This window comes from Sander lucioperca, chromosome 11, assembly GCF_008315115.2.
Source record: "Sander lucioperca isolate FBNREF2018 chromosome 11, SLUC_FBN_1.2, whole genome shotgun sequence".
Taxonomy (NCBI): Eukaryota; Metazoa; Chordata; class Actinopteri; order Perciformes; family Percidae; genus Sander; species Sander lucioperca.
Genome location: NC_050183.1, coordinates 10,424,668 through 10,533,150, shown reverse-complemented (window position 1 = coordinate 10,533,150; position 108,483 = coordinate 10,424,668). Strand labels below are relative to the sequence as shown.

At 40.7% G+C, this 108,483-nt stretch overlaps 4 protein-coding genes across 14 annotated transcripts in view; 1 reads left to right on the top strand and 3 right to left on the bottom strand.

The window, feature by feature from the left end:
- Window positions 1-17,452, bottom strand: part of tmem131 (transmembrane protein 131) — a 36,000-nt gene extending 18,548 nt beyond the window's left edge. The window contains exons 1-17 of one of the 2 annotated variants that reach the window (XM_036007322.1): window positions 17,185-17,452; window positions 14,320-14,381; window positions 14,074-14,114; window positions 11,347-11,415; window positions 9,282-9,402; window positions 5,455-5,571; window positions 5,231-5,353; window positions 5,041-5,121; window positions 4,244-4,394; window positions 4,078-4,134; window positions 3,920-3,981; window positions 3,726-3,834; window positions 2,613-2,721; window positions 2,346-2,499; window positions 2,075-2,245; window positions 1,099-1,209; window positions 560-694 (exon numbers count right to left, since the gene is read on the bottom strand). In XM_036007322.1, the coding sequence (XP_035863215.1) occupies window positions 560-694; window positions 1,099-1,209; window positions 2,075-2,245; window positions 2,346-2,499; window positions 2,613-2,721; window positions 3,726-3,834; window positions 3,920-3,981; window positions 4,078-4,134; window positions 4,244-4,394; window positions 5,041-5,121; window positions 5,231-5,353; window positions 5,455-5,571; window positions 9,282-9,402; window positions 11,347-11,415; window positions 14,074-14,114; window positions 14,320-14,381; window positions 17,185-17,356 (1,845 nt within the window). In that variant the 5' untranslated portion in view covers window positions 17,357-17,452. The remainder of the gene's footprint in view (window positions 1-559; window positions 695-1,098; window positions 1,210-2,074; window positions 2,246-2,345; window positions 2,500-2,612; window positions 2,722-3,725; window positions 3,835-3,919; window positions 3,982-4,077; window positions 4,135-4,243; window positions 4,395-5,040; window positions 5,122-5,230; window positions 5,354-5,454; window positions 5,572-9,281; window positions 9,403-11,346; window positions 11,416-14,073; window positions 14,115-14,319; window positions 14,382-17,184) is intronic. The other variant, XM_036007321.1, reaches the window with a different exon arrangement.
- A 10,710-nt stretch (window positions 17,453-28,162) lies between these two features.
- cnga3a (cyclic nucleotide gated channel subunit alpha 3a) lies at window positions 28,163-36,242 on the top strand. Of its 5 annotated transcripts, none has more exons than XM_031309437.2 (9): window positions 28,163-28,421; window positions 31,006-31,130; window positions 31,391-31,480; window positions 32,269-32,397; window positions 33,296-33,355; window positions 33,923-34,111; window positions 34,255-34,356; window positions 34,444-34,550; window positions 34,627-36,242. In XM_031309437.2, the coding sequence occupies exons 2-9, from the start codon at window positions 31,030-31,032 to the stop codon at window positions 36,021-36,023; spliced, it is 2,175 nt and encodes a 724-aa protein (XP_031165297.1). In that variant the 5' UTR covers window positions 28,163-28,421; window positions 31,006-31,029; the 3' UTR covers window positions 36,024-36,242. The 5 variants fall into 5 exon arrangements, with proteins under 5 accessions (XP_031165297.1, XP_031165296.1, XP_031165300.1 ...); XM_031309436.2 differs by having other exon boundaries at window positions 32,224-32,397; XM_036007729.1 differs by lacking the exon at window positions 31,006-31,130 and having other exon boundaries at window positions 28,251-28,421.
- Window positions 36,243-39,356: 3,114 nt separating this feature from the next.
- On the bottom strand, window positions 39,357-52,344 carry ube3a (ubiquitin protein ligase E3A). Of its 5 annotated transcripts, XR_004106712.1 has the most exons (12): window positions 52,061-52,344; window positions 50,689-50,735; window positions 50,130-50,389; window positions 47,459-48,669; window positions 47,091-47,235; window positions 45,784-45,989; window positions 44,325-44,489; window positions 42,545-42,700; window positions 42,382-42,455; window positions 41,138-41,281; window positions 40,770-40,940; window positions 40,292-40,423 (listed from the first exon to the last, which is right to left on the bottom strand). XR_004106712.1 is itself a non-coding variant. In XM_036007727.1 (11 exons), exons 4-11 carry the CDS (start codon window positions 48,635-48,637, stop codon window positions 40,303-40,305), a joined length of 2,190 nt encoding a protein of 729 aa, XP_035863620.1. In that variant the 5' UTR covers window positions 48,638-48,669; window positions 50,130-50,437; window positions 50,689-50,735; window positions 52,061-52,343; the 3' UTR covers window positions 39,357-40,302. The 5 variants fall into 5 exon arrangements, 4 of the variants coding, with proteins under 4 accessions (XP_035863620.1, XP_031165293.1, XP_035863621.1 ...); XM_036007727.1 differs by lacking the exon at window positions 40,770-40,940 and having other exon boundaries at window positions 39,357-40,423; window positions 50,130-50,437; window positions 52,061-52,343; XM_031309433.2 differs by lacking the exon at window positions 40,770-40,940 and having other exon boundaries at window positions 39,357-40,423; window positions 52,061-52,343.
- Window positions 52,345-63,928: 11,584 nt separating this feature from the next.
- Window positions 63,929-108,213, bottom strand: atp10a (ATPase phospholipid transporting 10A). 2 transcript variants are annotated; one of them, XM_031309447.2, is made up of 21 exons: window positions 107,442-108,211; window positions 102,215-102,419; window positions 101,411-101,496; window positions 97,704-97,810; window positions 97,465-97,596; window positions 96,798-96,928; window positions 95,295-95,547; window positions 94,972-95,189; window positions 94,696-94,890; window positions 90,136-90,694; window positions 82,468-82,571; window positions 81,244-81,370; window positions 80,394-80,578; window positions 79,430-79,784; window positions 74,996-75,072; window positions 73,690-73,815; window positions 72,950-73,150; window positions 70,849-70,929; window positions 70,637-70,741; window positions 67,148-67,335; window positions 63,929-64,611 (listed from the first exon to the last, which is right to left on the bottom strand). In XM_031309447.2, the coding sequence occupies exons 1-21, from the start codon at window positions 107,864-107,866 to the stop codon at window positions 63,984-63,986; spliced, it is 4,488 nt and encodes a 1,495-aa protein (XP_031165307.1). In that variant the 5' UTR covers window positions 107,867-108,211; the 3' UTR covers window positions 63,929-63,983. The 2 variants fall into 2 exon arrangements, with proteins under 2 accessions (XP_031165307.1, XP_031165308.1); XM_031309448.2 differs by lacking the exons at window positions 63,929-64,611; window positions 67,148-67,335; window positions 70,637-70,741 and having other exon boundaries at window positions 72,940-73,150; window positions 107,442-108,213.
- Between the last annotated feature and the right edge of the window lie 270 nt (window positions 108,214-108,483).

The following is a 108,483-nucleotide window of genomic DNA, read 5'->3' as shown; positions in this document are numbered from 1 at the left end:
TGTGAGTTTGTGCATGTGCAGCAGCAACACTACACAAGTAAGAAACTAAAAATAATACCATTAATTCATGCAAGCATAACCTTAGCAAGGTAGTTGCAAGCTACCAAAGAAGCTACTAAAAAAATAACTTTCAACTTGGTATTGTGACACAATGTGACTAATAAGATAAATAACCTCAGACACAGAGCAGTGAGGCAACACTGCAGAGCAGTATAAATTGCAATGTGACCAATGTTTTTCTTCAGTCTCATGTGCCCCCCCCCCGGGCATACATGGTGGCTCTTGTTTGCAAGCCATAAATAATCCTTGGGCATAAGAGACAACTGATATTGTGTTTGAGTATTTAATTGCTCTTCGTCACACCCAAACTAGACCCAGCAGTTTTTTGGTTTGCCACAACACAGGCCTTTTATTCCGGATTGCATTAGATTGGTGACACTACTCTCTACCAACTTCCCCCCTTTGTGATGGAGTTTGGGATATCTACCAAAGTTAGTGTCATGATGATCAGAACATAAAACCAAAAAGCAGCTTGGGAATGACACTGCGGGGGTCTTACTGTTTTGTGATGGGAGGCTGAGGTGTTGTGCAGCTCTCGCGGGCGACTCAGGGCCACTGTTGCGTTTCCTTTCTCCGTCTTCAGCAGCTCCATGGAAAGGCTGTCTCCCGTGACCAGCCAGGATTTGATCTCCAGCTGGAGGACACAAAGCAGTTTGAAAAGGACAGAAAGGACCAAACTGTACACTGCGATCCTTTTGCTGAACAATGTATGACTGTACTTTTTAATTGCTCAAACACATATCAACTGCCACTGTGGAAATGAGTATGTTAGCCTAAAGGCTCATGTTGCGACAAGTTTAATTGTTGTGCTGGATATATTTGAAAGCACAAGGCAGCATATTTAAAAAGGCCCTGTACAATATACAATGGACCTACTGTAACTGTGTACTGGACAATGAACAGGAAAGATAATCACACAGCAAGTAAGTTCAGGTTTAAGTAAGTTCTTTTTTATTTTCTCTTACAGGACAAACTATCTAATCTGCTACTGTTTTATGTGTAGTGTAGCAATACATGCAGTATGCTGCATGATCTCACCTCTATGGGATTACTGTTGACCACCACAAATGTGATGCTGCTGGTGTCTGTTGCACTGCGAACACCAAAGTCCAGGATGTTCTCCTTCAGACTGGGAGGCAGGACCAGTGGCTGTTCACACAAAAACAAACGCCACATTACACAGACGCATATCACCAAGAATGATTCTGCGTTACAAAAGCAAAACGGAGTAACTACATACTTTACATACAAATCTGACTTCTGTTTTACTATATAGAAAAGCATTGTGTAATGTTTCAAAATATCTAACTTCTAATGCTTTTTAAATGTGCAGTAACTACAGACACAGAGCTAAAAACCAAGTCAAACTGCAGTGAATGCACACTGGTTGTGTAGTTACTGCATTCTGACTTTGTGTTGTTGCTCAGGCTGCAGTAACTATACTCTAGCTTGGTAAACAGAGAGCTATATCAAGTTAAAGCTACGTTATGAAATAGCCACGGCCAGCCTTATCAAAGCTAAAACTAAATTTACCCATTGATTTTTTTTCCTACTGGTCAATAACAAATATCAATATTGACAAACTGATGGTAATTCCGGTCACAATGGAGAGCTAAATCCCTGCAGCTAAACTGTTGCTAAAGGTAACTAGCTTAGCAGATCTCAGTAGCTTCCACCGCAGCTTTTGACTCTAGTGGAATCCACGCAATTTGGTGGGGTTAAGCTACTTTTAAATACAAATATAATCAAAATAAGAATAAGAACTAGTTAAAATGGACACTTTCTTTGCCTGAAAACGTTAACCCTTTTTTTCAATTTCACTGCTTCAGTAGTTAATGCGCTCTACCATTGTAGGGCAGTATTAGATTAAGAATACAGACTTTCAATGTAATTACATGGCAGCACTCTCTGATAAATGAATGAGCTCTGTTCAGTACCACTTTGATGGTAAGTGAATTAGCTGCATATGAAGAGGATTCTTTTTCTCTAAATAAATTGTTTGTTTTTTGTGTACCTCCAAGAAGCCCGTGTAGGCCCGGACTGGCAGGTGGAACTTGGATGCGTTTGTGATCAGCAGGATATTGCTGTCTATGTGAATGGAGGGTCGGACCGGCCGGAAGAGGAGGGAGAAGACGTAGCGTGACTCGTGTGGGGGGATAAGGATGGGTGCACTGAAGTTCTGCACCTAAAACAGAGAGAGAAAACGAGATGTCATATCGCCCATTATACATATATTACACTTCACAACTAGATTGTCCCCGTTAACCCTTTCTGGTGACTCTCACATTAAACATGGTTTTGGCCTCTTCTGGCAGGGACACATTGTGTAACCGGATGGCAAAGCTGAAGGCATTTGTGAGGAAGATGGGTCTGTCCACTGGGTCGACGGGGCTGTCCCTGATGTGGAACAATGTCGCTGTGTGGTCAAAGCCCAGGTAGCTGCCAGAAGAGAGAAACCTTTTAGAACTAAAACTCTTATAGGAACATTTGTATCCCTTATAACACATAAAGCCACACCCACTCTCTCAATGTAGAGCCACAAAACAACTCACCCATCTAAAACTTCTGCCTGGTAAGGGATTTCAAGCTTGGAGTAACTCTTTTCTTTCGCTTTAACAGTTATCTTTCCAGAGAACTGATATGGTCTTCTCGCTTTTGAGGCTGCAACCAAAAAACAAGATCGAAACAGCGGATAACTGCACTGCAGAAGCATACAAGGCCTCACAAGAGGAAGTTGTGCAATACTCTAAACCAAAACGTGTAAGAAATTGCTGGAGTAAGGACATGATGTAAAACTCTTAAAGCTAAAGAATGTCCAGATCATTACTAATAAACAGTCAATATGTATTACAGGACACACACAAAGGAAAAAATATTGACTTCTGATCATTTTATTTTTTATTTTCACCCAAGAATATGAACAAACCGAATGGTTTCCTTCTTAAAAAGGAAGTAGAAGCAAACCACTGTTCACATCTGTGTCTCTGTCAGCCAGTGAAGACTTAGAAGAGGAACTGACATCATGCAGGCTTCACACTTTAGAACTGCCTGTTCAGAGTTTCCTCCTGTTAAGAGCCTGTGTTAAGTGGAAATGGTGCATCTAACTGCACTATTTGAAAATGAAGAAAAGCACTTAATGTTTAAGATCTGTGTGGCTAACTGCCTGCATCGTATCCACAGTTGGAGGGCGTGGTGGTGGAGCAGGCATATAGGATAGCTCAGGTTGGATATGGCTTTCAATTTTTAACTGTCCCAACTGGATATCCATTGATTGTATGTCACAAGCTTAGCTGTTTGCAATGAAATTTCCTCAACAAAAAAAAAACCCAACATTATATATGAATATGTATGGTTCAAGATATTAAGCAGAAAAACTGTTGTAGAAGAGTAAGAAATGAAATGAGATGTATGCTCAGTTTCCTGCTAGCTATAATAAATGCAGTCTAATACAAAAGTCCTGAAATAAATCCTAAGTGCTTGTTATTTAGCCTACCCTCAATTAAATAAATGATAAGTGGACAAAATAATAGAAACACCTGTCAGTACTACAGCCTCTAAAATGATCATACAGTTTAATCAACACCTCTGTCAACAAAAATGTAACATTATAACCTTCATGTTTCAACAGAAATGTCAAAACTCACCACATAAAAACCACTGCTTACCGTCAAAACTTATACTTGCAACTTTGGTATATCTGTTCTCTCCAGCTTTCAGTGTGACTGCTTTGAAATCTACTGTGACTGCTTCATTTGACGGCGTTGTGCGCACACTCTGTAAAGCGTAAATAAAGGTTGGTGTTATATGAGGGTTAGGATAACAGTTTAAAGATTTCAAAAAGGCTACCAAGTATACTTACTGTAATCGGAACATCTTTTGTTCCTGAATTTAAAAGGTGTACATTCAGCAGTTTTGGACGATCTGTAAGACAAAGTGGTTGAAAAAGAGAACGGAGGAGTGAGCAAAGAAGCCCAGAGAAGAAGTGCAAGAGGTACCTTCTGTTGTAATTCTCCATACCTTGTGACCGCAGCGTACCAAAGTCAAGCATCTCTGTGGAGGCGTATATACCAGGGGCTGCAAAAAAAGTAGTACAAACAGAAAATGTTTACCTGACGGACAAGACGGAGTATTACAATAAATGTATTGTAGGTAATGAAATGTGACAAAGTTTTGGTAGGCACACCTGATGTGACTTCCACCTCTACAGGGAGAATGATGAACTGGTCTTCATTGGGGGCATTGGTTTTGATTCTGATGAAAGCCGTGTGGTTGTCGGCATCTCTCGACGAGAAGCTGGCTCTCATCACCCCCTTTGTCTCGAATGGAGGAATCTCCTGGAGGGAGAAGGTCAGCATTAGGGCTGGGTATCGCCTCCGATTTCCTGAATCAATTCGATTCCGATTCACAAGGTCCCTTTCTATTAGAGTTCCAATTTGATTTGATTTGATTCAAAAATAATCCAATTAGGGATATTTCAGTCACAATACCAATTTTGCTTGAATATGAAAGAGATTCTTAGAGAACTAGTGCTGTAAATTGTACAAGGTTGCCTCTAACCTGCCGCATTAAAAATATTAATGTTGACTTTAAGAATTAACCCCAAAGCAGTTACATAGAGACAAAAAAAAATGGTCTTGCTTTCTTGCAGAGGGCGCGATGCAGAGACTGTATTTACCTGATGGCCATGGCAGGTTTACCTTCGCCAACATTTCGCCTAACTTTGGAGCATTATTTAGCATAACGTGAATTCCTTAGATCGTCTAGTTTCACATGAAACCAAAATCTTTAGTCTAGCTTTAGAACGGAGTCTCCTAAGAGATCGAGCTCAGGATTTAATCACCATTTTTTTTTCTTTAAACCCAGCCCTAGTCAGCATGGGTGAAAGTGACAAAACTTTGACCTCCATTATCGTTCATCTTCAAAACAAGACTCGACACAAACACTGGAACAAAAAAAAAAAAAGAGAGACGTGGAACTAACCCATAATTTAAGAGTCCCTGTTTGTTGACCCGTGGGAAGCTCTAGATGAAGATCCCCGCCACTAGAGTACATCTCAACAACCTGGAGTAAGACATGGAAAAGGAACTCAATCCACCAATTAAACAGCTGTTCCATCCCAAAAAACCATGTGCCAGTTTAACCATTAGAGACTCTAATTACTCAACGTTACCTGTAATGGTTCACTGTATGGGTTGTGGATGTTAATTAGAGGTGAGAAGCTGCTGTTTACAGGGACTCGAGCCCCGATGAAGGGCCGCAGTCTGTAGGGGTTTGGGATGCCAACCCCAAAAACCTTCAGGACAGAGATAGAAAAGCTAAATTAGTCCCATTTCACCTAGCACTAACTATTCAACTTGTGAATGAAAATGAAGTGTTGTTCATTTTGGTCTATACCTGGTATGTAAACACTCCATGATGTGATGTATTAATAAATAAAGTGTTTTCTACATTCCCAACTACTCGGGCGAGAAACACGACATCGAATGACGTGTTCCCTCCTGGAGGAATTATCTGTTGAAAGATACAACATACATGATGTGCAGTACAACAAACACAGAATGTTCTTCATCAGCTGGGCTAATAACCTGAAAGAACACTCGCTTCCACAACACCTGACCTTACAGATCCGCTGCTACCAAAACATTACAGCTACACTAACTTTAGCATTTTGGTAGCGAATGTGGTTGCAAATAGTGACTGTTCAGTGGTTTTACCTAGATCCCCCTGAATACTTTCCTGTCTATTTATATCTACAGAAACAGCTAAAAACAATATATAGTTGATTCATATAGACTAAATGTCATGTAGTAAGAGGTTGTACAGAAATGTAATGAAACAGAACTTCTTGTGCCATCTCCGCTGCTGCAGATAGTGGAAGGAGTAGAATTCACTGCTCACCAGATAAAGGCTTGGTGGAAGTGCAGAAGCAAAAAGATAGAAGCATAATAGGAAACATACACTCTAACCTGTGCATTCTTATTATTTATTAAGGCAGGTTTTTTTTCAGTCAGGAAACTTCTTCAAGCAGGAAACAATATATAAGCTGTGCCATTTTTATAACGCACCCCAAAGGCATTAAGGGTGTGAATCTTCACTGGTCTCACAATTCAATTCGATTATGATTATCCTGTCAACGATTTGAATCGATATCACAATGCATCACCTCTTCGATATTAATATATATTGTTACACATGGTTTTCATCAACAAATTCAAGCAGTCAGATATATACATGAACTCCCCTTTTTATCGTATCTGCTCTTAAAAAAACAAAACAAACAAAAAAAGCAGCCGGAAAATCAACAAGCAACATCAGTAGGCAATAATCGATTATGGTCTGTCACTGCATTGATGCAGAATCGTCTAGGTCCGAATTGCGATGCCTAAAAGGCGTGGGTTTGGTTTCAGATGTGTACATATACTGTATATCCTGCACATCCTGCATTAATATACACCTAAAACAAACTACTTCCTCTCCCTCTGCACGTTTTTCGGGTAAAATACTATATAAACCTCTGCTGTATTGTTAATGTGCTAACCCTTCTTCAAACCATGTTTAGTTTCCATGATAGATATGATCGATAATCTTGTATTTACATCTTTACTTCAAAGTGCGCTGTGCTTTACTGCCTGTGCGTAACTTTTGATTGAGGTTTTATTTAAATGTCTTTTTAGGAGAATATTAACTTTAAAACTAAAATGACAGACTAAATAAACAGTTTCTTATCTGAAATATGCAGGAGAGGCGGAATACTTTTCTTTTTCTTAGATTAGTTTCCGCACAATGCACACACAATGTAATGCACACAGGAAATGGAGATGCTACACAGCATAGCTTGAAAACAATAAACCAAAAAAGAGAAACAGCTCTGGGAAAATCTAGGGGAGAGAAGGGGGGGGGGGGGACTTTGACTTTGAATTTCCAAATTCTACAGTGGCAGTTGTGCTCAAAAGTCACAGCTTAACTGAAAGTAAATTACATTAATTTGTTGTAAAATAAAAATAAACGGTAACACTTAACTTGAAGGTATCTACATAAGAGTGACATGACACCGTCATGAACACATGAACCCTAACTCTAAACCTAACCCTAACTTGTCATAACAAAAACTGAATGACACTTAATGACAGAAGCGGTATGTCATAAACGTTTATGGACTTGTTTATAATGTTTATGACACGCTCGTGACAGTGTCATGTCACTCTTATGTAGATACCTTCAAGTAAAGTGTAACCCAATAAACTATGCAGTGTATACTTTAAAGTATCAGTACATAGCATGAAGTTGGGACACATTTATAAATATACACCAACAGTCACTTGGCAAGCTCTGATGCATAACACATGTGCCACTGTGACCAGCGCAGGCAGAGATCTCTGGGGATTGTTGTCTCTAACTATATATAGGCTTGAGTGCATAGAAGAATCCAAGTGTATAAACAGACAATCCAAGACATAAAACCATAGCAAAATAACACTTAATAAGCAGAAATAAAGACTAGGTATGCATTGATTCCATGCAGTTAATAGCATTACATGTATTTGGCATTTATTAAAGAAAAACAACCGTGCCAAACCAAAAGACGGACGGGTCCAAAAGAAAGCTGTGACATATATTCTCCTATCAGGTGTTTTTAATGATGAAATTTGAAGAGTTTAAGTCCTTGCAGAACCAAACTGGATATCAAAGCATAACAACTCTCTGAACTGCAAACAACTTGTAAGCCTGCTCTTAAATTTGCCAAAAATTCAGAGAAACCTGGTGGAATCTAGAGCTCACCTATGTCAAATTATGTTAATGACTACATAAAAGTATAGATCCAAAATCTTCCATTTTACCTAATGTCATTACTACAAACTCTGAAATCTCTGGATCTCGCAGAAGTTGTGATTTTATCTACCCTTTATAGAAAGCCTTTATACAAACATATCCCATGACAGAGGACTAGCGGCGTCAGGTTGTTATCCTCAAAACCGCACAGAATTCTCTCCTACTGAATGTCTTTGTAAACTTGACTCTTATGTCCCGAAGTTGAATTTATTTTTCAGTACTGATATGCGCATTTATGCCCTAGAGACAACTATTCCTGCTTAAACAACCTTGGGCACACATAACAACAACAACAACAACAACAACAACCATCCTCTTCTTGACGACCTAACTTTTGTAATCAATGTTTTAGGGTAAAAATAGACAGTGTCCCTGCCTCACTTAAACAAGTACATGATGTGTGCAGAAACTACTGTGCTTAAAGCGACAGAACAGGTCTTTCCTAAAAAGGGTTAGGGTTACATGCAGTTAAGAAAACTGATCTGAACTGATCAGGACGTTTTTGTATTTACTATAGCTGGCAATAGCAACTTGAGGTTAAGAGAAAAAAACGAACAGGGAAAAAAGGGGTGAGCCACATAAAGTCAACAGGCCCTTCCCTTCATCAGTTATTTTGGATCCATCCTCTTTGGACACTGCTTCCTGTGGGTTTAAATGACTATTTCAGTGTTTTCCACCAAATGCCAATAAAGAGTGTGTGCCATGTCATAAATAAAGATTGTGTATACTATAACTTGATTATATTGCCGTTTACTTGTCCTAGTCTTGTCTACTTCTCTTTATAGAGTGCCATTCATCCCTTTGGTGTGGTCACATTTCTAATGACACGCAATTTGCATCGGGACTTCCCACTCGATTGTTGTTGCTTACTTTTCAGATTAGATTAGATTAGATTAGATTCAGCTTTATTGTCATTGCACAGTACAGGTACTAAGACAACATAATGCAGTTTAGCATCTAACCAGAAGTGCAAAAAAGCAGTAAAGTGCAGAGTAATGTACAGAATTTACAGAATAGAGAATAGTTGTTGCTGTTGATGCTTGAAGAAGATCCCCAAGTCTACTTGAGTTTAAAGCAAATAAAAAAGAAAGCAAATGCCACCTGAGAGACAGAAGGATACATTGCGTTTCCTGATTAGTCTCTTGTTTACAATAATCAAAGTTATCACACTGATTTATTGATGTTTAAAAATGCTGCATGATCAAGTAACATGGTGAGATCAACACACCCATGTGACTTAAGGTCAAGGGATTTTTTTTTTTTGTAAACTAACAGGATAATCTGCATTTTCTATTATTAAGTTATTAAGCATTAGATGTGTTGTGACAACTAGACTAATGACAAAAATTAATCAATGTTAACAAAGTGACTCCCAAGTGATTAGTACTTACCCTATTCTGGAAAAAGGATGCGTGAAAATGTGCTGTTGTTGCCGATATTGATATCAAACTAATTTCTTCTGAGCTAGGGTTATGTAAATATACTTTCTCCATTTTTGGCATTCCAACGGGCCTGCAAATGAAGAAAAGAAGCCTTTGTAAGCGCTGGCAAACAACAACATATAGAAAGAAATTAAAAACTAAATGTAGAAGCACATATGACACTAATAAAGTCACAATGACATGACATGAGAATTGACACAAAGGTGGAAACAGATTTAGATTTAAACAGAGGATGTATGACACCACAACTTAAAGGGTCAGCAAGTTTGTTGAAGAATTTAACAATAAAAAGACATGTTCTTAAAAATAAAGTCAAAGATTTTTTTAAAGACAAGAAGAGAGACAGGAAACAGGTTTGGAATGTCATACAAATTAAGATGACAGACATCACCTGGTGACCATACAAGTAGCTCTGCATGTTATAACCTATTCATTGTATATGCTACACTTTACATTACTGCCAATCCACACCCAAAGCACATCATAAACTCTTTGATTCCTACCTTCCAGGCAGCATGTGGTTTCTTTCATTTCAATATGGTAGGAAAATCAACTCGGAGGGACTTTTTTTAATGATTCTCCCTGCTCACAAATGCAAAACCATGCAAAGACAAAGTAATTTTGGCTTAAGAATAAAAGCCACTGAATGTTAACTGTGATGGATTAATTCTAGGTCAGTTGATTAAAACCTGAAAAAACACTTGTATGGTCCTTTAACCCTCGTGTTGTCTTCCCGTCCACCATGAAATGTGTTGTCCTTCCGGGTCTAAATTGAAAATGAACTTTTTTGGCAATTTTACTAATGTTTTTGACACTTCACACACATGTTTTTGTCATTTCTCTCAACGCTTTTTTAAATTCATGGTCATTAAACCTAATTTAAATGACATTTTGAGTTAAAAAAAAGCAGTCAAGATCAGAGGATGTTGAGTGGATCACAGACTGTTTGATGCCAAACTTTAGTCTTGACACCATTGAAACCATTCCAATTCAAATGCTATAAAATGCTATAAAATTGAATAAAACACCCCAAATTCAATGAAAGTAATCATTAATTGTACCTGCGAAGATTGTTATATGGGTTCCATACAACATACATCATGCATCCATGTTATTTTTGGCCAATTTGGTTGTAAGAAACCCATATTTCTGATATAAAAAACTTTGAAAATGGGTCAAATTTGACCCGAGGACAACACAAGGGTTAAACAAAGTGGATAAAGAGGCATGTATGGTTTCTCCAACACAAGTAAGGCAGATGTAAACATGTCCATCTTCTTAACAGCTTAAATGAATGGCATCTAACAAGTTGAGCCTCTATCTATGGGCTGATTTATTAAGACCTCTAATCCAATCCTGCCTGCCTTTCCAGTGTATTAGAGACAGGGTGAGAATTTCTCAAGGTTTCATTTTCATGCCCTCAAAACATTCACAGCTGATAAGTGGATTGTTTATTGAGGAAGTAGAACAGGAGAGGATAGGCCGAGGCAGCTGGGTCACTCACTGTGAGTTGGTGTAGGGGTACCCCACTCCTGTGACAGTTAATTAACCATTTGCACCCTGGTAAGGTAGGCTACACTTGAAGCTGGGTCATGCCACATGGGTGTGTACACCCACTGTCAGGGTGGCATGTGATCCAACAAGTCCTGCGTAGGTGAAGCTAGGTGCTGACGCTTAGGTTGAATGCTTCCTCAGCGACACATTTATCGTTGACAGGCTGAGGTTACTCGCCTCAAGAGGTTTACTTTACATAATATAGAGAGCAAAAGGTCATACTGACTGAGCACCAGTCTGTAACTATTCACTGGGTTTTAAAAATGTTGTTTATTATATCAGAAGATGCTTTTAATCAAACTAAACACTAAATAAGTAAATAAATAAATAAGATTTAGGAATGAAGAAGAAACATTTAAAATGACTAATGCAAGTGTCTCAAACTATGTGAAATGTAATTAAGAAAAAATCACATGAAAACAAAATATTAAATTAGTGTAAGAATACATCAAACACTCACTGTTCGTGAAAGTCCAACATTGGAGGTTCGAATCGTATAGGGCGGCAGTTCCCACGGTGCGGGGATGTGCTGTGAGAGACATGCAGATGTGACAGCAGCAACAGCAAGCTAGGAAAAATACTCTCCATGTTTACGGGCATTTCAAACAAACGAGAGGCTAAACACACAAGCACAGACACCACAGTCTGGGCCCAGGCGACCACTCCCATATAGATCGCCCTATTTCCATGTGTAAAATTTCCATGTAAATCCATAGAGTAAAACATTAATAAATCAACCGGACAAAGGAAAAAAAAACTATTTCTTCTTGTAATAATCAGAACGTGGGGTTTCTCTCACGCGAAGGCAACTACTTTTGAGCATCGGTTCCACCCGCCTGGTCGTTGGGACACAGTCATAACTCGCCAAACCTGTTTAACAACAGGTGTATCTTAACAATAGATAGGGCCGTACCCTAAAGGACAAAGGCAACATGCAACAGAACTGTGTAATGAGAGCCTTTATGTAAATCTCATGAAAAGAGAAGTTCAAAAGCAATGCGTGTGTGGCACATAAACCAACTTGATGTCATTTAATGGTTGAAAAGCAAACACCTGAATGTCACATGCTCTTTTTTTCACCAAAAAAACTGTTGTGGGAAAGTTAACATTGCCACAAAAATATTACACGCGAGGAGACACTGTAGCTGGAATCTTTTTTATACTCGTCTTTCGCACCAGAATTGATGTGGTGGTACCCAACACCATCCTTTAATAAATCACTTGTGTGTAATTACTCTAACCCTAGAGTCAGACAATTAAATCAATTTCACCTATTTACTACCAAGCCTATGCGTCCGGGAGCACACAATGGCTGTAGAGGCATGCTCCAGTAGCAGAGCTCAGTAGAGACGGGATGGATTTGCATCCCGAGGCGCACGGTAATCCACATAGAGACCCGACCATGCACTGCTCCTCCTGGATTATCTATCATCTACAGCATCCTCAAGTCTTCACTTCTCCCATTAATATTACATCTACTGACAAAGTTCTTGCCGAGTTAGGGTTTCAGATTGGAAACTGGCTGTGAATTCTGCGAGGCCTTTCGCTCAGCACTTCAGAGCTAATGCGTTGAATGTCAGGGTGTAATTGGAGTGGCGGGTGGGGGGGGTGCCTCAGATCTGCATATGCCCAGTGTCATGCTATAACCTTAAGACGTGTGCATTAAAAACAAACATAGTGACTGTGAAACCCTATTGAATTCCTGTGGAAGTGACTACCATATGTTGATAACATTCTTCACAAAAAGAGGTGCACACTGAGTAATAGAGAAGAGATAATAATTAACATACAAAGGCTTCCAAACACTACACTACACTACACAGACACACACAATGAGGAAAAAAGGGGAAGTTCAACATTTGAAAAACTTCACACAACACAAAACAGCAAAATACCCTCCCCTCCCACCCAAACTCGAGGGAGTGGTCATGCTATGCCCGTGGGAGATAACATTTTTATAATTTAGAACATTGTGTACAAACAGTAAAGGCTTGCTGTATGCCGCACTCAGACAAAACACAAGTGTAAAAGTAAGGACAGAGTATTGTTTTCTATGCAGAGGCCACGATACAAAAACATGATGTTAAAAATCCACTGACTGACTTGCACGTTCCCTGCCTTAAAAACAGTATGTACTTTATTCGAGCAGTTCTACCTGTTGGACACATAGCCACGTAGCCCTTCCCAAGCCCGCCACACACTCATTGTGGACTCATTTTACAGTTCTTAGACAGTCAAAAGATCTCACAGTGCTAAGAGCACTCATCTGTCACACTTAGCTATGTCTGTCTCAAGGCGATCCTGACTGGGAGGCAACGTGACCTAACCATTGACACTTGTCAGGACCAGAGGTAAGGCTCCGTTGGTTGAAGTATCGAAAAAAAAAAACACAACCCTCTGCCTGTCTGCTCCTCTCAGCCTCGACAGTGGGGTCAAACTGATATTAGCTGGGTCTGCGGTGTGCGCTGCCAGATCTCTACTTTTCCAAGTAACTGTGGCAGCAGAGAGGCACACTGTGGTTTGGTTTAAGCAACAGATGACACAGACTGAGCCGTTTCCCTGACGACTCGTGTCACTATCAGCATGTCTCAGAGAGCTGAGGGGGATCTCAGGAATCTGGCTTTCTCTAACTGACTTCATGCCATCATCAACCATACTTGTTAGTGTGTTTTTAAAGTTCTTGTTGTCATGTAGCGAGATATATATATATATATATTTTTTTTTTTTTTTTTTTTTAATGGTTGGTAACTGATACTGTAGCCTGGCAGACAGTAATTAAATTCCTACCTAGGTTTGTTAGCCTTGACAAAAAACAACAACTTTGTGTTCAAATGAAACTTGTTCACATTGGCTACAGTGGCTGAAAATTGTTACAGCACCATTTCAGTAGCATCTTTGTTGTTTTCTACTTGTGAGTGTTGGTCATGTTAAAGCTGGAAGCATAATTCAGTGTGCTGTTGCTGTTGTTTTTCCACGTCAAATCAGTACAAGAACTTTTAAGGCTCTTAATACTATATAAGCTCCACTCATTTAGCTTGTAGCAACACTTCACAAAAGAATGCACAGGTACAGTACGTAGAACAACAGCACCTGCCTACACCCACTCTCATATAATGGCATTTAGCCAGAAACACATTTGTTTGGAGTTCGGGAGGACATTTATGAAGTGAAAAATATAAAAACATACCTTTGTTGATGATATAAACTAAAATCAATGTCGGACTCTGCCTGCAAACGAACAGAGACATAAACAATTATCTAAATGGGATTTAACTGGATGTTACATTAGGCGGGTCATTTGTAAATCAAGTAAATGGCCTTATTTCAACCTTTTTCTGCTCTGTAATGGTGTAAATGTTTCTGTAACTGTGGTGAGTAATAGTTCAATTTGAATGGCAACAATAACAAGGCAAAACAGTAATATAGCACTTACCTGTAAAAGGCTTCCCTCGCCAAAATGTAAAACTTCTAGAATTGTGTCTGACTGAATGAATGCTGTAAAAAAAAAAAGAATGACAAGAAGACTGTATAAGTTTTATCGCTATCACCCATCAGTAAAAAGGAGAACAATCTGTTTCTAATTACAGCAGAGTTTTGAGAATTTAACACTTATGAATACTGGAAGACACAGGAAGGGGAACTATAGCAGAATTGGACATGTATGAAAAATAGCTTTCTGCTAGTAACCCAAATTACCACAGCAAAACTCATCAGTTTGGCCGTCGTTATATTACTGTTAAAGACAACTCCATACTTGAACTTCAATCTCTTGTACTTTCAGAGCAGACAAGAGACAAGAAAAAGATCTGGCTTGAGATCTTTGCCTACATGCTGCTACACTTGGTGTGAAAGTTTGGTGGCTAGGCCGTACCAAAAAGAAACAGTTCATCTACTACTAAGAACTCATCTGTTTTAAGGATGTTATAAAGTGTCAGTCCATTGGCTATTTCTGTGTATGAGGCTCACATTGATTAGTCTCCAACAAAAGGATGAACCTAAAGTCAGCACACCCTCATACTGTGTGTTATATAGAGTTGTGTGTTAAAAAGGTACTCCTTAGTAATCACACTATTATCAACAGGCTTTTCAGGCCCGGATGTTTCTTGCACTGGCTGTCATATGACTACCTCCGAGTAGAAATCTACAAGCTTGGAGAAGCTAAAATTTGACACCCATACTCAGCATTTAAAACGCTTCCCCTCTATTGTAAAGCTTTTCATCTGACACCACCAAAATACCACAACTTGACAACAAGACCAACGTTGGCGGATCATGTTCACAGCACACTTTTAGTATGTTACGGAAGCGTAATGCATTCACGTGAGAGAAAAAAAGTATTTGCCCCATCTTTCTGAATTAATGAGATAATTATCTCAGAAATACTAAGATACATTTTTATGAAAAACAATCTGCTCTCTCACGGTCGCAGCAGGAACCGTACTCCATGCAGCACACACAGCTTCTTTTAGGATTTTGAGGTGCCTCGTTAATTCAGAGAAACAGAGATTTTTTTCAGGAAAATTTATCTCAGAATTTCGGAGATCATTTCCCCAGTTATTCAGAAAAATAGGGCAAATATTTGTTTCTCAAGAGAAAGCAACCTGTTCTAATGTTGGGCAATTAAACTGTTGCACTCCAATAAATCCTGCTAGTTATAATGAGTGTTTTAGATTTAAACGCCTCAGCAGATCCAAGTGATCTAATCACTTGATGCAACAACTCACAGTTTAATTTCCTTTTTAGATTCACATCACAAACCGCTAACATAGCCATTCTGCCATGGCTGAGCATCTAGTCAGAGTTGGAGTGAAGTTTTCCAAGTTCAAGTCACCTCTTCGTGGTAAGTATAGAGTGGGAAGAAATAACTTTTCCTACTGCACCTCAGTGGAACATACAAGACTAAATAAGGGAAAGCCATGGTGAAAGTTACACTTGATTAGAGCCCTGAGTGCAAGACTGCAGAAAGTGAAACTTAGTGTTTTCGATCACTGTGAATCATTACGGCTCGTTATTCAGAATATGATCACTATCAAAACAACAAATAGGACTACATTCAAAATGCCCTAAACAAAAATACTCTTTGGTGCTTGATCCATCTGGCTTACTGAAGGTTTCTACCACACCCTTACATGTATTTTTGTATTTCTTCAATGTAATTTGTATTTTATGTTCTGTGAAACAAATAAACTAAACTAAACTGATCATGGAGTGCAACAATGGATTCTTGGCGATTGCCAAACTGAAAGGAAGCATGATGTTTTATCACTTCTCTCATTTAAATCACATGTCATCTCTCCTGGCATGAGTTTGTGTAAATCTGCTACAGATAGTTCAAATAGTGAAGCACAACTAGCAGTGATTTTGGTAACACTGACTCCATTTCCTAAGCTTACAGTGTTGAGGTTGGCAGAAGCATGCCATAATAAGTGACACAATATTTGCCAAATAATCTCCTTTATCACTCAAGTACATTTCTTGTTAGATAAATTCTCAAATTATTTTGCAAGTGCATGGAACCAATGTTACAATTTATAGGCACCAGACACGTTTCAAAGTTGGCACAGCTTATCTTGGATGTGGATTGCAGCTGTCCAGTCACGATTAGTCGACTTATCGCCGTGTGACCTGCCATGGTCAGTCTATCTGACAGCTGGACACTTCAGTCCGCTCGATAAATAACATGCGGCTGTCATTTGGCCCGTGGACCGCTCAGTGCCAAGCTGGAACCAACCCAGGGTCCAAATCAAAACGCTCAGCCACGTATACAAATAACCGTCACCTGACTGATTCAAGCATTTCCTTTATTGAGTGTAGTATGAGGAAGTAACGTTACTGTTAGGTAGGCTGGCGGCGATGTTACTACATTAATGTTGTCTCTTAATTTCAATGCATTAACATACATGATGTGCTAACATTAGTACTAGCGACGGTGCTAACAAGCTGCTCTTTCCGTCTGTGCTTTGTATTATTTTGCATGTGTGTTAGGTAACGTTAGAGTGTTAGCCTAACTTAGCCATATATGGAAGGGATGACAACATGACAACAAGCTACAAACGAAGCTAACGTTTACTGTAACGGTAACGTAAAAGGTCACACATAGCAAACGAAAGGTAGCACTTTCATTCTGAACTAACGCTATGCTTCTTTGTATACATTTTTATTAGGAATATTATTTGCAAGGTAAGTGGGCTAGCTGTGTTAAAGTTGGCCCGTAGAGGTAACCTCAACCCGCACTTCGTAGAAATGTCTACGGAAGTTAGCGCTAGCTTATGCGGACGTAGCCAGCTAAGTTACAAACCTTGTTTATTGGCCCGCGTCGTGTGAATAAAAGCAATAAATAACATCCTCAATAATCCGACACATGATGTCCTTGTTCTTGTGTGTGAGTGGCGAACACTCTGGGCTCTTCCTTGACTCGCCATGCTGCAGTTCTTTCTAGGATAACAAGCGAGCGAGTGTGCGGCGGACATGCCCGTCTCTCTCTCTGCTGACTCTGTCAATCATAGCCGTGAGGACTCGGAGCAGCTAACTGCTGAACAGGACGTTGGCCCTCTCTTCTTCTTCTCTTCCTCTTCCGCTCCATGTGTCACGCGTCACATGTTGACACACAGCGGTGTATACCGCTGCCTGCTGCCGCGGAGTGACTCCATCACCGGAGAGGACCATAGACAGTATGAGGACGGTTGGTGTATAGTGACTCCATCACAGGAGAGGACCATAGACAGTATGAGGACGGTTGGTGTATAGTGACTCCATCACAGGAGAGGACCATAGACAGTATGAGGACGGTTGGTGTATAGTGACTCCATCACAGGAGAGGACGTGTTGTCTTGTTATCGGGCTTGCCTGCTTCATATTATTGAATTAGCTACTCCAACTGTGCAATATGTCATCTCTATTCATCCGTACCTTACTCATCTGTATATCTGTGTTTATATACTGTCTGCTTATATAAGGGTGTTTATTGTGTAATATGTTTGTTTTATTACTATTCTTATTATAACTAATTCTATTTGTATATGTATTATCTATTATATCTATTTCTTATACTTTATGTATATTTTTTCTCCTATGTCTACTTAATATGTATTTGTGTTATTCTGATGTGTGTACATCCTTTGAGCTGCTGTAGCACAGGAATTTCCCCAGTGTGGGATTAATAAAGTCTATCTTATCTTATCTTATCTGAGTCTAGCACTTAAGTAGAAGTATAGCACTATTGGGCTTTTCCTTACTGGGTGCTATAATCTGCCACTTCTACAGTCATTTTACTGTAAACTGGCAATACAACAATTCCATTATTAAAGTGACTATATGTAACTTTTAAATGTTTCTGAAACAGTGTAATTTTCCATCTGATGATCATAAATGACCTGTAACAGCAAACGAGACTAACAGTGAAAAGAACGCTGTTTTTATATAGTTTTTACTAAGCTAATTTGCAATGCCCATCCCTATATGGGCCTTTAAAAAACATAAAACTCAACAACAAATAGGCTACATAAACGATAAAACAAAACAAAAACTCAACAATAGATACATACATTAAAACTCAGAACTCAACAAGAAAATACAAAACAAGACACAGACCAATAGGCCTACAATAAAGCACCATTAAACAGGAAGCACCAGATCATTCATGACTGTTTCTTCTGCAGAAACAGTTTGCGTTTTAGTTTAAAATGATCCCAGTCAGGATCCAGTTTGAGTTCAGACTTCCACATGTTTACCCCCTGAACAGAAAAAGCAGTTTGTCCAAATGAGGATTTACGAAAGGGCATCTTACAATTCCCATTGGATGCTCAATGCTCCACGTGTTACTGACACACGTGAAAATGCAATAAAATTATAAAAACTTAATCTTAGAATCGATCTTCCATTGATTCTATCATTAGCACTCATTTGTTTGTTCAGTAGTTATTGATCATTTTATTGGATCCCAATTAGGTTTTTTTTTTGCTTTGCTAATCTTCTTTGGGTCCAAAATAGTAAGAATGAAAGGAATTCATAAACACAGTAGACAACTGTAGGCCAAGAGACAGAATCAAGGAATTTTCAATAAAACTAAAAAGACAGAAAAGAAATGCAATTTAAAAAAGATAAATAACACCAAACGTGGTAGCTGTTGGAAAATGAAACCAGGGTAATGGTTAATGGTTGACATCCATAAAGCCAGATGATTGCTGATAAAAGATAGCATGAGCCCAGCGAGCCTATAGAACATGATAAGCTTGTTCTTTAGGGTGTCTTAAAGCTGACAGTCTGCTATAGTTACTGTTTGGGCATATACTGTAGATAAACAGTGGCCTTTGGCCTAAAAGAAAGTCACCAAGTGAGGTGAACCAATGAATGGACACTGGAAGTTAATTTTCTTTTGACAGGGAGTTTTTTTTTTTTTTTTAACCTTTATCCAGGTAAGTCAATTGAGAACAATTTCTCATTTGCAATGACGACCTGTCACATTCACACAGTTCCACATTCATACCTGGAAGCTGCCCAGTACTACCACAGTCTGATCTGCTGGCTACTGAGCAGCTCCACTGGAGTGGTTGGGGTTAAGGGTCTTGCTCAAGGGCACCTCAGTGGTGGTGATGAAGGAGGGACAAGCACTGCCCACCCAGATTTTATCCTGCCGGTCTGGGGATTGAACCAGCAACCTCCCTGTCCCTCCCACACACACACACACACACACACACACACACACACAGTCAGACAGTCTGGAGCCAAATCTGTCTCTGTGAGTCCGTCTCTGTACTCGGTCGGTTCTGGTGCTTGATTAACGCAGATATGTGTTGATTGCTCTCATTACGGGCCGGATTGGGTGGCACATGGCACTGTACTAGTAAGATACAATTAAGGAAAAATTTGCCTGCTTTTTTAGGGCTAGAGGGACTATTTCTTGCCAATCACCATCAGCAGACTACACCACTAAAGAACATTTATAGTGAGATAACACTCCATCTTGTGGCCCTGTCTTGTAAAGTTTTAAGTCCTTAATGGTTTTTGTTCATATTCTGCTTATTTGTTGTTAGGTGTGTTTCATTTTTTCCCATGTGTCAAGTAATTATACTCCAAAAACCTAGGGAAAGGTATTATTCTATCATACAAGTAATGTACGGCCATGGTGACACTTGGCTTCTTATTTTTTGGGCATTTTTAGGCCTTTATTAACAGAACAGCTTGAGACAAGAAAGGGACATGCAACAAAGGGCCACAGGTGGGAATCGAACCCACAGCTGCTGCGATAAGGACTAAGCCTTTGTACGTGGGGCGCATGCTCAACCAGGTGAGATACCCAGGCACCCCACTTGGCTACTTTTTGCGTTTTAAAAAGCGTTCAGGACTTTTTTTTAAAAGAAAAAAGACGTGTGAACATGGCCTACTGCTGCAACCTATTATTTTTATTATCAATAATCAATAAATCCAGACAGCTAGCTAGACTATCTGTCCAATCTGAGTTTTCTGTTGCACGACTAAAACTACTTTTGAACGTACACATGTTCCACCAAAACAAGTTCCTTCCTGAGACTATTTAGCAGAGGCACCGTGGCTCCGTCCAGTGCTTAGCACCGCCCAAGACGATTGTGATTGGTTTAAAGAAATGCCAATAAACCAGAGCACGTTATTCTCCCATCCAGGAATGCTGTGTGGACTAGTCAGACCTTCCTCCGCAGCACTGTGGAGGAAGGTCTGGCAATGCGAGGCTAGTCTGGCCATGGTTGTAGGGTCAGGCTTGAGGATTGTTTACATTGTTGCTGTTTAGCCTGTGGTTGCTGGCCTGAAGGATGAAAGACCGGCTAGAGAACAGCATTCCTGACTGACAGTTGTTAATTTCTAGAGTGCTGTAACCCAGAGATTTTCAGTGAAGCAATCCAGCAGAATGCCACAAGCAGCAAGACAGGTGTTCATTTTTTAAGCTGATTTATTATTTTTGCTTTACCCATAAACAGAATTAGCAGTTGGGATGTATGAAATATTTAGAATACTCAGCAAACATTAGCAGGAATGTAAGAGTGACAGATACTCCAAACACGCCTTTGTTTCATGTTCTCTGTTATTTATGAAAAAGTTTTGGATTATTTTTTTTTTTCAGACAGCTGCATTACATAGTATAACAAAACACTGTGTATACTAGCTCACTGCCACACCTCAATGACACTTAGCCATTATTTTTAGTTACACATGTGTTAATCCTGACAAGTCAAAATGTCACTGTGAGAATGTTAGGTACATTAACCATCACCAAACACTGCCGAGCTGGTGAGTGCAACTTCTTAAGCTTCCTGCAGAGGGCAGAAATGTGATAAAATGCATCGAACAGGGCAAAGACTTTTCTTACATGTTTCCAAAATACATTTAGCCAGAAAACAGTTGTGCAGTCGTATCTGAGACAAGTAAATTGACATGACTTACTGCTTGCTCTTGGTTTGACACTGGAATATATTAATAACAGCCATCAAGTCTGATTAAATATAAGTTGTGACATTACATAATCAGTCCCCTCAAGAATTTCTCAATAGCTGATTTTTATTCATTTTTGTGTCAAGATTTTGTATTGCAATTTATGTTCACATGTGGACACTCTATCTTCTATTCATGTGCTATATGTTACACACCTGTAGCCTACATACCTGTACATTACTGCGTGTATAGTTATTCCAATACTCAACTATGTAATGAGGCACCTTACCGTATGACAAAATACAGTATTTACCAGAATTGAACTCACTATGTACATAATATTAACAAGCACTATTTAGATTATGGTCCTAGTTTTTACTTTTAAGATTAAGATTTTATTGCAGTTACTATTAAGTTGCTATTTCTGCATCCCACATTATCAAGCCCCAGACCTTCAATAAACCGCATCCCACCAAGGAAATAGAATTCAATAAGACATTTTGGGAAGTCCACATAATTGGGTTCACTCTAAATAAAAACCAATGAACACTGATGCATGTTGCATACAAAAATGTACTGTATATTAACCAATATATATATATATATATATATATATATATATATATATATAAAATAGGAGGGCAGGAAAGATTGTGGCCAATCCCCCAATTGTAAAGGAGAAGTGTGAATGTAAAGGTAAGCACACACACACACACACACACACACACACACACACACACACACACACACACACACACACACACACACACACACACACACAAGTGCGTCTCACTATCTTTGTGGGGACCCGCCATTGACTTAATGCATTCCCTAGCCCCTCACCCTAACCATAACCTAATTCTAACCCTAATCCTAAAACAGAGTCTTAACCCTCAAACAGGCCTTTAAAGTTTTGGGGTCCAGCATTTTGGCCCCACAAAGCTGTCGGGACCCCACAAGTATACTGTATTCCCAGTTTACCCCACAAATATAGTTAAACAAGAACACACACACACACACACACACACACACACACACACACACACACACACACACACACACAGACAGACACTTGTTCTGTTGATTGATTGTGAGTGAGAACAAAAACAAACAGCAAAAGTGTGGGTGATTACAGCACAATGAAAATTACTGCACTAAAAGAGGATTATGAATTAAAAAAATCAGTGGGAAGCCTCACACATGTAGTGACTGTAGATTTTCCTGGTATATTGTGTTTGATGTCTCTGGCAAAGGCCCACAAATTTGCCCTTGAGGTTGTTATAGCAACCCGGTGTGAGGGTTTGGCGGAGGATAAGTCATCCTCTATGTTTGGAATAAAACAATGACATAGTACAAGTAATCATGCTGATGAACAGGGTACAACTCATCATTACAAGAGGACTCAGAGCAGTGCCACAGCCACTTGGACTGATATTGGCTGCCAAGACACATCTGAGGGCCTACTGATTATGTAGCTTGTGCTCTAATTTTACATAACAGGCATGTATGTATGTATGTATGTATTTTACATTATTTCATTAAAAATATCATTTCATCTTCTGGATATTTTGCTTTATTAGATCTACTATGTACCACATATTTACATCCTTTTTGTGTTTTTGGTGCTCTGACTCAAAAATAACTGAATTACCAAAAAAAATAATCTGTACCAAGAGATTAACAGCTCCCAACCACTCTGCATCTCTCAGCACAATTCAAGGATGCCCAGCAACGGTGTACAGTGATGTGTTTACGCTCCACATCCTGCCTTGGACACACATTAGCCAGAGACAATATTTCCACTGAGTGACTAACTAACTAACATAGTTAAATGATAACTCTGATGTTATTCTTTATTTTTCATATTGTCAATAAATTCCACAAAAAGACTAAAATTCTAAAATCCCACTAACTAATATTATATGTGTAACAAAAGCCTGACATATCTTACTCCACTGTGCCAGAGACATGCATTGTTGTCCAAAAACTATTAAAAACTATTAAAAATCCTAACCCCTAACCCTGACTGACATGTTCCTGAAATACTCCTGTCTAAGAAATGTTTGCTAAAAACTACAGTGCCCAGCTCTTTTGGCTATAAGACCAAAATAAAGACTTAACCTACCGTTCGCTATCTCTCCAGTCCCAAATGGCCAACGACCAAGTTAGCAACTAGCTGGTGAACACAATGGAGCATTTAGCAGCTAAAGAGAGAGATATTTCCCTCAGGAGTTGGTGGAGAACAAAACAGAGCTAAAAGGACAGTGAATATTGGACTAACCTTTGCAAGGTGACACATGTCCTACACAATCTGGACTGTGGTCATAACATCTACTTCTTATAACTTATTCCCTGTTATATATTGTTCTTAAGGTATATTATTTCTTTTCTTGTTTGTCAAGCAATTATATTATGTTTACAATACTGTCTTTTCATAGTCATAGTTAATATTTAATAATAAGATATTGCACTGTTCACTTTTGCACTACCACCATTGCACACACTCTACCATAGCACCTTATCATGGTCATTGCATCACATGGTCAGTCCATACCAGACCTTTGTAATCACTGCACACATTGTTAACTCTTTAAATTTCTGTGAGTGATTTTTTATGTATGTGAGATATATGTGTGTATGTGTGTATGTTGTGTTATGGTTGTCTAAGCTACTGGATGCCTAAAATTTCCCTCGGGATAAATAAAGTATCTATCTATCAATCTATCTATCTATCTATCTATCTATCTATCTATCTATGAATCCAAATGAATGTTGCTTCATGTCTGCTCAGAATTTGCAAATGGGCAACTATTTGCAAACACATTAGCCATATCAACTTAAAAGGTGCTAATATGTCGATGCTGTGTTTACAGCTTGTTTCCACTGCTCCAAGTGGCATGCTAACACGCTAACTAAGACTGAGAACATGGTAAACATTATACCTGCTAAACATAAGCATGTTAGAGGTCTCGCTGTTAGCATTTAGCTAAATGCCTTAGTAGAGTCTCCCAAAGCTGCTAGCATGGTTGTATTGTATGTTATTTAGTTGTAGTCTGGTTTCAGACCTCTGAATCGCTGCCCACATCTGGATTTTTTTCCACATTTAAAATAATTGAACAGTGATATAAATCAGTGGTTCCCAAACATCAAGGACCCCTAAACTGACACAAATTAGACCAAGGGCCCCCATTTGATATGAATTTGTCCCAGGGTCCTCAATCTTATAGGATTTTTGCTTTTAGATGTTTTATTACAGATAAAACCCATGATCAAAAAGTCCACCATTCTGTCATTGTGTTACTTCTGGATTAAATCTGAAGACTTCAGTCTGATTATTAGGCTAAATCCCCACACAAACCCAGCTCAGCCCTTCACTGTTCACCTGCTCTCCTGTTAAGCTTTGCCTGTAGTCTCATAGTGCCCTGCATATTCTACAGACCAAACAAACATGTCCATACATATATCTAAAACATCTAGAACACTTCAAATGGACTGACTGCGGGTAAATGTCACAGTGCTGTTAAAACTAAAGATGTTCCGATACAATTTTTTCTGAACGATACCGCTAACCGATACCCGATACCGATAACGCCATAGAACTTTCTTTTGTTATCCAGTTTGACAGTCAGTCATAACAGAAAAAGAACATAAATAAACTACTTTAAAGTAGATTTTCTTTTCGGCTAAATTGCGTGGTATCATATCGGTGCATAAACTTGAGTGCTTGCCGATACCAATACCAGCATGTTAGGCGGTATCGGAGGCTTTTCCGATCCTGGTATCGGTATCTGAACATCTCTAGTAGAATGTTGGGCATCTGCTGGGACTTTTACACAGATCAATCAATCAATCAATCAATCAATCAATCAATCAATCAGTCATTTGAGTGAAATCATTTGTCACATGAAATCATATGAGGAACAATTCCAATGAAATGTAATCCCATGAGCTCTTTTCTTTTTCTCTTTTCTCCTTTTCCTGTCCGTTCGGAGCTAAAGAGGAGTCTGTGCTTCCAGCTGGCGATCAGACCTGATTAGAGTCTCATCACATCAGTTTGGATTCAGCTTCTTGTTGAATGGCTGAGGGCTTTAATACAACTGAAGGGGCTGTACAGTCTGATTGACTTGGAAATGCACAAGGAAGCCAGCAGACAGGAGACAATTGTTGCACTGTGTCATGTTGCACTCTGGGAAAGCCAGGGTTTAGGATGCAGTAATTACCATGTGCCTTCTGGCAGAGATGTAAAGAGGCTTTCAACTGATCTCTATGCACCTGGAGACTAAACCTAATAAGGATTGGAGAAGGCGAGAGTGATTGGTTCTACCACTTCTTGATTTCGATTTTACCATAGCAGCATCCAGTTGAAACACTGCATATATATATATATATATATATATATATATATAAAAGTGGTTATAGCTTTACTCGACTTTATGGCTTAACGGACCACATGTTACAGTAAGTGTATTGTCTGTGACAGTTGGTATGAGTAATGATCCAGCACCCAGTACTTAAAAGGGTCAGATCCTACAAAGAGCTTTGACATGTTGTACTTAAAGCGAATGTTCGTTTATATCTAAATCACTATATGATTAGAAGCTATTTCTGGCTGTGAGTGTCCATAGAGTCTCTGTATATAAGCACCTTTACCTTTACCTTTGTGTATCCAGTACACGGTTTCTATTAATGGATTGCCCTAAACCCACACTCAGTGCAGACAATCCAAAGTCTATTACGGTGCTAATTCCCTTCAGTTTGAGACGACCACAGTCGCACAAAAAATAAACACATTATCAGACTCTGCAGCAGTATTGTTCGTATCTGAACTACAGGGATGGTTTCTATAGATAATTGTGAGTTATATAGGTAATCAGAGATCAACTGCTAAAATGGTGACCACAGATAACGTAGAGCAGCTGGAGGCTGGCTTTTCTTGAATTGAGTGTCAGATTGACAAAAAAAGGGAAAATGTTCAACAAAAGTGACAAAACTTTAAGTGACCACATCCATGAGGGGGCATTAGGTGGCTGAAATAGGTACTCAAGTTTAAGCTGGGATTAGCGGTGCAGCTCTGTATATTGCCAAAGGATTTCTCTTTTAACCTTATGCCTTTGGGTGAGGTGGAGGGGGGCGGTGTGTGGTGACAGCAAGAAGAAACATTGTGATGTAGGATGCTCCTCTCAGTCGGCTCTAATCACACACACACACACACGCGTGCACACACACACGCGCGCACACACACACACACGCACACACACACACGCACACGCACACGCACACGCACACGCACACACACTATTGCTCATCAAGTGATTGACTTCCAATTAATATGTTGGCTCACATAGTTTATTAAAAAGACATTTAATGGGTGGATACATTATTTTACTTGGCCTTTTCCTCATAAATCTTATGTTTACACAGAAAAGCTCTATAATCATGGGGTACCAGCAGGGGTGTCGGACTGGGGGTGGAAAGGGGACTGAGTACCCAGAGCCCTCATATGAGGAATCCAAAAAGATGCTAGTCGTCATAGCTGGGGGCGTGGCTTGTGGTGGAGTCGCCCCCTGACTGGATAACACAGCGTTAACAGTATGGACGACTCAAAAGCACTTTTGCCACTTGACAGAGCAAGAAAAAACTAAGCCGTATGAGTTTGGGGGGAACATAGAGCAAAATGTATTTTATAAATTGTTTTTTATATTATAATTTGAATATAATCTTCTATATGTGTACTAGTAGAAGATTAACTACTAAAAGCAGATGTATAAAGTAAAAATACTCAAGTAAAGTACAAGTACTTCAAAATTGCACTTAAGTACAGCAAGTAGATGTAGTTACACTCTACCACTGGTTGATACACTGACTGTAGCTTTAAACTCAGTGGTAAAATGTAACTAAGTACATTTACTTGAGTCTTTTCTCTTCATGCCACTTTCTACTTCTACTCCGCTACATTTCAGAGAGAAATATTGTACTTTTTACTCCACTACATTCATCTGACAGCTTTAGTTACTAGTTACTTTACACATTAAGATTTCTGCACATTAAACACATGTAGTTTATAGAATATGATGTTTTTTTCTAAATTAAACTATTCAACAATATACAGGCCTACAAGTACAACTTCTTTTCTGCATTGAGTACATTTTCCTGATGATACTTACATACTTTTACTTAAGTAGCCTAATATTTTCAATACAAGACTTGTACTTGTAATAGAGTATTTTAACAGTGCGGTATTAGTACTTTTACTTAAGTAAATGATCTGAATACTTCTTCCACCACTGTTTAAACACATAGAGCTGTCTGAGTTAGACATGCTAATTTGCTGCCATTAGTAGGCCTATTTGTTACAAAAGGTAGCATAGTATACACAGTAGTATGTATAGTAGTATAAGCAGTTTAAAATGTCTTCTCATTATGTCTGTACCTCCTGAAATATGATTGGGCTAAAGTGCTGTCAATCTGACAATTGTGATTTCCATTGGATCAGAATGCTGTCACTACGCTGCCTGTTCTGCCAATCTTCCCAGCCCTTGTCACATGACCAATTAATGTTTCCATGATGACTATCCAAAATTCTGATACCATGGAACCAGTACTTAGCCTATAGAAAATGTGTATTGTATTTGGATACAATTTGCTTAAAGTAAAAACAAGTGGAATTAATAATGAATGTGACTTTTTATGTGATGTTTTATTTAGCAGAATTACATTGTGTTGTTCTATCCTATTCAATATTTCCTTTATTTCTAAGCAGACTTTCTATGCTGTATTCTGCAACACTGTTGTATTCTGGGAAAATGCCCCCCCCCCCGGAATCGCCCCTGCTGACAATGCGAGACTAGAGTTGAGGCTGTGAGTTGTGGCCAGTGATGGACAGGTCTCCTCCCCCCCTCTGATCTGGGACCTGTGAGTTGAGCCAACAGAGTCTCCGGCCAGCAGAGCCGCCGCTGCCAGCCATGGACAGCCGACATCGCTATTTTTTGTGAGGCTGTGTTCGGATCGGAAATATTCCGCTGGAGAACTGTATGACATTTGTGTTTCTGAAGATGGGATTATACAGAAGCGATCAGAGGAGAATTGCTTGTTTTGTCGGAATACAAAAGTCAGCGTGAGACGGCTTCAAACGGGGTGAGTTATAAACGCATTTACTACTGAGGTTCAGATCCATTTTGATGCAGATTTTATAAAAGAAATCTTTTCATTTCGGATTCTAAGCCGCTCTGAAGTCTGTCGCAGCATCAGGTAGTCGATTCCAAGATGCTCTAATCAATTCCCATTAAAGCTGTCAAGGCTTCAATATTTCTTTTTCTTTTTTACACGCGCTATTATTTCGAAACGACTTGTTCAAAATGTCCCAAAATGCGTTATGAGTTACAGCAAACAATCCGTAGACTACAGAAACAACACTTGTTGAGAAGCCTATTCACAGAGAACATATTGATACATGAAGGCGGATATTGTCAAGCATAACAAGATATTACAATTCAATAATCATTAATATTAGACATTTCGAAATTGTTAAAAAAATGAACACGTGAGTTTACATTAAAACTGGATTTAATGAAAATAATGAGTTATTGCAGGCATACAGTAGGCCTATATGAGGGAAGAGGATGTCTTGATGAATATACCACCTTAGCACAAGACTCAAGCCTCTTAGTCTTGATACATGGGTTCAGCAGAGCAACTAATCTCCAGCAACAAAAACAATGACATTGGTTTTTAAGAGCCTTTTTATTGTACACATTCAGAGGACACACGTTAAATAATTACACAGGATGTCACTGAGTCAAAGCATTATTAATAAAGTTAAAAAACATTTGTTCAAGAAACTGTCAGCATCAGATAATCCAGAGACTGAGATTTAGCTTGCAAGTACCAGCAGTCATATTGAAATATCAGATATGAGCCTGGCTCAGGTAAATTCAGTTCTGTTAAGATAGATAGTGGACATGCGGATACAATACTTTCTCCCAACATAATGTATTTTATGAACTTTTTTTTCAAATATTTGTGAAAAACACTGCTATATTGTACATTTCCACTTGATTGCAAGTATGTCATCGTCAGGGCTTTTTGAATGAATATTAGTATGATTAGAAAAATCAAATGGAAGATTTGTTCACCAAAATGCACAAAGTGCTTCGCATTGCACCATCATCCTCTAGTCTGTGACTTAATCAAATTGTGGTTGTCATGTTTGAAAGAAGAGGCAAAACATAGAAACACATGGCTTCCCAAACACTTCATTCTAAATATGTATTCTCGGGATCAAGAAAAGTGCTGCGTGGCTCAGAGATGATGATGCAACGACTCACATTTCATGTACAGACACAGCGTTGGCTTTACCTTTCCTCACCCTTCAAGCACTCGGCTTCTTGGTGATTCTGCCAGTGATTTAATTTAGTGGGGGTTGGTTAACTCCCTGGTATTAGCACTAATCTACATGTGTACACGTGTTACAACCACTGGTGTTCCCCAGAGATCAGTGAGTCATTATACAGCCGACAAAAAAAACTATTATTTGAGGCAAAACATCACACAGGACATCACATTTTTAGAATTGTTCTCAAGTTTCCTTGCAACTGCTGGAGGAATTGTGGAACACAACTGGACAATTATACACAACTCTTCTGGTCTCAAAAATTAGAAAACTACTGTAAGGAAATATTCCAAGCTGTAAGGGAGGTAATACATGGTGATATCCCACAAGATCCAAGAATCTATACCAGAAGGGGTAGAATAAAGAAACCAACAATATTTACTTTGAATCTTATTACAGGAGTTGTGAAATGTATTACCTGGAACTGGCTGAACTCCCCTGACTACAGTTTATGATTACAAAAAGTGAGAGAGATATATAAAATGGAACACATAACACACTTATTGAGGCGTCAAAAGCCTAAATTAATTTTTAAAAATGGGCTCCAGCTATGACTCTACTTATGTAATAAAATAAGCCATAAGGGTAGGGATCTGTGTTGCCTGGCTTATTAATTTACTATTTTTTGTGTTTATCTTATTTGGTTTTGTTTTTATATTCCTTTGCTCTCTGATAAATTTTAAGTATGGGATTATGGATGATATGAATTCATGATGAGATCAAGATGATACAATATATTTTATTGTCATGATATGTGCCATACTGCATTGATACTGAGAAATGAAATAAAAATGAGCACAACAGTTTAATTTTCTCAAAAACCTAAAATCCATCTGCAATACATCAAATCATAAAAATAATTTTTTTTTTTAACACAGTTCCTGGACCCTTAACAGGAGAATATGGCCGGCTTGGCTGTTTCTCCAGACTATACCTAGAACTGACAAGAGCCATTACCCTCAGCATGTACAGTGGGACCTGTTCTGTACGTGGTGCTCTAATAGACTTAACCTGCTGTATTCCAACTGAACATAGCAACTGCAGTCTACCTGTAAGCCATAGCTTAGTTATTTTAAAAAGCAGCTGATCGTTCACAGAGCGAGAGCACTGATCCTGTTTAGTGTTAAGGACATAATGAGGGTGTATTTTTAGAGGCTACTCTCAGACAAACAGTGAAAAGTGGCGTTCAGTAAACACATCCACAACCGCCAGCTCTCAGGAGGGAAATAATTGTTTTTTTTGCTGTATGATTTCTGGCTTGTAAAAAGTGATGTTCATGCCATAAAGTTGCAGTCTGATAGTGTTTTCTTTTCTGTATCTGTGCTTTAGGCCAGCAGAGCCAGACACGACGACATGGCAAAAATCGGCAGTGAAATCTCACTTCCAACCAGGCAGTGGTTGCCCACCAACAAGCCTGATGATGAGCTCGCTGTCATTGAAAATAGGGACAGCAGGTCTGATATCACCATGACATTCTTAGGATTCAAAATAATGGTTAAAAATTCACTGTGTGCTACTTTTAAATCAGGATTTTGGAGAATTTATGACTACTTTTCTATCACATCAGCGCCTTTTGCGTTGTTGTCTAAGTGCTTTAACCGTTCTGACAGCTGAAGACACATTTTCTGCACCTTTGACAAAAATGTGTCAATTGGAAATTGCATGATTGTCAGCACATCACTGTAATTTTTTTTCTCCACCTGCTGTCTGGTAGGGCTCAGTCTCTTTGTGAAGACAACTCAGAGAGAGCGCTGTCTTCAGAGTCCCACAGAGACTCCGTTACAGGTGCTGGGGCAATGGCTAGGTAAACTTCTGTTGTATTTTCAAGTTATTAGTCGATATACCAGTGGTGGAAAGTAACTAAGTTAATTTACTTAAGTACATTTCCATTTTATTCTACTTTATACTTCTACTCCCCTATATTTCAGAGCGAAATATTGTACTTACTCCACTAGATTAATTTGACAGCTAGTTACTGGTTTAATTTTAGATTAAGATTTACATACAAACATAACACAAACACACATGATGAGCTTATAAAAACACACACAAAAAACACATTGTTAAAAAGAATAGACCAGTGGTTTTGGTGTTTAACCCCTTACCAAAAGATAAAAAGCACCTTTCTTTTAAATAACTGTCTGAGGCCCAAAAAGCTAGATTCAGTCCAAAGTCCAAAAAATGTATACAAATACAGAAATTCGTTTTTTTTATGTCCTCTCCTCTTAACTATCTCACGACAGGCTTGTATCTTGTGACCATTTAAGGCGGCCACTGGACTGAACTACCTAAATGTATATAAAGTAGAATTAACCCCTTGACCAGTTAAACCAGTAAAATGCTGCTTACATATCAGTATTACTAATCTTGTAATGTAATGTAAATATATACTATTAATGAAGTATTTTTGTATTATTGTACTACTTTTACTTAAGTAGGCAGTATGATCTGAATACATCCTCCACCACTGGTATTTATAGATTCTGTTACATTCCTAGGCTAGATGGGTGTCACTTTGTTCTGTTTTCCCTCCTGCTAACCTTCTAGGCTCTCTTACTTCTTCTTCATGGTGTGGAACTGGGTGTCTCACAGAGTGCACCCCGAAACAGAGAGGCAAGACTCTTTCCTGGAGCGCTTCAGAGGCCCTGAGCTCAAAGACATCTCCAGTCGAGAGAGCACTGCCCAGTCTGTGGGCCACAACGACACAACCCGGAAGAGAAAGTAAGTACTGGTCAGTGGCTTAAAGTTTCATTTCCAGGCCTCACAGTCACAATGGTTCCTTTTGTTTGAAAAATTTCAAACAGTACCCACCACAGAGGACAATTAATCTTTGAGTAGTCTCGCATTGTCAGACCTTCCTCCACAGCGCTGCGGAAGAGGGTCTGGCTAGTTCACACAACATTCCTGGATGGGGAAAAAAAAAAACATGCTCTGGTTTATTGGCATTTCTTTACACCAATCAAACAATTGTCTTGGGCGTCGCTAAGTGCCGGATGCACCAGAACCATCCCGTCGTCGATATAGACTAATCTATGAGTAACAATCATTCCTCAAATCTTTGATGAGTCAGACTCCACTGAATGGAACTAGAAACCATGCTTAGTGAAAAGGAAGTTAGTGCATATTTAGCTTGAGTTACGTGACTTATTTCTGGGTAACTGTATTCCTTAAAAGTGCAATACAGAGCTGTGGAGAGACAGAGCTGCAGAGGACTGTTGCCCACCACACAAACCTCCCTCACCAGCACTGTTAGATCAGGAGGAGGAGGAGGAGGATATGGGTGAAATAAAATAAATTAGACCTCAACCACATTCTTTGTAAATGTAAACGTAAAAGTTTTTGTCAGCTGAAATACAAACATAACTCCTACCATGATATTTGTCTGCTAGCTAACCACTAGCTAACGATCAAGTTGGGCTTAGTGTTGCTAGCCACCCTGAATCACATTTAATCGGTGTTCAAGATGCATTTAACAAGAGATAAATTAATAATCAACACAGGGACACAGCACAAGAACTTGGTATTTTGCATTTAACTGTGTTTGCAAAGACAAAGAGCTTTAATGTCTGACACTGAGGGTTACCTGTGCAAAAACATCCCCTCTTATTTCTTTCCAAAGTCTTGCCAGTAAGTGGCCGCTAGCTACTTACAACATGAACAACTGCAACAACACAGACGAGTAAGTGTGTGCATATTTGTGTCAGAAAATAGAGTGAATATAGAATAGAAAGTAGATTTTTTGAAAAATAGATCATGCTGGATATTAGTAGCATCTTTTGTATCATGTAGCTAATGTGGTATATTCTGCAGTAGCTTACAAGCGCAGAAGTTCTTGAAACAACATGTCTTCCAATTCCCCATTCCTTTTATGGTGTCTCCTCCTGCATTAGCTAGATAGATAAACCCTCTGCCCCTTTGCTTGTTAGAGGAGTTTTTTGTTGCAAGTTATGATGTGGGTTGTTCCGATTTAACCTTCGGTGGAATAATGGGACATGAAATGTACAGTAGTTTGAAGTGGTAAACTGAAAAGAAGACATGAAAACATACCTGTATTATGATGCCATCTGCTGGACAAATGTATGACCTGCACCAGATCTTCCAACAAAGTCTTGAATCCAAACTGTGAAACTTCCACTAGACCCTGTTGACCCTTCGTGTAGTCTGGTAGCCAGCCCTCTGACAGCCCCTCATAGACCACCTCTGTCCTTTGTCACCACCATAAAAAAACGTAACTTGTGATCCATAGCAAAAAAGAGGAAAAAAAGGAGGAGATTAAAAAAGATGAGAAAAAAGACGAGGAGAAAAAAGACGAGAAGAAAGACGGGGACAAGAAGGAAGAAGAGAAGAAGGATGAGAAAAAAGAAGAGAAGAAGGATGAGAAAAAAGACGAGAAGAAAGATGATAAGAAAGACGATAAAAAGAAAGTGGTACCACCGTAAGTAAACCATTAGATACAGCATGTCTATTGAGACAGGGAAATGTGATTAAATAAAACACACATCTGTCTGTTTGATACTAACTGTATGTCAAATGAATAAGATATTGCGACAACTTAAAGTCATGTTGAGTTGTTTTTAGGAAAGAAATCTGGATTATGGATCCAGCCGCAGACCAGTACTACAGATGGCTGACCGTCATTGCAGGCCCAGTATTTTATAACCTGATAATGATTGTAACAAGGTATTTAACATTTGACATGCTTCAAAATGCAGTCTTCACTTAGTGGGCCATATACACAATTTAAAATGTATCCGCCTTGTCTTCTAGAGCCTGTTTTAATGAACTGCAGGACACATATACAAAACTCTGGATATTCTTGGACTACACCTCAGATTTCATCTACTATACAGATACTTTTGTCAGATCAAGAACAGGTGGGATTTTGGTCTACACAAATTTGTGTCCATTGTAGTTTTGGATTTGGCTCCTAATTTTGTGTTTGTCCCTCAGGTTACCTCGAACAAGGCCTGCTGGTAAAAGATTCCAAGAAACTGAGAGATAAATATAGAACAACACCTCAGTTCAAATACGACATGATATCAATGATACCCACTGATCTGCTGTTTCTGAAATTCGGATACAACAACCCTGAGTTCAGATTCAACCGCCTTTGCAAAATATCAAGGCTTTTTGAGTTCTTTGAGCGGACTGAAACCAGAACCAGCTTCCCAAACTTGTTTCGTATCAGCAACCTCGTACTTTATATCCTTGTCATTATCCACTGGAATGCTTGTTTGTTCTTTGCCCTTTCAAAAACCATTGGTTTTGGATCTGACACATGGGTATATCCCAACATCAGCCACCCGGAGTACGGCCGCTTGGCCAGAAAGTACATCTACTCCCTGTATTGGTCCACACTGACCCTCACCACCATCGGAGAGACCCCTCCACCAGTCAAGGATGTTGAATTCGTTTTTGTAATCGCCGACTTCCTTACTGGTGTGCTGATCTTTGCTAGTATTGTCGGTAACGTCGGTGCCATGATCTCCAACATGAATGCCTCTCGTGCTGAGTTCCAGGCAAAGATCGACTCCATAAAGCAGTACATGCAGTTCCGAAAGGTCACCAAAGACCTGGAGGCCAGGGTCATCAAGTGGTTTGACTACCTGTGGACTGAGAAGAAGACCTGTGATGAGAAGGAAGTTTTAAAGAACCTCCCAGACAAGCTCCAGGCTGAGATTGCCATCAATGTCCATTTGGATACGCTGAAAAAAGTACGTATCTTCCAGGATTGCGAAGCCGGTCTGCTGATTGAATTGGTGCTCAAGCTGCAGCCACAAGTGTTCAGTCCTGGAGATTACATCTGTAAGAAAGGAGATATTGGCAGGGAGATGTACATCATCAAGGAGGGGAAGCTAGCTGTGGTGGCAGATGATGGAGTCACTCAGTTCGTAGTGCTCAGCGATGGCGCATACTTTGGGGAAATCAGTATCTTGGGAATCAAGGGCAGTAAAGCAGGCAACAGAAGAACAGCCAACATTAGAAGCGTGGGATACTCTGATCTCTTTGCCTTGTCCAAAGACGACTTGATGGAGGCTCTCTTGGAGTATCCAGATGCCAAAAAAGCTCTGGAGGAGAAGGGGACAGCCATGTTGAGGAAAGACAACATGATTGATGAGGCAGTGGCCAACGCTGGTGCTGACCCCAAAGACCTGGAGGAGAAGATCGAAAAACTGCAAGTCAACCTGGAACTCATGAAGACCAAGTTCGCCCAACTGATGGCGGAGTTCACCTCCAACCAGACGAAGATGAAGCAGAGGGTCTATGAGATGGAGACCAAAGTGAAAGCCATACAACCACAGGACCTGTCAGAAGTGGTGGCCGACAAAGATAAAAAAGTCCAGTAATGTGAGAGATACCTGAGGACTTTACAGGAAATGAAGGGATTTTTCATTTAGAATAGTAGAGTGACACTTTTTAAAGGACCATGTTTATATTCATTCATACATCTGTTTATCATCACAATGTGTCAAATTGTGTACAGTGTATGCAGCAACTATTTTTGTGTGCATGCTACAATTGACAATGTCATGGTGTCACGAAACACCTCGAGTATGTTGATCAGAAGCACAGTTTTTTTCCTGATCAGTATTAACATTTTCCCCAGTAGTACAAATTACAATTCCTACTCAATAATGAAACTGCAACATCCATTTGATACTGTATGTGAATGTACAAAATAAACCCAAATGCTCTTCTGTTTAAAAGTTATTATCAGCACACACTATCAGTTGTAAATTACGATGTTATATGTAAATAAACATTCAATGTTAACATAACATATACTGTGTCTAGATTGTCCTTTTGTAGGTAAGGGAGAAGTAATTCGAGTGATAATTGTCTTGGGGTTTGTCCCTACAATTGACCTCTTTCACAATACGTGATCCTTTGGACACTATTTTAACATGTTTTTGTGTCCAAGTGACTGGTGTGACCAATAACCTTTGAAATTTAAGCGAGAACGCTGCAGTGGGCTGCTGCGAAACAAGCTACAATGTAAGTTCCATTTACGTCCACTAAAAGTGCTTGTTTTGCCACTGACATACTCAGATTATTATTCTTAAAGGGGTGATAGAATGCAAAACCGATTTTACCTTGTCATAGTTGAATAACGACAGGTTGGTGGGTAAATAGGACATACATAGAACCTCAAAATCCCATTGACACCTCTTCCCTCTGCAAATCTCACAATTTGAAACTGCCTCTGAAAACGGGCAAATCTCAACGAACCACAGAGTTGACGTTAACTCGGTGGCTCCTCCTAATTTGGTTCTAGTCTCTATCTTTGTCATGCTCCAACATTTACAAAGGCTACACCACTGATCTGAGATCAGGTAGTCTTCTGAATAGGTCGCGCAGATCTCAGAAATTGTATACATTGTTCATCTGCTATTTTACCACTAAATTCACTTCTGAGACTTTTTTATGCGAGAAATCAACTATGTAGAGCTCAAATATGGGCCGTTTTACGAAAATGGCTAATTGCAAATTTTGTCCGACTGTGTGTCGCCGTTCAGGATGAGCTCAGCAGGAGCTCAGCAGGCTATGTGACAGCGGCCGGTGCTGCCTCGCCGCCCGGCATGTCCTACTTCACAGACCCTGGCTCGCTGTGAGCTAGATGGATCTCCGTTACGGCTGGACTACCAAATGCTGAGGCCCTGACGGAGCTCCAGGGCCTGCAGCTAGCTGCGATCTTTACCCATAGGATTAAAGGGACACTAGCAGCTAACGAAAACCCTCACATTCACAAAAATGCATTAAATTGAAATCGGACACAAGCTGTAGCTTTGTAAGACCTTATGGTAGCTGTAATACAAGTGACGTGACGAAATTCAAAGTGTAAATATATTATAGTTATGCCGAAAGTGTAGCTAGCTAGCTAGCCGCGATCTTTAGCTACCCATAGGATTGAATGGACATTAGCAGCTAACGAAACCCCTCACAATTACAAAAATGCATTAAATTGAAATCGGACACAAGCGTTAGCTTTGTAAGACCTTAGGGTAGCTGTAATATAAGTGGCGTGACGAAATTCAAACTGTAATTAAAGGTGCAAGCAGCGATGGACGGGCCCTCGCGCCTCTGTGCGCGTCGGGGTTACTGGCGGTCGCCGCTCCTTGCGACCATGCATTTGCACGGAACTCAGACACTGCAAATCGTCACCAACAAAAGGGAACTCTCTGCTGAGTTCAATGATACTTCACACAAGACTCTACGTCATACAGTTCATTAGCTGTGACGGGGGTGTGACGTAAGCATAGTGGGGCAGGCCAAACCATCACCAATGAATAAGGAACTCTGCTGAGTTCAATGATACCTCACACAAGACTACCTTAAACGGTTAAAATGTTATGAAAAGGGGCGTGGGTTAAGCATAGGGGGCGGGCCAAACCGTCACCAATGAAGAAGGAACTCTGCTGAGTTCAATGACACCTCACACAAGACTGTACCTTAAACGGTTCAAATGTTATGAAAGGGGCGTGGCTTGAGTAAGTGGGCGTGGTTAAATTATAGGGGGCGGCTCAGTATCACATGTAGACCACAAATTATAAGTTTCATGTAAATCGGATGATGTTTGTCATATAAGGCGCATTTCCTGTTGCCAGCGGGGGGCGCTATGACCAAAAGTAAATATTGGCCTGTAGATGTCCTCAGACCTGGACCCTTGTCAATCGTGAGAAATTTCGGGCAGATACGACAACGTACACTCAAGTTACAACTTCTTTGTTCATCGCTAAACACTCAAAATGGCCACCATGCCACACCCACACTGTTTGACGAAAAGTTTTTCTTTAATAACTTTTCATCTTTAAGGTGTTGAGATGGATGATTTCTCGCATAAAAATGTCTCAGAAGTGAATTTAATAACAAAATAGCAGATAAACAATGTATAACTTTGCAGTGTTTGAAATATGAGACCTGCTGTCTCGTCTCCAATGTATGTGTATGTGGTTCGTTCAAACCAATCAGCGCACAGCTCATCTAAATATTCATGAGCATACCATATTTGGAAGAAAAGCTCTTGTTACAAATAGGGACATATTCACAGGGTAGTTAAGGGCCCATAAAATAGCACTTGGGCAATTTTCAGCCCAACCAATGTTACATACCCTATTAGGAGACCTTAAGGAACAGTGTAAAATACCCCATACAATCATTCTATCACCCCTTTCATGTGCGACAACTTTATGGAAAGGATCCCTACAGAGGTGGACCTCTTTGTTAAAGAGTAAGCTCCTTTTTGTTTAACATGAAACAGCCCCAAAATCTCTATCGGCAAACCCACCAGACTGCGTTTAAATATAGAGTAATTTTATCATCGTAAAACGCACTTGTACACAAAGTATTGATTATTTCAATGATGTCTGGTAAGTTTGGCAATGGAAATTTTGGAGCTGTTTCTGGTGCAAAAATGATCTTACTCTTTAACAAAAAGGAATACCTCTGTAGATATTATTTTTATATTTATATATGTTGCCAGACAAAGTCAGTCAGTGGCTGAAATATCACTTTTAATGCACATTTTGCCCTACATGATTACATTGTAGCCCAGTTTGCGGCTGCAGGTTACTGAGTGCCTGCTCAATACTGGACCAATTTCAAAGATTTTGGTTCACATTAGTATTATACCATATGTTGTCAGTGTAAATTCCTTCAATGCATATTAATGACAACGTTTATAGATTTTTTTTTCACCTTTAATTTCTTTGCATAATAGTTGCTTTACGTAAGAGTTTCACATTATCTGCACATTCTTTATGTACCTGAGATATTTGGCCAAATAAAACATTTCATGTGACTCTTTTCCTTATATAGGCATTGCACGTTTGGCAACTGCACATTAAAATGTACAATCAGAAACACCTAATAGCAAACAAACCAAGGGAAGAGAAACACTTTTTTTCAGGAAGTGAAAGTCTGAACCGACCAGTCATCCTGAAACCCTGCAAGCCATCGAAACCACACTATCTGGTCAGGTTCACTGTTTCACAACACACAGTATTCATTTTATATGTAGTACAAGAGGCACAACACAGAAATACTTCAAAATAACCTTTAGGTTAGTGGCGAGTTTGCTCTCACAATGACAGGAAATAGTTTAAATATGAGCTTGTCAGTGAGGTTATTTGGGTTAGCAGTAATATAAAATGCTTCAGTTTAATATACTACAATGCCAATCGTTACCAAGGAGCACCATTATGCTCAGTCCAATCCCACTTGTGGGAAGAGAGCCTTCGAACTGAATACTGCTAAACCACGAAGAACTGAAAAACATGAGAAAAGTCCAAATAAATATACTGCTTGTGCTGGCATTCACTAAAACTCTGTGTATAAGTGCACTTTCACAGTTTCACAAATCAAATATTGTTCACGTTTGCCCAGAAACTCAAAAGGAAATACATTATTTAAGTGCCGTTGTAAACTCTTTGGGAAACCTACTGTACTGTACAGTATATGAAACAAACTATCGGAGGAAGTTAGGCCTCGGCGTGAAAGGCCAACAGTGGAGCATGACGGGTAGAGGTTGGTTAGGCACAGGGTTATTGCAGCATTTTGTTTTATGTCATTTCCCTCTTTCCCCTTTTATTGTTAAAATGCAGTCTGAACACTTTCTTTGTGGCTCTGTCACAGCATCCCAAATCCTTTGGCATATGTGATGGCCTTGAGAAGTCTTTCTTTCAGTTTTTCCTTGGAGGAGTATTCTGGGAGCAGCAGTGCATTAAAGCAGGTGTGAGAGGTTGGTAACCTGAAAGAGAGGATGAAAAGTAAGAGCATTAAAAATAGGACGAATGTAAAATGAGAAGCTTATTGTGTTGCTTTGACAGTTTTCTATTTGTTCAGTTTTCATTTGACAGGCAAGGATTAAATAACAAAGACGTAACTGAACCGCGGGGCGTGCAACAGGCGGGACACTAGTGGAAGGGCCAGAGCATCCAGTCAATTTTTTTTAAATAAACAGTGTGCTCCTGACTCCTGATCATATATTACATCACTACACTATTTACTAACTACAAACTACAAATCTTTGACGCATGTTGTTCATAACTGGACTAAATGAAAAAAAAAAACATTTAACTACGTAGACTACTTACTTTTATGGTAGAAGCATAAATATCTAGGAAAAATTACCAAAACAGCGAAATCTGCGAGTTGGGCATGAAAGATGCTACGCTTCTGAGACGCTCCCGGTGGGGTACAACGCGTGGTGGACGACGGACGACGGGACAAAACCACGGTGCAGCCAGAACGCGGCGCAAACACGCCTGGTGGAATAGCAGGGTAATTGTCAGTTACTAGTATATTTTTAGGTCTGTTGGAGGATAAAATACAACAATAAAATGTTGTTTAAATCTGTCCTCTAAATAAACAAAATGGGGCTGTAGTTCTTAACGCGATCATCTATTGTGCCTAAAAAATAGTAAATAAAACCTCCAAAAAATAAAAGCTGGCTGTGCGGTACCTGTCTGTGTCCGAGCCATTCTTGGCAATGATCATTTTTAATTTGCCGAGCCCGCCAACTGGTGCTCTATCTGTGCCGGTAGTAAACTGAAGAAACAACCTCTTCTGCTCCTCTCCAAAGGAGTGAATTGTTTCCCAGAAATCTCTGTGTGCAGGAAATAAAAGACAACATTAAACAGCAATGATAAAACATTTGTGTGACCTGCTGCTTAAAACATGTTTCTTTAAATTACGATTTAAAGCTGCAGTTGGTCATTTTTATAAAGTTACCTAGTTAAGTTATATATAGATTTTGTCATATTTGTTGAAACTCTATCACTATATTCTGGCAATGATACGTGAGACAGATTATCTGTGTTCCTCTGCCTCCCTCTAGTGCTTCTTCAGATCAGTTGAACTAGGCAGCGCTTATCAAATTTGGCTACCATGTTGAAAACAGTCGAGCCAAAATTAGCCACCGCCCACCGACTGGAGTAAACTTTTTTTTTTGAAAACATTTGAGTAGAGAAATAGGCAATGCAGCAACAGTAACTTCTTCTGTCAGTAACGATCTTTGATCAGTGCTGCCTAGTTTGACAGTTTGATCACAGTTCACGTGCAGTCAATGACACAGTGTTAGAGACTCTGCTCTGATTGGTTGTTTTCTTTATGCCTTTAGGAGCAACAGGAGGAGGCACAGGAACGCATTATTGTCACAGATATATGTCTCATTTAGTACTGTCAGAATACAGTGACAGTTTGAGCAAATATGACAAAAAAAAAAAGAGGTGAACCTGTATCCCTCCTGTTGTCCTTGGGTCAAATTTGACCCATTTTCAAAAAGTTTCTATATCAGAAATTTGGGTTTCTTTCAACCAAATTGTCCAAAAACATAAGGTGGATGGTTCCATACAACCATTACTCTTCACAAGTAAAGTAAATGATCAGTTCACTACTTTCTGATTTCTACTACTACTACTACTACTACTATCTGAATTGATAAAAGAACATAAAAAAAGTGACAACAATGTCAATTTGTTTTTTAAAAGTAATAAAAAATGTTGGAAAAATGCTTAAAAATGTTGAAAAAAAAGTGAAAAAATACTACAAAAACGTTGATAAAGTTGATCAATGCGTTGAAAAACGAGTTTTAATTTAATTTAAAAGTATGACCCAGAAAAACCAAAAGTTGCAGGGTGGACAAGAAGACAACACGAGGGTTAACTGGTGTGCTGTGTATGTGGACAAAAGGTAAATGGGACTTACTTGATGATTTGACTGTCTTTGCTATAACCGCCATCATATTCTGTTGTCTTTTCAAGTGCTTCAAAGTCCAGTTTCTGTGAAATCCCAAGAGATTGCTCTGTAAGTCATAGATCACTGGCTGCAATAAAGTAACAAAAATCTAAATTAAGTGTTGTTTCCTCACCCTGCTTCCACAGATAAGCATCTCTACTTCTTCGGGTCTGAACAAATATTTCAGTGGGGACTCATTTGTGACTATTAGGAAACCTTTTTTGAAGGCTTTGAATTGTCTCTCCACGCTCTTGTTCAGTATGTAGTCAGCATACATGTCCACAAACTCCTGTCAAACAGAGATGTAAAAAGCTAAAAACATGTCAGAGTACAACAAAGCAATTGCTCATTATTTACTTCCTTTCATAACTGCAGTAAAAACGAATGTGACCGACAGAGTGTTATGTGTGTTATGTTAACACCTTCTCTCCACAGAGGAAAGACGACCTACAGAATGTCATGAAATTGGCAGTTGAGTTGCATAATTTTTAGCTCTTTCATATACATTGAGTTTCCATTGCTGCACTTGTGAAATGTACATTTAAATCAAAAGAGGAACAAAAAATATGTGCCAGTTATTGATTCTAATAATAATGTAGGTAGACACTATCTCCAAGCAGGAATTAATTAAGGAAATTTGGTGAGGAAAAGTAGATTTAAGTTGATATCAAGGCCCTGTCTAATACAGAGCTGCAAACATGATTTGATTAGTTGTCAACTATTAACTTAATTGCCAACTATTTTGAAAATCGATTATTCGGTTTGAGTCATAGTTTTATGAAAAATAAAAAATTCTCTGATTCCAGCTTCTTAAATGTGAATATTGTTCTAGTTTCTTCTCTCCTCTGGGACAGTAAACTGAAGATCTTTGAGTTGTGGACTAAACAAGACATTTGAGGACGTCATCTTGGGCTTTGGGAAACATTGATCCACATTTTTTTTTTACCATTTTCTGAAATTACTCAACAGATTAATCGACCGTGACTATGTTTACATGCAAATAATTATTCCGAAAAAGATGATATTCCGACTAAGCTATTTACATGGTTAATGAAAGTGAATATTCCACTGATATTCACCTTTACATGTAGCCGTGCAAAACAGGATTTTTAAAATACAAAGTTTCCCAGCGGTGGAGGACTTGTTGGAGCGTGTGAACACAGCGTCCCTCTTTCATTCCTTCAACCAGCTTCTTGAAAAGGTCGGCGTAGCGATGTGTGCGCATATCCAAAAACCTGTTGATATCCAAGTCTTTGTTGGCTGGTTAGTTTATGTACAGCAACCATAGCAACGCACAGAGCTGACCATAAGCCGTAAACAGGCAAGAGGCTGTAAACTGCGGTAAAAACCCAGATTGAGAAGCATATTCTGAATGCGCTGTATACATGTCCAAATAATGCCTCTAAAACCTGAATAATACCAGAATATCGTATTCTGGTATTATTCGTATTTTAAAAGTCTTAATCGGAAAATGATATATTCGGAAAAGGCATTATTCGGATTATCCAACCGGAATTCGGAATATTGTCATATTTAGAATAATAGTGGAATATTGGTGTGCATGTAAACATAGTCAACGAAAATTACCTGCAGCCCTGCACTAATTAACTACAAACCTACATCATTCCACTACCATTAGGAAACTAAAGACTTATCTTTTTAATCTGCCTTTTAATTTGGAGTAATGTTATTGCATTATTTTATAATAAACATTTTACCATTTTATTGTCCTATCGTTGTAATTTTTAGTCTTTATTTTTTTAAATCTTTAGTTTTAATTTTGTGATTTTGTTCTGTGAAGCACTTTGGGCTGAAAGGTGCTATAAAAAATAATAGTTACAGTTAATGTAAATGAACATAAGCATGGTTTAGAGACGGAGCACTGTTGTGGTTTAAACATGCAGACATTTCACCTGTCTATTCTCCTTGGTAACAGGGATCTGGTCTCCCTGCTCCTTCAAGTCATATAAGATCGGGTTTCCAAAAAGGTCTGTGTGTGATATCTGGTAGGTGAGCATCATGTCTTCCTCTACAATGCCGCTATATTGAAGCAACTCCTTCAGACTCTGGTAGAGAGCCTGCAAGAAGAAAGGAAGAAACATCTGCTGTTAGAGAAATTGTTTTGAGATTTTGGGAAATATGATTCCACGCTTTCCTGTCAGGAGTTAGTTGAGAAGACTGATGCCACTCTCATGTCTGTCTGTTAAATATGAAGCTACAGCCAGATTATAGTTATCTTATCTTAGCTTAGCATACAGACTGGGAAACAGCTAGCCTGGCTCTACCTAAAAGCAACAAAATCCACCTATTTGCACTAAAGCTTAACAACATGTTATATCTCGTCTGTTCAGGGTCGCGTTCAGGCTGCTGTCAGACAGTCTGGCAAAAACGCAGGTCTTTTCATTCATTTTGAATGGGGTAGTGTGTTTAGGCAGGGGCAGGGGGGTTGCCGCAGAGGGGACACTCAAACAAATGCAGCGGGCCTGCAGCGAAATGTTGACACCGACTCAACTTTTGGAGAAACCCCACGTCACACTGCAGTGGCCAATCATGTAACCGGCGATCAGACTTGTCGGTGTGTTTTAAACTATGGTTTGAGGTGGTGTGAGAATCTCGTACAGTAAACAGGAAACATCACTGCCTCTATTGCTGCCACAAGAAAGTTTTAAAACACTATGAGGGTAAAAATGTTTCCTGCAACAACAAAGCACTCGTTATGTCTCGCTGAAATATAAAGTCTACTTGTGCTTTGTTGGGGGGTTTAAGAACACAAGAGGACGTCACACAAATGGGCCGTTTCATTGACATTTCATTTCATTTTCATTTCATTGCGGCAAATCGGCGGATTGCTTTTTTGGTGTGAATGCCGCGTAATGCACACAAAAACCAAAGAGTAAAAACTAATTGTTGTTGGACTTGTCTTCCTAGAGTCTCCATCAGTTGCCTGACAACATCACGTGATGACAAGAGCCAAGCTTGCCGTTTTGCCCTGCTTCCAGTCTTCATGCTAAGCTAAGCTAACGGTTTTCAGACTTTAGCTTCAAATTTACTGTAAAGACATGAGAGTGACATGGTAGATTAACTTCTCATTTAACTCTCAACAAGAAAGCAAATAAGTATGTTTCCCAAAATGTTGAATTTGTCCTTAAGTACTACAGTTTAGTTAGAAAAAAATAAAGAACTTGCGTTATGCTTGTGGTTTCTTTTCAGCAACTCTAAAAACTGCAGCGTCATTTATTTTTAATTCTACCAGTAAAATTACAATATCATACACATCTTCAGCAATAGAAGATGTCTCTAAAACATATTTAGAAATACAGAACTGATGTATTGTCTTTCAGTGCATATTAACGTTGGAGAAAGTTACTGTACTGGATGGGAGTCTGACAGGTCCAAGTAGGTCCCTTTCTTGCCCATGAGTTTCCTGTAGACGACCATAGGGAAATGTACGTCCAGGATGCAGTTGTTGTAAATGGCGAGCCCCAGGACGAGTCCAACCAGGGTGTACTGTGCTTCATTCTCCAGTGAGGACGAATTAAACCAAAACAGTTTGGTGTCGTCGTCGTAGCTGAACATTCCTGTTCAGGAAGTCAAACAGAAAGAGAGAGAGAAACACACAAAGTAAAAAATAAATACGTACAGAAATAGTTTTTGTTACTGTACAGGTGCAGATTTTTCAAAAAATGTGGTTACTTTGTATCCATGTGGACATGTAAAACGGAGCATTTGGGAAACGATGACATCATTTTATTTCATTTATTTGTTTATTTGACAGGGACATGCTCATTAATCAACAGCAAAGTAACTGTAAATGAGCCAGAGTTAGATCAACAGGCTAATTTTCAGCTGTTGTCCCTGGCCCTCTCCATAATTTGTGCATGCCCATTGTTACTTTGTGTGATGAGAATGCACCAGATATGAGAGTGGTATTAATCTTCTTATCTAACTCTTGGCAATAAAGCAAATAGCTTTAGCAGGTGCAGATGCAGAGCGTCATGTATCACGAAGGATCCCACCCACCCGGCAATCGATTAATCGGTTTAAATACATTTTAAGAAAGAAAAATTCTCCAATTCCAGGGTTAGGGTTAGGGTTTCTATCCTGTATCTAATTATTCTCCAACTGTCTCCATCATTCTGAAACCAGAACACAACAAATGTTTAGGATGACTCATTTTCACTCCTGAAATTTTTATCCAAATCCCCAAAAAATTCTTGTGTATCTATTTTTTTACATAACATAGGGTATGAATTTGGCGTAAACAGCATTACTAATCTTGAAACCTATTTTTAGTAGAGTTCACAGAATGAATGACGATATTTCCCCAGTAATAGAACTTTTGCTCCATTAATTTGCCGGTCCAGCCTGAGAGACTGAGAGGAAATGACACAAAGTGGAAGTTATTTTAAAAACCTAAAAGATTCAGGGCTTTCGAGAAACCATTCAGGGCTGGAGCCCCAGAAGCCACCCCCCTGATTGCAAATGTTATTTATTGTGTACGCTGCTGGACCTGGGTAACAGATTTTGTTCCTTCATGTCTTAACATGCTTGAATGACAAACTATTTGAATCTGAAATAAGTGTATTTCCTTAAATGTTGAGCTCTTCATCATCTGAAATAAAACAGGGATACCTGGGAAGCAAATGTAAAAACTGATACATTGTGATTTCATGTCTCACCTATGTCAGGATTGAAAATTTCCTCCAAGACCAACTGAAAGAACTCCTTTGAAACCCCTCCCTCGTCTACACCTTGCTCCCCCTCAAACTCAACAAACAGCTGCTTCTTCAGGTCGGACGGGTTCTCCATGGAGATCATCTCCAGCTGCAACACAACGCGGAGGTTGAATTCATTGACAAATTCATTGTTGTTTTTTTTAATACTTTATACATCTATTACATACACAAAAAACTATATAACACACTAAAAGATGGGAAAAATCAAAAAACGCATAATAGCCCAAACGTTTTAGCCCAAATTTTAGATTTTTTTAGACTTTTTAAGACCCCACGGAAACCCATCAGTAACATATGGTGCTGTGACTCACTCTGACGAGGGCGTCATCGATGATGTGATCTCGGCGTACTTTGAGCTTAAGATAGGGGTTGGGCTGCTGGCCCTGCACCATGCTGTAGAGGGCCGTGAGGCGCCGCTCGCTGTACATTCGGATCCTGTTGTCGTAGTACAGCCCTTGGTTCTTGGTGATGACATTGAGGATGAACGGGCAGCTCTGGAAAGAAAACTTGGTTTCGGCGTTTACCTTGAAGAAGGTGAAATCCTTGTCCATCTCCACCACTTCGTTCAGCGACTCGTTAACGAATTCCTCGAAAGGGATGAGGGGTTTGATGCTGTCCACGGGTCTGACGCCCAGTTCTTTCTCCAGAGGATCGACCCGAGGACCCTTCTTATAGAGCCGCTCCTCGCCCAGCAGCTCATGCAGGGTAAGCTCATCGGACTCAATGTCTTCCTCTTCGTCCTCGTTGTGCTCCACGTTCAATTCTCCGCCCAGGATATTTGCGTAGAACGCAACTTTCAAACACTGCGTCGCAGCCACCACGGTCTGGTCATCGTTTACCAGATTTTCGCTGTCATATTCATTGCTGACGACTGTGAAAGTGATGAGCTGCTGGAAAGTCTCCATCATACGGCGGATGTGCGGGAGACCGTACACGGACCAGAGCTTTGACAGCCTGGCGAGCGCGCTCACTGGCAGCTTGCACATGGCTTTGCAGAACTGCGGCAACGCCACTTCCAGGTACTCGGGGCTGTGAAGGTTCCGGTTCTCCAGCACGATGATGAAGATGTTCAGATAATCTGGGTTTGTTTCATACACGTCAAGGTATTCCAGGTCAAGTTCCACGTTTGGAGTGAGGTAAACGAGTGCGTTTACAAGAGCAGCCTCTACCTGGTCCAGGCTTAGAAATTTGTCATAGACTCTCCGCACAGCGCCGATGTCCACCGTGACCTCGCAAGGGTCGAACATTTCGTTGAGACCCTCGTCTGGTAAAGCAGCAGCAGAGGAAGCACCCATCTTCTCCGCAGGTTGCTCACTCTGCTTCGCATTCTTGTCCGCATGTGTTGGTTCAAGAGAGTCCCGGTTTCCAGTAGGGTTGGGTTCATCCTTTCTGAAACTCTGCATCAAGGCATCTGCACTGGAGAAAATCCTGCCGATGATGCGATTGAGAGCCGAGTAGTCCCCTTCCTCTTCGCAGAAACTCAGGATCATAGATACTGTGTTCTCTGTGAGGTAATGAACATCTGGACCAAAACAGTAAAAAGACAATTGAATTAACACAAGTGAACTGATTTAAAGTCAGTAGCTGTGTTCGAAACCGTTCCCTGTCGCGGAAATAGTGCACTATATAGTGTGTTTGCCATTGTGTAGCGCTGTTTGAATTCTCAGCGGTTAATTTCATTCACTCATTCATAGTCCACTACAAAATACCCACAATGCACAGCTAATTTGAGCGTACATACGATGTACCGTACATTTTACTCCTGTATACCACAATGCAACTCGGCCGTGTTTTCCCGGAGGAGAAGAAGAAGCAGAAGGACCCGCAAAAACTGAAAAGGGGAAATGGAGCAGTTTAACATTGAAAATGTAATCCATGCAATCCAAACTTTTACTATTCTCCTGAGTGCTCGGTTTGTTTCAGGGACATATTACAAGTATTTTTGTTTCATGTTTGTTTACATGATGCTGGGCGTGCCCGCTTCCGTCACACAAATATCCGGCGGATCTATACTGATGCAACGACGTTTAGAAATGTTCAGTGTAGTGTCCGAAATCTCTAGTGTCTGAGTCACTGCAGGGTGGTCGCCAAATTATTGTTTAATACTTTTGTGAACTTTTTTTCCCCCCCAAAAATTTAAATATGTCTAAACAATATACATTAACATGAATCCAACATATTAGCAAAGATAAATTGGCCTATTCGTAAAAAACAATAACATTGCTGATAGACTTACTGGCCTATAGGTAGGGTAGCCATCCAAACATACAGTCAAGCTTAAGGGTTCACTGTGACTTCCACATGTATGTTTGACATTAAAATATGATATATGAATATGTAAAGAATATGTTATGTTGTAGGGCAACATAAAAAGGTATGTGTATAGGCCACACTACACGTTATTGAAGGCCCAGTTTATTATGCATCTCTATTGTATACAATATATGTAGTAGGGGGTCCCTGCTCGTCCCTCTTTCAGGTTATGGGTCCTTGCTCAGAAAAACTTTAAAGACCTCTGCTATATAGAGAATAGTGAGTGAGTAGTCTTTATCTACGACGTTTCATTTCCCGGATTGTTCAGGTGCCGCCAGAAATTCAGCCGGATATCCCTCATTTCGGCCGGATGTCCTTTACCTTCCTCTTTCTCTGTGTTGGCGTTCTAACCTCCGGTGGATTTGTGAGGACTATGGTTAACTGCTCCTCAGATCTCTGCAGGGTAAATCCAGACAGCTAGCTAGACTATCTGTCCAATCTGAGTTTTCTGTTGCACAACAAAAAAAAAAACCTATGAACGTACACGTTCCACCAAAACAAGTTCCTTCCCGAGGCTATTTAGCAGAGGCACCGTGGCTCCGTCTGGCGCTTAGCGCCACCCAAGACGATTGTGATTGGTTTAAATAAATGCCAAGACTAGTGAGTGAATGAGGGAACGGTTTCGAAAACAGCTAGTGTCCATGAGATTCTGAGTCAGTCTTCCAGTACCTGAGAAGTTCTCCCTGGTGGGACAGTGGTCCGTACTGTCCACTTGAGGGGTGTCAGAGTCTTTCTTGGACGGGTGAGAGTTACAGAGTTTGGCATTAATCTTAAACAGCTCGAGCGCTTTGGCAGCCGCTGAATTGTTATCCAAAGGTTGGAAGTCACGGCATGATGCGCAAAACTCATTCGTGCAGTCGCCATTTCCACAGCCGTCAGTTAACTGCCGAAAGTAGCGCTCAATTAGATGCTTTGCAGTCGCTCTGTTCCTGCGTGAGATATTTAAACAGGCAGTCAGACTGATGGTTCAAAGTCATCTGTGGTTAGAAAAAAAAGCATTAACAGATTCTTGAAATGCAAATAATAATAAAAATTAGTTGGCGGAATGAACAGGCCCATTCACACGTGTTCTTGTTTTAAAAGGCTACGACATAATGACAGAGATGGGACTCACAGGTAAAGAACATCAAAGGGTTCAACTCATCAGATGGAAATATTAGACTAACTAATTGCATGTATATTAGCTACATTAGCTACTTGTTGAGTGCATCCAAATAGAGTGACTTACATTCGGCTGGATTCAGGTACACGTCTGCAGAACCAATGGACAGTCCTCTGGAAGAAAAGTTCAGCAGTGAGCTTAGCCTGTAGTAAATACAATGAGACAATGAGTTGACCAAGATTATTTTATAACCAATCAGTTGACTAAGACATTTTTAGAACAGTTTTCTCTAGTCCCTATTCATCTTTACTGGAAAATGGGCATGTTTCTCATTTACCCCGACTGACACCAGATTTCTGAGGCAGATACTGATATCACTTTTTGAGAATTTAAAAAAAATCTGATAATGACAGAGCTGACATTTTTGTTTCTTTATTCACAACAACATGAGCCAACATGTTAACCCCTAAATTAAAGTGTGTAAAGAATTGTGACCAAGATGTGGAGGTCATGTTGTGCTGTTGAATATTTAAAAAAACCTACTATGGAGCCAGAAAACGTTATGCTCTCGATTTAATAGTTTGTGCGCTCTTGATTTTATATTGTTTTTGGCATTATACAGCTGCTTTTAAACTCTGTCCCTTGCCGCCCAAACAAAGTCCCAAAGCCACTCCTTCATGAAAGATATACAGCAGGTGTAACTGCTGCCTCTGCACACAGGACGTCTGAACATCAGCCATTTTTCACTTTCACGTTTCTGTAGTCTAAAGTCAGTAAAGTGTTCATCTTACAGACTTTGACATGTGCGCATGTTACTAAATAATCAGATTATTTGTTATTTATCATTAAAAAGCTGTAACCTGCACACGGTATAGGAATGATAATGCCTCAAAATTAAGAATGGGCATATTTAAGCACTTTGTTCCAAACTTGTTCCACTAATCAGTGAAATTAAACATTTTGAAATATGAATAATATGATGAACATCATGTGCAAAAAACCCAACAGTTTACAGGTCAATAGAATAAGAACACATGCTGCATAGCTTTCTCTCTTCTATGCCCGTCAGCCAGCTGATTTATTGACTGAGTATAAACCATAGACAGTATATAAGAATGCGTTTTGTTGTTTTTCCAATGTTTTCTCTCTCTCCATGACACCTTCCGGCCACCGTACCATTCCAAACACTGACTAAGCCTACAAATAACGTCTTATTTACCAAAGCATTAACGTTAAGCCTGTTTTTGAGTGACATGTATTAGTTAGTAGCCACATTTCACCACTAACGTGATATTGCACAAGCGTCCTGACAGCTGACTATGGCTAGCTGTCACACAGCACTGGTTTTTATTGGTTAGAGCAACTGTAGGCTATAGCGTCCTGCTTTTTCTGCCTCTAGCTATCTTATTATCAAATGAATAAACAAGCTAAGGAAGTGAACACAACATAAAACAATGTTAAATTCAGTGTCACGTCTCGGCCAACTGTTGGTACTAACCTGTGATTTGGGCTAACCTTACAGTCCTGTCTGTAGCTCTGTCAGTGACAGTGCAAAAAGTCTCCTCTGTCAGCCTGAGAGCTGCTGTCTGAGCCACATCCGCTTCACGTCGCTCCGATTCAAATAGCTGGAATTTGTGCAGCGACACGTAGTCTGTACACGGCTAAACAATGACAACGTTAGCTTGTCGTAGGTTAATACTTTCTGTTTGTAAATCAGAGCAAGATATTCTCTCCTACCATCTTGTAAACAAGAACGCGATGTATCCCGACATGCAGCGCGAGCCTGTCAAACATCATGCCCCCCACCGCACCCTCCCACCTCCAAGACCCACAGAAATGAATATTCCCCTTACAATATAATATGGCAGAGTTTACTCTCTCCGCCCCCAATATATATATATATATATATATATAGCTGTCAAATAAATGTAGTGGAGTAAAAAAGGCAAGTAGCCTACAGTAGGTTTAGTAGCATACAATGGAAATACTCAGGCAAACTACATACATCTCAAAATTATACTTAAGTAGTACTAACAATAGTTGCCTGTGCGCATGTGTAGCAGTAATTCACAGAAACAAACGTTTGCTATTGTTGTATCGTATTTTTTCGACATTTTGTCGTAGACCTAGTATTAAATATAAAATACAGTAAATCCTAAAGGTATTACTCCATTGGTTATGCAAAATCAGAGTAGCACACCTGAATTTAAACGTCTCTGCAAAGATACACACATATGTAGCAGAAGTCAAAGTGTCCCCCAAGGCCAAGGCACCACCCATATGCTGTAAATCCTTTTATTCATAAACCGTTAATACGCATGATCTCATCTATGTGCATTGCTCTCATGGTGCTGAGAAGATGTTTGTTATGCTGTCAGCATTGGAGACTGACATACAGTAGGTACGGAAAGTATTCAGACCCCTTTAAATTTTTCACTATGTTTCATTGCAGCCATTTGCTAAAATCAAAAAAGTTAATTTTATTTCTCATTAATGTACACTCAGCACCCCATCTTGACAAAAAAAAAACAGAAATGTAGACATTTTTGCAAATTTATTAAAAAAGAAAAACTGAAATATCACATGGTCATAAGTATTCAGACCCTTTGCTCAGTATTGAGTAGAAGCACCCTTTTGAGCTAGTACAGCCATGAGTCTTCTTGGGAATGGTGCAACAAGTTTTTCACACCTGGATTTGGGGATCCTCTGTCATTCTTCCTTGCAGATCCTCTCCAGTTCCGTCAGGTTGGATGGTGAACGTTGGTGGACAGCCATTTTCAGGTCTCTCCAGAGATGCTCAATTGGGTTTAGGTCAGGGCTCTGGCTGGGCCAGTCAAGAATGGTCACAGAGTTGTTCCGAAGCCACTCCTTTGTTATTTTAGCTGTGTGCTTAGGGTCATTGTCTTGTTGGAAGGTGAACCTTCGGCCCAGTCTGAGGTCCTGAGCACTCTGGATGAGGTTTTCTTCCAGGATATCTCTGTACTTGACCGCATTCATCTTTCCTTCAATTGCAACCAGTCGTCCTGTCCCTGCAGCTGAAAAACACCCCCATAGCATGATGCTGCCACCACCATGTTTCACTGTTGGGATTGTATTGGGCAGGTGATTAGCAGTGCCTGGTTTTCTCCACACATACCGCTTAGAATTAACGCCAAAAAGTTCAATCTTGGTCTCATCAGACCAGAGAATCTTATCTCTCATGTGCTTTCATATGTCTTGCACTGAGGAGAGGCTTCCGTCGGGCCTGTGGAACTTTCTCCCATCTCCCTACTGCATCTCTGGAGCTCAGCCACAGCGATCTTTGGGTTCTTCTTTACCTCTCTCGCCAAGGCTCTTCTCCCACGATTGCTCAGTTTGGCTGGACGGCCAGGTCTAGGAAGAGTTCTGGTCGTCCCAAACTTCTTCCATTTAAGGATTATGGAGGCCACTGTGCTCTTAGGAACCTTGAGTGCTGCAGAAATTCTTTTGTAACCTTGGCCAGATCTGTGCCTTGCCACAATTCTGTCTCTGAGCTCCTTGGGCAGTTCCTTCAACCTCATGATTCTCATTTGCTCTGACATGCACTGTGAGCTGTAAGGTCTTATATAGACAGGTGTGTGCCTTTCCTAATCAAGTCCAATCAGTTTAATTAAACACAGCAGGACTCCAATGAAGGAGTAGAACCATCTCAAGAAGGATCAGAAGAAATGGACAGCATGTGAGTTAAATATGAGTGTCACAGCAAAGGGTCTGAATACATATGACCATGTGATTTTTTTTTTAATAAATTTGCAAAAATTTCTACATTTCTGTTTTTTTCTGTCAAGATGGGGTGCTGAGTGTACATTAATGAGAAATAAAATGAACTTTTTTGATTTTAGCAAATGGCTGCAATGAAACAAAGAGTGAAAAATTTGAAGGGGTCTGAATACTTTCCGTACCCACTGTAGAGCTTTACACTTAGTGTGACATTTAGTTTCTGTACCTATTAGCCCTTTGGGTCACAGATACAGGGGCTTTACGTGGCAATACAGATGGAAAGTAGTTCAGAAGGTAAAGAGGAAATATAATCATATTCTTACAATAACTGAGTGCATTTATATGAATTTAAGAGCATGTTCCTGAAAGGTGTCAAGCTACTTTCCATATTTATTATGAATATATGTGCGCTAAGATTAGGTCTATGATTGTATTAGAGAGATTCCAAATAATTATGTCATGTTGAATGGAAGGACATCATGTACAACACCAATGAACCCCCTTTTGTCTCTGAGCGCATACATCGGACACTATGGCTGCAGTAATCCATGTGGACACTGGGAGTCACTGTAAGGACACTTTAATATAATGTCAGTGACACTTTTCTCACAAGGTGATTTCTTTCTTTCTTCTTATATTTTAGATTATTTATTTCACATTTGATTAAAAAAACAGACACATTGTTGAGTTAAAATAACTACCTCCACACAGCTTGTCTAGAACAGTGTAGTGGTACCTAAACCTTTTGACTCGTCCACCCCTCATCACACTTTTGACTTTTGCTTGTAACTATTTTTACAATTCAATTCAATTCAATTTTATTTATAGCATCAAATCATAACAAGAGTTATCTCAAGACACTTTACAGATAGAGTAGGTCTAGACCACACTCTATGATTTACAAAGACCCAACAATTCCAGTAATTCCCCAAGAGCATGCATAAGTGCGTAAATGCGACAGTGGCGAGGAAAAACTCCCTTTAAGAAGAAACCTCGGACAGACCCAGGCTCTTGGTAGGCGGTGTCTGATTGTCTGTCTGTGCCGGTTGGGGGTGGTACAGAGTGGTATTGCCTTAAGTAAAATATATAAGTATCCCCAAGGGGGTCGTGAGATCATTTCTGGGGGTCACAAGATGGTTGTGGAATAAAAAACAACATAACACAGGGCCATAGCTAGCCTTGTGGAACGGAGGGTTCTTTTTTCAAAAAGTGGACCTTTTTGTAGTTTTTCCCTAATTTTGTATTTAATTATGAGGTTCAAATACTTCACTCCCTGTCTACGGGCCTGTAACATATTTTGAGTTTGGTGCTTTTCATGTGCTATATTCAGTGCTTAATTTATAAATCAGGAGATCCCAGGACACAGAACGGGTGCCGTATTGGTTCTGGCAGGTCAGGGGGAGAGAAAAAGCCATGGAACACATCAGAAATCCACAGTGCCTGGGGCACATTCAACAAAAACGGCTGAAGGTGCTAAAACTTCGTCACAAACAGCATTATTTATTGACATTTCTTAATCAGAGCATTCACAATAATCACTCAAAACCAGTACAGGGAGGCTTGTAGAAAGAGTTTACATGGTTTCCAGCTCTCTCTCTGTCTCGTCGTCGTTGAGGGATGAACACCAACCTGACTATTCTGGGGGGTCGCGACTGGAAAAGGTTGAGAACCACAGGTCTAGACTACAGTATTAGTAGTAGTTTTAGATGTTTATATATAGTTCTGTCTTTTTTAACATAACCATTTTTTTTTTTTTTTTTTCACTTAAACACGACACACAAAACATATTATTTGCAATATATACACCCCCCCCAATGTCAACCCCCATCGTCATCACCACCACAGTCTATATCCACTACGTTCTACTTCTGAGGTTCCCGCCAGAAATTCCACCGGATTTCACTCTTTTCGGCTGGATGTCCGTCCCCTTCCTCTTTCTTTGTGTTGGCGTTCTAACCTCTGGTGGATTTGTGAGGACTATGGTTAACTGCTCCTCAGAACTCTGCAGGGTAAATCCAGACAGCTAGCTAGACTATCTGTCCAATCTGAGTTTTCTGTTGCACGACTAAAACTACTTTTGAACGTACACGTTCCACCAAAACAAGTTCCTTCCTGAGGCTATTTAGCAGAGGCACCGTGGCTCCATCTGGTGCTTAGCGCCGCCCAAGACGATTGTGATTGGTTTAAAGAAATGTCAGTAAACCAGAGCATGTTTTTCTCCCATCCGGGAATGCTGTGTGGACTAGCCAGACCCTCCTCCACAGCGCTGTGAAGGAAGGTCTGGCAAAGCGAGACTATCACCACCCACCCAGACAAAAATCAAGTTTGTACATATGTTCAAATAAACATATGTATAAATGACAACACCATAAGCCCATCATACACGTCTCTCCCCAGCACAAAGCTTCTTAGGAGCCTCCAGAGAGCTTAGCTACTTTCTCCATTTTCTAGTCTAGACATCCAATCTGAAAATCGCTTATATGACATTTTTTTGAACACGCCACCACCCTAGCCATGTCACAAGCCCACTCCTGGTGACGGCAGCCATACATTCCTCCATCCCCTTAACATTATCTGTCTGGCTATCATTAAACTATTCTGGAGCCAGCTTCTTATGGGCTTATCCATCCCGCTTAGGATGGACCCAGAACCCAGAACCAATAAACTAGGGCTGGATGGAACCTGGTTCCCTGCAATCTGACATACATTATCATGAATCTCGGTCCAAAATGCCTGGACCTTATCACAGGACCATAGAACATGACGTAATTGACTGTCCTCTGTCTTGCATTTCCAACAAGTTGGTGTGTCTTTCAGACCACTTCTAAACAATAGAAGCGATGCATAATCTTGAACTGAATGAGGCGCACTCTCACAAGGTGGGACATAGTTTTAATATTCCTACAGATTCTTTTTTGGGCATTGTTAGGCCTTTATTTGACAGGACAGCTGAAGACATGAAAGGGGAGAGAGAGGGGGAATGACATGCAGCAAAGGGCCGCAGGTTGGAGTCAAACCTGGGCCCGCTGCGTCGAGGAGTAAACCTCTACTGTATATATGGGCGCTCGCTCTACCAACTGAGCTAACCGGGCGTTTTTAACAGAATTCCCCTCACTTTGTTTGAAAAATGTAGTAATGTTTTGTGTGAAATGGTATAGCACTGTGAAATAAAATGAACACATGATGCTTCCAATTTACAGGACATGATCCTTGTTGCCCATTTGTTATTTTTTTCTTAATTTGAAGAACAACTTAAGAGATGTCCATTCCGATGCACTTATTCACCCATTCACAGCTGCATGTGACAGAAATAAAAAAAAGTTTTTTTGTATTTAATTATGAGGTTCAAATACTTAATTTTGGTGATGTTTTATGCACTAATTTGCGCTGGATTAGCTGGTATTTTAACGGGCACGTTATAAATATTTGTACTACAAAGTTGTCAAATTGCTTACCAAGATCATATACCACCTTTTTCAGTCCAAACAGGCACACGCACGCACGCACGCATGCACACACACACGACAACTTTAAAGACCACACAAACAAAAACAAAAAACTAGCAAACAAAAGAAATATTTAAAAAACGGGATTAAATTCATTCATCTACACTATAGTCTGAGTTTTACACTCAAGAGCACACATGGATTTGTTTTATCATTTCCAAGTAACCTCTCTGCTCAGGTTGTGTTCAAATGGAGGAAATGATTCAGGTAAAGCTCTAACACTGAACATTAGCTGACACTGGCGGCCATTGCTTTCTACTTTTTGTGTGATAATCTATGCTTCTATCATTTCCCTCCCAGCAATTTGATATGGATTAAGAGTGCCTGAAATTGACATCATCATGGCACGTCTCTTTTTCCTGGAACATATCAATTAACCTCAATTGTACTGTTGGCAGTTTAGGGATGTGACTGCAGGGTGGTACAGAGTTCAGGAGAGGACACTGAAGGTTGCGAGTAGGACAGGGCTAAATGTGTAGGATTATTTTATCATGGCTGTTAAGTGATTCCTGGAAGTGTGCCATACAGCTAACAGAGACAGGGGTCACTAAGGCAATCAAGACAGAGCTGACGTCTTCTGTGATCAGGAAGGCCACGTCTCTGATCAACCCTCTTACCTCTGGCTCATAATCCACGCTCAGCTCACCAGCTCAGGGTTTTTTTTCAACACTTCAGCAGAGTGTGAATGTTGACATCATCACAGCAGGGCAGGGCTTGTTTATGAGGCAAAAACAAGGAATTGCTCATGTCTTGGTTTATGCCCCGCTGTGCTGTTTTTTCACAGCATGAAGGTCCTCTCTTGAGTTCCTGCTCTTTCTCTTTGTTCAGACTGAATTTGTTTTTTTAGCCACCCTAGCTGCGAGGCTCTAGTGATGCCAATGACGCTCAATGGTCATCCATCCATCATCATCTGCTTATCCGGGGGTCGGGTCGCGGGGGCAGCAGCTCCAGTAGGGGACCCCAAACTTCCCACTCCCGAGCCACATTAGTTGGTCAATGGTCCAGAAATATCTATCTCAACAACTGTTGGATGAAAATCTGTGCAGAATCATGGACATATCTATATATTTACATAGTAAGACCTTACACTCTGTACAGTAGCATTTGTTATTTAATCATACGGTAGCATATGTTATGTAATATGTTATTTAATCACTGCTTAAGCCCTTTTGGTTAGACACTAACTACATTTCATTGCTCTGTACTTGTGACATGTGCAATGACAATAAAGTTGAATCTAATCTAATCTAAATATGATAACAATAATTATAACTAGTCTTGTTTTTAGTGCTCCTGCTTCCTCCTACAGGGGAACTGGAGACTATAAATGACCCGTAGGTGTTTGTCTATCTTTGTGTTATCTGTCCAGCGTGTCCCTGTCGTTTCTGTTGGATGGATTCCTGCGTCAGTGGGAAGTTAGACTGAAAAAGAGCACAGTAATGCATTGGCTATTAGACACTCCTACATAATATTTAGTGCAGAATGGAGCCACAATGCCTCCACCAACTGGAAGACAGATGGCCCTGGCTTACAAAAAGCCTTCATTTGTTCAATCAAAAGTGATGCGGTGCATTATAGCTCCACTGGTGTAAATGAACAAGTCTGCAAGTCTTCTCAGCAGAACACAAAGGCTTTTTCAAAAACATAAACAATTCCCATAATCCAGCTCTCTGACGGCTTCATTGGACCAGGTTATTTACGAGGCAGCTTAGGAAATTGAAAATGTCTTGATTTAAGCTTGTTAAAACAATGGGTCATGAAGCGGGTCAAGGCGACTTTAATGACCAGAATATATATATATATATATATATATATATATATATATATATTGATAAAATGCAAATCAAACTCCAATAGCTTCTGCCGAATCAGTCTCCTGTCTGTCCTGTAGATGGCAGGTAATCAAAAAAAGTAATTAGAGAAAATGAAAGAAGACTGTGAGGAATCCCTCATTACCAGAGAGGAGCCTGTTTAATTATATTATCAATCTTTCACATGAATACTCATAACACAATATGTGACAAGTGCGACAATATCCTTTTTTTTTATTGCATGTGCTGCTTACCTAATGCCACTGAGAGCAGATTAATCACACACAATATTGCTGTGAGGAGAGTGCACAATGGCACAAAAGTTCCACACTTACAGTTTGCAGGGGATAATACAGCTGATCAATCCGGTAAGGTTTACACTCAGGCTTTGAAAGAGATGGAGAGAGCAGCAGAGCGAGGGGAGAGGAGTCATCATTATCTCTGTGTTCAGAGGAGAAATCTGCAGCAGCGGTCAGTAATTTGGCTGTTGTGTTGCAACAGCATCAGCAGAGCCTTGTCTGTCCCTTTTCCCTCAGTGTGCCTTAAAAGGAACATTAATAACATCACAGATGTTACGCACACCAGGCAAAGACCCACCGCTGCAACACCAGGCCAAAGATCATCCGTCTTCTGAAGGCCTCTTACGTCACACCTTTGGGCAGATGTGTGAGCGGATGATAACAGAATGTATGCAGATATACTTCATATCACTGAGACAGAAGAGGTCATTCATGTTATGCAGCAACATTTTGGCCTCAAAACTATTGAAAAAAAGAGATGATTTTTCATGTTTTCTTTTTGCATTGTAAAAGAATAGTGACATGTTTAGCTGTCAGGAAAACATATCGGCCAATCTCAGGCACTCAAATATTAATAATGCTTATGTATTAGCCACAGCTCTGAGTGATTCAGATTTAGCTAGCAAACCTACTACTCATAATCAGAACTTTTATATCAAATAAAAACATATGAGATATCTGTCCAGAAGAGAACCCTCAGGCGGAGGAAGGAAAAAGGCCACCCAGTATGGGGCGAGTTTGTTAGTCAGAGAGAGTTCAGCCCATTCAGCTCATTGTTTTGGTTTTTACGCCTCACACTTGTGTTTTGGTTCCCTTCCCCTGCTTTTATCAGTTTCCAGCCACAGCCGTCAGTGACAGAGCCTCTGTACACTGCCTGCCCAGCCCCACACAAGACTCAACGTTAGCGATCAGAGGGTGAACATAGTGGAGCAATTAGCAGCTAAAGAGACAGATATTTCTCTCAGTAGTTGGTTGGGAGACAAACAGAGTTATTTGTTCATCAAGTGACCACAAACATGAGTTGAAATAAATACAATTTCTTTCTGTGTCTGTTGGATTGTGTAATTAGGTAACGGTTTGCCAACAAGTTCCCTATGACTTTATACAGTGATACCATGACAGAAGTATTCCTTTTCAGCTTCTTCTGCTGGCCAAAAGACATCGGTAAATGCAAGCTTTAAAACACCTTCATGTTTATCTGTGACATGCTTAAATGTAGTGACAGAAGCACAAGCAGATACAATGCATAATGTAACAGAAAAACACAAAATCTAAATTAGGATACACAAAATATCTCCCAATATCATATTAAAGCTTAATATTTTAGTATGACAATCCCATGAGACCACACTCTAGATAGATTGTAGCCAGTGTCCAAAATTAACTTTTTTTTCCACCAGCCAAATGATAAATGTTACCAACCACTCAATAGATTACATTATTATAGCCACTTGCATATTTTAGCAGAATTTCAATTCAATTCAATTTTATTTATAGTATCAAATCATAACAGGAGTTATCTCAGGACACTTTACAGAGAGTAGGTCTAGACCACACTATAATTTACAGAGACCAAACAATTTCCCACGAGCAAGCATTTGGTGCGACAGTGGCGAGTAGTAGTATTTGGCGAGCAGATGGTGCTAATTTTTGGACCCTGATTGTAACCCAGTTTGAATGGAGCAACTTGTTAGACTAGTTTATACCTTACACCCCTTGGATATAATACAAGACAGGCTGTGTTTTGAGCTATACCACAGCTGTGGTAAGCTCTTAACAATTTAATCCATTTTCACTCCCGACCCCAAAGGCCTGAGCTATAGTGCTTAAAGAACGCATGTGAAACGCAAAGACTTTTACAAATTAAGGACTGGGACATTTTATTAAGCAAAGAGAACAACTTTCCAAACAGTAGAACAGTTAGTAAAGGATAAATACTTTATTATTGTCATTTTTATTTTGTTCACAAGTAGCCACGGTACAAGTAATCTCCAATTACTCGAAGGACAAAGAACTGTTAAGAAAAATGTGTATCTTGAAACTTAAAAAACTGTTTTTTTCCAAGTGTGTGTTAGTGTGGGTTGCAACTTTTCATTGCTACAATTTAGAGAGGCTAGACTAAGAACTTTGTGTGATCTTGGGTCTATTAGATATCTAGATGAATACCTTGGAATGACACTAACCTTTAACAGCAGATCATTTGTTACAATGCATAATGTCAAAAAGTTACAGAAGGCTTACCTTGTAACCAAAATACAAAATGATAAACCAACAAATGGAGCTCAGATATGTTCAATGCCGTGTACAGTGAGAGTGAAGTTTCCTGGAATTCAACAGTGAATACGCTCGAGCTTCATTCTGGCACATTGAGTGCAACGCCAAAAGCACAGAACAGACAGAAACCTATAAAACGAAGTGGACAGACTGCGCAGTCAGAATGAGAACAACATGCCAGAAAAAGGCGCTATGTGCAAAAACAGACAGGAGGAAAGAAACCACATAGCATGTGGTCTCATAAATATCATCCACACCAACACAAGACGACCCTCACTGAACAAAGACACAGCTTCAGCATCGGAAGCAAACTCTTAGATTTGTAATTTCTTATCCAGTGTTAAGGCACATACTATTGCTTAGAGAATACAGAAATATAAATTGTCTTTGGTAAATGATACACTTTATAAAAAATGTACTGCAATGACACAAGAGATACACAATCGTGACATATTAAAGGTGCTGCTGCTTTAAATGCTTAACAATGACTGTAGCATGATTCCAATTTCCCATACTTTAACGGGTTCATTTGTGCACATTGACAACAAGTACAAAAGTGTGAAAGGAATAAAACTTCCCAACCTTGTCATACAGCACGGAACATGCCGCCAGCACCAACAATACTCGATGGCAATTCTAAAAAATAATGCTTTCAAAGTGCAAATTTAAATCTTAAAGCCACATCTTTTACATTTGGGAAAAGACTTTCTTTCACCATTGAGCTTTTTGGTTTCCAGCCGAGCACCAGCAGAACAAACGACTAGACTGAAATAAACAGTTGACAAAAAGTAATCTTGTTTATGAAACGTGACGGTAGCGTGTTGTCGACCTACTGCACAGTGCTTAAAGGAATAGTTTGACATTTTGGGAAACACCGTTAGATGATTAGTGAGATGAGAAGACCAATACCTCATACTCTCATGTCTGTGCTAAATATGAAGCTACAGCTAGGAGACGGTTGCCTTAGCTTAGCATAAAGACTGAAAACGGAGGGAAACAGCTAGCCTGGTCGAAAAGCTGACTAACATGTTATATCTCGTTTGTTTAATCCGTACAAAAACTCACATACAAAAACACAATTTTGTGGGTTTACAGGACACACACACACGCACGCAGACACACACACACACACACACACACACACACACACACACAGCATCATTACTGGTAGATTGTTGCTGTATAAAGGCAAATTCTCATATTGCATTATCATATTTGAAGTCAACAGCTCTCATAATTATTCGGTGGAATGTACAGTATGACAGAACAGCTATTAACACACTTTTCAGCCTTTAAAATGTTTAAAACAAATGTTTGCAAATCCAGCAACAACTGAGCACTGAGCCAATGCTGCTGTCTGCTGATTTATGTAAAGATAAAACTCTGAGTTTCACTGGGAACTTAAGACATATAAAATGTCTCTTCTCAGGAATGTCAACACTGATTCCTCTGATCCTGGTCTTAATGTATTTGCAGGCGAAGCGAAAAGAATGAACAGAGAAAGAAAATAAACTCCCAAACATGCCAGCAGTGGAATGTCTCTCCTCCGCTCCTCCTTACATTAAAACCTGATCAACTACTGAGATGCATCTTTGATATAAAAAAAAAAAAAAGGGAGATGTTCTAGTTCTTTCATCTTCAAAACCTCAAAAATATCTTAAGCTTTAAACATCCTAAATATAAAGTACCTATTTGTATCTTTTATAAAAGAATCTCCTTGAAAAATACAAGACTTTTGTAAAAATCTATCGTGCAAATTGTTGTTTGAGTAAGAGAGTTAAGACTGTAAGACATCACAGAGTGGTGTGCAGCGACTGTTCCGCCCCCTGCTCTGTCCTCTGTGCTGGATGAACGCTGTGGTCCGACTTTAGTCTTTGGTCCGAGTTCCTGGTGTATTTGACACACTGGGGGGGCAGGTTCAGCTGGACGCTGCCTGTCTGAGAGAGCAGAGGCGTGGAGGTGATCCAGCCGGACAGACTCACATCTGACGCCTCTAAAGTCTTACTGAGACACTCAGAGTCTTTGGTGGAAGGAGGCTGCGGCTCCCCGGGAAGCTTAGGAGCGTCTTTGGTGTAAGGAAGAGTGTCTTTTTCTGTAGGAACTATTGAGTAGAGATCTGAAGGGCCCTTATTACTATCTGCAGGCCCCAGCGGGCTTCTCCGGCCCTGTTCATCCATTTGTAAAGCGGGCCCCTGTGATGTCTCGGAGCTGGGGAAGCTCCTCTGGTCTTTTTTATTGCAACCTTTAGGGGAAGGCTTGCTGAGGGACAGGAAGGGAGGCTTGGGGCTGAGCGCTGACCCCGCCTTGACCCTGCTGAGGCTCAGAATGTTCCGGCGAGTTTCAGTGGGGAGTTTATCCAACTGTCTTCCAACTTGGACTGGGCTGGGAAACAGCGTGCCTTGACACGCCCTGTAGAAATATCTGGAAAAGGAAAACAGTCAGATATCAGGACAACACTATTCCAAAGATGAATGCCAGGCTCTTGGGATAAACATGAAAGACATCTGGTACAGATACTGTATAAGCCATCGCACGGGCCATGAATAGTTGAGAAATAGGGTTGGGTATTGTTGGTTTTTTTCCGATACCAGTGCTCCAACGATACTGTTAAAACGGTGCCGGTGCCTAAACGGTAGTGGTGGCCAAATGAAGCTTCGTGAACCAGTGTCTTTATTTTCTGAGCCCACTCGATGGCGCTCTCTGTTCAACAAAGGGTTGAGACTACACTGAATTGCAATGCCTTAGTAGCCTGGTCCTACCAGACTCTGGTACATTAGCCTGGTCCTACCAGACTCTGGTACATTAGCCTGGTCCTACCAGACTCTGGTACTCTAGCCTGGTCCTACCAGACTCTGGTACATTAGCCTGGTCCTACCAGACTCTGGTACATTAGCCTGGTCCTACCAGACTCTGGTACTCTAGCCTGGTCCTACCAGACTCTGGTACTCTAGCCTGGTCCTACCAGACTCTGGTACTCTAGCCTGGTCCTACCAGACTCTGGTCCACTAGCCTGGTCCTACCAGACTCTGGTCCACTAGCCTGGTCCTACCAGACTCTGGTACATTAGCCTGGTCCTACCAGACTCTGGTACTCTAGCCTGGTCCTACCAGACTCTGGTACTCTAGCCTGGTCCTACCAGACTCTGGTACATTAGCCTGGTCCTACCAGACTCTGGTACATTAGCCTGGTCCTACCAGACTCTGGTACATTAGCCTGGTCCTACCAGACTCTGGTACTCTAGCCTGGTCCTACCAGACTCTGGTACATTAGCCTGGTCCTACCAGACTCTGGTACATTAGCCTGGTCCTACCAGACTCTGGTACTCTAGCCTGGTCCTACCAGACTCTGGTACTCTAGCCTGGTCCTACCAGACTCTGGACAAATGAAATGGACCAGAGTCTGGTAGGACCAGGCTAATGTACCAGAGAGTCTGGCCACTCTCCATTGACAAGTGTTAACTTCCTTGAAGGCGGGTACTCTGTTGAAGTTTAAAACTATTGGATCTGCCCACAGCCAACTGGATCTGCCATAACCAATCGCTAACGTTTGGTCGTGACGTTGGCTTAGCATCGCTAGCGTAAGCCTTAGCCAACTCCTTCACCACTAACGGAGCGAGCTGGAAAATCAAACTGTTCCTGAACCCCGTGGGGAGGAGGGCCACAACATCATGGCCACCAACACAACTCAGCAAAGATTGTTCTTGCTCGGGCTTTAACTTCTGGATATTCAGAGGCATTGCCACAACGGACCGAATGGCTTCTCTCGCATCTTTCTCCGCCGCCATTACGGAACTCACCGAAGGTTACCGAACCTCAACGCCATCGTTCTCAGCCACTCCCTCTGTTCACTGATTGGACCGCCAAATATTTGGTCGGAGAAAACACAAGACTATACCGCAAACCCAGACGGAGTACTGAAGGAAAATGAAAATTGAGCGGAAGTATGTAGGAGGGCGGAGCCAGGCTAACGCCTTAGGCCTTTCTCTTAAAACCAAGAGCGCCATCTAGTGGGCTCAGAAAATAAAGACACTGGTTCACGAAGCTTCATTTGGCCACCACTACTAAACGGTACCTGAACCAATACTTTAAAAAAAAGATTAAGGCTTGTTTATTGCTAAGGGGGTTAACATTTAATGATTGACTGAAACAATAACTTATAACAATAACTTACTTCACCAGTAAATTGCTGTTAAAACGACAAGAACAACCACTGAATGGGAAAAGGGTATTTTCCAATAACTTTGAATGCACCACGACGCTAACTAGTTTTAAGTAAACGCACCATCTGTGTTGTTTTTTCCGCCAGCTGCAGCTAAATATCCCAGTGTTGAATCCTCTACAGTAAGATACAGTCACACCTTACACCGTTTAGCTGTCAGCATTTTAACCAGTTTAATCCAGCTACTAGCTAGCGGTAGGCTAACGTTACCTGCTTGTTAACTACTGTCCCGCACAGCGCTGCTTCTGTTGAGCATCAGAGAGAAGCGCAGGCATTTAAGTGGCACCGAAATCCGCATTGCTATTTGGTCCGGTAGATACCGGTCGTTTTGTTTTGGTACCCAACCTTATTGAGAAACGGGCTTGTGTATTCAGTCTAGGGTGTAATTTCCACTGGGGACAGGGGGGAAATGTCCCCCCCACTTTTCAAAATCCAGTTTGCCCCCCCCTTTTAAATTTGTTTGATATTATTTTATTTATAAGTCTCTGTGATCTATTTTAAACAATAAAGAAAGTAAGACATTTTTCTCATACACAGTTTACTGTTCTTTCTACAAGAATTTATCGTTATGATCAACTTTATTATTTTCTGGATTTTGTATGACCGTAACTTACGTATGTAGAAAATGCAGGAAATGGGATTCAAATAGAAAATATTTTTCTGGTGGAGGACCCCCCCCACTTCTCAAACCAAAGTTACACCCTTGTATTCAGTCAAACACAGATTAACCACGGTGTACCTGGGCAGCAGCGCTGCTACAGGCGTGATGACACAGAGCAGGTAGAAGAGGGGGTCCTGCAGCAGCCTCTGCATGGTCCAGTAGGGGTTAGAGGGGGTGTAGCAGGTGGGACAGGAGGCATTGTAGCACAGAGCCACGGTGAAGAATAAAGCTGTACTGAAGGCGATAGACAGCCAGTTCATCCAGGTCTACATGGGAAGGAGACAAGGGAAAGTATTGTGAATTCTTTTACTTTTTTTGTGTGAAAAATTAATTTAGCTTTCTAAAATAATTACAACAGACCATGGCGACTTCAACAAGGCAACACGACTGATAACAAGTTAAGTCCACCCAGTGTCTAGCCAATGTACTGTATCCCATGAGGATTCATAATTATTAACAAGGGGATGATATTTTATGATTTTTGTTGACTATTTCTCCAACATCATTGCTGATAAGCTGTATATTTTAAAACCATGTAGTGCATTAGCTTTGTTAAATTTGGCTGTAAAGTGTTCTGATATCATGCTACGATTGAACACCAACACTAGCGAACTATGCAGGAATTTTCTTTTTAGTAATCTGGGTCTTATTTTCCTAGTGTCGGCCATACTATAGGTTACGATACGATAATGTTCTTAACCGTTGCTAGAATCAGTCCAACAGAGCAGAAACAGGAAAAGTCAGTTTATCACACAGGTTGTAAACAAACTCCCATGTAGCCATACTATCAAAACCACTTATTAAGAAATGAAACTCAAAGTGAGTGCAGCCAAATGTCGGTAATAATCACTTATTACTAAACAAAGCCTGTTTGCACACAACTACAAAAACTACTGTTGGCCAAATCTGAACCAGTCTTTAAAATGCCATCGATGTTCACAGTACAACAGACTAATAAAACATCATTTTGAAGCTGCGTTCATTTTTTTCTTTTTTGGCCACTCGGGGGCAGCAGAGCAAGCTGTAATCAACATATCGCTTTATGAAGTTGATATGGCAAACAGTTGCCTATTTACACATCTAGCTACTTGAAGTTCAATTTTGCTGTGTAATAATTAATTAAATAAATAATTAAACAGAAATAATTGCGATTAACAATATGATTGTCTCTTTCAGTCAAATTAAAAAATATTTATTACTTTTTTGAATGAATTCCAGGATACATCATTTGGTTATATCACTGTCATGTGACCCAGATAATGTAGTAACACAGTGTACTTATGTTACTGGTTTTATTGTTTTTAACTGCTTCTAATATGCTTGTTTTATGTGTTGTTTGATTGCTTATCTGTCTTTAATGTGCTATATGTGCTGGTTTTACTGTAAAGTGTCTTTGAGTACCATGAAAAGCGCTATATAAAGAAAATGTATTATTATTATGCAGTAAACCACGCCTGTTTATCATAAAACATTTTTTCTAACTGTATGCCCCCATTTTTATTGCTATGAACGTGAATAGGGTCAAGTGCCTACAACTAACAATTGAAATAAAAATATACAATACAATAGTCCACCAATAATCAGCTATAAATTACAATTTGACAAATCTAAACAAAATCAACAATTACCAGTCATGACCTCAAGACCTTAGCTAAGCTAATGTAAGCAACTATTTGCAGTTAAACAAAGAAACAGCGAGTATGTAAAACAAAAAAATGGACAATTAGACAATAATGTATTAATTGTCAGTTAAACATGTTTGCTTCCTGTCTGATTGTCTGACCATGTATGTTCCTTACCATGTTGGACTCTGATGGCCAAACCTAACAAATGAAAAGGTTAAATGGAACCGGACTTTTCCTTTAAGCAGGTAAATAAAACCAATGAATGCAATTCAAAGATATGAACATGAGAAGCCTGCACACTTATGCTGTGTCTCAAACCGCTTACTTGCCCACTTCAAACACTTAGTTTTAAGTATATAGTGGAGATAACGCAAAAAGTCAGTGTGCGTTGAAAGTACCAGGATGACCCCTTAAAACGGTCAAAAAGTTCAGTGTGGAACGATGGACACTACGCGCACTAAACGGGCGCCATCTTGACTACAGAGCGGAAGGGAATCCTTGACTGGCAGCTGATTGGACAAACGCTTCACGTGGGTCTGGCTGCTCGAGAATTTCAAACCGACTGTAATGGCGGCTCGTTCGGAATACGATCTTGTATTTTACGAAAATAGTTCACCGAAACCTGTTTCTAAAAACATTTTAAGAGAGAAATAGGCCATACAGTTGCTGAATCTGTCTTCATTTCAGATCGACAAATATCAGTTTAAAATATTTTCGTCAGATTTTGAGAGGCGGCGAGCCGAGCGACTGCTACTCATTTGCATACAGGAAAGCAGGCTGGAAAATCGTGTTCACATGTGTTGCGTTCGTCACGTTCATCCCGCTCATCATTTCCGGCAAGTGTTTTAACATTAAGTGTTCCTTTTGGAACAATACTAACCATCAAAAGTGGGCACTACAGCAGTAAGTGGTCAGTGCACATTAGCAGTGTACTGACGGAAGTATGCGGAATGAGACACAGCCTTAATATTGTATATGCAGTTATGTGCTCTTGTGCGCTTTAATGAGTTTCGGCAGTTATGGGGATTAACTGCCCTGGTGTCACCCTGAGGCCCTCCTGAGTTGACTGGCTGGTAGACATCTGACAAGGTGAATTCTATAAAATGGTCCACTGGTGTATTGTCCCTCCTGACACATACACAAGCACACACTGAAGCACATAATTAATTACAGACCCACAGCTACTGTATCGGGGGGAAGAGAAAGAGCGCTGCCTGCTGTCATTTCAAATACCTTTAATTGACTTTCACAGCCGTTTACTGATCATGCATGCATTAGGTTTCTTTAGCAGCAAGAGAATCAAGTAACTGCCAGCTGAGCATTTGGAAATGTTGACCTTCGGTCGATGCTGCTCGCTGTGAATACTTCTCTGCATGACGACCAGGAAGTTACTTAGTGAAAAAGGACATTTTTCATGTACAAAACAGTCAGGCTAAATTTACAGCCTCAGCATAATGGAAAAGACTGATTCAATGCAGGGTCATAAATGTTAAATGGCAAGACTGCTGGGCCGTTTTACGAGAACCAATTGGGGGGGGTGGAATACCTGAGAATAAAACCAAGGCCGCTGGGGGAATGTGGGAAAAAAAAATGTAAATAAACAGGTATTGTGGAGCTCTGTGGTGGCGTGCTGCAATGTGGTGGAGATAGTTTGCAGAGGGCCTGGATGGAGGCAGACACGCTGTCAAGCTGATATATAGGCTCTGATGCTGCAGAGCTTTCTGGTTCAATCTAATCAGCTGGAGTTAAATATCCATGTGGCTGTCAGCCTGTGCTCCCTCACAAAGCAAGATGCTGATTTGAGTGAGAAAAAGCAGCACTGAGAGTAGGGCTGAACAATGAACCACTTTCAAATCGAAATCATTCAGCCCTAACTGAGAGAGAGGAGGCACTTTGAAATCTTGAGTATTGCCATCAATGAGTCTAAAATCAGGTTCCTTACCCAGGTTTTGGTCTCAATGCCCAAGTGCACCAGAATGGTGAATAAAGCGAGGGTGGTGATGGGCGTTCCCCATGTAAACAGATCCACGTCAGAGTCAGCGTAGGCCTGGGAGGAAAAAGAGAAGGAGACGGGGCGAGGAGAACGGAAGTAAGTAAGAGCAGCAAGGAATTACTGAGTGAAGACGAGCGGATGGAAAATAAAACCAGACTCACAAAGTAAGGAATGAAGAAGCAGACCAGACTTTGGTAGAAGGCATCGATCATGTTCATCCAGAACATGTATGGCTTATATTCCTGTGAGACAGAAGCAGAGATTTACTGCCGTGAAACTCATCAATGTGAAGGACATTAAGGTGGTATTAAAATATTGTCATGAATCATAAAGATAAAGCTGAGTGACTGTATATAGTAAACACTAGTGATTACTAACATATCTGAGGTAAAGACAGAGTAAGTCTGCTATGTTACAGGTTCTCTCTATTCCATTCAACATAGACACCAAAAACTTTTAGGGCTTCAACTAACGATTATTTTATAATGATTATTTGAATTGTCTATTAATTGGTTATTTTCTTGATTAGTCGATTAGTTGTTTGGCCTATAAAGAAAATGTGGATCAGTGTTTCCCAAAGCCTAAGATGACGTCCTCAAATGTCTTGTTTTATCCACAACTCAAAGATATTCAGTTTATAGTCTATATCCACGACGTTCGACTTCTGGGTAGCTCCAGTGATGCAGGAAATGCCACCGGATGCATGTCTTATCGCCGATGTCCGTTTTTTAAAAACTTTTGAACATACATGTTCCACCAAAACAAGTTTGTTCCCGAGGCTATTTTGCAGCGGCTATTTTGCAGCGGCTATTTTGCAGCGGCTCTGTGCGGTGCTTAGCACCGGCCATGATGATTGTGACTGGTTTAAAGAAATGCCAATAAACCAGAGCAGGTTTATCTCCCATCCCAGAATGCTGTGTGGACTAACCAGACATTCCTCTGCGGCGCTGTGGAGGAAGGTCTGGCAAAGCGAGACTAAGTTTACTGTAACAGAAGAGTGAAGAAACTAGGAATTATTCACATTTAAGAAGCTGGAATTAGACTCTGTCGGCGATTCATTTAACAATTGAGTACTTAACTAATCGTTTAATCAATGAATCCCTGCAGCTCTAAAAACTTTGACATTTTGAAATGAGCTTTACTTGCACATTATAACCGGGGGCTCTGGAGATCCTCCCACAGAAAAATTTGAACGTCAAACACTTAATTTTCCTACACTCTAAGAATTAAATCTGTAAAATAACAGAAAAGGTTCTGGAAGGTCATTACAGAAGTTTTGGTGTAGCTACAGTAAAATACAGAACATTTTCTGTTCGGCCTTTATAAAAGTCTCTCGTACAAAGCTGCTCAGTTAGTAAAATGTTGATAAAAACGTCACAAAAAAGTGGCAAAAAGCAACAAAAACGTTTTAAAAAAGTGTCGAAAAATGGCTAAAAAAAAGCATCAAAAACGTCGGGAAAAACTACAAAAATGTCGTAAAAAGCAACAAACTTTAATGAAAAGTGACAACGTGGAATTAATCTCCCAAAACCAATCATATTTTTTGAGGGGGACAAATCTACCTCTTCTAAATAACTACGTCTGTGGTTGAGATATTTCAGACTGGACCAGTCTGGACCAACCGCCAGCATAGTCAAAATGTCAGATCATTTTATGTCCAATTAAAGTTTTTTCTTGTTGTTTAGATGCTTTTCCTCCAAGCATACCTCATTTATTAAAAACTTCCAGAAATCCAATAAACAAGACAACTGAGCAAAATCCATCTGCAGAGAAGGACCACGAGATGTGGCTGAAAGCGCTGAAGGAAACCAAGTAAGTTGAGTTTCACTCAAACAACAATTTGTCAAAATCTTCGAGGAAAAAAAGGAAAATACAAACATTTTTGCCAAATTAGATTCATCTTTTGTAAATAATGTAGTATAGGTTTGGTTTGTATAGGGTTTGGACAGAGTGTCTCAGTGTAAACACCCTACTACATGTAAAACTGAAATGTTACATTGTATCATAATATTTCCAAAATTGTAAACTAAAAAAGATTATGGAGGAAGCTATGATAATAACCATTTTAATACACATATTAGATTTTCTGTAATGTGATGAATGTAATGCAATGCCAGTCAATAAGATCTCAATATGTAGTTTCTATAAAGGAAAGATACTGGACGAGCTGCAAAAATACTTTCTCCACCAGCTTCTTTAAACACAGATCCTTTCCCACCAAGAGAAGAGACAAAAAGGGACAAATACGCAACTTGACCGGACCTCGGAGTTTTGGCCGTTCACATAAAGCTGAGGTAGTTGTTGGAGAGTCTCTGCTGACACGTCTTTGTCCAGAGTGCCAGTGATGAGTTGTGGGAAGGCGGAGAACATCAGGTTGAAGAAGATAAGGTACCACTGGTCAATCATGGCTGAACCTGAAAAACCGCAGTAGAACTGATACCAGAAGATGAGCGCTACAAACATCTGTGGGAACAAAAGATTACAGGAATGAATTCACATGAAGAGACAGAAGAGGAAACACACCACTTTGGGAAAATCATTTCCTTTTTTATTTATCAACTGATCTAAATCACACATTTAACTGCCTGTTAACATCTGTATATGTACAGATGCTGTGAGATGAGTATATACAGAAGTAGAGCTGTAACAATTCTAAATTTTAGTTTTTAGTTTTAGTTTAGTTAACAATATAATTGTCTCTTTCAGTCAAATTTAAAAATATGTGTGGCTGAGTTGGCTCAGTGGGTAGAGCAGGCGCTTTCTCACCTAGCTGTCCTGTCAAATTAAGGGCGGAAAAGCCCTTATAGTTTTTTAAATATGTATTTATGTATTCATTTTTCAAAAATGAACAAAACCATCAACAGCCATACCCCTTAAGACCTAAGCTAATGTTAGCAATTAATTGCGGTTCAACAAAGAAACAGCAATTACTTAAACAATATTGCGATTAGACAATTATTTAACAATTGTTACAGGCCTATACAGAAGTAAAAGTGGCTTACAGCATTCTTGTAGAAGAAATAGAGAATCATGTTAGCCAGGCGGGAGTAGCACCAGTGTCCGTGGACCAGCAGGAGCTTCTGGAGATAGCGGAAACGCGGGAGAGCGAAGTCACTCGCCATCACCGCCTGCAAAACACACACACACACACACACACACACACACACACACACACACACACGTGACTTGTGTAGTTATTAGGAAATAACTAGTGGAAATGCCTTTTTTCAATGAATCTTTAGTGTGTATAAACGTTCCAAAGCAATAACCCTTAAACAAGTTGTCCACCTTTTGGTATTCATCGTAACAGGAGCTGTGGGCTGTCAGTCTCATCCATCAACATCCAAACCAAAACCCTCCCTGTAGTCAAGCCAGGTTTATAACTTACATTTTAAAACAGCACCGCTAACCCTTTATGACACGTCTTAACCGTCAACATTAGCAATCAACAAGAAAAATAACAGCAGATGCCCTGTTGTGCGGCAATTTAGTTTCTGCTGCGCTCTAATTACGGTCCTGTAACGACTACATGGGGAGTGCGCTCCTGATAGAAGAAATGGTGTGTTAATCATAATGCAGTGTGTGGTAGCCTGATCGCAGAAATGTGTGCCTCAGCACGCTATCGCACCCCAAGGAGCAACCGCTGTCTCATTAAGAGCACATTTGATTAACAATGATTAATCTAGCGGCTCAGGTAAGGACAGGATACTGAGACTTTAACAGATGTGCTACGCAGCAGCGCGCCTCTGAAGCCTCCCTCGGAAGTTAATTGGGAATCTCCATCATTGCTATGCAGCGTCACCTTTCTGGAACAGGGCCCTTGAAGGGAAATGAGCAGGGGGAGCTTTTTCTTTTCGAACCATGCTGTTGTCGACTGCCTCGGCTGTGGCATTGGCCCCGACCTCAGAGCAGGGAGAGAAGCTGGTGTGGATGGAGTCGAGACTAAAGCACCCATAAAGTGTACTGCTTGACTGCGGGACACAGGACGATCTTCCTGACTCAGCAACACACAGGCAATCCTATTTAGAGGATGTGTATGGATGTGGGCTTAAACACACACTTAAGAGTAATGAAAAGCCATTACCTATGCTACAGAATGCAAGTGTCTTCCCTTATCTTCTATCCCTTAGCTCCTCTCATTCTGCTCAACCACTCAGGATCTTTCACACTGCATTTGTTTTTGTTTTTTTAAATTTACGATCGTCCTCAAATGACCCCCACAGCCTCATCCCCTCCCCGCCTTCTCGGTGTCACCCTGTTCATCCGTCCCTCCCATTCCCATAAGGCCCCGCTCAGATTTCTCCTCACCTGCATGCCCTCCTGTCCCGAGATGCCCACGCCCACGTCCGCTACCTGGATCATGCTGACATCATTGGCCCCGTCACCTGAGAATAATGTAGTGAGGGAGAGAATGACTTCATAGCCTCAAGATACATGAGTACATAATCTGTAATCAGGAGATCGGCAGGGCATCAGTTTGACAGCAGCCTGGAAGCAGAAGGAACTTTATTGAACATGGCGATGGCAAAACAGAGCTGTATTGTTATACAGTTTATGTGGGAGGAACGTCACGCTTTCACACTGTCAGTAGCACAGTTTGTGTAGCCCGGTGCCCTTGACCAGCTCAATTGTCCCTGTGGTTAGGCAGAGCCAGGCCTGCTGTGGTGGCTGCCGAGCAGTGTTTTTGGTTTAGCTCCACTTTGAGGGCTGCGGATAGTTTTTAGTTTTTTTTGTCAGCACAGGTGGTAGAGTGGGAGATGAAGTGTTGGTGGGCAGAGAGGGTTTTGTTGACACGATAGCGTAGCATGACTGGAGTGGCAGCTCTGGCTCAATATGAGAGGAAGCTGGTGATGAGCGCTTGAACAGCAGCTGGAAAAATACTGTTCCAGTGTGACAAAATGCATCCAAACACACTGGTACTGCAGCAGTGTACCCGTTCTCACTCCCAACTCGTAAAATACGGATGCTTGGTCAGTGGCTCTCAGCGTTGGATACCAACGCAAAAATCACCCTTCAGCATCTGTACGGAACGCAGCGGGCAGAGCAGCAGAGTGACCGCGGCGCTGTAACATGACAGATTAAGAGAGACAACGGTAGCGAGTAGTATGAAAGACCTAAAATCCGTGTAGGGAGGTTGGTTGGGGGGGTGGATAGGTCAAACAAACAGGACTTTCACCCCAGAGTTCGGGGTTTGTGTCCTGTTCTTGTCCCGCGTTCACTGAAACGTACGTCCCGACCAAGCACGTCTAAATATGACGCCAAAGGGTTAGATGCGAATCCCGAGAGCGCCAAATGGTGACGCCAATAGTCCCGACCCAGAGCGTCAATAAGTGACAACAAGAGTCCCAACCAAGCGCGTCTAAATCTGACGCTTAAAGGGGACTTTTTGCGTCAATAACAAACGGCAAAGGCACCTGACCAAGCGTTGCTTTTTGACGCAACAGAAGTGAGAATGTGTTGAACAACGATGGATTTCAAATTGTCAATTTGGATTCACATTTCTATACAGGTACAGTACAATATCCCCCACTGCCTTCTTTTAAAAAGATTTTTTTTTTTTTTTTGAAATGATACGTGAAGTAAAATAACATTTACATATAGACTACAGTAGGTGGAGGCTCCATTATGTAAGACGTGGTGTTGTAATGATAGGATTAGAGTACTGATAGCTATTAGAACTTCACTATCACCTGCTGTCCCCACAGAGATGTAAAATAAAAGTGGGCAGGGAGCTGTGTTTCCCCTCCACATTACTGCTAACATAGCAATGACAGAAAACTGCTTGGCTGGCAAAAACTGGATCCTCCTGAGTGCAGCAGGAACAAACAAAAGGGAAACAGGGAAAAGACAATCGTAAGTCACACTGACATGCTCATGTCACCTCCATTAATACAGCTTCATTAAGCCAAAAGGGCATAATTACTAAGGTGCCCTAAAATATCGTTGTTTTGACTCAGTGGTCACAGCAAGGGTGCAGAAGGTGTGTGTGATGAGTGTGCACTTCTTACTAACATTTCAAATTCAACGCATATTGACACCAAAGCAAGAACATCTAGGATCTTCACTACAGTACATCTGTGAGTTAGACACATTGATATTCATGATAACATTGGACATGATGTCAGAATACATGTCACTGCATCGAACAGGAAAAGCTATACACTCTAAGAAACATCTGTGTCCGTATATTTTAACAGAAATTGTCCTAGAACGTGTTTCACAGTTCTATTTTTTTACATTTCGAATTGCTGAATTTGTGCTCCGACAACTTTTGTCGGCCACTGAGGTTGAGGTTTTGGGAGATTAAAGAAGTCTAAGTTTTAATTCTCCGCTTTATTTGCCTTTTTCCAACATTTTTGTCCATTTTCTTTCCAGCGCTTTTGTTGCTTTGTTTTTTACAGTTAAAATTGTATAATTTGTGCTCCGACAATTTTTTTCCGCCACGGAGGTTGAGGTTTTGGGAGATTAAAGAAGTCCACGTTGTCACTTCTTTCTGATCTTTTGTGACACTTTTTGCCACATTTTTGTCGCCTTTTTTGTCGATGTTTTTGACACTTTTCCCGAGGTTTTCGAAGTTTTCAGAAGTGTTCGGAAGTGTACTAACTGAGCACCTTTGTATGGGAGAATTTTATATAATAGGTTTAACAGAAAATGTTCTGTATTTTAACTGTAGCTACACATGATTTCCGTTTTTTTATTATGGGACAAAGTCTGGGTAATGAGCTGCCAAAAGTTTTTCAGTTATTTTACGGATATCATTTTTTGCCTGTGTAAAAGTACAAGTGCACGTTCATTTAACAGTAAACCACTGTGGGAGTTCATTTAATCAGACAGTAAAAGTATTAGCTGCTCAGATTTGTGTTTTGGACACACGGCCAGACAAGCGAGTACATAATGTTCCTCGTGACCGGTAGGAGAACTCTGGCTGAGGAATGTGAAAGGGCAGCGATTGCAGCTCTGTCATTACCACCCACTAAACTAAACAAAAACTAATTGTGGCTGCCAACAGGTAATAAAGCGCAACATTTCACTATAACCCTTGTTATAGTCCCAATAACACATCAGAGGTTTTGTGAATTTCGGATTATATTCCAATGCTGGTCCCCTGTTACTCCTCACACATGGGAAATCATCTGGGAGCAGAACTCTGCAGCATCAGCCTGCAGGGCTCCTCTGTCGGCTCGCTATCACCTTTACTTAAGGGCAGGGAATGCATGCAAAAAATACAAAAGAAAAACATGTAGACACTTCCTGTGGAAACAATTTGGTAGTTGGTTTATATTAAATTAATTATTTAGTCAACATAGTAACATGAAAACTATTAATTACAGCTAGAGCTGGGCAATATGGAAAAAAATCAAATATCACGATATTGTTGGCCAAATACCTCAATATATATATTGCGGCGATATTGTAGGGTTGACTAATGGTGCTTTCACAAGATATTCACACAATGACAGTTTTGATAAATCTGGCCTCATATACCGATGTTGATATAATATCAATATATTGCCCAGCCCTAAATAAGGCATATATTTACTGATTTTGCCTATTCTATCTATGTCACACGTAACATGGGTATGCCAGTGTAGCAACATATATTTAATTCAATTATTCTACTAGTACTAAATATATTTGGTTTGATATTTCCACCTGTCAGCAGCTGTGTGCCAGGCGTGTTTTGATCTGTCTGGACGCTACTGGAACTTACAACCTTGTGATAGCCTAAAAGTTCAAAACTACAGCTTATAGTTTGATCTATTTAATGCTAAGGAATGCTTTACTCTAAATGTAGATCATTTTAGCCCCTAGTTGTTCCTTTGTGTCTGACACCAAAAAACCCATGCAAGCATGACAAAAAGTCTGTTTCTCTTCAGAACAGGACCAGAAATCATTTCATTTCCATTAAAATGGAACAATTCATTTCCAGGACAGTTTATTTGACAAATGTGAAACCAGGGAGAGCAAAACATGCATATCAGTTGCACGGGTCTAAGGCCTCATTCACACTGCCTGTGTCGGACAGTCCATCAAAAACGCAGGTCTTTCCATTTTGAATGGGGGTAGTGCATTTAGGCTGCGGCGGGGGGTTGCAGCAGGAAGAACAATAACAAAAACGCAGTGGGCCTTCGGCGAAAAGTTGACGACTCAACTTTTGGAGAACCGCAACCCCACGTCATGCTGCCATCGCCAATCATGTAGAGGCTGTGTGAGAATCCCGTACAGTAAATGGGAAACATCACTAACTATCACTGCCACAATAAAAGTTTTAAAACACTACGAGGGTAAAAAACTAAACACAAGCTCTGAACTGCCCAGGAGTTTGTGTAACAGTGAACGTTTCCTGCATCAACACAGCACTCGCTAAGTCTCGCTCGTCTCTTTTCTTTCTCTCTCTCTCCTGTGAAATAACGCTGCCTTCAAGTGCGGTCAGAAACAGTGAGATCTATAAACGATCCGGCGGAAAACAGTAATTGTGAAATATAAAGTTTACTTGTGCTACATTGGGGGGTTAAATAACAGAACAAGACATCACACAAACGGGCCGTTTGTTAAGTGACAGTCCCACCGCCGCTCAACCCTGCGGCAAATCGCAGGATCGCTTTTTTTGGTCTGAATGTAGCTTAACCGTGAACTTGAGGTTCATTTTCCACTCACAATCAAAGCTCATCTAAAGCATCATCTAAAGCATCTGGATCAAAAAATACAAATATGTGTTAAAGTGGATGAACTTTTTCCTACCTATGGCTAGAGTCATGACTTTCAGCTTGTTCCGCACCAGTTTGACCACCATGCTCTTCTGCAGCGGCGTGGAGCGGCAGCAAAGCACTGAGCGGCAGCTCCGTGCCACAGCCAGAAACTTATCCTCCAAACTCTTATCCAGGGCATAGGCCAAGGTCCGCCCATCAATGACCAGGCCCAGCCGGAGCACCGTGAAGGGAGTGGTGTGGGAGGATGAGGATGGAGATGAGGACGGATAGATCTCAAAGGGTGCAAAGTTACTGTGGAAGGCCTTGGCAGCTTGGTCTGTGGAGCTGCAGAGGAATTTGGCCTGGATGTAGTGTAAACTCTCCTCCAGCAGCAACGCACATGCCTCCTGGTTCAGAGACAGGCGCAGAGCGGGTTGAGTTCAGGATCAGGTCACTAAGTTGCTTAATATCAAACTGCCTGACCTGCTTCACATCTGGCAAACAGATGCTTCAGCAGCACAGAACTAAACATCGTTGGTCCTCAAATGACCTTCTTTAATAAAAGGTAGTGTTTTCAGTCAAGAGAACGATAATATAATGTTAAAAGAATAGTTTGACATTTTGGGAAATATGCATGGTCACACTCTCTTGCCGAAAGTTAGATGAGAAGATTGATACCGCTTCCATGTCTGTACAGTAAATATGATTTTTTAATATTTCTTTAAACAGAGCCAGGCTAGCTGCGTCTGTTTCCAGTCTTTATGCTACCGGAAGCTGTAGCTTCATATTTACTGTATAAACATGAGAGTGGTATTGATCTTCTCATCAAACTCTCTGCAAGAAAGCAAATAAGCAACCAAAATGTTGAATTATTTAAAAAATACAATTACACAATGTGGGGGGAAACAGTAGCATGCATCAATCTTTTTATTAATCATTAACTACATTTTAGTATCCAACCCAAGAGGCTTTTTTTAAAAAAAAATTTCAGTGAACCACTTGCTTCTGCCTCTCACCTGAGAATCAGCATTCAGTGTCAGGATCTCCTCCTCAGGGTCCAGCAGCTTGCAGGCGTACGCAATGTTGACGGCCGTCTCTTGTTTGTCGCCCGTCAGCACCCATATCTGCAGGCCGGCCATCCGCAGAGAAGCTATGGTTTCAGGCACACCGTCCTGCAGCCGGTCCTCAATGCCCGTCGCTCCTGTGGGTGATAAGCATGACTGTGACACATCCTCCAACATCCACCCAACAGCAGTGAGCCAAAAGTAATATTGCATGCAAGTTAGAGGTCCCATATTATGCTCATTTTCAGGTTCCTACTTGTATTTCGGGTTTCTAATAGAACATGTTTAAATTCTTTAATGTTAAAAAAAACACTAGACACAAGACACTATTTTTCTCATGCTGTCCGTCTGAATATACCTGTATTCACCCTCTGTCTCTTTAAGCCCCCTTCCCGAAAAAGCCCAGTCTGCTCTGATTGGTCAGCGTTTCCAGGTCTTCCACATTTGCGCTCTCATTGCAGCCGGGGAATGACTGTAACACCAGTGTAACAGCACTTTCTACCTATATATAGTGTAGTTGTGACATCACAACCGTACAGAAGTCCAGGCAGCTTGTTTAAAGGCACAGTTTCTGAATACAGGCTCTGTGCATTTCTCTGTGGATTGAGTGTTTTGAGACTTTCACAGTATTTATATAGTGCCTTGACCTGCTTTATAATGAAAAAAGACATCTCACTTTTTACAATATGGGACCTTTAAAAAAAAAAAAAAAAAAAGAAGAGTATTCAGGTATAATCCCAGCTATGAGTGCGTGGATGTAGTTTTTTATTGGTGGCCTTAAATAAATAAATCAAACAACTACCCAGAAGCTGGAGGTTTGTCTCCAGTCGCAGGGCAGAGTCAAAGAGCAGCTCCTCTCTTCCCTGGATGGCGGTCTCAGCCTGCAGGTGATGCTGCAGCCAGCAGGCATATTGCTCCTTGCTCAGAATCTGACACACACACACACACACACACACTTTTGTTAAAGTATTGGGGGAAATTTAACAGTACAGCAGCTTCTTCTCCTACGTTGCAGAGGAGGAATCGCAGGAGCATGCGAGACCTTGAGAAGGTGTTTTATCACATCGCTTTGGTAACAGGCTTTGCACAAGCAGGGATATAATGAGTACGGCTTGTGAGAGCATAAATTAACAGCCTCGGAAAGTAGCACAGATTGCAACTGAGTCACGAAGAATGTCACTTTGGAAGAGCTGGTCCATGTAATCGTCTGGCTACAAACCCAACCTGCCAAGAAGACACTGAGAAACACCATCTCCAACTATTAAAGCAGTTTAATGATAGAGGGCATTTGTTCAGCTTCTTTAAGGGTAACTTAATTTTTTTTCAACCTGGACCCCATTTTCCTATGTTTTTGTGTTAAGTGACTGATGGGAACAATAATCTTTTAAATTGGTCCAGTATTAAGTGAGAACGCTGTGACCAGCAGCTGCCAAATCGCGAAATCCACCAGACTCCATTTAAATAAACAATACTTTTAGCATGTATAGAGCCAACATATTTTCACATGTAAATCGAAAAACTTTGTGTTTATTTCAACCACAACTAGAGTTGTGATTGTTGGAAAAGTGGAAAGACGACCCAAAACGGCTTTTTATTTTGTGTCTGTGTCGACTCTGAATGAAGTGTATTTTACGATGCTAAAATTACTGTTTATTTACATGGAGTCTGGTGGCTTTAGCAATAGCAATTTTGCGGATGTTTTTATGTTTAAAAAAAGGATTTTACTCTTTAACAGAACGGTCGACCTCTTTAGAAATCCTTTCCATAATGTTGTCAGACACTTAGAATAATAATCTGAGCCTGTTAGCGGCAAAACAAGCACTTTAGTGGACGTACATTGAAGGTGCGCAATGGCCCTTTAACTTACATTACAGCTTGTTTCTCCGCTGCCGACTGCAGCGATCTGGCTTAATACTGAACCAATGTCAAAGATTGTTGTTCCCATCAGTCACTTAGACACAAAAACATTGGTTGAAAAAAACAAAAACAAAGTTACCCCTTAAGGAGGCTTATGGATCCCCGTTACCTTTTTTGCAATGCACAGTGTGCGAAGGCCATCTGCAGCATACAGGTTCAGGTAGTTTTGGGTCCGGCTGACAATCTTTATCTGGCGTTTCCCTTTGGAGCTTCCTTAAAAAATAGCAAAGGACACAAGAATGAAGATTTTTAGGGAATTTGCACAAGTGGTTCCAGACTGCCAAAGGCTTCTTCTAAGAGGCACATGGAAGCCATCTGTCTTCACACCTAAATTAACCATGTATGCTTTATTATTATTTATTCCTATTACTCATCAAGCTGCGTCTGGACTATAGTGAGCTAAATGTAATAAAAAGATTCTCATTTTACAAACATAATTGATCTATTTCAATTAACTGTCTAAATGACTTTAATATTGCATGTTGTTTAGATGCTTTGAAATATCATGTTTTGTAATAGAATCTTGCTCAAGTGTGTCTCTGGTGCAGCATCCCCAGAATCTTTCTGGCAGAGGGACAGCGCACAAACAGACTGGCTTTATCAGTCTGCTGACACAGACGCACCAGCCAACACTCTGATCGCCAGCCTCTCACTAATAACACAACAGCTTGGCAGGCACACACTGCTACACATGCAGCGCCATGCAAAACTAGCTTTACTGACTACGATTACATGCACATAATATTCCGTTTTTTGCCCTTATTCTGAAAAAGATGATATTCCGACTAAGCTGTTTACATGGCTAATAAAAGTGAATATTCCACTGATATTCACCTTTACATGTAGCCGTGCAAAACAGGATTTTTTCAAAGTTTCCCAGCGGTGGAGGACTTGTTGGAGTGTGTGAACACAGCGTCCCTCTTTCATTCCTTCAACCAGCTTCTTGAAAAGGTCGGCGTAGCGATGTGTGCACATATCCAAAAACCTGTTGATATCCAAGTCTTTGCTAATGTTTAAAAGTAGCTGTGTTTCTCCTTCTTATCGGGTCTGCAGCCTTGCAAACTGTTGGCTGGTTGGTTTATGTACAGCAACCATAGCAACGCACAGAGCTGACCATAAGCCGTAAACAGGCAAGAGGCTGTAAACTGCGGTAAAAACCCAGATTGAGATGCATATTCTGAATGCGCTGTATACATGTCCAAAGAATTCCTCTAAAACATGAATAATACCAGAAAAAATGTCTTAATTGGAAAATGCTAAATTCGGAAAAAGGCATTTGGAATTCAAACACAAAAAAGGCATGATGATTTTCGTTACCATTATAAAAGATCAATTCAACACTAAGGCAGACTGATGGTTGTCTCATATAGAAGTAATTTGGCAGTTTCATCTTATTCACTAATATTCTTGTTGTTTGTGACAGAAACTTTCCCTTTTGGTTGTGAAGAAAAATGTATTTCCAAGGAAACAGGAGTTTTCCCTGTTGACAAATAGCTGCTAGGATGCAGGTGGAACTTCACACAAAGTTTATTTTTCCTACTCCTACTAAAATGAAAAAATCCACCTAAAATAGGACTTGAGTCCTGTATATAAAGGTTCCCTGAGGAGTTTTTTTTAACCACTATTAACACTAAAAAGCAATGTTTCTATGTGCAGCTCCCTGTTTGCGTCCACTCGGGTGATGTAGTACACATTACAGCCAACCTTTCACATTACTCCACTGGTCAACAGCTGTAAAGAAACACACTAATGTGCCAACAAATGCAGTGAAGAGCAAGACTGCAGGTAGGTTTACATGGATTTAAACAATGTAGGTCTCAAATGGCCATTGGAAATGTTCTGAGGAAAGAAATGCACTCAGTTTGTTAGACCTCATGGACACATGCAATGAGTCATAGTGAGTAACACTAAATATAAACAGAGAATAAGAACTCCAAGAGCACCTTTGAATCGGCAATAACTGATGGTTTTTGGGTCACGTGTAGCGGAAACAAGCTATAAACACAAGACTGAAATATTATCACCATATGTTGATATGGCTAACATGTTAGCAGACGTTGCCTATTTACATAGCCAGCAGTTACAGAGCAACATTAGCATTCATTTGAAGTCGTGTTTCTGGACACCTGATGAACGCAAGTCCAATATTTACTTTTTAGCTCCGTTTTGTTCCCCACCGTCTACTGGGGGAATATATGGCTATTGAGCTGCTAAATGTCCACCTGCTAGTTGCTATTGCCATTTGGTGATGGGCAGTAGTGTACGCATAGCAGAGTGTGGTGAGAGTAAACCAGAAACAGCAAAGTTGCAAGTCGGAAAACTTGAGTGGGGGGGGGGTGATCTGTGGGTTTGTAACTATGACAGACTCAATCCACATTAGAGTCATTTGATCCACTGTTACTCAATATAAATATTGATTATAGCAGCTTTGATTGTAATAATAACAAAATAGATTTTGTCATCACAGCCTAAATACATTTTTCAACGTTTAGATTTTGGTTTTTCTTTCCCGGTCAAGCAAGTGACAAAAAAAGTGAATTTTTACTGGCCCTTATGCAAATAGTTATCGACTCAACTAAATGGTTATATTTGACCTGACTTGCCTCAGCGATCAATTTATGTAAAAGAACCAGCAAGGCAATGGAGGAGGAGTTGTCGGCAGCCCTCTGAGATGCCATGCACGTGAGATGCTGCTTGCTTTTATCATGCCACTCCAGCATTTGTTTTCAGAATGAAGACCTTCCTTTGAAAACGATCCACTTGTATCTGCCACGCACTCGGACTTGCAAAACATTGTAAAGCAATAAAGAACGATAACGGAATTTATGAAACGATGACGATCAAAAAAAATGATTTTGAAAACTTTTTTTTAACCACTTGCCTAAATGGGCCCGGGCCATTGGGCAACCCTTATTGTTGAACCCTGACTAACAGTGGAATGTTTTCTATCAGTGAAAATGGAAAGTTAGAATAAATAACGTTGAAATGTAACTTCTGTTTTGAGGTGGAATTTGCTATTAAACAGGAATCCTGCAGCAGCAGTGAGACTGGACTTGCATCATGACACACACTCCACGGGTCTACAGTCTACCTCCAGCACCACCATGTGCACTGTTAATAGAGTGACACTGAACAGTTGTTTTCTTATATCAGCTGTTTATTGCTGTTGTTCGGCTGGCTGTCTCTCTGTCATATTGTTGTCTGTCTGTCTGTCTGTCTCCGCCCCAAGTCCCCCTCCCAGTTCTCTAGCAGGTTTCGTTGCTTTGTGCAATTGTTGTCTTCCTCTGTTGTTTTCTGTTGTCCCCACCCCCCATTCCTGTTCTCATGCAGGTATGGTCCCTTCTCTGTGGTGTCTGTTTGTGTGGTGTTTGTGTGGTGTTTGTCCCCCCCCCCCCCCATGCCCATTTCTGTCCCCCTGGCCAGTCCGGTGACAAATCATAAAATAAATAAATACATAAAAACAGACAAAGGAGTATATTAAAACTCTCTTGTTAAAGTAAAATCTGTTTGGCACAACAAGGTATTCAGCTCCCTATACTGTATACCAGGCTGCGGGGCAGGACAGGTTATAAAAAAAAAAAAAGTGTGACACTGAACAACTCCCTCAGCGCCTGAATGGAGCCTTTATGGAGGTCTGTGTTATGACGAGGCCCAACTCATACTGCACTTGCATTGGCTGCTTCCACTCAATAGTAAAACAAAGTAGTGAGTTGTCTGTGTGAAGACACACCCTGTCGGACATTAAAGTTGCTGAACTGGGTCACATGGTGGAGGAGGGGGGGGGGGTATGTAGGACATCTGTCCCGATGGAGTCTTCTCCTCTAGTGAGCAGCACCGCTCTGTGAATTTTAAGTAAGTGAAAAACTTCTGAAAATGGAGCACCATGCAAGCTCACATATTGCTCTATAGAGGGCATTAAAAATGATGAACCATCAGCACAGTCCGCAACCTCAATGCAAAGGGACTAGCTTGGTCCTCAGAATTGAAAATCAATACAATGAATCATATTGTAAATAGGACTGCATGTCAGCTGGAAAACATGCCAGAACAGGATGGGAGTGCTTTCCTCCATTGATGTGCTGCAGTTAACAAGTCTACATTCAGCAAAGCTGAGCTGCCGCGTTGAGATGAACTGCCTGCCTCTAATGAACAGGAGGGAGCCACTAAGCAGACGTGAAATTACCCACACACGACAGCATGCTTTTACTGAAAGGAAGTCAAGACAAGTTGCTGCTGCACAGGATGATTCAGCCCAGCAAAATATAAATATGTGGAATATGGGCTTTAGCACCCACTACCACATCCTGAAAAGAAATCCAGATTGTATTAAATCATGGCCAGCGTGGAAAGAAAAGACAAATTCAGATTCTTAAAGGTGTACTCCAGTGATTTAGTATTGCACTTCCATTAAATTGGGGGACTTCAGAGAGACAGATAAAAAAAAATAAAAATAGAATGGTTGAATTGATGAGGAGAGTCCCTAGCATGGGTCAAATATCCAAACTTATGATCCTACACTTGCCACAATGCAACTCAATAGCATCTTATGTTAGACCCTCCCTGCCCCATGTCTTTAAGGGTGTTTCCACGCCAGTAGTTCAGTTTCTTTGGTCCTGACCAAGGAAAAAAATGATACGGGACCTTTCATTTTTGGTCCGGTTCATGTTCACTCTGACTTATTAGAAAGAACCAAGAGCTTTAAACATGATGTATACAGTCTAATAGGTAGGGCTGGACCCGAATATTCGAATATTCGTTCGGTGGGTTGGTATTCGATTTGAAAATTTGAAAAAAAAAATTTTTTGTTTTTTTTTTTGCACAACCTGGCATCCCCCTCCAAACGGTTCTCATTCGCGCTTGAATATGTTCGAAATATAATACTCTTAAAATTTTCTTATATAGCCTAGCCATTTTAATAGGATGGACAACCCAACCTCGTTATACTTAATAAATATATTTGCTTCTTCTTGGACTAATAAAGTGTTCCTGCAACGGGAGTATTCTCTGGCTAGAGCAGAACAGCGCAGTTTGCATGGACAGAAGTGTGTGTGTGTGTGTGTGTGTGTGTGTGTGTGTGTTTTATATCATTAGTGAAGTCTTCGTTCTCGGGGCATATAAGTCCTGCTCGCGTGAGGCGCGCCGCTTCCTGCTCACGCTGTTCTGTAGTTTATTAAAAGTTTATTAATTCTGAACGCGTCTGGCCTGTCTATCTATATTGCACCAAATACGACACTGCACTCCCTTGTGAAGTCGTTTGGATGAAAGGTTCTCAAAATAATCAAAATGCAAACAAACAGACAGACACATAGAGATTCCTGCCTTTATTAGAGATAATAATATGTTCAGCCCCCTCTCTCCGAAGCTTCGAATATTCGATGCTCTACTAACAGGTAACTCACTGATTGGACAGTTTTGGCGACTGTCATCCTGTATCATCAGCGCATCATCAGGACCCCCATTCTGTGATTGTAGATGTGATTGTTGATCATGTAGCACTTCACTGTCTTATACGGGTTTATTTGTCTTCTCTGGAGTCACAAAGAGCTCATGAAGAAATGATTATGATTATGAGCGGTGTGGAGCTGGACCTCGTATATCAGGAACGGGACATAGACAGGAATATATTTTTTACGGGAACATGACAAAAAGGAGGCATTTTGTAGCGTAATATAACGGGGGGGATAGTTACTGTATAGTCACTACGTTTTACTCGTTTTGCTTACTTTTTATTGGGAAATGCTTAAAGGAAATGTTTCAATTGCTTTTCACTTTCTGACGTATCAGGAACAAATTCTACACTTGATGCACATAGATTTGTTACCATGGTTACTAACCAAATCAACTTTCATAAATACAGCCTATACATCGCTTAAACAGATATGGAGATTACATTCCTAACACTTCATGATGGAGCAGATAGATTTAATAGTGGTTAGCTCTTGAATTAATACTAAAATCACACATATACTACCACAAATCACAACCAGACCGAGACTGGCCCCCCTTTTCAGTTTGTCTCAGACTGGTTGTTTATCAGAGCTCAATTGAAAGCTTTCACACCAGCATAAAACAAACCAAACACATCAGAGTTCATTAAAGTGAACAAAACAGATTAGGTGTGAAAGCACCCTTAAACTCTAAGTGCCACTTTGTAACGGGGCATTCAGACCAAAAAAAAGCGATCCAGCGATTTGCCGCAGGGTTGTGCGGCGGGGGAAGTGTTATTAAAACGGCCCGTTTGTGTCACGTCCTCGTGTTCTTAAAACCCCCAACAAAGCACAAGTAGACTTTATATTTCACAATTACTGTTTTCTGTCAGATCGTTTATTGATTTCGATGTTTCCGACCGAACTTGAAGGCAGCTTCATTTCACACACAGAGAGAGAGAGAGAGAGAGAGAGAGAGAGAGAGAGAGAGAGAGAGAGAGAGAGAGAGAGAGAGAGAGAGAGAGAGAGAGAGTAAAGAGACGAGCGAGAAATAAGGGAGTGCTTCCAGCTTTTCAGATGTGAGTATTTGCTGCATTTCTCTTGTTTCTGTTATTGCAAATACAATTTCTTTGAATAATAAAATAATAATTTGCAGCACTGCAAGCTGTGTGTTTTGTCAAGCCTTCAGTCTGTGGTTTGAAACAGTCCCAGCTAAGCACCCCTGGACAGATGTCTGGTGACTGGGTACAAAGCATTAGTCAAAAGTGCCTGTGTAGCTCTTTGTGTGCCTGGAATCGTAACAACCTGGTTTGGCACATTGCCATCAGGGTGTTAAAAAAACTTGAAGAGTGCGGAACAAGGTTTTAAGATCACAGAGGAAAAAAGAAAATATTCTCAATTTGCTGACATGTCAAGTAGGCTCATGTGCCATGTTAAGATTACATCAAATGATTTGTAGCCGATCACGGGTTCACAACAACGATGCTATCAATTCTAGTGGAAAAGTCTGCAGACAGGATAGAGCACCGGCAGCACACCGCTCCAAACCACATCATAAGACCATGCTGACACCAGTGTCATCATCGATCAAGAGAAGAGTGCACCACCAACAAATTCATCCTCATGTTATGATATGATCCTACCTGGACACCTGAATCTGAGAAAGGCTAAAGCAAGTGTATGAATGAGTGACTATGTTTACATGCACATATTATTCTAGGTTTGCCTTTATTCCAATAAAAGACAATATTCCGACTAAGCTGTTTACATGGCAAATGAAAGTGAATATTCCACTGATATTCCCGTTTACATGCAGCCGTACAAAAAGGGATTTTTTTCCACCTGATGGTGGACTTGTTCGACCAATGCGAACACAGCGTCCCTTTTTCATTCCTTTAACCCCATTCTTGATGAGGTCGCCGTTGCGATGTTTGTGCATATCCAAAAACCTGTTGATATCCAAGTCTTTCATAATGTATAAAAGTAACTGTTTCTCCTTCTTTTCTTTTGGCCATGCATCTCTACCGCAGCCCTGCAAACTGTTGGCTGGTTGGTGTGTGTACAACAACCACAGTGCTGACTGTAAGCATGCTGTAAACTGGCCATAAACTGCGGTAAAAACCTTGAGACGCATATTCCGAATGAACTGTATATATTTCCAAAGAATGCTTCTAACACCCGAATAATACCAGCATATCGCACGTTTTAATCGAAAAAATGAATAAATTCGGAAAAAGGCCTTTTTCGGAATATCCAAATGGAATATGCCGTTTACATGACCTGAATCAAATTCGGAATATTGTCATGTTCGTAATAATAGTGTGCATGTAAACATACTCAGTATTTCCTACCTGTGTCGGGGGGTTTGATGAGGTCCATGATGGCAGAGTCTGCTCCTTTAGTGTAGACCGTGATCTGATCCGTCAGAGGGTGTCTGACCACCACAGACATGCGTTTCCTGGTGGAGTCGAAGCCCAGTGTGTGCAGCAGCTCAAAGCTCAACTTCCCCAGGTGTGGCAGTTCCACGGTCACCTGGTCAGGGAGGCGTCCCACGAGGGAGCACTTGTAGGCCCTGGCGGCGTAGACCAGCGCAGCCTCGTCAGGCGACTCCGCCTCGTAGCGCAGTTCTCCGTCCTCCAGGTTCCACGCCTTCCCGTTGTAGCAGGGTGGGACGGGGCCAAAGGAGTGCTCCAGGCCTCGGGGAGGCTGCTCCTCGTCCAGTTTGGTGAGCGTGCTCTCTGCAGAGGGGGAGGACAGCAGGCTGGAGCAGCCCCTGTTAGAGGAGCGGTTTGTGATGAGGCTGGAGGAGCTGCTACTGTTGGAGCCTGAGGTCAGTCGGCTTGGGGTGAAGCGCTTAATGAAGTCCTCGATGGTCTTAACTGGGGACTTCAGCTCAAACCTCATCCGGACCTGCAGGAAAAGGAAAACTGAGTCAATCACACCTGCAGCAGCAAGTAGCACAACTTATTCTTACAATTATGAAAGTAGTCTATATCCACGATGTTCCACTTCCGGGATTGCTGCGGTGCCGCCAGAAATTCCGCCGGATGTCCTTTACCTTCCTCTTTCTTTGTGTTGGCGTTCTAACCTCCGGTGGATTTGTGAGGACTATGGTTAACTGCTCCTCAGATCTCTGCAGGGTAAATCCAGACAGCTAGCTAGACTATCTGTCCAATCGGAGTTTTCTGTTGCACGACTTAAACTACTTTTGAACGTACACATGTTCCACCAAAACAAGTTCCTTCCTGAGACTATTTAGCAGAGGCACCGTGGCTCTGTCCGGCGCCTAGCGCCGCCCAAGACGATTGTGATTGGTTTAAAGAAATGTCAATAAACCAGAGCATGTTTTTCTCCCATTCCGGAATGCTGTGTGGACTAGCCAGACCCTCCTCGGCAGCACTGTGGAGGAAGGTCTGGCAAAGCGAGACTATGCAAGTACAAACATCTAGGGCTGTACCGAATGCCATTTTTTGAGCTTCGAAGCTTCAGTACTTAACAGTGAATATTGGAAGCTTTGATGGCAACGGCTGGGGGGACGTTTGTGTAACTTGTTGTTACACAAACTCCGGCAGTTCAGTGCTTGTGTTTCGTTTTTTTACCTTCATAGTGTTTCAAACTTTTTTGTTGCAGCCATAGAGGCAATGATGTTTCCTGTTTACAATAACGCCACCGGGACTCTCACGCCGCGGTATGGACTGACGACTCTGATCTCGGGTCACATGATTGTCCACTGCAGGGTGACGTCGGGTTGCTTTTCTCCAAAGGTTGAATCGGTCTTAACCTTTTTGCTGCAGGCATTCAAAATAAACGGAAATACCCTCGTTTTTGCCGGACTGTCTGACGAGTGATGACCGACGCAGTGTTCGTGAATGAATGCTGAGCCAGCCGGTGCCTCACTGTATTGGCATTATGCACAGCCGTACTATATTTACCTTTATTAAATCGCCTGAAAACGACACCAGGCTGCTACAGTATGAGCGTACAGACCTCTACAAACTAACTTAACATTTCTCCATTCTTGGCTGAGATGGATGACATGATAGCTCTGCATAAATTAGCCAGCAGCTAGCGGCTTAATACCGACAAAACACCAAAGTAAATATTAGCCTGCATGCACGTTTTTGCAAAAAAACGAATATTGAAATCCCAAAATTGAAAATCGAAGCGAATATTCGAATATTAGGATCCAGCCCTACACAAATCATTATTATGAAGCTTAATGTTCAGTAGAGCCAGCAGAAACATCGGTTGGCCGATATGATCGGCTGATATTGGCCTATCCCAGACATGTCTGTATCTATCGGCATCGGCGTATACGTTTTCCGATATGAAAACCTTTTTTTACAGAACATGTAATGATGCTTGGGGTGATTTAGAAATGGTGTCATATAGCCATTTATTTTATTTGTATTTACTCCTTATTTTCTCAGTGTTCATTTCTGGAGTTGGTTGACAATGAAATACATTGCATATATAATGTATAATATTGTTAAATATTCTTTACTGAAGTTATTTGTTTAAGAAAGCAGCCTCCTTTCCAAAATAATGTTCAGAGCAATGGCGGTTTCCTTAAGAAGTAGCTGATGTAAGAGTTACAATATTGCATAGTGATATTCGATTTCCACTATTAATGACATTATATAACTGACACTATGAACTGAATTGGTAAACGGCATACGCTACACAGAAAAAAAGAGAATCTACGGAAACTGGCAACAGTACATTTACTCTAAAGCGTTACTGCAAAAAATTTTAAAAATCCAGTAGCTTCCACATTTCTCCATCAAGGTACTGCAGTCATCACTGTGAATATTACTGTATGGACGACGGCAGCAATACATGATAAGAGGTTGGCAGATGCAAAGGACTCAGTTGATACACATGGTCAGATATGCACAAATCAGTAATTTTTCAATTCATCTGCTTACTGTTTTGCATTAGTTTTATTATATCAACATCACTAAACAGAGCATAATGGCCATGATAAAAACAAACAAAAGAATGAACAAAAACAAGAAACACTTCAATGAAGCACATCATGTTTTGTTTCTCCTGCAGTCAGGACTACTCATTAATCTGTGATCAGCAACTTGTTAAATTGCTTCTGGGAAACACCTCTTAAGCTTGAGAAAATTCGCAAGGTGTGGTTTATTATCATTTCAGCTTTTGGGAAACTAGGCCCAGCTCTAGTGATACAAAAGACTTCAGTACTGATGAAAATGCACCTCCTTGTTATTATCCTTTAGTCAATCTTTCATCCCAAAGTGGTGCCGTACAATAGCAGAAAGAGTGACTCACATTGAGGACTCCTGGCAGCAGGAGCCAGGCTCTCACATATATACTGTAGATATAAATCATTCAGGTGCCAGGTTAGCCACAAGGGCATCAGAAAATGTGAACAATTACATTGGCGCAAAGGACAAGAAAAAACACCAACAATAGAAAAAGAGATAAAGAAACAGAAGGGAGACCGTAGCAAAGCCAATGCTTCTATGAAGATTTACATTTCTTCCCATCTTATCAGATAACCTCCAAAAAGAAACACAGAGTCCATAAATAATGTGTCACTTTGTAAAGCTTAATCTGAACAGATTTGTGCCTCTGACTGGCAGGACAGCGAGCTGGTGCACACAGTGAGTGGAGAGGAGAGAATATCACCTCCGAACAGGACAACCACACCCAGGCTCACAGAACAACTAAACAAAACACGGATACACTACTGCGACTGGACCGAGCACATCAAAAATACAGGCAGCTAAATAGTGAAAGCTATGTGCAAAAGAAGACTTTGTGAGGATTTTGGAAGGATTTTAGGAAAAATAACGCCCAACAAACTGAATTATATTTGTCAAAAGATGGAACCTACTCCCATGTTCAAAAAAAGAAAGTTTCTATTTGATCTTCTACTGATGCTCCTTTTACATCCCAGCTTTCTAGAATATTATCTAGATGGTGCATTAAAGGCAGGGTTGATCATTATTTCCAATATACACTTTTTTTATATATTGTTTGAAATGATCTTTACACCCTGACACCAATAAATAACTTATGGGCTCTGAAAAAGATCAGTCATCTGTAGCTGCTGTAATCCTGTAAAAACACCATTTTTTCGAAGGCCCGAAAAACCTCAAATTATCAAACAATTCACAAAACGTCTACAGCCATGCAGGCAGCTCTGTGGGCACTGGGCAGTACTTAGGTGCAGTGGTGCTTTAAGTGAAGCAAGTGAAGTATCCGCTTTCGTACCACAAGACTACAGAGCAGCTTCTTTCCTCAGGCTGGAAGACTCAACTCATTTTTCTTGTGCAGCATAAAGGGACTTCAACTCGCATTTTGTTGTGCAACCCTGTGTTGTAGAACAACAATAACCGAAACATGTGCCTTGTACCATGTAATGTTTACCATCTCCATCTTAGTTTAGCGTGTTAGCATGCTGACATTTTCTAATTTGCACTACATGCAAAGTACAGCTGAGGCTGCTGGGAATGTAATTAGTTTTCAGGCATTTTGGTAAACAAAAGTATTGGTAAAATTGAAGATTTGATTTGAGGATGCTCAGTCAAAAGTCAGGGAATTGTCAAAGCTATAACAATCGTCCTATGGGGTACACAAATATCCGTACAACATTTCTTGGCAATCTATCCTGAAGTTATTGAGATATTTCAGCCAGGAAAATAGTGTACAGAATGACTGAAAGATTAGAGGAAAAGCAGGCAGAAGGAGAGGCGAGAGGGTCAAATCAGAACCCAGAACTGTGAACACATGAGCTCAAAATATAGGTCCTGTACTACTACCTGGAAGCCTATCTGACCAAGTCGACTATCTCAGTCATTTCTGAATGGTGAAAGGGATTACCCCTTATTGACCCGAAGAAGGTTCGACTGGATAGATTTGGTTGAGGTGAGTTTTACCTTCTGCCTGGGCTGGTTGGGGGAGGACACCACCACTGTGTTGCAGATGGTGAGAGCGATGAAGAAATCAATGATGTCAGCGAGGTCAGAGGGCAGCTGGGACATGGGCTGGCTGTGGAAGCGCATGAAGTCCATCTGACTGCTGCATTCATTGACTTTGTCTAGGAGCTGAGGGTCAGGGGTGATATCTTTCTCCTGAAGGACAGAGGAGGGTTTATCAGAGGAGAGCACACATCACAGAGTACGAGGGACGACGGGACGGTGAGGCGCACTGACCATGGGGCTGCTGAAGGCTGTGTGCTTGGACAGGATGCTGGCTCGCTTGGCCTCCGCCCTGCTGCCCGTCCTGCGGTGGGACTTGGTGCTCTGGGAGCGCAGCACCACCCGGGCGCTCTGGTGGCTAGTCACACTGTCCCGCCTGGGCAGGGTGCCACTGTGAGATGTACAGTCTTCCTCCTCAGAATCCATCTCCTGGTACATAGCCAGTCTTCTAGCTGGAAAACATACACAAATCATTAAGAGTGACATAAAAAGGCAATGGCTGCTAACTGTTTGTGTAAGGGAGTGTTTGTGTGTGAGTGTTTACTGGCTTGTCTCACCATTGGCATCATGGGAGTACTCCACCCCTGCCACAGTGCAGCGGCGAAACACCATCTTGTTCTCCGTCAACGTGCCCGTCTTGTCAGAGAAGATGTATTGCATCTGGCCGAGATCCTCGGTGATATTCAGAGCTCTGCACTGCAGGTGAGAGTCCGTCTCCTCGTCGTACAGATCCATGTCCTGATGGATGAAGTACACTTGGCAGATCTTGACAATTTCAATCGACACAAAAAGGGAGATAGGTATCAGCACCTAGGAGAGGACAGAGTCTTTGTTAGAAAAGAGATAGAGGTGGTTATCGGTTTTTCCAGCCTGCTTTGTATATACACATGGAAGGACCGTAAAGTAATTATGATAAATGTATCCACATATCAAGTCAGCTGTAACAGCTGGATACTACAAGTTGAGACTATGTGATAACCAGTTAGCAAGCAAGTTAAAACATAAGTAAAGCTAAAAGTAATGGATAAATGATTTAGCAGCTAAGAGTAATAGATGAATGTGAGCTAAAAGCCGTGGTTAAAATAATAGATTAACAGATGGTTAGCTAAAAGTAGTGGACAAAAGGTTCACATACACAATTAGCTAAAAATTCACAGATAAACAGTTGAAAAAGTTAGCTAAAAATAATAGATGAATGGATAAATGGATGAAATAAATAGTGGTGTCATGAAGGGGTGGTTGAGTTGATCCGACAGGGCTGTCAGGGTGTGTCTAACAAAAAAGGTTGTGAATCACTGTTTTAGACTACTACAGCTTTTCTGTTAGCCATCATATCGCTCAAGATCTTAATCATTTAAAAAGTGACATATAAAAGGATACTGGGTACATGTTTGATTGTTTAAAAAACATTGGTTTAATCCCAAGTGAGACAGACCACTTCTGGAAAGTAGTTCTGGACAAATGAGTCATAGTTTTTGGGAAGGCAGTTCAGCCTGCACATTCTCCATGTGCCTGGGTGCCAACAGAGTCATGTGTTTATTTGAAAGGGTATCAAGCTAAAAGTCTAGCAACGCTGGTAGTTCTTTAACCTCAAACAGTAACTGTTTGTTTGTACAGTGAAACATAACTGCTATCTCCACTGAGTTTCTTCATTTATTTTAGAAGTTACCCAATATCAGGGGAACTAGCTGCAGTATCTGACACAGGACAGGGTGACATTTTCACTGACATTTCTACATGCAAGCAGAAAAAAGAGAAAAAAGAAAAATAGGTCAAATCAATCAAGGAGGTGTCAGGTGGCACTTCTTCTTGTACTAAAAAGATTATTTTTGCAGTATGAAGCAAGTACTTCCTCACTGCTTTTCCAGATTAAATGTGACGATAGAGATCTAGAGGTCAAACACCCCCGGGGGCTGAAATAACTACTGCAGATGCTTTGATTTACAGCAATGCTTGTGTACAGTCAGTGGGATAAAACATTTGAACCTTAATGCTACTATGTGTCTTGCTTATGTCTTTATCTGTGCCTTTGTTTCTTTAGGCTTCTCTCTGGTTCGTACCTGAAAGACGATGATCATGGTGAGGAAGAGATAAATGGCTGACATGATGGGTGATAAGTCTGTCCCCTCTGGACTAAGAACGTCAAACACAGGTCTCTTATCACCGTACTGAAACATCCACAGCCCATGACCTGGAACAGCAACACCACAAGGTCAACTCATACAAACAGTGGAATGAGAAGATAGAAATAAAAAGCACAGCAAATGCAGTCAGAGATTTTCTTTTTTTGTCTTTTATTGTAAGAAATATTTGTTTTCCTTCTTTGTCTTTTGAGCTACCTAGATGTTAATCCTGATATGTGTCATGTTGTGTAATATAATGTTATGTAATTTTGTTTAGATCATTTTTTTCTTGGGTTTTTCTGGTTGTTTCCTTGTTATTTAGTGTTATACTTGTTGAGTTTGTTATGTTTACTTTCTTTTCCTGTACGTGCCGTGAAATGTTTAAATATTTTCCGATTTAATATTGTCTGATTTAATGTTGTTTCGGACCCCAGGAAGACTAGCTGGTCTTCTAGGCGTCAGCTAATGGGGAATCTTTATAATAAACTTAACTTCTGAAATAAATGTAAAGAAATCAAGGTTTTAAAATCAAATTTCTCAACAGAGCCATAAGGTTTTTAGAGGTTGTAAACCATCGTTTACATAACTCTGAACTGTTACGCACCAACAGCAGCAAACAGGCACATGACCAGCAGGATGATGACACACCAGAACACATGTACATTCATCTGTCTCTCCAGTTTACTGCGCTTGTAGCGCGGGCCGTTGTTGTTTAGCATGGCTTTGGTCTCATGACCTGTGAAGACACACAGTGTGTTAACAGCACACTAACAACAGCAGGTCAGAGGTGAAATATGGAGTGTGACAGCGAGCCTACAACACGGTTATTTCGGTGGGGCTAACCTGCGTAAATGACTATTCCCACAGCCTCTTCTGTGTTGCGGATGGTGCAGCCTCTCAGCAGCAGGTTTTCTTTGTAAAGTGCATCTCTTCGGCCACTTTGATGGATTCTGTCAGGTTAGAAGATGCATAAAAATGACTTTAAGTGCTGGTCTAAAAATGTTATCAAACAAGGGCAATATGATCTTTGCTATGTCTTTATACTACTTAAAAAAATACTGCTGCTGGGAGAAATAGAGTATCTGTCTATGCCAGAGCCCCCAAGACAACATCAGTTTATTCTGCTGAGCACCTCAATTGATCATGCTCTAAAGCATAGTGGTCTTTCCTCGCCAGGAGCCCTTATCTCAGCACAAATTCACTCTGATACAGAAGCACTGGCCACGCTACCGCTCCACAGAAACCCCTCGGGCTTAGAATCAATCAGGCAATTCACTGCTTCATCGCTGACCCTCAGACCTCACTTCAGACTGTTAAATGTAAAGCTTGTCGGGCTCATCGCGAGTGTCGTGTCGTACAAAGACTGAATTCAGCTCTTAGCCAGCCCGCCAAGGAAGTTCAAACCTCTCTTAGAAAAGGGTTTTAAACTAAAAGTGAGATGTATATGCTGAGCTGTATCAAATGAGGGGCAAATGCATCTGTTGTGGGGGAGAGCTGAGCTTTTAATGTCAGCCTTAATCCCATTACTAAATCGAGGATTACAAGTGTGTTAGTTTAAACAGCCCCACAACCTTTAGCTGGAAGCAGTGCTTAATCATCTCTGTTGTAGCTTCTTTCAAAGTCACACAACAGTCAGCATGTTGTACTAAAAGTTCATCCTTTGGCCTCTGACAGCAGGCCGGCGGACACGTCACCACCGTTATAGATTAATCACTGTGCCTGAGCTCCAAGGCGCCGTAGTTTACACACATTGCATCCCAGTTCATAGCTCACACTGTTCAAGAAATTGATAACACTCGGAGACACAGAGTGCTTTCTCTCCCACAAAGGAAGTGAGATTAGACTTGGTGCCATTATCCGTAATGTAATAAAACACTGCTGACACAACTGCCCCCCCCCCCCTCCTGCCACTGTGCCCCGCTGTAGCCTGGCAACGGAATACCTGCAGCATCTGGTCTCCTTCTGAGCAAAGAATAAATGTCATATTAATGTGAGTGCGGGTCAGCCCGGCCGTTTTACTGTAAGCCCAGAGGATGTTTCTCATCTCCCAGTGAAGAGAGACAATGAAAAGGCCAAGAAGATACACCTGGCATTATTCCAGGTCTCGGAAAACTCCAACAATAGCAGGGAGCGAACACGCTGCATCCCACTGATAACATGACCATGAATAGTTCAACATTTCAGGAAATGCACTTATTTGCTTTCTTTCTGAAGATTAAATGAGAAGATCGATACCACTCTTATGTCTGTAGGATAAATATGAAGCTACAGCCAGAAGCCGGTTAGCTTAGCATAGAGACTGAAAACAGAGGGAAACCACTAGCTCTGTAAGAAGGTAACTGATTAACACGTTTTACCTCATTGGTTTGAATTAAAGCGTAAAATGTGACGTGGTGTGTGGTGTTATGGGGGGTTTTGTCCTGAATTATTTCTTGGCTGGGCGCAGTGACTTTGTGGAGTCCTGTTGTCACCATGAAGTTGCCTGGCATCCATTCGGAGACTTCACATAATTGACAAAGTGAAAACGTTTTATGTCAACATGAAAACTTTTAAATGCAACAATCACATTAAAAGACAGTCACATTACACTGCATGGATAACCCAATTTCCACTGCGTTACTGTAGATGTATTAGTGCCAACTCATGCCAAGTGGCATCCAAGTTTTGGAAGGGAAACTCCCGCATTTTAGTTTTGCATTGTGTTGACTCACAAGAGACAGATAAAACTAGTATTACCGCCTCGCGGTTGTAAGCCTCCACCAACCACTCAAGTTGCAGTTTACATCCATGTCTGTCCAGACTCACATAATATACATAACATAACATACGTGTATGAAAATGTTGTCAAAATTAGCATATGATTCTTGAGTTATGGCCCAAAATGTGTCAGTGTAATCAGTTCATCCTAGAGTCCAAATGGACGTTTGTTCAAAATTGGAAGAAATTTCCTCAAGGCATCCTGAGATAACGCATTCATAAGTATGGGATGGACGGATGGACGAAAGGACGACACGAAAACATTACGCCTGGCCACGGCTATCGCTGGCACAAAGGCAGAAAAAGGTTAAAACCAAAGCAGCAGATGCTGAGATATCCTGACTTTTGTAGTAGTATGGGTCAAGCTCGAAAACCACCAGATCCTACATTTCGCATAAAGCAACTCAATAGCATCTTTGATTAGTCCCACCTTGCATAGTAAATGCCCATGTCTTAATTCCCACACCTCCCGTTTGTAACCTTGTCTTCAGTTTTACATTTTTTGTCTCCAAGACCAAGCCAAGAAAACCCGGATAACTAGGGCTGCGTATCGTTAAAAACATTTCGATACCAATACCGTGACTTCGATACCGGTTCCTAAACAATACATTTTTCGATAGCAACTTAATAAAATAAAAAAGTAACTACAACATTAAGGCTACTATGTTAGCCCTGTCTCTGTGTAACATACAGTTTTTCCTGCGTGTCTCTACGACGTGTAACGTTAGACAGCCAATCCCAAGCATTATTTGATCTTAGTAGAAGCATGCTGCGTGCTTATTGGCTCACTGACGCTGATTAGATTTACTCCTTAGGGATTGAAATTGGGTACTGAATGACGAGGCATTTTTCGATACTTTATAGGCAATTCGTTCGGTGCCTAAAAAAGTATTGAATTCGGTACCCAGCCCTACTGATAACATCGTCAGGCTTGTTTTCAGACATGACGAAGCTCCACAGACGAGATTAACAACTACAGGCTGAGTAGTACTCCTCTTGGCAAGTAAACTGATACTGAAGTGTAACATCAAAGCTAGTTGACCAGTATGAAACACTACATGTGGATGAACAGATGTCACTAGTCACATACTGGTTAGTACAATAGCCACAAAGCTATACAGCAATTAGCTTAAATGTGCATAATAAAAGGAAAGGGACAAAGTACCACAACAGGATGGGCTGAATCAAGCTTTTCCTCCTTTCCCATCTCCGTCAATATCTCCACTACATCTTGAGAAAAACATATCCTCGAGCATTTCTACTGCAAACACACACAAAAGGAAGTAAGGTGTAACACAGGAACTCAGCTGAGAGAAGGGGGGCAAGTTGTTGTTGCTTAATACGCAAGCTGGGCTAGCTCTCACAGAGGTCTAGCAACTACAGCTTCAGTAATCCAGTTGCAAAGAGCAGCTGATTCTTCCGTTTATTCTGAGTAAACACATACATCTTCAAATGTGCATGGTCAAACGGGCAAAACCCTGCAACCACATCCCAGGAAAGCAAAATGTCATCTTGACTTGGAAAAACTGTTCAAGTCATAATTATAAGTTGGAAACTCCTGGCCTGTCAACAAACCACAGTTTCACATTATTTCCATTTTGGAGCTAAACATCACTCAAAATGTCACTGCATCATTTTACAGTGAGATGAAAAACTTGAAACCTTGAATGTGAGTTGACAAACAAAGCTGAACATCGTCGGTTTAAAACAGTGGTTTTAAAAAGTTGCAGCCACATGATGGGCAGCCATCAGTCCCACCGTGTACAGAGCTGACTAAACAAGAGAATACTCACATGTAGCCTCGGAATCTGTTCAGGTCGTTGTTGGGCTTTTCACATTCAATTATGCCGTTGTACTTTAGGGGGTCAAAATCACAATCCTGCAAACAGACAACAAACCGATTATTCAGGCCAGGGCTGGAGTCCATATGGAGCGACACCTATAGTGTATTTTAACATTTAACATTTTCATTTGATCTGAGGTGCAGTCAATGAGAGATGCTTGTTTTTCATTGCTTCATGTTTCATATTTGTATTTGATAAATTATTGCATGATTTGTTAATTATCAACATTACCAGTATTACCATTCTACTACCTATGAGAAATTATTTTTACCAGAAGTAGAAAAAACATTTAGCTTTGGTAAAGAGAGCACACACAACTTCAAAAATAATCATCAGCGTCAGTGAGTCACTAAGCATGCAGCATGCTTCTACCTAGATCTAATGTCTGTGATTGGCTGTTTAACATTAGACGTCGTAGAGACAGGCAGGACAAACTCTACGTTACACAGGCGGACGGGGGTCACGTAGTCGGAGCTGAAAATAAATAAAAAGATTTGTGCCATAATGTGTAATGTTGTCATTTATTTTTGTTTAATAAAATTGGTATCAAAAGAAGTATCGTTTAGGAACCAGTATCTAAGTCACGGTATTGGTACTGGTATCGAACATATTTTTTACCGATACCCAGCCCTAGTGATATCAGTAAATATTGTATTGTTGTCCTAATATAATATTGTATCGTCATAAAATGTGAGATTTACCGCCCTAATCAGGACAAGATGGAGCGAAAACGTTAAGGAGCGGCCGCCTCACCAGGTCAAAGAAGCTGCGGACGACCTGCCTCTGCTTGAGGTTGGTCTCTCCGTCCAGTGTGGCGGTCTCGATGTGGCACAGGCGGTCGGGGTCACTGGAGCTCAGCAGCAGAACGTCGGCGGGGAGGATCTCGTTACATCGCAGCCTGATGAAGTCTCCCACCCGCACCTCCTTCCAGTACCTCTCCACATACCGTCTCTCCGCTCTGCCAGAACAATGAGAGGACAAAACGGCTGGGAGAAGCTGCAGGGTGAAAGATGTGGAGCTATTGTTTTTATAATTGGTGCTTCTATAAACAGAAACTGCAGCTCGACTTCCATAAATCGGTACGGGACTGAAAATATGTTACGCATGAAAGAGGACCGCCTGTTTGTTGACATCCAATTTCCTCATCAACTTCCTCTTCAATACGTCCATCAAAAGACAAAAATGTCCAAAATGTAGTTTAGCAGGGACATAGCACTGTATCTCCATTGCATTACATAGCGATTTAGGATGTAGGTAGATGGGATGAGACTTTTCAGGAGGTTAATCAAACTAAGGAGGAACAAATTCCACTTTGTAGGACATGACATCGTCCTTGTCACAACAACACTGTTTCAAAAGAAATCAACACAATCAAACAATCAATGAGTTTGCAGTGTCACGCTGGGAAACTGTAAATGATTGAGGAACTATTAATGTGCAAAATCATCCATAAATGGGTAAAACTTCACTAATGGTAACCAGGGTTCATTTCTGAACAATGTGATATTTCTGGTTGCAAATATGCTAAATAATGCATCTAGCCAAGCTACAAACAACAGTCAGGAAGTGAAAGGAAAAAACACTCATAATGTTACTTATTCATAACAACCCATACCCCACCCCCCCTTTGACATTAATGACTCATATCCAAGTACATCAAACGTTCTTGAATTCTGTCACTGAAATGCACGTGGTGTCAGCATGAAAATCAGACTATACCCATTAGAGTTTAGATTCTGGCCCGAGCCCGAGCCCGACCCGAGCCCGACCGGACCTCGGATCGGACTCGGGCCGTTATTTTCCGCCACATCCTCGGGCTGGGCCGGGCCCGGGCCGGACCCTTGATCAAGTAATTTTTTTTTTTTTTTATCCATTACCTTATTATCCTATTTGGGTGGGGAGATAGCTATGCCATAATCAGAAATATTATAAATATACATATATAGGCTATATAAAAGTAACAAATGTGTACAAAAGTTAGGCTGCAGTTACTAAATGCAGCACGTGTCATGCGCGGAGTCTCCTCCTCTCACACGCATCACACCGGGAGCTTGAAGATGTAAAGAAAAAAAGAAAAACAGGAGAATTAACTTTGAGCGAGTGTGGAGGAAAGTCGGAGGTATGGAAGCAGTTTAAACAAGTCGTGGGCAGTGACAACAATATGTTGTTCATCATTGTCTCTTTTTTTTACGTTTCTTCATTCAGATCCACTTGCGATCCGTTCCATTCTAAACTAACAGCAGTTTACAGCTTCGTCCTTGTTGTATTATTCTAAACAGATTTCTGCAGTTCAAACAACTCTGAATTGTAGTTGAGAACGTCAGTTATAACGGCCCACGTGTTGAAAAATTGTCGGGTTTAAATCGGGCTCGGGCTCATAATTACAGTTAATGTGTCGGGCCGGGCCGGGCTCGGACGCAACGTGCTCGGGCTCGGGCAGGTTTGGGCTTGATTTTTTGGGCCGATCTAAGCTCTAATACCCATGCACTTTATATTCGACTGGACAGACACAGGGTGAACAGAATCTAAAAGGACAATGACAAACTGAAAACTTATGTTAGTCATATTTTCTGCAAAGATGAATCAATCGAAATTAATCATCAACTATTTTGATAATCGATTAATCGGTTTGAGTTGTTTCTTATAACAAAAAAAAGTCAAAGTTCTCTTAAAGCTTCTTAAATGTGAACATGTTCTAGTTTCTTCTCTCCTCTGTGACAGAAAACTGAATATCTTTGAGTTGTGGACAAAACAAGACATCTTGGTTTGGCTTTGAAAAACACTGATTGACATTTTTCACCATTTTATAATCGACAGATTAATCCACTATGAAAATAATCGTTGGTTGCAGCCCTCTTATTCCTATTTTTTGTATTGCCTGAAAACTCATCAATAGCCTGAGGCGAGATGGAATAGACTCAGGCCACAGTTAGAGCACAGAATTGTTCAATAAGTGACCCAGTTTTGTAAAGTTTGCTATTGCAGTAAAAGTTATGTCAGTGCAGTGTGCGAGGTATACTAACTGATGTACTAATGCTGGCTGATCAGTCAACTAGTTCCCTGAAGTGGTTCATTAAATAAATGACTTTATGCTCAGTAAAATACACTTATTTTGAGACTGGGTTTAGTCAAAATTTCCAAGCAGTGTAGATCTACAAATAAGCAGGAAATCGATCTGCAACTACAAAACCACCAGACACTCCCCTGCTCCAGCTTCTCAAACTGAAGGATTTTGCTGCGTTTCTTTGTCATATCTGATAGTAAAATTAATATCTTTTGGGTTTTGGGCTTTTGGTCACATAACAAAAGCAATTTGAAAACATCAATGAATGAATGATCAATTCATTGAGAAAATAACCTGCAGATGAATCGATAATGATAATTGTTAGTTGTAGCTCTGTTAAGTTTCTACTTTTCGGCTAAGCACAACACATGCTGTCTGGAGAAAGGAACAAAAACACTTCTATAAGACAGAGAGATATTGAGGGTTGCCACAAATAATCATCAACAACTAAAACACATTTCAAAACATGTTAGCAAACATGAAGATGTCGCCACATGGGTGAACTTACATTTTAAATGCGTGATTCTAATGAGCATGTGGTTTTTGTTATCTTTGACTTCACATCTTATTAATTGTACATACTGCACTGTAACCATAACATACCAAGATGTATATCTATGAATACTATGCCTGTTGGAAATACCCCTGAGCGCTCTTCTTACTGGTGATCTTTGTTTAAAAAAGGTCACAGCTACTGCTAACCCTTTCAACTTAAAGCAACAGTCCGGAATAGAGGATACATTCTGTGTTTTTCTATATTACATTAAAACCCACCAGAGATATTCTCGGAAACAAACACAGAAAGTGGAACGAGGACAGTCTGTCAGATGGAAATTGATTGAATCTGCGGTCTACTGGCCGTCCTTCAATGCTGCTTAAATGTGAAATTTATCTTCCATTCTGTGTGCATGACTCCAAAATAACTAGAGTAAATAGAGCAGAGAAAATATGGCCCACGCACTTCACTAATTAATTCTCCAGTTACAGAAGAATGTATCAGCTTAGATAGACAACAGCAAGTTAAGTTACAGAGACGTTTCTGGACAGCACCAGCTGATGTTGTTAGCACTCTAAAGCAAATTAAGAGCAAACCATTTACATTCCAGAAAACTCAGTTTATTGGTGCAAACTCGTGATTTGACTGGGCATGTCTGCATCTTTGTAATCCGTATCTAGGAGGATTCCTTGGAAGAAAATAATTCATTAAAAAAGGGAGGAGACATTTACCAGCACATGGTTGTTTTCTACTGACAGACTTTGTAAATATTTGCCATTTTAGATAAAAATTGAAAATCTCATTAGGGCTGCAACTAATGATTATTTTCATTGTCAATTATTTCTCGATTAGTCTATTTCCACGACCTTCCACTTCAGGGATAGCTCCGTTGCCGCCGGAAATTTTGCCGTATATCCTTCATTTAGGCCGGATGTCCGTCCCCTTCCTCTTTCTTTGTGTTGGCGTTCTAACCTCTGGTGGATTTGTGAGGACTATGGTTAACTGCTCCTCAGATCTCTGCAGGGTAAATCCAGACAGCTAGCTGGACTATCTGTCCAATCTGAGCTTTCTGTTGCACGACTAAAACTACTTTTGAACGTCCACATGTTCCACCAAAACAAGTTCCTTCCTGAGACTATTTAGCAGAGGCACCGTGGCTCTGTCCAGCACTTAGCGTCGCCCAAGACGATTGTGATTGGTTTAAAGAAATGCCAATAAACCAGAGCATGTTTTTCTCCCCTCCCAGAATACTGTGTGGACTAGTCAGACCCTCCTCCGCAGCGCTGTGGAGGAAGGTCTGGCGATGCGAGACTATTTCTCGATTAATCCAATAGTTGGTCTATAAAATTTCAGAAAATGGTGAAAAATGTTGATCAGTGTTTCCCAAAGCCCAAGATAAACATCCTCAGATGTCTTGTTTTGTCCACATCTCAAAGATATTCAGTTTACTGTCCCAGAGGAGAGAAGACACTAAGAAATGTTCACATTTAACAAGCTGACATCAGAGAACTTTTTGACTAAAAAAAATGAATTGATTATCAAAACGGTTGGCGATTCATTTAACAGTTTAACAACATGCATTAGGCAAACCATTCACACATAGTTCATTACCTGCAGATAGAACTCCTCCAGAGAAAGAAAGCAATCGGTAGTTTAAGCAACTGTGTATTTTACCTTGAGAAGAATAAAATGACAGTGCCATGTAGGTTTAGTCAAGTCAGCGGTTGCTAGGTTGAGAAAGGGGATGTTTTGCACTCTAACGCCACAGCACAAGAAAATTCAATTATGTCCAACCTTGACAGAGCTGCTTTGGGTCAAGACTTAGCTAAAACTGTGGAGCCACTAAACACAGAGCCTTTTGATTACCATGAATTATGCTCTGTACATGGACGACAGTGCTGCTTTTCATTAGCAAAATACACTCACGCAGGCTCGGGGGTATAGTTAGTAGTAGAGAAAGCTTGGGAGAGAAACAGGTTGTCAGGTAACATGCTGTCTCATAATTAATAATAATGGCAGCACTAAGGCAACATCTGTATAATCAGAAACACTTTTTTCACACCTCTCTGACAGATAGGTGGGCAGCAAACTGGAGTTTTTCTGGACTTTTGGATTCCACATGTGATATATATTCCTTATGTGTTAAGCCAGGTTTCACTCTTAGGCCAGAAATGTTATTTTTTCCCCATCCTGGACCCACACAAATGATGAATATGTGACTGAGAGTCTGACATCTGGGTTCAAGCAGGCCAGTTTGCATCATATGGCAAGAGAGTGAAGAACATGTGAGCAATCTGCCTTCCACAGCTGATGTGAATGTGTGTAAGATGCATTGGGGGAGGACAGTTTGTACTAAACACACAAGGTTTCAGCAACAGCTGGACACTGCTGGCTGCTGCTAGTATTTAGGCCCCGCTTACCTGCTGTAGACCAGACAATCCATGTGATTGATTTCTTGATCCGACCTGTGTCTTCTGTAGTCCTCCCATAAGTCTTTGATGGCAGTGACAGACAAAATGAAAACTACAGGAGCCAGAGCAAGTTCTGGCTGAAAGGCATTGACAACTGGAACGAAATTCAGCAAAGCGATGAAAACAAAGTAAACATTGGCAAATCTATGGAACTGTTCAAAAAGATTCTTTGGCAGGAAAGACAGCACAGTGTATTTGGTCGTCTTAATCTTGTTGTTTGCATAATTTCGGTTTGGGTTTTCCTCCCCTTTGGCGTTGTCATACAGTATGTTTGCGTGGACTGTCCTGGTTTTGTTCTCTTTTGGTTTCTTCTTTCTTTGCCTTTTGACTTTGGAAGCTTTGGCCATCCCGGGGTCTTCGCCCTCCCGCGCCATAGCCAGTCCCTGCTTGAAACTTTCCCACAGTGTGGTTTTCGTGTCCTCTCATACAAAATAACACAAAGTGCTAGCTATGTTATCATTCTTTTACCGTGTGAAGAAAGTTGTCGTCAGTCTTTTCGTTTATTCACACAAACAGCTCCTTTTCATCCATGTCGACTCCTCTTTTCGCGAGTCAGAGAAAAACTTTTGCTTGTTTGGCTTCTCCTTTTTTCCCCCAATTGCTGGGAAGGATGCTGAGGTAGTAGGGAGGGATAACTTCGGCTTCCCACAGCTCACCGGTTGATTTCTAAATCATGTGGATAGGCCTCCGCTACTGGTTGCGTGCTGATGTTGTGTGTGTATATCCGCGCATGCGCGCAGGCTGAGCAAAAACAGGACGCTCGTCAGCGGTCAGGGGTCGCACTCTTGTGGAAATCTGAAGCGCAGGCCCCTCCCCGATCCAACCTGGCTTTTTTGTGTCTCCAAGTGCCACGCGGTATTATTGGAGTTTACACGGGCTCACAGGAAGCAGCCAAATACAGCAAGTATAACAAGGGTGTAAGTTTGTACAAGTAAAACAGTTTGATGAGAGAGAAAAAAATAACTAATAAAAAGGGTAATTCATTTTTGTA

Coding starts and splice junctions, on each gene's coding strand:
- cnga3a (XM_031309436.2), top strand. CDS start 31,030: ATGGCAAAAATCGGCAGTGAAATCTCACTTCCAACCAGGCAGTGGTTG. Junction 31,481..32,223: donor GGTGCTGGGGCAATGGCTAG/GTAAACTTCTGT, acceptor CTAACCTTCTAG/GCTCTCTTACTTCTTCTTCA. Junction 34,357..34,443: donor CTGATAATGATTGTAACAAG/GTATTTAACATT, acceptor CTTGTCTTCTAG/AGCCTGTTTTAATGAACTGC.
- ube3a (XM_031309433.2), bottom strand. Junction 45,990..47,090: donor AATTTTCAATCCTGACATAG/GTGAGACATGAA, acceptor CTTCCTGAACAG/GAATGTTCAGCTACGACGAC. Junction 44,490..45,783: donor ACCTGTCAGACTCCCATCCA/GTACAGTAACTT, acceptor TTCTTCTTGCAG/GCTCTCTACCAGAGTCTGAA.
- atp10a (XM_031309447.2), bottom strand. CDS start 107,866: ATGGCGCGGGAGGGCGAAGACCCCGGGATGGCCAAAGCTTCCAAAGTC. Junction 80,579..81,243: donor GACAAACCTCCAGCTTCTGG/GTAGTTGTTTGA, acceptor TATCACCCACAG/GAGCGACGGGCATTGAGGAC. Junction 73,816..74,995: donor CGGGACAGGAGGGCATGCAG/GTGAGGAGAAAT, acceptor TGTGTTTTGCAG/GCGGTGATGGCGAGTGACTT.